This window comes from Hyaena hyaena, unplaced genomic scaffold (assembly GCF_003009895.1).
Source record: "Hyaena hyaena isolate Hyena2069 unplaced genomic scaffold, ASM300989v1 scaffold_309, whole genome shotgun sequence".
Classification (NCBI taxonomy): domain Eukaryota; kingdom Metazoa; phylum Chordata; class Mammalia; order Carnivora; family Hyaenidae; genus Hyaena; species Hyaena hyaena.
Genome location: NW_024080941.1, coordinates 1,255,839 through 1,400,017, shown reverse-complemented (window position 1 = coordinate 1,400,017; position 144,179 = coordinate 1,255,839).

Sequence of the window (144,179 nt, the reverse complement as noted above, 5' to 3'; positions counted from 1 at the left end):
AGACAGTGTACAGATATCCTCCATGAATTGCATTGCAACTAAGAATTTGTTTTCAACCAAACTCCTAGAAAAACATTGACATTGAATCTTTTGAAAGATAGGCTTCCGAAATTGTTATTATCTTTTGTTGAGTCACATAGCTTAGTAATGAATTACAGAGTAATCACTTAAATTGTAAATTACAATTTGCTTCATATAATCACTAAATTGTAAGTATGCACAATTAGTGAGATTTAGCACCTTTAATTGTTGAAATATGCAAATGACATTCGTTCATTTTCCATCCAGGTGTACTGTTATGAGACGTTTCAGAACAGCTATCAAGTTTGCAAAGAGTAAAATGAAAGAAGGGAGAAAAGGGCCCATGCTGAAGTTACTCTTTTCTTTTTCTTTCACTGAGATCCACATGAATATGAGACATTTCCATCCCTGAAAACATTTTTAATAACTTCCCAGAACTGACCTTTGCCAAAATCCGTCTCCAAGAAATTTCTTTTCCAGGACTGCTATAATGGCCAGTGAGATATCCTTGAGCAATGACACATTTAGGAAGCAGAATGGACAGGGCTTACTAAGTAACAGGAATTGAGGCAGAGAAAAAGGAATTTTAGAAAAACTCCCAAGATTTGGTACTTAGGCAAATGTTTAGATGGTGAATTCAAATATAGGTGCAAGATGACTGTAATATTTCATTTCAAACTTACCATTCCAGTAGACTGTTCCTCCCCAAACCACCCTACTATCTTTGAATATTCATAAGAGAATTTGATAGAACTCTATGGGATCTGAAACCGTGTTAGGATGTTACTATATATTACATAAATATCTCTTTGGACAGTTTGAAATTATTGCAAAAAACAGATTATACAAATTTAAGCACTTTATATAAGATATTTCAAAGACTTCTATGTCGATGTTCATTGTGTATCTTTAAGGAATTGATAAGGGTTTCAACCCATTTTGATTCATCCAAAACTTATTTGGTTGCAGAACTTTTCTATGATCTTTTTTACAAACTAAAATTTAAGTGAAACAAGCTTTAACCAATTGTTTTCTGCTTTATAATTTGGAAGTCTCACTTATCTGAATGTGTATGTCTCACTTTTTCTAGACTATAGGTTATTTTAGGGGATGAGGGGGATATTGCTCATCTTCATATTGCTGAAGCAAAGCAATTATTCCTTATCATGGGAGCCCAATCAATGCTTATAGATTAACAAGCAAATGATGATGATTATGTTATAGTAATTCAAAAACTATTGGCAAATCTCTTATAATAGATGTGATGTTAAGGTTTAGCAATCTTCATTGAGTTGGGTATAATCTGGTAAACCTTGGAAATAACAGCAATATCAAGGCACTTGGTAGAAAGTTCTAAACCACGTCATTCCCCTAAAATCCTTGATTCTTGTGTTATCTTCGATTCATACCACTTAAAAAATACTTTGTCTAGATTTACTATCTCTAAGTATGGCCATCATGTATTATCAAAGCATATGCTTTCTTGGGTAAGGTTGCTAAATAAATCATAGAATCTTAGTATAGTAGACACCCTTAGGCTGACTTTAAAGGAGACAGCCTAGTGTAATCTCCTTACCTTGAATGTAGACAGAACCTGTGACCTATTTCTACCCAGTAGACACAGTGAGGTGATGGAATATTCTGTTAGATTATATGACAAAGGTGAAGAGATTTTTTCAATGTAGTTAAGGTCCCTAATCATTTGACATTAATGTAATCAAAGATAGATTATGCTAGGTAGGCCTGATCAAATCATCTGAGCCTTTAAAAAGGAGGTAGGCCTTCTCTGAGGACAGTGAATCAACACAGTGGAAACTTGTATCTCCATTTCTTGTTTTGAAGAAGCAGGCTACCACAAACTATACAGTCTAAAGAAATTAAATGTATTGAGCAACCTGCAGGAATTCAGAAGTGAATCCTTCTCTAACTGAACTTCCAGATGAGATTATAGCCCAGTTGACCCCTTTATATCAAGCTTATGGGACCCTGAGCAAAGAACCCAGCTGTAGGTCAGAAGTTCTTTGACATGTGACCAACAGAAATTTTAGGATAATAATTGGGTACTTTTTTAAGATAGCAAATGTGTACTAATTTACTATACAGCATGGAAAATGTATACACCCATTCAAATTTAAGTTAGAGAAAAAAATTTTTTCTAATAAGTCTAATATATTTCAAGTATGTCCAACAAAATATTTGAAGGAAATTTATATAAAATAATTACTTGCTGGGTGCAAGGGTGGCTCAGTCAGTTAAGTGTCCAATTCTTGATTTTGGCTCAGGTCATGATCCCAGGGTGTGGGATCAAGCCCCAAGCTGAGCTCAGAAACTGCTTAGGATTCTCTCTGTCTCTGTCTCTTTTTCTCCTTTCCTTGCTGTGCTCTACCCTGGCTCACACGTTCTTTCTAAAATAAAATTTAAAAACAAACAAATAAATAAGTAAACACTTCTCTTTTTTTTATTTAAAATCTTTTTCTTAATATTTATTAATTTTGATAGAGAAAGGGTGAGAGAGTGAGCAGGGGAGGAGCAGAGAGAGAGGAAGACACAGAATCTGAAGCAGCCTCCATTCTCTGAGCTGTCAGCACAGCACAGAGCCCGACAAAGTGCTTGAACTCACAAACCATGAGATCACAACTTGAGCGAAAGTTGGAGGCTTAACTGACTGAGCAACCCCAACACCCCAATAAACATTTATTTCCTAATCTGAAATTTGAATTTACTGGGTATACTGAATCTATGTACATATATATGTATGTGTATGTATATATGTATTGCTAAATCTTTCAATCCTACTCTTGGGAAATTCTTCTCACAGCCTTTACCTTTCCCCAGCCCCCAGATGAGTTACTAGTACTTTCTGTATTACAGTTTAGTTTGAAAAGAATGTTAAATCTCACAAAAGTGCTTCTGGGGGGAAAAAAAACCTGGGCAAACAAATAAGGAATGTTTAAATTTGTGTTGTGTAGAAAATCTGTTTTGCTTTATGATTTCCATCATAGTCACACCCCACATACATATAATCAGAGTATTTTTCACCTTCAAACACACACTTACATGCACAAGCACATGTTATCCGTAAAACATATTCCTGAAACCACATGCCATTCAATAGCTTATTTTTATTTAAAGGATGTTTTATTGAATTTTCCTTTTAATAAAAACTAGATCAAAATATTTTTAAAGTTCATGTTTAAAATCCAGGTTTTTCTTTATATCACAAGAACCCAGGTAAACTAGTTGTAAAGTAATCAATACCACATTTTTGGATTCTAATCATAACCTCTTTAAACATGGTATCTGCTCTTAAATTCTTAAAAGCTGTGAGAATTTCCCTATAATGAGGCTATTGTGTTAGAATTTAGGTGGCCTTTAAGTAAAAAGGGATTTTAAATAAAAATTGCCCAGATTTCGATGTGATTGATTCTGGTTTTAATCTCTATTTGAACACTTATTAACTCTTTCCCTCTGGATAAGACATCCAACATTTTTGCCGTCTCAAATTTTTCATCTGTGTTATAGGCAATGTGACATGTACCCATTGGTATTGAAGAGACACTCAATGATAATTATAATTTAATGACAAGCATTTTAAACATAGTAATTTATTTGTCATATCAACCGCTTTTTGCAAATGAGGAAATAGAATCTATCAAATATTAATTAATTTGTTGAAAATCATGAAATAACATGTCCCTAAATCAGGGTTCAAATCTCATGTATTACACTTTCTTCTAAATAATATTTACTTTGTATATATTCACTTGAATTGTTTATGTCAACTATCTTTCAGTAGAATCTCATTGTTAGGTGCACCCAGGGGGCTCAGTCAGTTAGTTAAACATCTCACTCTTGATTTCAGCTCAGATCATGATCTTATAGTGTTATAACCAGACTGCAGTATCCTCACCGGCCAGAGACCTCCGGGGAGACCGAGTCACGCACGCAAAGGCAAAGGGCTTTATTACGGGCTCAAGTTGGGGCTCACAGACTTTACCAGCGCAGTGGATCCGTGCTGTGAGCCCCGAACAAAAGCAGAGGAGGGTTTTTATGGGGTTTGTGATGGGGAAGTTACTGAAATTTTGGCATGAAACAGTGATCCAATCATAATTATACAACATTATTGACAGCGGGTTTAACCATACATGTTTTCCAGAGTATCTATTACTTTTGGCAGGATCCAATTATAACATTCAGGGTACCCTTAAATTCAACCAACCATAGAGCGAGCCTAGAGTCTTGTTCGGCGCCTAACGGGTTAACTTTAACATTAGGTAGCTAAGATTTATCTATAGTTGCTGGCCTTTCTTGATTGGGCGTTGCCAAGGTAGTGTGGTGGAGTGAAGTGGTGGGCAGTTTCTTCGGCCTTGGGCAATGTGTAGCTGCCTGATAGTTTCAGGGAAACTGAAACTTAGGCCTTTTAGTTTAGAGGGGAAACTTAAAGCCTATTATGGAGTCAGTATCGTTTAGACTTGTGTCCTTACAATAGTTCGTGAGTTAGAGCCCCTCTTTGGGCTCTGTGCTGACAGTCCAGAGTCGGCTTGGGATTTGCTCTCTCCTGCCCTCCCTCTGCCCCTTTGAAACTTGTGAATGCATGCTTTCAAAATAAATAAACTTGGGAAAAAAAAGGAATTTTCACTGTTAGAAAAAGAAACAGGCACATAAGTACTGTGGCCGTGAGAAATGCATATGATTTGTACTCTGTTAAATGATTTAACCTGTATTATCTCTTCTTTTCCCAAAGATGCTATGAGGCAAGTAGGGAAGATGGCATTCTCTTTGCTTTCAGAAGAAAAAAATTGAAACTTGGAAAAGTTAAATAACTCTCGAATTCAATTGATACTTGAACTTACAGTTTCATAAAAATTATTTTTATTCTGCTTTATTTCAACTCAATTACTTAAATCATTTCCATGGAGATTATAAAGTTCCTTTCTTTGTGTGAGGCAAATAGAAAGAAAATAAAAGACAAAGATTACACATTCACAAATTCTGGTCCATTAAGTTTCACTGATGAATAGGAATTCATGGGTAGGGTTGAAAGGGTTAGTTTTGTTCTTCTGCATTCTTAGTCCAAATACCACAGCAAATATCCCTTTTCCCCCTGTTGTCTACATTCAAATGTTAAGAGTGGAAGAAACTTAAAAAAAAAAACAAAAAACAAAAAACAAAAAACCACGAATCTCCTGTACCTCACCAGGGAATGGGTTCTGATCTTAGTTTGTTTTCATTCCTTCTTCTTTGTAGTATGGCTGGGAGATCATAGATATATGGCTGTCACAGAGGAAGTGAAAAAGGAGCCAGGGAAGGACTTTTCATTTTGAGCATCAAGTCATCTTCTCCATGTGAAGGTTTGATAAAAGCCAAGTGAGCAGCACCTTTTTTGTTTTTAGGTACATGAGAATAAATCCTTATACACATTTCCATTCATAAGCATTCCATTCAAATCCCACTCAATGTTTTTTAAAAATATGATAAAATTACTTTGCTTCTTTTTTCAAGATCAGAATAGCATTAATACTGGTCTAGAGGATTAAATCACCTCTTCTTTAATAAGGGTTTATTGAAAAGCTCTAATCTGTTTGGGTAGCTCACTCTTTGATGTGTAAATTTGTTCCTCAGTTACTAAGACTGCAGAGAGGTTTGCTTTACCAAATGTAACCTTTCCATTCATATACAGTAATGAATGCACATGGACTCTCATTTAAATGTCATTGTCACCCGGATGTTCACATAAGATAGGCAAAAGTAGCTCACAATAAGCGAAACCACTTCAGCCAGTAAATAATTAATGTCTTGTTAATTTGGAAAGTAAGGGCTTTTTTTTTTAAGACTGGGTTTTTTTTTTACACTTTGGGATTTTTTTGTTTGTTTATTTGTATTTTATCCATTAATCACATGTATTTGAAAAAAATGTGGTATGTATTACAAATGGGTTATACATTTATTTTAAATGAGAAACAATAAAACTCCTGCCCCAACCATCATTGTGATTAATTTAAAATTATAAATTGCTTCCTTTATATTCAGGTTCATTCTATACACTAGTTTAGCAGATGTGTCTTCTGGACCTACCCAGAGAAAATTTTAAAAAGATTTAAAAAAATTTTTTTAACTGAATATATGTTTATAAACATATTTTTCATTATAAGGCATTGCATTCCAACATTCAATTTTTTAAAACGTCACTAATAAACTTGAAGATTAGTTTTCTTGAGAGATGACTTAATTTGGACAATGTGAAATTCACTGGCTTTTACTTCACATGAATGTCAGTGACTTCTTTATTTGTATTATTCATCGAATTGAGCTTTAAGCTATATTTTCTTTAGTCCTTAAGATTTCTTTCAAACTTTGTATATAACCAAATTATATCCCTCCTGGCAAGGGATTATTATACTATATTCCCACAAGGGAATAAAAAATATGCTTAAATATTATTTATATTTTTACATGAAAGTAGGATAGTATAGAAGGGGAGTTTATGATTACTATCATTGCCTGAGTAAAATATTCTTGAAGATCAATTATCTTATTTTATATATAGATGGTATATTTTTAGGATGGCAACGTATTTTGCCAATGAGGGAGTCAGAATCATTTTCTGATCAGTGGTTATGAATTTTTCTTTTTCTTTTTTCCCCTAATATTGTGAAGATGTGTTGATATAGGTAGCTTATCTCTTTTATTTCTGGTCCTACTAAAAATATGGTCTAGAAAAATCTACCAAAATTGTAAATCAGGTCATTTACCTGGGAAATGAGAAAGTGACTCTAATTCTGGGAAAAGCTTTTTATTCAATTTCTCTTTGTTTTAGGTATATTTTTTCTAAGAGTTATATAGTATTTACTATGAGATAGCCACTTTGGAGATATTAACATGTCAAATCTATGTAACAAATGTATAAGAAGGTACTATTAGTAGCCTATTTTGCAACTAAGGAAATTGCATCACAGAAAGATTAGATACATATACAACTTTAAGACAGAATTCAGTGGGGTGTTACTAGGGAAGAGAGATTAAAGAACATATTTCTCTAAAATTCTCTATAGCAGCTTTTTTGAAATTTCTCTTTAGATTTATCATTAAGAATCTTGAACATGCACATGCGTGCACACATATACACACACAGTGACACATAGTCATCAGAAAAACACTATTTACAGTATGTCCCTATTATTTGACCAATGCCCTATTTCATTCACTTAGCAGTAAGTAAGGTTTCATGAAGACACTGATATTCACTTTAGTGGAGGCTGGCTGAGGTAGTGCCACTCAGAGCCATAGCCCTAGCATCCCGGTACCAAGCAATGGTCTTGTCATCCAGTTTGTAAAGTGGTGCATGTATTTCAGGCTACATCTGGACATATGGATAGCAAACCTACACTTTAGGGGAATAAAGCAGTTCTTTACTTGCCTCTAAATAAAGGAATCTTGCTGGCACTCTTCTGAGCAGGGAATTAAACTGAAATCAGTCAAAGTATTCTCTCAGCCGCTTTCAATAGCCATACCATTGGATTTTTATTGTTTGTCCAAATAAACAGAATCAAAAGATGTCTTTTTGAAATTTTTTCTTCAATCAGCAACAATACAGAAATGTCGAAAGAAGTCATTTAAGTATAAAAACAGTGTTTACTTGGGAACACATCTGCAAGGCTTGACTCCCACACTATCAAGGGATGGGATGGCCTCCATAATATATGGGCGTTAGTCCATCCATATGATACATAAATGAGTGTCCTGGCCTGAATTCTATCTACAGTCGGGCTACATTCCTTCTTCATATTATGAAATGTGCCAAAACTCTTTAAGTTACATATATTTTGTCTACGATGTATAAAATATTCTTCACCTTTCAAGAGTAAATGAAATTTTAATATTTCTTTCCTGTAATGGAATTGAGTCTGCTTCAGAATTTATTACGTGACATTCACATATAAGAGACGACTTTGCAGGACTGGAAAAATTCGTAGTAAAACCATCACAACCATCAAAACAACGATAGTACAAATAAATTATTTGTAAAAACAAAACAAAACAAAACAAAACAAAACACAATAGTACAGAATTGCATTTTTGTAACTCAGTAGCCAGAATGTGGGTAGCACCCTGCATTTTATCAGTAATGACACTCCTTAATAGTCATTTTATCTAATGAGATCATCTGTCAATTTCTTACTAAGCATTCACTACTGCTCTAAGTGTTAAAAAAAAGAATACTTAAAATGTCATTTCCTTTCTGCTGTGCACAGCTTATTCCATTAAAGCTAGGGAATTTTGGAGGTTTGACCTATTTCAGAAAATTATCCTAAGCTCTTTGACTGAATCCCATTTAGATTCACATCAAACTAATTCTGGGCAGAGTTTAATGATCTTTGACATCAACAGAATAATCTTCGGTGTGATGAAATATAGCCCTATTGACTAAATTACAGCTAATTATATTTAGACCTTTGACCTAAATAATGACCTTGAGATGAAGCAAGGAAATCAAGGCAATAGAATTTCCTTTTGTTCACTTCTCTATGAATTGAACATTTTACAGTTGGCAAGTTGGTGATATATTGACTTACTCCCCAATTCGAGGAAAAAAAAACATTAAAATAGTTTACAAAAAGTTTATCATTTAGAACATACAGAATTTAAAAAGTATAAGATGCAAATTGTATAGGATCATAAATAAAGCCAATAAAAAACCCCCACATATCCCTGTCATTAGGAGATAAGAGATTATTGGGCTATTAGGATATGTATTAGGAGATAAGATTAGGATAAAGTTTAATTTGTTGTTTTCTTATTTGTTAAGTTTCAAACTCTTTATCTCCCAATTTAGGCCCTATTACTGGAAAAAAAGTCATTTTAATGTGTCTCATAAGATATTTTTAAGTTATTATCTTAGAATATATTTTATGTTATTCGCAAAACATTTGGAGGAAAACTTGTTTTTTTTCCCCTCAGTACTATTCTCTTCTTTTACCAACTCAGACAAGATGACCAAATTAGAGTTTACAAGTAACAGATTGTCAAGTGAAAAAAAATTTTTTTTATGCCCTATATAAGAAAAAAAAAAAACTAAGACAATACAGAAGAATCATTTTAAATAGAGGGCTCATCTTGGATGTAAAAATATTAGCACCAACATAATGTATATTTTTAAGTGTTTGGTTTTTGTTGTAAAATCTTTTCTATGCCAGAATAGAATTTTGTCTAACTCTTTATGGAACTCTTTGTTCCATTCATGGTAATTACTACTGAAAAGTATTTCATTCATTCAAGCAACTATATCTGTAAGCAGCGAGCAAGAAAGGTTGCCAAGGATTTTAGGCTGTGGTCCAATATATATTTAGCTCTAATTTTCAGAAACTCCTGGAAACTAGGTCATTCTCATGTTATGTATATTAACAATTATTTCCCATAGAGGATCCTAGAATAAGATCGTTCCCATGAGTTACACTTAAAAATGTTCCCACATGAAAGGTTTACATTACTTATCAAACAAAAAAATGAATATAAATACAAATGGCATCATACTGAAAGTCACTTTGATAAATCTGTGGATGTGTTGATGATGATATAAATTTTATTATGTTTAATTGTAAGTTAATTGACAAATAACAGTGGCCTACATAAAAATTTAGATATATTAGCCATCAGATTTTGGTAATTTATTTTTCACAGAACTTGTACAAATGATCACAATTGTATAATATTTAATACATTGCCTATGTAGTCCTTTAGAAATGGTCTTTGCTCATTCAGCTTCACTTTAGATTTATCTAAATTGTTTTTTACTATTGTCCAACAAAAAATTGTTTGGTATAATTCTATTGTTCTATTGTTTTTATATTTTAGCTATATATTTGTTTACATTTATGTACAGTTATTATTTTATTATTCTTACAATTTTATTTTTATAGCCTCTGTGCTTTTGTGCAATTTAGATCTCTTTCCTAAAATGCTCTTTCTTTTTTTGTGTGTTTATGATTCCAGCTTCTAAAGCAGAGCTCTAATTTAGCTCCTCCAATTTATGTATAACATAGATCTATACCAATATCTATATTGTCTAGAGACTATCATGCAATTTATTTACTTTAGTTTAATAAAGCACTGTATTTTTATCTTTCATATATAGATATCAACAGTACTAACATTTCAAGTACAAACTCATTTGCTAAATAAACAAATAAGATCCCAGATTTGTGAGAAAGGGAATTTGCAAAAACATTAATGTTTATAAATACTTAATTATGTTCTGGGCACTAAGTATTATTATTTATTGTTAATTAATTTTTCGGATTAAGTACATATATTTCTTACTAAGTGTAATTAACAGTACACAAGCATACAAAACCTATGAGCTCATGGATTGACATTCAAATGAGGAATCTAGAAATATCACTTAAATTCACTAAACTTGAGTTTTTCCATTTTTAAGAGAGCAATGCAAATTAATTCACTGAGTTGTACCATCAGCTCTAAGTAAGATATATAGGTACAATTTTTACTAACGTTTGATTTTTTTCAACAAATATTTAATGATGCTGGCACTCTAGTAGGTGCTATGGATAGAAAAGTAAGAGAGAAGCAGTGAGAGGCGCGATCATGGACAGAAAGATTAATAGGGGACAAAGAGCAGAAGCAACTATTCCATCTGTGGAAGGAAGAGGGGAAGGCAATGCCATGGGGGTTTTCCCACTAGACTTGGTTTCTGAGCTGGCAGCTGAATTATTACTATTTGGAGTTAGCCAGATAAATGAGGTGAGGTAAACATGGAAAAAGATTCCAGGTAGTTACCTCATTTACCATGAAAAATAGCACAATGATTTTAGGTTAATTTCTCTGCTAGTCATCAAAACTACATTTTATCACATGAGTAAACTAAAGCTCGCAGAATTTAAAATCTGTATTGGCCTGGGTTCACCTAGCTAATAAGATAGCCTGCATTGAACCTGTTCTGTCTGCATGTAGAGTGGAAAATATTCTTTCCAAAATGCTACCATGAGAGAACATATAATAGAGACCAAATAAATATTTGATGTTTTACTTGAAAAACCTGGAATAATTAAGCAACTCTAGCAAATTGGAGCTTCTTATAAATATTTAATCTAAAAAGTTGCATATGTCAATCAAATTAATATCTCTATATATGAAGTGATAGACATGACTTATTTAAAACCTTATGTATTTTACAAATATCCACCCAGAAAGAGCACTTCTCTTAACTCTATCTGATCAACACAATTCCAGAAACATGAGGTCCATGGAAACATACAGCTGGCCATCTAACTAAGCAATTTCATATATATTTCCTTAAAAACAGATCATTTTTGTTGTTATTGTTTCAGTCCTTAGGGTTCCTTGGGTTTATTCATTCTGAAAAATTAAGACTCAGAAAAATTTCAGTATGAGCACAGATCATGAATGCCTCCAATATTCACAGAATTATGTCAATACAAATAATATACCAGTGCAATTTTCATAGAAGAATTTTTTGTTTTCCCTTAAGCTGTCATTCTATAACAGAGACATTAATAAAAATGTTGATAAAATATCAAGTAATAAAACCTTATTCTGAATATAGTAACCCCTAACTTTCTTATTAGAAGTTCAGCTTTAGTCTTTCAAAATATCACAGGGCACTTAATTATTTTTGTAAATGTTTGTCATTAAAATGTATGATTATAATCCATAATATATTAAACTTCAAGTCTCATGGGACATTTTTCATATAAATAAATTAATGGCTAAATTAAATATTGCCTGAGGCCTGAAATAACCTTTTCATTGAAACATATACAGAAAGAGAGAGAGAGAGAAATCACTCTCTTTTTTACAAGAGCATTTGTTTCTCCTCTTTGCTTTGAAAGAAGATAGTTTTCTTATCAGTCTGATAAATTTTAACAAGTCTCTACTTCCTCTGCAGCATCAAAATCACTACTTTTCTACTGTACTACAATTATAATCCTTAGCCTAAAGTGTCTGCCTTTATACAGAATAAAAGCAAAAAAAGACTTTACAGTCTTTATAGTCTTTTTAATTCCAAGTCTAATTAATATTAAAAACATACATATGTTTTTCATGAAATTATTAGTATGTGTGTAGGTTACAGTATTTAAACATGTTATTCTACATGGAAAGATTGATTCCTTTAAGTAGTCATTGACTAATATCTTGAGTGGGGTAATAAGTAATTTGCAGCAATTATGCTCATAAAATGTTACTAATTTCTGGATACCCTAATGTCCATTGTTGTGGGTACAATTCTAAGATGAACCCACAGATTCCTCTTCTTTGGTGTACTACTTACCTTGGGTAATCCCCTTCCTTTGTGAGCAGAACATGCGGATATCATAGAACACCACTCTCATGTTAACTTTACATTATATAGAATAACACACTCATGTTAACATTATAGAGCAAACATGAAGGAATTTTGCAGATATAATTCATGTCCCTAATCAATTGACTTTGAAGTGATAGAAAGGGAGATTAGCTTGAGTGGGCCCCATTTAACCAAGTGAGCAGTTAAAAGAAGTCAGAGAGTCTGCATATGAGGAAATTGTCCGATTAATCTTGAAGAAGCAAGCACTCTGTAAGCTGCCTGCCATGACAAAGTCACGAAAGTGGCCCTAGGATTAAAGAGTGATCTCCCTACAATCTGCAAGGAAATAGGGTCCTACGACCGCACTGAACTGGGTTCTGTCAAGAGATAGTGAGATTGAAGAGGAGCTGGGACCTCAGGTAGGATTGTAACCCAAACTAACACCTCAATTTCAGACTATCCATCCCCTGACTAGCAGATACATATAACTTGGGTTTGGAATAATTACCTCGGATAAATGGTAGATAATAAGCTTTTGTTGTTTTAAGCAGCCACATCTGTGATAATCTGTTAGGAAGCAATAGGAGACAGATATATTCAATAGGGAATAACAGCTGCATTATCTTGGGTTTTCCATCAAAAGAATGAATACTAAACCTAAAAACAATTGCTTAAAAATTTAATTATCAAGATTAGCTTTTCATAGGAATAAATTTGAAATTTTATAAGAAAAAGATTGCTTTATTTTGACCATATGATAACATACTTATATACCTCAATTGACATCCATATTCTACCCAGACACACTTATTTACTCTAAGAAGTCTTCTGTGTCAGTCAGAGCATAATGTAAAACAGCCAGAAACTTCTTTAGGCTTTTCAAGCAGAAAGGCGTTTATTACCGGGAGTTTGGTGCGTACAAAATCATCACAAGGGCTGAGAAAGGAAAGTGAGGAGGCTACTCTGTGCTTCAAAATTAGGCTGCCAAATTCTTTTGGCAATGAGATCTACTCACGAGTGTTTCCATAGACATAAGAGAGTGTAGAAGGAGAAAAGAGCCAGATCAGTTTTTCTAATGTTCCCAAGCCTAGGTTTGTATTTCTGTTATATGCAACTATACATCTCTCCATTTTCTCTAACATAATATTTGCAATACTATATTATAATAACTCATTACAGGCTAAAATTATTGTGTATTTTTGTTTGAGTATTTCCATGCATATATTTCTTATTAATAAAATTGCTAAATATGGATGCAATTTGTTTCAGTAAGTAATTAAAAACCTTTAGATTCTTCATACATATATATGTGTGTATATATACATATATATGTATATATGTAATAAATTTGATTTTCTGTGTGTGCATGTATATATATATGTAATAAAATTTGATTTTCCTTCCTAGATTTTCTACTAAGGAATTGACAAGTATAGGAATATTTCTAAAGGAATGTCAAATGTATTAAAACCCAAGTACGGCTTATGATTTAAGTGTGTTTGCATGTGTATGGGCTCATAGAACTCAGGTTGAATGTTTTATTATTTTTTTAATTTCAGTAAGTGTATGTATCACAATTTAAATACCACGTAACTTCAAAACATCTGCCCCTACTATAATGCATTATTTCTTATCTTTATATCATCAGAAAAGGAAATAGGTATTACACTTCAAAAACTACCAAATTAATGACTTCAGAAATTGTCACAAACTTAATCAACAGAATTTATTTTGGAGGTATAGTCTATGTGCATCTTATTTCCACTACTAGAACTTCTTTAGGAATATTATTTGTGGTCATGTCTCCATCATCCCACATTTTTAGAAGGAAATTTCTGTCTTATAATCTGTTCTAATCAACTGGATGAAGTCTGAGTGTACTGTAGAATACCAGAGGATTCTTTGGAGATAACAAAATACCCAATGTTTGTTTCCTAAAATATCTTCCATGCTTCCAAGATCAAATTGTGATGTTTTGGGTATATAGATCTAAAATAGGGTGTTATTTTTTAATTTTTTTAATAGTTTATTTATTTTTGAGACAGAGAGAGACAGAGCATGAGTGGGGGAGAGGCAGAGAGAGAGGGAGACACAGAATCCGAAACAGGCTCCAGGCTCTGAGCTTTTAGCACAGAGCCTGATGCGGGGCTCGAACCCATGCACCATGAGATCTGATCTGAGCCGAAGTCGGACGCTTAACCAACTGAGCCACCCAGGTGCCCCATATAGATCTAAAATAGGGTGTTTTCTTTTCTTTTCTTTTTCTTTTTTTTTTAGAATTTGTATGCCTAGTGTTATCCAAAGCATTTTCTTATTAACTTACCCCATACTCACAAAAATGGCTAATATTCACCCAGAATGCTTCAATGTTCTCACAACTGATGATAAAATCTTGAAATAGTTTTATGCTGATACACCTCCCTTTCCACCCTGGCCATCCTGGCTTCTCAGAAACTTCCTCTATCCTCCATATTTTAGCAACTAAAGGGCTCAGAGGTGCCTCCGTGAGACGCCATCAAAATTCTGCTAAAAATGGCAGAGATACTACTTGCCATACTAGATGTTAAGTGCCTCTGATTATGCTCATTTTATAGTTGTGTAAACTGAGGTATAGAGTGATTAAGCAACTCAGCCAGTGATAGCTGGAATTTATACCCAAACAGTCTGACTCAGAAGTAAACTCTGTAAGCAATACTATATTGTCCTAGGTATTGTCTTAAGTTAAAAAAGGAAGATGTTACATGTACACTCATGTCTTGATAAAATTTTAAGGAACCCTAATGGAATGATCAGACCAATTTTACACTTAAGCAGACATATCTACATATGTATACATATATGCATTAAGTTTAGCTTTTTAAAAATTTTTAACATTTACTTAGTTTTGAGAGAGAGACAGAGTGCAAGTGGGAGAATGGCAGAGGGGAGGGAGACACAGAATCTGAAGCAGGCTCAGGCTCTGAGCTGTCAGCACAGAGTCCGACATGGGGTTAAAACACACAAAGTATGAGATCATGACCTGAGCCGAAAGTAAGGTGCTTGACCGACTGAGCCACCCAGGTGCCCCAAGTTTAGCTTTTATTTTGAAATTAGTTTTCTTTTTACCTTGTATGTTATTGTTGACTTATTGAAGTGACAAAAAGTGCATAGTTAAATATTGTAAATAAATAAGACATCAGGAAAAATATTTAATTTCCCCATGCACAATTAAGACAGTTTTAGCAGCAACTGTGCCATGATTATATTTTTTTTTTTTCCAAGAGAAAACCAGAGTAAGATCAAGGCACCAGCCTGCTGCCTCAGCTGGCGGGGTCACTTATGTGTTCCAGGCCTGCGATTCTTTGTATGGCTGCAGGTTAGTGATCGCGGAGCTCATTTAAGCAAGATAGTTGCAGAGGTGACCTTTCCAGTCTCCTACAATTTATATCATTTACTGACAATTCGGAAAGCAGCTACAATAACATCAGCTACCCAAGAGGCTAGTTCTTCTGCTGGGCCTCCTGGCCAGAAAACAGACATCTCAGTAGATCTTAGGCCAAGAAAAAGAGTGCAAGTAGATATGGAAAGGGGTAAAAACAAAATGTCCTGTAAAAGTTCTTACCTGTGTAATCAAAGGTGAAAAGAACTCTTTAGATTTGTTGGCATAAGACATTACATAAGACAATATATTTACACGAGGCTCAGCCAAAAGCAGGGAACTAGGAAAAAAAATTGGAAGCGGGATTCTTTTTCTTCTTTATTTCAAAGCTTGTGTAAACAATGCTAACAAGCTTTTGTTCCTGTGCCAGAAAAACGAGGGCATGAATGATTCAATTGGTCAGTATCACCTTGTACAAAATAGGGTGTCTTCCTCCTAACAAAGTCAAAACTTGTTCTCAGTAGGTATTGGTTTTATGACTGAAAACTTCCTTCTGAGAGTAAAATTGAAAAGCTTATTTTATCCACTTTAATAAAATGGTGCTTTAAATAAAGTTCACCTTAACACAGTGAGGTTTTTGTCATTTCATTCAGTGATTTTGTATTAGGCTCAAACACAATGTTAAACACAGAAATTTTAACACGTATCTGTGGTGAAATATATAAAGCATCCGTGAATATAAGAAGACTTCTTGCAATCTGTGATCAAAGCCTTTGTATTTAATTTATTTATTTAATAATGCAGGCTTAAAATTACATATTACATGGACCAATATATTTTATTCTTAGAAACAATTGTTTTCTATTGTTACATTTTTATGAAAAAAAAAAGACATTCAAATTAGTGGCATATATATTCTGTTGCAGATTCTTCATCATGAATGAGGCCACTTTTTGAATTATTTAACAGTTTTCCAAAGTACACCATCTCACGTTTATCTAAGTGGTCTAATGTAAAACATCTGTTTATAATCCATGTATGATGCTGTCATTGAAATTTCATCCCATGTTACAAGTATCCATTTGCATAAGTAGAACTATCTGTTTTGACTATGTGACTACCACTTACCAATGCACTTTATAAAGTGATCTTTATGAGTTTTGTTTACAATGACATCTGACACAACCATGAAGCCACACCCTCAGGAATTACTAACATTGTGTCAAGTATCTTTGCCTCCTGCTTACTCTGTTTCTTCAGTGACCTCTATTAGTGTCCAAAACTAGTATTGACTGAGGTTCATTTCTGTCCTCCAGAGAAAATATTGTGTGGCTCAAAATTAAGTAAAGGAATGGACACCACATTATATGACAGCAATAGCCTCATCTAAATAAGGGTCTCTAACTTAATCCTGGTTAACCTGTAAATTGTCTAAAGCTTATTTTAGAAATCTAGCCCATACTAATACTAGTGAGATATATTGTTTACATAAAGATTAAGAATTAGTATGTGTGTGTGCACGTATATACACACATACACACAATGACACATTACTAATTACAGTATTTAATAATGTTAGTTTCACACTTTTCATGTAGCCATCAAATTAGGATGGAGGCCACAGAAAAGTATTTAATGTCAACAATTTGAAATCAGTCGTTGGCTTCCAAACTTTGGCTCTGCTTTCTAACCATGTTGTCTTAGACAAGTTGCTTAATATCCTAAGCCATACTTTACTCATCTCTAAGTTAGGGCTGATAATGGTACTGAAATGGTAGGACCAATGGTATACCATTGGTAGGACCAATGATATAAGGGATTTTAAAATTTGGCAATATGGGGGCACCTGGTGGCTCAGTCGGTTAAGCATCTGACTTTGGCTCAGGTCATGATCTCCCTGTTCATGGGTTCAAGCCCCGTGTTGGGCTCTGCACTGTAGCTAAGACCCTGGATCCTGCTTTCGATTCTGTGTTTCCTTCCTGTCTGCCCTACCCCCACTCATGTTTATTTTTTTCTCTCTCTCTTTCTCTCTCTGTCAAAAATAAATAAACATTAAAAAATTAAAAAATGGAATATGGCAATATGCATGTTAGTGATATGACAGAAAAACATTTAGCAAGTGGCCATAATATTTGCATTTATAAAAATCTGTAAAAAAATAAAATTTGGAATTTATATGGTGAAAACTAAGCAGAATAAACCAGTAAGAAAATTTACATTAAAGTTTAAAATTCTGTAACAGAATATATATATGTATATGTATACATATATAATATTTCCAATTATATACTTAAAATATTTTCTACTTATGCACAAACATGTTTATAATTTTGCACATCATGGATATACATAAATATATATGGTATTCAATTGTCCTTTCCTTTATAATTATAAATAAGAAATTTTTACATTTTTAGATGTTTTCTAGATAAAGAATTCCTTTTCCTATAAATGAAAGGAAAAAGAAACACCATATGTATAGATATGCAGTGGGCTGAGTTTTGCTATTATTGACCTTGAAATCTGACTGTAATTTTTCATACAGTCAAGCTGAAAATGTCAGGTAAAAATTATTTGGTCTACTATGCAGTTAATGCCATGACACATATAAGTAGTATGATCTACATACTTAAAGGTCTTACAGTTTAATTTGTATATTTCAGAAATGCTTAGACAGATTTCTATTGCCCATATCTCACATCTAACAGTTCGGTTTCCACATAGAAAACTTCTAATATGCTCAAGGATTCTCTGCCTTTCCCTCCAGTAGAAAATTATTAGTAACGCATGAATAATAAATGACTTCAATTTTTTTCAAGAACGACAAACACCTGCAACATTTCTTACCCACCCATGTCCTCTAGTCTATAGAGACATCTTTTAACAACATCAATAGCTCTACTAGTCTATGTTAACTTTGAACAATCAACAGCACTGGGAAGGGGTCAGGCTCCAGACCAGAATCTGGTGTGTGATCTCTCAGGCCGGACTATGGAGATTGTGGAGGCTTTACCTGGCACGTGTCACACCCAGCCTGGTGCACAGCCAGGACAGTGTGCTCGGTGAAGGGAGCTCGGGGACTCAGAACCCTCTGGCTGACTATGCTTTGATGCAGAGGGACGTATGCTCTCTAGCTTAGGCGGCTCTGTTCACTGGCCTCTCTCAAGCACCTCTGCCAAGACCCCTCCAGAATTATAGGAGAGCCTTGGATACATTGTTCTCCACTCTGACTCAGACTCAGTATGTTTTCACTCTTAACCGTTTCCTCCTCCCTTGCTTGGTTCTTGGGTCAGTAAAAGGGCAGGAATTTTTTGTGTAGGGATCCCCAAGCACTGAGAAAATACCCACATCTGCACTGAGCCATTGGCCCCTCACTCGGTGCTGTTCCATGGGGAAAAATAGAACATCAAGGGAGCTCATGCTTTCTCCTGTTTATGCTGCTTATATTATCACAATAAGTGATTAAAGGCTTGACTGTTACTTTCAGTTTGACTGACTTTTTATTTTAATTTTTTAAATCTTTATTTATCTTTGAGATAGAAAGAGACAGAATGCAGGTGGGGGAGGAACAGAGAGAGGGAGACACAGAATCCAGAGCCAGTTCCGGGCCTCCAGCTATCATCACAGAGCCAAAGTGGGGCTCGAACTCATGAACTACAAGATAACCACTGAGCCGAAGTTGGAAGCTTAACCCACTGAGCCACCCGGCCTGCACTCCCGTTTTGGTTGTCTTAATTGACCACTTGACATCTGGCAGCTCAGTGCTGTCTAGCTCAGTTCCGCTGTTGACGATTGGTAAGGAAAGAGGATGATAAAATTAACTATGGAAAGGTGACAAGTCAGAGAATGAGTGACATATTGAATGAAATTCATTAAAACAAGTCAAAAGTAATAAAGTATTTGACACCTAATAATATTTTCCTAATTTAACTCTATATATACAAGAAAGAATTATAAGCTGGGAACTTCAGAGATATTTCCTGTATTTGGTTTCCATGGAACTGTGCAAAGTAATGGTTTTCTTCCATTATGCATGTGTTTTCATTAAAGAGGGTACAGTACAAAGCAAAGATGGTTTCTATCAACTGTGCCATTCCAGAAAAAATATTCATGGGAAAAATAACAAAAACATCAAAAACTCATGCAGCAGTATGATCAGTGCTTATTTTTCTGTAACTGACTTTATGTCATAGCATTTAAACACAGCACACTCTGTGTGATAGCATCAAAATTTGCAGCACTTACCAAGATAACATCTCCAGTGAGTGGAGACATAATTTTGGCACAGTTCTACAAAATAGGTGAAGTAGATGAAGGAAAGCAGAAGACAGGCATTATTAGTGTTTTAATTCCTTGGTTACATTCATGGAAGTTGATGGCATTAGACATAGTAAATAGGGAGTAAGAGTTTTGACCCCTCAAGGTTCTTTTAAATCCTGAAGGCATTCCACACTCTTGATGGGCTTGGAATCACAGCAATTTGACAACATGTTCCCTCTCTGATTAAAACTGCTGTAGTTAGCTTGAGAGCAGCAGAGAAAGCTGTCAAATTAATAAGCAAGAAAATGCTGCTTAAAGCAAGATTTTAGAGGCTGCTTCTCACCTCATTTGCCAGCTCTACCTCAGAGACCACTTATTTAAACAGTTTTTACATTGAAATACTGTATATTCCTATGTTCATTTTAATTATGAACGGTCCTTACCGCTAGACTGAATTCCCAGTATTAATCATGATATCTACCACAGATCCCAGTTGTTTCTGGTATCTCAAATACAGGACAACATTCTTCCTATGTGATAGACTAAGATATATTAAAACCAAAACATTCTTCCCCACCCCATCCCTTTTCTCAAGAAAGAATAACCACTCACTCGCTATTGTAGGAATTGTGATTTTTTAGCAATAAATATATCTTGACTCCACTTTGAATAATCAGACTAAATAAACCCACCCAATACTGTAACTGAGAAAACCCAAATGCCTACTATCTTTAACCAAATGGATTTATCACAGTATTGGTATAAAAACATTATTTAAATTATGGTGAGGTTAAATGGTCATATAAATGTTCAAAGTCTAGGGACACAGGAATGGCTTAGTTGGTGAAGCATCAGAACAGATTTCGGCTCAGGTCACGATCTCATAAGTTTGAGACCCACGGTGGGCTTCACACTAGTGGCTGAGGATTCTCTCTCCCTTTCTCTCTGCCCCTCCCCCACTTGTATTCTTTTTTCAAAATAAATAAACATTTAAAAATATAAAATGTTCAAAGTCTAATAACAAATATATGCTTGAAGTAAATGATTTGGAGGGTATGATTGGTATTTGTTGAACAATTCCTGAATGTCAGTGACTACCTTTAATGATAGACAATATATTACCTCAAAACCAACTAAAATAATTTAATGAGTGCAGATGCATGAACTAAAGTCCTGAGATGTTCAACAATTTTGTGAAGTCCACATAATTCACCGTGTTCCTTCTCTTCTGTTGTAACTCAGCTTTCTTCCATAGTCCACACTCTATTACCCACATGCATAGCCTCCTGAAATTTGCTGAGCATGCTTATGATTACACTTGGTATTAAAGGGGTGAGAAAGAAACCAAGATGGGTTTCTATATTTGTGAAAATTACTAAATGCAGTTAGATGAAAACAAAATTGCAAGGCAGTATATATTAAAAAGGGAAGGGAGGAGAGAAAGAAGGAAGGATGGAAGGAAGGAAGGAAAAGAAAGAGGAAGATGTAAAGTTTTTTTATTGTTGAGTTACTCTTGGTAAACTACTTACAAAGAAACAAGATTCTTACAGTTTATGTAGCGTAGAAGTTTATAGAATATTAGCTTAACATACTATTATCATTATTAGGATAACAAAAACAAAAATCATACATGCTAAGAAGCATGATAACAACCATAGTGACAATAGTAATAACAATAACAGTAGAACTAATCACTCTAGGTTATATGAATTAATGTCATTAATCATCTCAAGTATCTTGACATATTATTATCCACAGTTAACAGTGAAGGAAATCACAGTACAGAAACATTAAGTAAATTGTTTAATGACTCTCTGCTACTAAGTGACAGATCACCGAGGAGGCTGGCTCTTCAGGGTCCTTTGACAAGGTGTACGTACTGCGTACATAGTGATCACAGTCATGTAGCTGTTATATGAGTAAACATGTGCTTCCTAGACACTGTGCATTTCCTGTAGGCAGTATGACATGATGATTCTAGTGGCAATAAAAATTGTAACCAGAACACAGATATTAAATCTAGGTGAAGTGGCTTGCTATAAAGGTAATTTTCACACTGATATAGAGTTATTATGTTGGAATCTTACAGTAATAGGTTTGGGAGTTTTCAAGGATATGCTCGGAGCTCTTGCAGCCTGGCAGGATCTTCCCTGGACTAAAGGGAACGCCCCAAACCATCAGCACCCAACACCACCGCATCGAGCATAAAAGAACTGGAACATGCTGCCTGACCTCTCTCAGCCTGGTCTGCCCTGCCCTGACAGTGCATCCTTTAAGTTTACTGCAAAATTTTTCCCACTTAAGAGTGCTCAGTTTTCACCAGCAGTCTACTTTATTGTATACATAGTATATGCTTTAGTAAAAATGACCTGGTTTAAGTCTTAAAATGCTAATGAGGGAATAGTCTCCTCTACAGGGATGGCCAGCAATATTGTACCTGCTTATGGATTAGTACAGGGTCCTGTGAAAGATCCCCTGCAGTCTGACAGGAAGGAAGATCCAATAAATATACTGCACCAATCAAGAAGCGCAAGACATAGGAATGGACAAGGCTTCTTGAAAGACATATGCTACTTTTTCTCTCAATTCACTGGACAGGTTGGGGCAGAGATAACTTAATTGAAAGCAGAAGGGGAGAAGTTACTTCAGGCACTTGCACATTCTGAAAGCACTTGGAATCATAGTAGAGGAAGATTTTGATTGATTTAATTACTACTCAAGTGTAGAGAGGTTGAGCCCACAGGCATACTCCAAACATGCACAAGTTTCTTTTGTTAGTTAAACTTATGCCACTGAGAAAGAATAAAGCTGGATGGATGAGAATCTGGTGAAGGGTGTCCTGTGAAGAAGAAATCCTTATTTTTCTAGTCCTATCTACCTATGAAATCACTGAATGTTCTCGGGGCCATTTTCACCACCTAAAGATGGCAGAAGGCATTTTCTCACACAGGAGATGGCTGGTAACTGTGTCTTCCCAGTTAATTTTAATTAATGGTTCACACTATAGGGGTACTTACTTTGTATCAGACACTGTTATAAAATGTATGTTGCATTTGTTAACTTATAACCCTTACTACAACCCAGTGTTTAAGGTAGGTACTATTTTGATCTGTATTTTTGAGAATCCTATATATCTGGAAAACAGTAGAGCCAGGACTGATACCAGGAAGCCTGACTTTAGAGTCTATGTTCCTAGGTACTCCAGGACACTGCCCCTAAGTTACAACATGGCTAATAATGAACAAAGAAGAGATAGGTAATAAAGACCACAAGGTGTTACATCTTGAGAAACCTCTGTTTCATCATATGTGTCCCTAGAATGATGTATGGCAACTAAGGACGTATTTGCAAACCTAAGGAAGAGTTTGTCAAAACTGATTTGATGAGGGGTGCCTTGGTGCCTCAGTCTGTTAAGTGTCTGACTTCGACTTAGGTCGTGATCTCATGGTCTATAAATTCAAGCCTTGCATGGGGCTCTTTGCTGACACCTCAGAGCCTGGAGCTTGCTTCGGAGTCTGTGTCTCCCTCTCTCTCTCTGCCCTTCCCCTCCTCATGCTCTGTCTTTCTCTCTCTCTCTATAAATAAATAAACATTTAAAAAATTAAAAAAAAACTTATTTGAAGAAGTAAAGTTGAATTCCACCAGATTGTATCTTTTTTAAAAAAAATTATTTTTAATGTTTATTTATTTTTGAGAGACAGAGACAGAGACTAAGTATGAACAGGAGAAGGGCAGAGAGAGAGGCGGACACAGAATCCGAAGCAGGCTCCAGGCTCTGAGCTGTCAGCACAGAGCCTGATTCAGGGCTTGAACTCATGAGCCATGAGATCATGACCTGAGCTGAAGTTGGATGTTTAACTGACTGAGCTATCCAGGTGCCCCCAGCCACCACACTGTATCTTTAGCAGGGTAAAGACCCATCCTGGCAGCTTTGAGTTGGAAAAATCAATATTGAGAAAATTCAGGGGATCCCCATAATGGTAAAATTTATTAATAAAGTTCGCTAAAAGTTGTTGAAATCATCTCACCCAGCATGAAGTAAGAGGATCAACATCTCTTAGGTCCATAGCTGAGCCCACATTATTCATATTGGGGACTTTCTGATGTACCTTTTAAAGTTATTTTAAATGCAATAAAAGAACAGCAAGCTCAGATCCTAGAATGAATTAAAGATGCCTGGGCTATATAATGCTTAAGAATTTATAATATTATTGTCTTAGTTAGTCTCATCCAAATTGAATACAGCTTGTGTAGACTTTACTTAGCCTCTTTTGTTCTAATCCATATTCCCTTATACTCACCGATGTTATAGAATATTTGAGGAAAAGATCCCAAACTGCTTACTGCTATTGTATCCCAGAGGCCACTGAAATACATATGATGGAACATACTGTCATCTACAATCCAGAAATACACACATCAGGATTGACATTGTAGGATAGTTGACCTAACAGAATCAATCTAACAAGATCTATCAATCATCAAACCTCAAATAAAAGTGGTTTATCCAGAAATATGACTAGCTGCCTTACTGGGTTTGCACACTATCTGGAAAGATAGAAAGAATTTGCCATAGTGAGAGAGCCTGTAAGTGTCTGCGCCTCCTATTCAAAAGCTCTTATATCCTGGATTTCCAAGTTGAATGTATCTTTCATACATGTTTAGCTTAGGTTTACTGTCTCAGATAGTTGATATCATTTGTTTAGAAATTGGAGGACAGATGATTTAGCACCATTGAAGCTGACATGGTCCACCCACTCAATGTAAGCAGGACTGAATACAGCCTGGATGATGTTCAACAAGGTTTACCATAATCATGTACCTTGGACGATTATATACAAAGGCTTTTGAAATTGTAATGAACTTGGCAGAATGGTCCATCAAGAACTGATTCATTTATGGATCTATATTGTGAAGCCGGAGGCTTTGAGTAGAAATAGCACAAATCTCTCAACATGCAAAATACAATTACCCATCCAAGGAGAAGTTCTCCACCTACCTTTTAGAATTCCAAAATAGAGTACTTACACAGATGTCTGAAACTGTGCCTGGGCTCACACCTCATATAGTTAGGGAGGCTGGATGGTATCCTGTGGACTGGAAAACCCTTGGTGCTACTTGTTGGGCCAGCAAGGAAACTCCATAACAATAGCATCAGAAACTTCCACATGGGGCAAGGAAGCACAGATTTGGTGAACAGACTAACAAGATCTTTACTATTTTTACCATCACTCAAGGTAAACAATATCCCTTAATCTGATGGCACCAAATTACTTCTCCAGTTATGGAGAGACAATGACTATAGCAACCATAACTATTACCATCCTCATTAATCACACTGAACAACCATGAGTATAATAATTTATAAATAAGTAATAAGTAAGATTATTCATAACTAAAATGATACTAGTAACTGAGAAAATAATTTGTAGCCACAGTAATGAGGGAACAGGAAAAAAAATAGTAGTAAGCCTTGGACTTCTCACTTACCTAACCAGCACTGAAATGTGGAATAATGCCCAAGCTAATTGTAAGTCTATACCTAGCTAAAAGAGTCATCATAACCAACCAATTTAAAAGAACTTAGGAAAGGAAGTATTTATATTTAATTTTTCTGTAATGATGGCTATGGGGATGCAGGAGTAAGCATGGTGTTAATTGTGCAAAATTTCCCCAGATTGCAAGCAGAATATCCTCATTCCAGAAGCCACCACAACGGGGGAAATTGATTGGAGGTTGTCACAATTTACAGATAGCCACAATCCATACTAATACTACAATAACATTTAAATAACAGTAATTTCCCCTCCTAAAGTTATATTACTGACTGGCTGACCCATAGGTTTATATAAAATATTCCTTTTTATTGGGGAAGGGATTACAGCAGTGGCACCTGCTACACCTTGTCCCCTTCCACAGCAATTTATCTCAGTAGTTCAGAGAGATACTGAACCAACTGAGCTCTCCATAGTCTAGGGTATTGTCTCCCCAAAATATCATCATAAACTCTCCAAAAATAAGAGAAAAGAGATTAAAAAGTATGATTTCTAATATTTTCACCACCACAGAAATTATTGGTAACATCATTATGAGAAACCAAATGGCTTTTCAACAGGAAGTTAGTTGGCAGAATTTATGAAATTCTATACTAAATCACTTGCTCCTCAACTTCCTGTTTGAAGTTTAAAGGATTTACGCACTCTGTGAAATATGTTCTGTGTGCATAAATCAGTCAGGGATTTCAGAAAAATAAGAAACTCTGCAAGGGTTTTTTAGTGTCTGTCTCTTAAAACAAGGCACCTGGAATTGAAATTGGCTGTAAAATAGTTCCAGTTGATGTCTGAGAATGAGAGCAGTACACTGTTCACTTACTGAATATAGGACAATGTACCCTGCAATATTTATTAAGTTAGCAATAATACGTTTCATAACAAGGTAGAAGGAATTACTACCTGCACCATGTTGTTTTTACGCCATGTTGTCGCTTAAGTTTGGACGGGGAAAAAGAGAGCACCACTGAAGTCCACAACCAGCAGCTGGAATGCAGCAGGCTTTGGACAGCCCCGTCGGGGTATGTTTGTTCTAGTTCTTATAACCTCATATCCACACACAGATTATAATCTTACAGGTTGAATTGTACCCATGCATGCATGATACTTAGTCATCATCATAGAACATGAGAACAATGTAGCAAATTGACCCTGATGAGGCAGATATTTTACCCCAGCCTAGATTATGGAGGTGAGGCTTCTAAAGGTAGCTGCACTTGTGATATAAATGGGGCAGAAGAAATTCTGTAATATTCCACTCAGTGTGTGGCTGCAGAATACCAATGCCATCCACCTGAGGATCTCCTGAGAGAGTATGGGGATACTCTGGGTAATCCTCTCACTGAATACCCTGGCCAGGTACACTTTGCATCCCTCTGCTAATAATATATCTTTCCAGCTATTGAAATAAAGTTTTACTTTTATTAGATTTATGTGTCAAAGTCCTTTTTCCCCCCAAGCCTGTAGAGATATTTGTGTGTCTACTTTAAGAAGTTAAAAACCTGTCACTTTTATATTGTAGACTCCAATAGTACTGTAATGCATATATTTCCTTTTTTAAAGCCTGTGCTTTCAGAAACTATACTTTATTGCCATGGGTGCCACAAATTAAACATGTCAGGATTACATTATTTAAATTGTCACAAAATATGTTTCTTACATTGCATTGCTTACAATTCTAAATGATTCCAATTTTTATGAACCCCAATAGTAGCTGAATTTATTTCAGTATTGACCCTGTCCTCCATCTCCCTACCATATTCAACTGAAGAACATACCTCATTAATTATAGCTCCTAAATAATTTTTTGAATCTGTCCCCAGACTCTGCCTCTAGTGCTAATTTAATCATATCCTGCTTTGACTAGGAACATTGTATAAATAATTTTCCAGACGGTAGCATTCCTAAAATTAATCTTTGACATTGTGACTATAGTCTTTCTAGAACATTACCATAATTGTGTTACTAACTGCTACAGTGTTTTCCTACATATTAAATGGTAATAGACAAATCTTTTAAACTAGTACACAAAATCTTTTATGGATTCTTTCTACTTTTCAAAATTATGTCTAATGATTATCCATTTCACTCTCTTTCCCAGGTAGTGCCAGTTATGATCTACACTTACCAACATTAGCCATGCCATTTCATTCATCTATGACTTTGCTATTATTTCCTAAACCTGTACTTCTCCAGCTTACTAATATATAATCATCTTTCAAAATATTCTATGCTTTATGCCTTTATTGTCTTCCAATTACCATTCTTTTTAAAACATATTAATTTATTTTGGGGGAGAGGGGGGAGGGAGAAGGAGGGTGAGCAGGGCAGACAGAGAAGAGGGGGGAGGGGAGAGAGAATCCCAAGAAGGCTATGTGCTGACAGCACAGACATGGTGCTTGAGTCCATGAACTGTGAGGTCATGACTTAACTCGAAATCAAGAGTCAGATGCTTAAACGACTGGCCACCCAGTCATTCTTATCATTCTTTTTTGTTTAAGCATTGCAACCTCAGGAGCAAGCATAATGGCTGGTTCTTAGTAGCAACTCAGTAAATATTTATGGAGTAAATAGATAAGAAAAGGATGGATGATGCAATTTAGTTGTCCAACTTTTCCTCAAGCATCATGTATGGCTGTATGTGGTAGGTGGCCTCTGAGATGGCTCCAATGACCTGCACCTCCTGGTATTCACAAATAGAACATGGCAGAAATTATTGATGTCAACTCTCAAATTGTGTTATAAAATGACTGTGGCTTCTGGCTTGGGTATCATCTTTTACTCTCTTGTGGATCACTTGATATGAAAGTAACAGTTTCCATGTCCTGAGGCAAGCCTCCAGAGAGATAGCTTATGTGGCAAGTCATGCCAATGACCACACAAACCGAGCCTTTCTTCAGATGAGCCCGTATGTGTAACTGATATTTTGATACAACTTAATGAGAGACCTTGAACCAAAGGCATCCAGCTAAACTGTAAGTGATCCCTGATCCATTGAGACTGAGAAATTGTTTTAAGATACTACTTTTTGAAATATTTATTTAAAGCCCTAGATAATTAACCTGTTATATTTTAGATAAATCCACTAAATATACTTTAGATGTTAAAACAAAGGGATAAACAAACTCATTAAAGAATATGAGTGAACTAATTATTTTTGTTGTTAGTTTTTTAAACTTAAATTATTCACTAATTAAAACCATGTAGATTTGTGGTTTTGTTTTGTAACTTGAAAAGAGTTTTAAAGTGCTCCTGGGTGGCTCAGGTGGTTAAGTATCTGGCTTTTGATCTTGGCTCAGGGTCATGATCTCATAGTTAGTGGGATCAAACCCTAGTTTGGCTCTGTGTTGACAGCATGGAGCCTGTTTGGGATTTTCTCTTTTCCTCTCTTTCTGCTCCTTCACCGCTTGCTCTCTCTCTCTCAAAATAAATAAATGATTTTTTTAAAAAACAAGTTTTAAAATTGGAGACAAATGGAAAAATGATGTAGATCAATAACCTAAATAGGTGTAGAGTTGTGAAGAAGCAGATAATCCATGCAAAATAGTATACTTAGTATACTTTTTTATTTGCTTAATATTTTCAGGCTAAAGAAATGATTGTGAACTTGAAGCCTAATTATTTGAATTTGGATCTCACACTTACTTTATTTGACCATCTTGATCTTAAAACAAAAAAAAAGAACACTTGAATGTATATGTTTTTTAATTCTGCATATGCTATCTAGTTTTCAACAAACCCAACTGTTTATTTAACACGTTCCTTTGTTTTCAGTATGAACATTTTGTCACATTATGAGGTTTCTTTTTTTTTTTGTTTTAATTTTTTAACGTTTATTTAGGTTGGAGAGACACACAGAGAGAGAGAGAGAGAGAGAGAGAGCAGGGGAGAGGCAGAGAAGGAGGGAGACACAGAATCCGAAGCAGGCTCCAGGTTCTGAACTGTCAGCAGAGCCTAATGCGGGGCTCGAACCCACAAACTGCGAGATCATGACCTGAGCTGAAGTTGGATGCTCAACTTACTGAGCCACCCAGGAGCCCCTAAAATGAGGTGGGTCTTTTTTTAAAAAAAAAAATGTATTTATTTATTTTGGGGATGGGAGGCAGAGAGGGAAAGAGAGAATCCCAAGCAGCTTCCATCCTGTCAGCGAGAGCTGACATGGGGCTCAAACCCATAAAACTTGAGATCATGACCTGAGCTGAGATCAAGAATTCAACACTCAGTCGCCTCCAGAATTGGGTGGGTCTTAAGACTGATGCCATTATTCAAATGTTCTTGAGCAGCATGATTCAAATGGCTACTACACAGACTGTGTAGTAAGTAGCCTGATAGGACCACTCAAATCCTTGATGTTTCAGTCAACAAAACAGTTTAAGAGTACTTGAGGGATTAATGGAAGGTTGGCTGTTGTTTGAAATCCTGCTTAAAATTTCTGAAAAGATCAAAGATGTGATGACATCAAGATTTGCAGAATAGGAATCAGTGGCTTGGATAAAAATCTCAAGAAACTTGTATAGAGCACCTTTTTAAGATGAACTCCTTTACCAATATTCTCAGCATACAGATGATGATATTGTGCAAAAAACTATGGACCTGGGTGACTCCAAGCTGAGAAAAGATTGAGAGATCCTAAATGGGAAGACATTGTAAGAATCTGTATCTACTATTATTTATTGATATTTTTATAAATGAACAAAGTATTTCATAGAAATACATTTAAATTTGACTTAATCACTTAAGAAATTAGTGTAAAGGATATACTCTAAACAATGTGTATTTTATCACAGTTTAATCGGCCACATGTGTTTTCCTTAATGTAATATAAATAATGTTTGTCTTAAAGCCAGGAAGCCTTAGATATGATGAAGCATAGTTTATAAATTGTTACTTTACAGATTGTTATTTTTCTTGTCTGGCTCTTGAAGGCATTTGAGTTTGGTCTAAAAGATGTGTGTATTAACAAAACAACATAACAAATCATTTGTTACATATATGTATTTACAAACTATTTAATGGAAATTATAAACACATCTTTAACAATGGTTTGTAACAAAACTAAATATTATAATTTTTCTTTTAAGATTACCTCCTGAAGCTTTTTGTGACTTCTGTGGTAGGTGAGGAGTCTCCTAAGGAGAGTGGAGGGTCTAGAATTTAAGAATTCTGTTCTTTTGAGTTTGAAAGTTGCCTAAGGAGCTAATTTAAGTCTCTTTAATGAATGTATCATGTCTGAGCTCTCTCTCACTGGCAATGAAAGCATTTAGGATATTCCTGTGAGTTTAACTAATGGAAAATAATTCACTCCATGTTTACTCGAGAACAAACCATGCTGTTAAAAGCCTTGGGAACAGAGAAGTTAAACTAGGATATAAATACATGCTTACTGAATAAAATGAAATTAAAGAAAAAAGAAAGATGAGGTCAGGTAGCTGCAATGAGGCTGATAGATGGAAATTGAATACGAATGTTTGGGGTTTGGATTTGAACAAGAAGCTGTGGTTATTTTTCTGGGTTGTGGTCTTTCTTGAACTTCTGATTTTTAAATTCCCAGAAGACACAAGATCCTAGTAATAACAAGAAAACACAAATACGTTAGAACCTGCCATTTCAATACATTCATTTTCTGAGGTTTTCCACATTGGGAAAGATTTAAAAATATCATTTTAAATTACTTTTTTTCCACGTGATCCTTACTACATCTATTTTGCTATAAAAACCCTAAGTTCTGTAAACTACTGAAAAATGTAAAACATAGCTGTTTGGGAAAACATAAAACCCAGAACATATAAATAGATAAAATATTACCATGACTTTCTTTATTTAAGACAGCAGGAATTTTTGTTACCATTATTGTTTCTGCTACTGGATTAATCTTTAAGAGTTGAGGATTCTAATATTAATCAGCAGTGAACCCTGTGAGTTCTGGAGGAAACTTTGGAAAAAGAAAGAAGTTCATATCCATGAGAGGGGTTAGAGGGAGTGGAATGAAGGAAAGTAGCAGGGAGGGGCATGTGTGATTTGCTGTCTTCTGTGGAGTCTTGGCCACTAACTCCGGAAATTTGCTAATACTACAGGCTGTCACTAGTGACTGGACAGGAAAAAATAATCAAGCAGAATTGTGTAAAACATTGTGGCCAGTTATGATGTAAATATGACAATAGTCACCCACTATTGGTGGAAATTTAAAAATAGAAGGGCGCTTTTTCTGAAGAGCCCTGGGTGTCATCTGTAAGAGATGAATCACTGATTTCTACTCCTGAAGCCAAGACTACACTGTATTTTAACTAACTTGAATTTAAATAAAAAATAAATTTTAAAAATAGAAAATATGAATTTATTTTTAAACCATTGTTACATTTAAGAGTAATTGATGTACTCAGTATCAAAATCATAGAATCCCTCATATTGAATACCAATTGTCTCTTGTTTCCTTCTTTTCTGTCTTTGGTCCCTCTCCTAGATATAACTTTTTTTTTTAAATTTTTTTAATGTTTTATTTATTTCTAGGAGAGAGATAGAGAGACAGCGTGAGCAGGGGAGGGTCAGAGAGAGAGGGAGTCACAGACTGAAACAGGCTCCAGGCTCTGTGCTGGAAGTCAGCACAGGGCCCGACGCGGGGCTCGAACCCACGAACCGCGAGATCATGACCTAAGCGAAAGTCGGACGCTTAACCGACTAAGCCACCCAGGCGCCCCTAGATATAACATTTTTAATGTTTTTGTTTCTACAGGGTTTTTTTTTATATATATATTTGGCTTTATTCCTCTAGACATCCTTATGATTTTATTCTTGGATTAACAATTGTAGACTATTTTTGATCACCCAATATAAAACGTATGGCTCTAGATCAACTGCACCATCCTCTTTGCCACCTGTTCTTTTGTCAACATCTGATATTTATATTGTTTTTAGATTTTTCATTGACTGCTTTTCTAGCTTTACGTAATATACTTAAAACTCAATTTAGTTTCCCATTTCTTTTTTCTCTGATATGTAAAATGAAGATACTATCTTCCCTGTATTTTTTCATTTTCCCCATTCCATTCCCACCTTCTTTCAGCTCTACCTTTGATTTATAGTTACTGAAATTTAGCTAGAATGTTATTAACAGCTTTATTCTGTAATCTTGAAGAACTGTTCTGTATTTTGTCTATAAGTTTAATTTAAAAGTTAAAAAACAATAAACTGTACTCAGGTTATCATTGCTATATTGATATTTTTTAATATTGATCTAGGTTTTGTGTACCATTAATTTCCTTTTCTGTAAGTCTAATGTAGGATCTCTTGCTTATACTGAGCACCAATGTTTAATTACTTCTATTGCAGCCATTCACTCACTTTAAATATTGACATATTTTCATTCATTTTATAGCTTGATTGCACCTTTATTGCTTTTTTATTCCCTTCATTTTCCAATGCGATTTGTTATGTTATATCCTGCATTTTCCTTTTCCCACACTTCCATTCATATCCATATTATAAGATACATATATATCATTTATGTAAAACATACATGATATATATATATGTATGGTATATATATACCATCTATGGTATAGATGGTAAAAACATCTATCTATATCTATTTATCTATATCTATCTATATCTATATATCTGTATCTATCGATAGATATTTTTCCCCCATCAAGTCTCTTTCCTCCTAGAAAAATCCTTCTCCCAGGCCCATCCACCATGGCTGTATTTCCATTTGTAGGTTACTTTTCTGGATTTAGGGAATCCTTTGCCCAGATCTTCTACCTTCTCTTCCTCCCCCATTTTCTTGAGGTGTACCCTATGGAAATTCTTAAAAGAAGTCTATAGGAGTTAAACATTCTGAACAGTTTTTATTCTGCATGCACATAGTAACATATAATGCAATCTTTGTTCTGAATCATTTTCTTTAGAATGTGCAGGGTAAGTACTCAGTTGTCTCTTGCATTTATTACTGCTGATATCTAATCTGGTTCAATGTCCGTCTGATTCTTATTCTTTTACATTTTTTCCATCTGTAGAAGTATTAAAGCCATTATATGTAAGTTATTTTTCAATTCTTGTCACTGAACACTTTTAAGCAGACTCAATTTTTTCCCGTTCTAAAAAATTACTGACCTTTTTTTTTTATTATTTTCTGTTTCACACTTTTCCTTTCCTCTTGGACTTATATTATACAAATCCTAAACCTCTCCATTTATTTTTACCAGTCTTTTCCCTAATAATTTTCTTTTTAAAAAATCATTTTGTTCCTCAATTATGGAGGTTTATTGATTTTCACTGTATTTAGTCTTTGTGTTATTATATTTCAAAAGTATTTTAATATGGTGCTTTAACATTTGAGAGTTCAATCTTTGATTATTCCATTTCTGTAGTTTTTTTCTTTGTTTAATAACTAAAGTGTTTTCACAGATATCTCTGAGTATATTAATTATAGAGATTCTTTTTTATGTTGTGTTGCTTTAGTTATGTAATGTGTATATTCTAGTATGTCCTAGTACTATAATTAGCTTGGTATTCTTTTGGTTCTTTTTGTTTGTTTTCTTTATTCATTTTACTCATGTTGCTGTTTCCCTATAAATGCTTGGTGGACCTTTATTGACTTAGGACACATAATATTGCTTAGAACACATAATACTCATACCTTAGATGGGTTTGATCTGCCAGTAGGTAAGATGGTTTTATCAGTGGTAAATTTGATTACAGGCTTTTTGGGAGCAAGACAAGCCTCTGACAGAGGCCTTCCATTTTAATCTATGGCACAGTCATCCAGAGGAAAATTAGTTTTGTCTGAAAATTGCATCTATGTTCTCTAGAGAAAAATAATATGAAATATGTCTTGGAAATAAATAACAGGTGACAGCACTTTGGCACACGTGGACTAGAAAGGGCCCACCGAGACTTTATTTTGTTTTAATTTTTTACCGTGTTTTGGTTTTAACAGCTTTATTGAGTTGAAATTGATGTGTCATATACAACACATATTTAAAGTTAATATATATGATTTGGTGAGTTTTCACACTTGCATACACATGCGAAGACAGCACCACAATCAATATAATAAACATATTCTTACTTCTAAAAGTTTCTTTGCAAAAGTTACTTTATGACAATCTGTATAATCTCTCTATTTCCTCCCTACACAAGCAACCACTGACTTGTTTTCTGTCACTATATTATTAACTTGAATTTTCTAGAATTTTACATCTATTGGAATTACATGATATGTTCTCTCTCTCTCTCTCTCTCTCTCTCTCACACACACACACACACACACACACACACACACACACCCTGGTCTGGATTCTTTCACTGAACATAATTATTTTGAGGTATCTTTTCATATTGTGGGTAAAATATAAGTCCATTATCAGATATATGATTTGCCAAAATATTCTCAGAATTGGTAGCTTGAGAATGTTTTTGATGAAATCCAGTTATATTTTCTCATTTATGATCATGTATTTGCAAGCCATTCTCACCTTTTGAACTTCAGTATTTACTCTTGACCTTGGCAATACCTGCTGTCTTGGAAGCCAGGATATCTCCAATCCCAATCAATAGGTCACTTTCTATCTTCTCTTTATCCTCTAAATATTCCCAGGGCTGTGGCTTCTCATAATCATGCTATTTCCATAGTTTTCAGTTATCTGAAATGTTAAAATATTCTATTTACTGGTTTAAGCCCCTATTTATTTTCATCCCTTCCCCTTACATATGCTCTAAGGAAAGTATTTTCTTCTCCTATAACTTATATTCTTTTTGTATTCTTTGCCATTTGTAATCCATCTATGGACTTAAATGAATAATATCTCAGAGGTATAAAAGGAGTGCATTTAAGATTACTTTGAATTTAAAAAAATTTTTTATGTTTTATTTTTTATTTCTGAGAGAGAGAGAGAGAGACAGCATGAACAGGGGAGGGTCAGAGAGAAAGGGAGATACAGAATCTGAAGCAGGCTCTAGGCTCTGAGCTTGCCATCAGCACAGAGCCCAATGCAGGGCTCAAACACATGAACCATGAGATCATGACCTGAGCCGAAGACGGATGTTTAACCGACTGAGCCACCCAGGTGCCCTATACTTTGAATTTTCAAAAAAAAATTGAAAATACTTGTATGTGTTCAAATTTGGTCTGAATTTCTTTCCCAAGCCTTGAGTAATATACCTTCTGCAACTCATTCACATTAAGAGCAATTTTGAAATGTTGTCCTTGTCCAGCAAAATTAGTGGATTTAAATAAAAATTAGGTGAGTTGATATCATTTATTGAAAAGAGGTATCTATGATAAATATTATTTGCAATTCATCTAAAACTGAAAAACAATGACTATTTAAATAAGTAATTGAATGAATGAATAAATGAATGGATGATACTATATACAACATACACCATCACTTGGCATTAATAACTAATTTTTGTACTGTTCCTTAATTCTTTGCAACTAATATTAAATATGACATTTATTGTTTTTAATTTTTTTCTTTTTTTAATTTTAATTAAATTAGTTAATTAGTTTAATTAATTAGTTTAATTAATTTTTTAATTAGTTTTTTAATTAATTTTTTAATTAATTTTTTAGTTCTAATTGTTTTATTTTTGAGAGCGAGAGAAACAGAGTGAGAGCGGGGGAGGGGCAGTGAAGGAGGGAGACATAGAATCCAAAACAGGCTACAGGCTCTGAGCTGTCAGCACAGAGTCCAACATAGGGCTCAAACACACAAACTGAGATCATAACTGAAGTCGGACACTTAATTGACTGAGCCACTCAGGCACCCCCATTTTGTTAGGTCTTATAATAGTAGTTTTATGTAAGTTCAACACATATTCAGTTAAACCTTCCTAGACGCCAGGGACTAGGTTACACCCAAGAGTATAGGAAAGGAAAATAATTCCCCATTCTTTGAAGTTTATACTCTATTGAACATGGAAAAAAAAAGGAATATTTAAGTAGGTAATATACGTCACTTAAAATAGCCTAAGTGTTAGGAAAATGTAAAACATATAGAAAGTGAAGGAGTCTGAGGTTGTCAGACTTTACAATGAGACTAGGGCAGAGGTCACAGGATCGGGTTGAGTTTGGTGTTTGGGAAGTTAAAACAAGGCCAAAAAGACTGTAATAGAAGAGGTAAGCTTAGAGGAGTTGGTATCATATGTTGCAAATCAACAGAGGACAGATTATCTAAAAGCTTGTCAACTACTTAGTAATTTAGATTATAAATGGAAAGTAACCATAGGGTATCAAACAACCAGTAACGTAACATGAATCACATTTGAAAAAAAAAAATTATCGGATTGTAAAGTAAAGTAAAACCTGGGAAACCAATTGAGGGGGCTTGAACTAGCCCAGAAGGAAAAAAGAGTTGGAAATAAGGTAGTAGAAGTAAAGATGAGGAGAAATGGGTAGGTTAAGGTACGCTTAAAGTTAGAATTGAGGGGCGCCTGGGTGGCTCAGTTGGTTAAGCCCCTGACTTCTCCTCAGGTCATGATCTCCCAGTTGTTGAGTTCAAGCCCTGTGTGAGGCTCTGTGCTGAGAGCTCAGAGCCTGGAGCCTGTTTTGGATTCTGTGTCCTCTTCTCTCTCTGCCCCTCCCTCACTCACACTCTGTCTTTGTCTCTCAAAAAATGAATAAAAGTTAAAAAATGCAAAAAAAAATTAGAATTGAGATCTGATGGTGGTTTAGATGTGGGTGGTAAAGTAAAGGGAGAAATAAAAGATGATTCTTACTTTTTTGGCTTGCACAATTTGAAGCGTATGATTTTCACATGCAAGGTAACCCTAGGATATGGGGGCAAGTTTGGGTCTTTACTGGTATATAGTCAAGAGCTCTGTTTTTCACATGTGGGTGATGAGTCTGCAACTCAGGAGAGAGCTGCAGCATTTTCAGTCACTTGTTTTTGGCTTTCAGATGACGAGAACTTGAGACAGTTTTAAATTGTCACTAATTGCTAAGTTTTGCGTCTACATAGACACAGATGTAGACTCACACAGAAACACAGACCCTTGCACACAAACACAAAACATACATGAATCCTCCTGGACCTTTCTCTCACAGCACATGCCAGAACACGATGGCTCCATTAGAAAAGGAAAACTAGGGAGCTACATTTGTAATTTCAATAGGACTTAATTTGGTTGGTTGTCGCCTACTTTTACTTTAGAAAGGCACATAAAGAATTTTCTTTTCTATGTTTCCATATGGTCTTCAGATGCATGGGTGGTATTTTTTCAGTGCTTGGCTCATTTCATCCTCCTGAGGACCACATTGTAATTTTCCTTGTCTGTAAATTGATGTAAGCATAAAATATGTTTTCATCCTTTTAAAACAATTGCATCTATTTTTGTATTTCTTTCCTGGCTCCCAGCCTTTTTCTCATGAATTTACCTAATTCTAAAACAATGGAGCAGCTCAACTCTTTTCTGTGCTGCTGCATTGGAATCCTGCTCTCCCTGTCTTCCATGCATGTCACTTTACATGGTCTTTTAGAACTGCAGGCTATAGACAAATAGTTTTTGGCTATTTTTAAGGTTACCTTTCGCATTTGATTGACTTTTTACTTTTTGGTTTTATTTTTTAGTGAATGTGTCAAGGAAGAAATGATATTGTTGGGAGGAGATAATAGAGGATTCAGGAAAAGATTTTGAAGAGTGAAAAGTAATATCCACATCATGAATCTTGATAATTTAAGTCAAAGGAAATTTTAAGATGTTAATATATTTCTGGGGCGCCTGGGTGGCTCAGTCGGTTAAGCGTCTGACTTCAGCTCAGGTCATGATCTTGCGGTTTGTGGGTTCAAGCCCCGCGTCGGGCTCTGTGTTGACAGATCAGAGCCTGGAGGCTGTTTCAGATTCTGTTTTCCTCTCTCTTTGACCCTCCCAGCCCGTGCTGTCTCTCTTTCTCTCAGAAATAAATTTTAAAAACCTTAAAAATTTTTTTAAAAGATATTAATATATTTCTCTAAACTAATTAATATATGAATTACATTGCACTTTATCTTTTGTAAAGAATTTAATATAAACAAATTTTAATGTACATTTATTTATTTTTTTTAATTTTTTAATGTTTTTATTTATTTCTAGGAGGGAGAGAGAGAGAGAGAGAGAGACAGCGTGAGCAGGGGAGGGTCAGAGAGAGAGGGAGTCACAGACTCTGAAACAGGATCCAGGCTCTGAGTTGGCAGTCAGCACAGAGCCCGACGCGGGGCTCGAACCCACGAACCCCGAGATCATGACACAAGCGAAAGTCGGACGCTTAACTGACTAAGCCACCCAGGCACCCCTATACATTTATTTTTGAGAGATAGAACAGACAGAACATGAGCAGAGGAGGGGCAGAGAGAGGGAGACACAGAATCCGAAGCAGGCTCCTGGCTCTGAGCTGTCAGCCTGATGTGGGGCTCAAACTCAGAAACCGTGAGATCATGACCTGAGCCCAAGTCCGACACTTAACTGACTGAGCCACCCAGGTGCCCCAAGAATTTCATATATATGTGTGTGTACATATGTATGTGGGTATATAGTCAATCATCATTAATGTCATTATTCAATTATTCTAAATTTGCAAATTTGTCAACACACTAAAATGTATTTTTAATCTGAAAACCAATACTTGTGGCGTTTTTGTGGTCCCTTGAGAATATGAATATGCACAGAAGAATGACAAATTTGAGTTTCCTGGCATACACCTTGCCAGATGAGGTCTAAAAAGACATGGCTTTGCCCTTTTGTTTCAGCTCTCATATTGTAAACAAGTATCCTTTTATGGTGTATTTATTGCCACACTTCTCACTTTTCATGCTTTTTCATATCACTGTTTAGAGCGACACCCAAGCGTAGAGGTAAAATGTTTTTTCCTGTTCCTAAGAGCAAGAAGGCTGTGATGTGCTTTACAGAGAAAATATTTGTGTTAGATAAGCCTTGCTCAGACATGAGTTATAGTGCTGTTGGCCGTCAGTTCAATGTTAATGAATCAACAATATATAGTAAACAAGGTGTCTTTAAGCAAATACATATAAAACCAGGTTATTTATTGATCAGTCCACCTGAATGTATGACCAGTGGCTCACAGGAACCTATGTCAATTTCTCCAAATAGCAATGGCTTTATATTCTCTAATTCAACATTTTCAGCTACTCCTTAGAATATAAGTACCACAAATAATGTGAATCATATATGTGCACACAGACACACACAGACACACACACACACACACACACACACACACACACACACACACGAGAACCTTGTATGGTTTTAAGAGTGTGATAAGCAGAATAAGAATGATGTCTGCCCCAAAAGATGCCTATGCTCTAATTACTAGAAACAGTAATTATTAATGTTAAAAGGGACTCTATGGGTTCCATTAAATTAAGGACCTTGAAAGGGGGAAATCATCCTAGATTAACTGGGTAAATCCAATGTAATCACAAGAGTCCCTAAAATGGAAGAGAGAGGCAGGCTGAGATATGACTACAGAAGGAATGGCCAAAGAGGTGAAATGATCCTGGCTTTGAAATTGGAAGGAGGGAGACATCAACAAAAGAATGTGGGCAGTTGCTAGAAGATGGAAAGGGCAATGGAACAGATTTCCCCCGAAAGCTTCCAAAAGAAACTCAGCTTTACCAACATTTTGATGTTAGCTCAGTGAGAGCTATATGGGACTTCTAATTCATAGAACTGCAAGATAACAAAGCTATGTTGCTATAAACCATTTTGTTTGTGGAAATTCATTATAGCAGTAGTCAAAAATTAATGCAAACATCATATGCTTTGATCATTCTCAGTGTATATTTCTCTAACTCCACAGTTCTATTACTTCAAATCTAGATTTGTCTTTCATTTTCTATCCAATCCTTACACTGAACAACAACAAAATTTAACCTGTACTCTCCAGCATGTGGATTCTCTACTATTTGAAATAGAAACAATAAACAGAGCCATGAAGAAGGAGGCACCAGCTGCTTATATAGCTTTACTTTCCATGAAATTTTCCTCCCAGGAGACTTCTCCCAAGCCCCATTTGTTCAGTAACACAGACTGCCCTTTTTTGACACCTTGAAGTATTGTATAGTTTAAAATATTCTCTATTTCCTTAATTTCTGTGTGATCAGATCTCTCAACTTTCTGAGAATGTCCCTCTTATTTCTGTACTTGCTTCTTTTTCTACCCTCTTACTTAATAAAACCCTGGGATTCATCCTTGATTCTTCCAGCCTCTTATTCATTTAGTCCTCTCTTTGAGTGACCTAATTTCTCCCTTTTAATTATTATGGATATGCTAAAGAATCTCTAATTTGCTTCTTTAGCACAGACCCATCTCCTGAACTCCAAATTCATTATCCAACTACTTATTAAAAATCTTTACCTATGTATATTAGAGACATCTCAAAATGGATACAACATCTGTACACATTTCCTGACTACTTACCAACTGTTACTATATCTTTGTTCTAAGCATTATCTTGTAGCCAGTTACCAATAAAAGCTGAGTCCTTCCTGGTCTCGTCATCTGCACTAGCTGGGCAAATCTCACTGCTTATGTTTCTGACATAATCCTCAAATATTAATCTTCTGCCCCACATTTATGACCTCTACCACTTATTATGTTTTTAATTCAGAAAGCAGAGCATCCTGGTTTTTCCTTGATACTTTTCAAATCTGTCTTCCATGGAATCACCAGAATAGTCTGTCCAAAATTCAACTTTCACATTTATATTACCTTGCTTCAAACTCTTCAGTGGCACCAGAGTACTGATTAAGCAGAAGAGAAGTTTTTTAATAGGTCATGCAAAGCTTTCTCTGATGTGATTTCCGCCTACCTCTCAGTCTATGTTTACTCCTTAACTCATGCTCTGTATGCCTTAGCACTAAACTGCTTACATTTTTCCATATGTACTACAGACTCATGGACTCTTTTACCTCATTGTTTTTCTTATGATGTCCCTTGGGTTATACTATCATTTTTATTAATATTGTTATTGACAATTTTAGAACTTTTTAAAAAAGAATACATTACAGTTTCCTTTATCTAGAAACCTTTTCTTGACCTCTTCCCATTTCCCATCAGGCTCACCTAGGAAGTTCTTATCTCTGCACTCATCTGCCTGTAAAAATTACTATCATTATAGTTGCCACAACATGATATCATTTTCTGTCCTGTTTCTGTCTCACTGATTAAATCACAGACTTTGTAAAAGTAGGAGTCCTAAATGATTCATCCTGCCACAACAGGATCTCAGTTTGTGAGGGAATGAATATGTGATGATCTTCTGGGGGACATATTCCCTGTCTGTTTGATCGGGTGTGTTTTGTGTGCCCTGTGTGTTATAGTACAGAGATTTTACATGTTCTTTCTTCTTTCTACAAGCTGCTGCATGCTCTACCTCATAACAATCAAACAAATAAAAAACAATGGAATGTAATTAAATAAATAGTAAATTCTTTCTCTGGACATTTTCAATGCACAAATTCAGAAACAAATGATTTTTGTACATCCCAAAACAGAAATCCACATGACTAAATATGATAGAAGTTTCTGGTCTTCATCCTCATTTTTAAACTCATGGGGAACTAAGTTATCTGTGATGCAGCCTTATCATTATACATTTCCTCAGAAGTGTGATTATAATGGATACTGGCCAAAGTCCCAGGAGAGTAGGTCACTGTAACTATAAACATGTTTTAGTGTTGAAAAAAATAAATATAAAAACTTGTTAATGTAGCCAAACTAATTAGACTGACAAATATATGTTATAAAATTGCTAAAGAAAATGAGAAAGAACTTACATTGAAATGGAGACAGGGGTGCCTGGGTGGCTAAGTGGGTTAAGCCTCCAACTCCAGGTTTTGGCTAAGGACATGATCTCATGGATCATGAGTTCGAGTCCCACATTGGGCTCTGTGCTGACAATGAGGAGTCTGCTTGGGATCTTCCTCTCTCTCTTTCCCTTCTTCATCCTCTCTCTCTTTCAAAATAAATGAATGAACTTAAAAAAAAAAGAAATGGAGACAAGCACTATTACTCAAATTGAGACATAGCAGTTTATTCCACTCCAATAAAAAATTAGTTTATAAAATATAAACATAGTCTCAGTTATCCTTTAAAAGTTAAATAAATGATGATAACTTTTTCATTTGCTGATTAGAAGTTCTTATGAGGTTTATTTGTTTTATCCATATTATTTATGTTGTCATTATTAACTCTAGAAAAGTGAGATCATATCTTCTTCATATAGGAAAATAAGATTTTTCTAATTTTTCTGTTTATAAGCTATAAATGAACTTTTGTTGGTTGCTATTTTTACCCATTTTAATTTTCTGAAAAGTTGTAAACGTCCCAGTCAATGAAATATTCTGAAAATTACAAATTTGATTGTTGGCTTTTAGTCACATACTTTCACCGAAGAAATAAAAGCATTTTGACAAAACTCATCAGCTTATGTATACGAGCTGATATATATATAAAATATATATACTATGTCTATAGGATGCTAAATTTTAATATTTGTAAATAATATTTCTATTGTTAAAAATCTGTACATCTGAATAAATTATATTCATATATTTAATATATATAGAAGGTCAACTTTCCTGTTAATGATTTCAAAGGCAGAGCAAAATACATTTAAAAATGTCATAAGGGGTTAAATGATTTAATATGCAAAATTTTAAGAATGATGTTATATTCTATAATCAATCTTACGTTAACAATTTCTTAATGTATCTTTGGTTACATTGTGAATTTAAAAAAATGTTCAGAGCATCTTTAGAACATCTTCACACTTCACACAGATACTATCATATTTTGCTTAAACATATTTCATCAGGTTTTTTCCTTACTCCTATATAATATAAAGTCATATAACAATAAATATGTCATTAAATTGGGACTAATCAGAGGATTCAAGTGGCAGTTTTTGAAGGATAAAGTTCTTTAGCATGGGAAAATCTTGTTAAAGTTTATGCAGTGTAATTCGAGTTTTAAGTATCTTTGCAAAAACAGTGGGAAGGGAGTAATAAGTGTACATAAAACACAAATACAGAAAAGCAGTACAGTGCATGAAAATTAATTACATAGGTGCTGGAGAAGTAGAAACAAGCCTGAAATGTGTAACCTATAACATTAGTAGGATCTTGGTAACTGAAACAAAAAGGGAGAAGAAATTGATACTATTAAACAATTGGTTTGATTTTATGAATGTTAAATTTGATGTACCATTAACAGTGTTAACTTAGAGAAGCTTATTTGACTTTATCAACTGATTATGAGAAAGCTAGAATTAGCTCCATTTTACTGATGCAGAAAATGCCCCCTCAGACTGGTTAGGTCAATTTCCTCAAAGTTACACAAGTATTTCTATAAAAGCTTGAAATTCAAACCAAGTCTGTCTGATAGAATAGGCTGTGCTTTCAACCCTCCTCAATGGAGTGAATAACATTAAAATTACAATTTATGAGAAAGAAAATGAGAACAAGGAGCAGAGCTTGGGAATTTCCACCCAAACCTCAAAAAAAAAAAAAAAAAAAAAAAGAGAGAAATTAGTGAGATCCATGGAGAAGAGTCCCAGGAATATGAGAGAAAATCAGAAAAGAACAATGTGACAAAAAAGAAGGGAAAATTGCTAGATTAAGAGGATGGTCAACACTATGAAATGTGGTGGTTTACAATTAAAAAGAAAAGACAAAGTCAAGAAAATTATATTTGGGACTTAATTTTTATTAATTTTGAAGTAGGTAATTATAAATTACAATAAATTACAATAAACTACTAAATTATTATAAATTACAATTACTACAATAAATTACAATAAACTACTACAATAAACTACTATACTGTGGGAAAGAAGCAAGAAAAATAGATGGTAAGAAAATAGGAGAGATAACTATAGATAACTCTCACCTGTGCTCTTGAGCAGCCACTTGAGTGAAATTTTGCTCTTTTAATAGAATTTTCTTCCTGGCTTGACTCCTTTTTCATGTCCTCCCTTCCTCCATTCATCCCTTCTTCTTCTCTTTCTCCTTCTCCTTCTCCATCTGCTTCTCTTTTTCCGATAAAATTTTAATTGGCTGGAGAATACTAATGCTGGATAGGCATCAATATGCAGTGAGAACAAACCTGAGAACAAACTTAAGAAATAACCTAAGAAAGTGCCTGACACAGGGATCAATTCCATGACCCTGGGATCATGACCTGAGCTGAAATCAAGAGTTGGACACTCAACCAGCTGAGCCATGCAGGTGCCCCTAAATTATTTTTTCTAGATGTAGATGGTAACTGATGACAAAAAGTGAACACGTGAACAGCACAAACATTCACTTTTGAAACTCTGCTAAGTCTTATACATTTGCAAGCCTAAACTCTTATTTCTGTCCAAGGAGTAAAAACAAGGGATCTTCTGAACCACAATAAGAAAGATTTCAAAATCTTATTTTGGATTGTGGAAAATGTAGGTAATTCTGTTTGAAAGCCAATTATAAAAGTGGATAAACAGGAAAGACTAATAACAAGTGTATTTAGATTCGCTTTGTTCTGCTATAGGCATCAGTGTTAATATTATTGAATATCAGTTTGGCGTGAGACACAGCAATTTGCTTTGGTGTTTTTGTGCTTGCAATGTACTTGCTTCACCTGAATTAGTTGACTTCATCATTTAGCAACACTTGAATCAAATATTAATATGGCACAAGCACTAAACAGTGACAGTGCTTAACTGAAGAGAATAAAACTTTCAATACAGTTTGTCTGCAGTTCTTGAAGTTAATAGATGGATCCTCAGGAGACAAGCAGAAAAATAGAATGGATTATAGAGGATAAAGGGTGAAACTTGTGAGCACTTTCTTATGGGAACTTAATTTCTCTGAAAACAGATTGGAAGTTTCTTTCAAATTACTTTTCTGTAAAAAACAGCATTTTTACCAGGGAAAAGGAATGTTTAGTTCTGATGACCATGGAAACAACACACATCTAATTTCCAGTTTAGATAGCAGAGTTAAAGGGTGAGATTCAGGTATAGAAATCAAAACTTCTATTTCCTTGCTTAAATCATGATAGTACTCAGGAGATGGGATTCCTTAGATAAATAACCCTTTCCTTTATGATGCAATAAAGAGATTTGTTTTGTTTTAATAAGTTAGATTTTGTATTTAAATAAATATTTCAGAATGACTATTTTTCTGTACATTTGTTTCCCATGTTTACTTCCTTTGAAGCTAATGCTGTTTTTACAGAATGCTATACTCCATGATCATCTTGCTTCTCCCAATTCATTTTTCAAGTGTTTATGCCCTTCATAAGGAATGTGATTACTTTCCTCCCATTATTAAGAAAACCATTGATTCTGAAGTTAAATCTAAAAGATAAAATTATCAAATCACATTTGATGTGTTTATATCCTTCATACTGTAGCCCCCTCCTTTCCTGCAGGGAAGGAAATGACACTGTATGATATAATAGAAAAATTACAGGCTTAAGAATTCTGACATTTAAAATTATAATGGGAGCAGACCAAGAGAGTCTTAATGTTCCTGCCTCATGGGCAGGATGCTTTGGAAAAAGGAGGAAGAAAGGGGGAGAAGAAGGGGAAAAGGGGGAGAGAGAGGGAAAGAGAGCTGTTGTGTTGAATGAAATCATTGAAAACACATCACATAAATGTTAAACTTGCTTTACTTTCCTGTGGTTAATGTCTTATATCTCTAAGGCATGTGTCCAATATACCATCTTGATTTGGATATACAAGTTTAAATGGAAAAAGAAATAGGCACAAATTACTAAATGAGGAAACCCAATTGGAGAAACAAGATTGGCAGAGAAATGAAGAAAGGAGTTTATAGTTTCAGATTGGAAACTATTTACTTCTAAAAAATTTTTAAGTAAATATTTTGTTAGTAAAATCTCAACATTTACTTAAGTGCTTTTGCAACTAGACTTATATCTTTTAGTTGTGCCTGCAACACCATAGGTAAAAATAACATCATCATCATCGTTACCATCATATCAGACTTTCTTTTCATTCCAGTCTAAAAAAATAACTATCTTAAAAATGCAGATTAAAAAATCAAATATATCGAAAGTTAAGCTAAAATTTTAAATGTACAGTTGTACAGTAAAATTTCCAGACATGAGATTCAAAACTCATTCTCTTCTCCTGGTGAGTCAGAAGATTATAAAACAGGATGTTGGGTTAATCCAACCCTCAAACACAAAATTAGACTCCAAAACAAGACTGGGCAAGAGAGAAGTGCCTGGCTCAACAGCAAACCAAAACTAGCAGAAGCTTGATCTTTAAGAAAACAGTTCAAGAAAAGCTTCCCTAAGGGTAAGATATAAACCTATGCAGGTCAGACATAGGTATCAAAAGTTTTGAAAATTGTAAAGCCTTTATTAGTGACCCCAGTGGTTTGTATTGTTTATTATTTATTTTAAAAAAATAAAGTAAAAACCGGAGTGAGACTTGATGGAATTTTCTCTCAGCTGTATAATAATCTCTAAAGATTCACTTTTGAGTTTTAATTTATGATTCTTGAATACAAAACACATTTATAGATCTATGTATTTCATGTCAATAGAAGTTCAAGGGCTTAGGCAGGGGATATGCTCCTTTCTCTCTTTCTCTCAAAATAAATAAATAAACATTTAAAAATAAGGTAAAATAAATTTAAATCTAATTAGCAAACGACAGAAGACAAAAAAATCAGGTGAACCTCTGATTCATGAAAAATAAATGTATTTTTAATGGTACAAATTACTTAATTTAAAAAAACAAATTATGTATTCCTGTATGAAAATATTGTATATTTGTCTCTATAAACATTTGTGGTAATATAATTAACTGAAGTAATATGATACCTCAGTCTAATAAGAATCTAACAATATTGGGGTGGATTTTAGAATTGTATTTTGTTTTATGAATTTGTCTTTATATGTACTTAAGATTTTATTATTAAACTATAGCTGAAGAGCAATGTTATATTAGTTTCAGGTGTACAACATAGTGATTTAACAAATCTATACATTATGCAATGTTTCCCACTATAAATGTAATCATTGACTGTCACTATGCAATGTTGTTACAATGTATTGACTGCATTTCTTATGCTATAATTTTCATCTGACTTATTTATTTTATAACTAGATGTTTATACCTTTTCTTCTCCTTCATCTATTTCATCCAAGCCCACAACCCTTCCCCTTGGCAACTACCAGTTTGTTCTCTGTATTTATGAGTGTTTCTGTCTTTGGTTTGTTCATTCATTTGTTTTGTTTTTTAGATTCCACATACAAGTGAAATTTGTCTTCCTCTCTTTGACTTATTTGACTTAGCATAATACCTGCTAGGTATATCCATGTTGTCACAAATAGCAAGATCTTCCTTTTCTTTTTTTCTAAAGTTTTTAATGTTTATTTTTGAGAGAGAGAGAAAAAGAGAGAGTGAGAGAGAGAGAGAGAATAGGGGAGATGTAGAAAGAGGGAGACACAGAATCTGAAGCAGGCTCCAGGCTCTGAGCTCTCATCACAGAGCCCGACACAGGCCTTGAACCCACAATCCATGAGATCGTCACCTGAGCTGAGATCGGACACTTGACCGACTGAGCCATGCAGGCTCCCCAAGATCTTATTCTTCTTTACAGATGATATCCATCTTGTGTATATGTTCATCTTTATTCATCATTCAGTGGATATGTAGATTGCTTCCATATATTGGCTATTGTAAATAATGCCTTAATAAACATAGGAGTGCATTCATTATTGCAAATTAGTGGATTTTTTTTAAGGTAAATATCTAGTAATGGAATTACTGGTTTGTATGGTATTTCTTTTTTATTTTTTGAGGAAACTCAATACTACTTTTTACAGTGGTTGGACTGATTTACATTTGCACCAATAAGGCAAGCAGTTTCTTTTTTTCCACCATATCTTCACCAGCACTTGTTATTGTGAATCTGTTTTTAAGTTAAATTTGTTGAATTGATTCAATTCAGACTTGCCAAGACTGGAATATCAGAACTATTTGCTTGATATCTTCAGAAGGACTGCACTGTTGAAAACATCATATAGATTAAGTAAAATAGACTATTTCTCTTCTTTGAGAAATTTCATTAGCAAATTAACTACTGATTGGCTTTCCCTTGACATCCGATATTTGTTTTTTTATTTATCTGTAAAAGTTTGCTATAGCATATTCTTTTTTTAAATTTTTTAAAATGTTTATTTTAGAGAGAGAGAGAGAGAGTACGCATGCACAAGTTGGGGATGGGCAGAGAGAAAAGGAGACACAGAATCCAAACCAGGCTCCAAGTTGTCAGCACAGAGCTCAGTCTGGGACTTGAACTCATGAACCACGAGATCATGACCTGAATTGAAGTCAGACACTCAACTGACTGAGTCACCCAGGAACCATTATAACATATTCTTTAAATTTTTGCAGAAATAAAAAAGAGTTCCTTTCCCATAGTTCTGATATTTTTCCAGTACAAAATGAGCTCAGCTCTGATTTTCTGATTTGCATATCTCTCTGTAAATTTTAAAGTCAATTAAGAATGCTTGGTAAGAAAAATGTGGCAGTGGCTACCTCACTTTGAGAAAATACTTTTTGATTATTTGAATGAAATTTTGAATTAATTCCTTTATTTGCTTAAAAGTGTAACCTATAGAATTTGTAAATAAAGGAATGTATTAAGATAGAGTGTCAACATAATGAATAATACAGGACAGTTAGTTTATAACAGAGTTCATGTATGTGGTATAGAGCAGTTCTTCAAGGATGTTGATGAGCTTATAAATCACCTGGGAATCTTGTTAAAATATGTTTTTTGATTCAGGAGGACTGGGTAAAGTCTGAAATTATGTTTCTAACAATCTTCCAAATGATGCTACTGCCACTGACCTTGGAACATGATTGATGTATTAAGGGAATCAACCATAACTGTTTTAAATGTTATAGACATATATTTATTTATTTATTTTTAAACTTTTTATTTTTTTTAATGTTTTATTTATTTCTGAGAGAGAGAGAGAGAGAGAGAGAGAGAGAGAACATGAGCAGGGGAGGGTCAGAGAGAAAGGGAGATACAGAATCCGAAGCAGGCTCCAGGCTCTGAGCCGTCTGTCAGCACAGAGCCCGACATGGCGCTCGAACCCAGGAACTGTGAGATCATGACCTGAGCTGAAGTTGGACGCTTAACCGACTGAGCTACCTAGGCGCCCCTGTTATAGACATTTAAAAAAGGGGGCAGAGGGGCGCCTGGGTGGCTTAGTCGGTTAAGCGTCCGACTTTCGCTTGGGTCATGATCTCGTGGTTCGTGGGTTCGAGCCCCACATCGGGCTCTGTGCTGACTGCCAGCTCAGAGCCTGGAGCCTGTTTCGGAGTCTGTGACTCTCTCTCTGACCCTCCCCTGCTCATGCTGTCTCTCTCTCTCTCTCTCTCTCTCTCCTAGAAATAAATAAAAACATTAAAAATTTTTTAAAAAAAACAAAAGGGGGCAGAGTGTCAGATGTAAGTTCTCAATATTGGGAAAAATTGCAAAAGACTTTGAAATGGGCATATACAGAAATCAACTACTGGGTATTCTATTAGCATAGTCATCTGGGTTATAGGATTGTATAGGGTATGCAACTGTTGACTGCCATTGAGATATTTTATAAGACCCCTTGTCAGAAAGAATTGACAACAATGCAAATAACTCTTGGTGAAACTAGGAGTTATGTGCTCCTAGCTTACAACTGTAAACTAGTTGTACATTTTATCGGTTCCCTCGGTAAATAATAAGTGTATAAAATCTTTGTAGTCCTTTTATATTTGAATGACAGTTTTGATCATATTCTTAAAAATATATATCTTTGAACACAATGAAAGGCTTCACTTAAGAGTTAGAATTTAAATTGAGTTTGGATACATAGGTAAGAACATTTAGGTCAAGAAAATGATAGGAAGATTATTAGCTAAGAAAAGGAACAACATAAGAGAAGTAATGGGGTATCAGTAATGACACTGATGCAGTCAGGAACAGGCAGGTAAGTGTGATTGGTACTGAGGATTAGTGTAGGTATACAGCTAGGGATTTAAATGGGCATTTCAACCTGAATGTAATACTTCTGAATGTAAGAAAATTAGTATAACATACAATATAAACATTAAAAGAAGAGAGTAAATAAAGTAAAAAATGCAGGAATTCCTAGTGCTTTGGAGTAACTTGTGACATAATGATGTACATTTAAGCCAAAAATTGATAATACCTAATGAATGACTATATAATGGATAAGAGGGGGGGAAGCTAATATGGCCATACTGTTACTTTTAGATTACACTGATATCATCTTTTACATTAAAATAATTTCATACTTATAGAAAAACAGCAAAAATTAGTATAGATAGTCTGATGTAACCAGATTCAACATTGTAAAATATTTTACCGAGCTTGATTTCTCTTTCTCTCCCCCCAACCCGAATATATGTGTATGTGTGTGTTTATATTATCCCTACCCCTCTTATCCTTTCCTTTCTCTTGCTTCCTTTTTGTCTCACCTATTATCTTAACCTTCTGAGAACTGGTATCAGTATTATAATTCTTATAATTTACAGTAAGAATCTTACAGTAGAATGTTTAGAGAATGTTGTTATCCCTAAGAATAAAATATAAATATTAAAAAAATAAATTATAGAAGACCAGACATTTGGAAGAGAAGCTTTTTGATCAATATAGGGCTGAGTCAGCAAATATACTATAGCATTTCACTTGAAATTAAACCTTTGGAATATGATATGCCACTTGAATTTTTGAACAAAACTGATACTCCTTTCCCTGATATTATAGCAACTGGATATTTTTCTGAGTATGTTTATTTAGGATTCCTAACTGTAAGAGATATTTGATTTTATCAACAGAGTTTCTTTTATTTTTAGTGAAGATCGGGTATCATGAAGCTGTGGTTTAAGGGACATATCTGACCTAACTGCCTGCTTTTGTATATTGTATACAATATACAAGTAATACGAGTAGGGCATGTAAACTAAACATGGCTTACATTTAAAAATCATTGAAAAATTAAGGAACAATATTTTGTGATATGTGCAAAAATATATAAAATTCAAATTTCATGTCTAGAAATAAAGTTTTATTGGAACCCAGCCATGCCATTCACTTATGTATCATCTGTAGCTGTTATGCATCACAATGGCAGAGTTGAAGAGTTGTGACAGAAGGTTTGCCCCACAAAGCCTAAAATAGTATCCTTAGCCTTTTATGGAATCAAACAAAAAATTTTTTTGGTCAACACCTACTTAAGGTGATATGAGGTGATCTGTCTCCTTCTCTAATTGTGACATGATTGACAGTGGTGGTGGTGGTGGTGGTGCCCAAACGTAAGTGTTTGTTTTAGTTTGAGGTACTGTGAGGCTGCTTCCTTATGGTCTCTCAGTGACATAGTATTATATGTTGTATAACAACTTATGAAGTATAAAAACTGCTCCTCACTACATTTCCTCTCTCCCTTGGGAATTGAATGGCCTCTGCCTTCTATACAATTCTCTCCCAATGGTATCTTTCCAAGCCCAATTTTTCCCAGATGAACAAAAAAACATTCAGATGGATAATGGCCAAAATGCCTTCGCTGTGAGACTGGGTTCTCCAAGGGTCACATGGCCCATTTCACCCTGCAAATTTTTCATTCATTGGGAACAGATGGGTGCAATGCTTGGTAAAGAAGTTCTCAACCCTCCTAGGGACATTTGGAAATGTTTGAAGGCATTTGAATTTTTTTTTCTTAAAAACTGCAAATGAACTATCAACAGCTAATGGGTAGATAACAGGGGTGTGAAACATTATGCAATGCATGTGACAGTGAAAAATTATCCTTTCAAAGATTTCAACACACTCTCATTCAGAAATATTCCTTTAAAGCGTTAAAAATGAAAACAGGAATTTTATTGTCTCTCTTTCAAGACACAATAAAAAATGGATATGGTGCCCATCTGGATCCGCAACAACATACCACTAGTGAAATAATGATTCTCGACTAGACAATGACAAGTACTCAGCACTCCCAGGCCTGTGTGGTTTTCCTGTAGCCATTAGGAGACAAGTTTTAGACGACTTACTGTTTTCTGGTTTTTTTTTTAAGTAAATAAGATTGAGTAATTATAAAAATATATCATAATATTTTTAAAAGATTTCAAAATAACTTTTCCCTTTTAATTTAATATAGATTAATAATCTCCAAACTGTTTCAGAAATGAAAATTATGATCTTTTTCATTTTACTCCTGTTTCTATATACTCCTGAGATGAAAATTTTTTCTTTCATCAATGGTTAGGAGACACAACCTCATAGATTTTAGCCCTCAGAGGTACTGTTATACTGTTAACTGAGTAATTAAATTGAAATGTATTTTTTAATTCCACATTAGAATTGACTAATCATTTTTTATTTTCAGCAAATAGTCCAAAGTTAGATCTGTTAGATATACTAGAGCAAAGCCAGATATTTTAACAGAACATATAATGAAAAGGGCTCCAGAAATTTTAAGCTGAATTGGTAAAACAAAACCACAATGGATTAGGGCTATTCATGATTTTAGTATGGATGATAAACTTCCCTTTTTGCTTTATGAAATATTACCAAGGAACTGGAGATACAATTTTTATTTTGGATCACTAATTAATTCATGACCTATTATTAATTTAACCTCTACATATATGTGACATATATCATGAATCATTTTGAATATCACTTTTTACTTTCTTAAGCCTATAAAAGAGAGTATTATTATTCCTGCGAGTCTTTTTTTTATATATATACAAAACAAAACTGTTCTTTGGGCTTAGACAGATTGTGAAAAAAAACAATGGAGAAGACAAGCATGTTCTTGATTGGTTTAGGCATCTTGAGTCAGAGTGGAAGGGTTGCACCTCAGGGTGCCTAGCCTACTCTTCAGGCACTGTTTCCCACAAGACATCGTCATGCCTACACCATCCAATCCATTTCAATATATGCCACTATGATATAACTTTACTAGTGTTTGGAAGGCATTCAAGAAGTTTGGTCATACTTTATGCAACCATCAAATTTTGTTGGAGTAGAAGTTTTGTCTATATAAGGCATGGCTCAATGTCTTTTACCTGCTCATCACATGAAGTTCAATGCCTTAAGGCATGGAAGGTAAATGCCAAACCCAGTCACTTTGGCTTGGGAATCTGATGGGATTTCATCGAACTATGTTCATTAATTTAAGGCTGACTTCCTTCACAATCACAACACGGTGTATGTGCACATATTCTGCCTCTTCATTCCTACCACCTGCCTCAAGGGGAAAACTACAGTATTTTCCTTCTGAACATTTTTCTGAGATATGATGTGTATTTTCAGGGGTCATTAGTATTGAAATTTTAATTTGTTAGACATTTGCTATCCACAGGGAATTGGCCTCTACAAATCTTGACTTGAGGCTGTAATCATTAGAATACCAATGGTCAGACCAGTGTCTGTGTGAGAAAAGATCACAACTGTGTGTCATAGTAGACCCCGTGACATATGTCACATATGTGTCTTTAATTATGTTAATTCTGGACAATGACACCAGGACTCTTAATTCTCTTTTGTAAAGACTCATCTGAGACTAGGTATGGATCAGTTGAAACCAATTATTGGGTTTGACAGTCAAAGTTGAGGAGCCACCCACAAATCACTCAGCAGCTCTAGTATCTAAGGACAATACTACCCAGGAGATTAGCTTCCAGGATCCTCTTACTGTCCTTATCTGTTGGTAAGCCAGTGCTCTTTCCTAGAGACTTTCTCTAGAAAGACAGCCAGCATTTCAAAAAGAAATACAATTTTCATGATGTTGGGTTGTGCCTTAATTTACCACAACACTTCACTTAAAAGGGATCCTATATGTCCATCTACTTTATGGCAACAAAAAACCCCTCATTTTTAGGAAGACTGAGTAAGCACAGTTATTTGTATATAATATATTTTTAAATATAATTACTTGAATACTTTCTATGCTCAGATACTAAGAAGTAAATACTTCAATTTGATTCATCCTGAAAGTAATCCCATAAAATAAGTACCATTAGTATCACCCGTATATGGATGAGGGTTCAGAAAAGTTAATTGCCTTAAAATCATAGTCAGTAAAATTTAAAGCTGGAATTAAAATCCAGGACTACTGAATCTGAAATGGAAAGTAGAAGAGGAAGCAAATAAAATAATTTTAGAATCCTGGATGTTGCTTTGGAAGAGCAGGCCCAACTAGGAAGACAGAGAAGTTGAGAAAGCTTAATCTGCTCACTAGTAGCTTTTATAGAAGCACCACATTGGAGGAAGTTTAAAAAGACAAATTTAAGGGAAGATGTAGGATGGCATTGCAGTAGGGGTATGTTGGGTTAGTCTCATTCCTGAAACACAACTAGATCAACATCAAATCTTTTTGAACACCTAGGAAATCAATCTGAAGACACAGAAGAACATTCTGCATAATTTGAGGAGGAGGAGTGGCAGGAACATGGTGTGGAGAGAGGATTTGGGAGACACAAAAGCCCCAGTGTCACAACGGGATGTCTCCTTTTTGTGGAGAGGAGAAGGCAAAAGAGGGAGAGAGAGCAGAGCATTGGGTTCACACAAGGAAAGCACTCTCACAAAACCATTGATGGGGAAATAGTGAGAAAGTGACTATTGCAGGTTTTTGCAAACATTGGAGCTGAAACTCTGAGTGTTTGGTAGTCTGTATTATTCACTGGAGTGCAACCTGGGGTATGGGGTATGGGAGCAGCTATGCTCCTAAGGAGGAGAGGAAACCTTGGAGTAGATAGCAGATAGCATGGTGTGGGGATCCCTTGGGTAGCACTGGGAGAGAAAGTTCCCTTTCTTGGAGTGCATTTGGAAGAAGATATATTGCCTCTCCAAGGACAAAAGACCCATCTGGGTCTTTTGAGTGGTCCTTCAACAACAAGAGACAGAGCACGTGCAGAGGGCAGATAAAGTGGTCACAGCTTTCTAATGTGCTTCACCATAAACTCCAGGCACCTTCATGGCCATGAGACTGCTTTTCTGGGACAGAGCGGCCCCAGCATAGCACTGAGAGGCTCTTCTCCAGAGGAAGGGGATGGGTCCATGGCTTGCCAGGGTCTGTAAGATTTGGAGGTTTAAGTCCCAGTGGTACACCAGAGAAAAAGCACAGGAGATCTATGGTGCTCAGCATGTCGATGGCCCAGGCACAGAAAGGTTGAGGGCAGGGATCTAATGGAAGCCTGGGACATAGGAGTGGACATTGCTCGCTTGCCTGTGAAGGCTAACTGAACAGCAGCTGTTGCCAGATTCCCTACCCAGGAATGGGAGAGTGGGGTGAGCCATCTTTCCCCACCCATCAGTGCAGTCAGACTCCAACAAACCACACGGTGTCCAGGTGAAGCCTGGAGCTGCTTACACCAAACCTCCCCTCCCTGCACCCTTCAGCGACATCTTTACAAGGGCAGATCTGATTGTGAGTCAGCCAGCAGAACTCTCCCCCAGAAGACCAACACAGTTTCTCCCTGCCCCATGCATCAGGTCTATGCATCATAACATTCTCAAAAGCATCAGCTTCAGTTCTGGTACGAATGGGACCAGCCTTTTTTTTTCTTTCTTTCTTTTTTTTTTCTTTTTCTTTCTTTCTTTTTTCCCCTGAAATCAGGCTTACTATTTTTTGCTCATTTGTTTTTTATTTTCTTTTCTCATTTTTTTAGACCAGGTTTATTTTTCTTTCTCTCTTTCTTTCTTTTGTTCTTTCCTTGTCTTCTCTTTTGCTTTTTTTTTCCTTTGAAATCAGGCTAACAATTTTTTGTTTGTCTGTTTGTTTTTTGTTCCATTTCCTTTTCTCTTCTATTTGGAACAGACCTTTTAAAAAAAAAATCAGGCTTGTTTTAATATACAGATCAAAGTACACCTAGTTAAAGGTACAAACACTACCCATTGCAAGCAAGGAAGAACTCTGCAGAGGACTAACCAGGGATAGAGCAGGCAAATCACAGCAGTAGTGTGCACACAGAAGACATCAGAAACACTTCCTGAAGTGCCAGGCCCTAGACAATGTACAACCCCTTCTTAATGTAGCATTACACCAGAAGCAGGAAACATAGGGGGCACCTGACTGGCTCAGTCAGTTAAGCATCTGACTTTGGCTCAGGTCATGATCTCAGGGTCTGTGAGTTCAAGCCCTGCATCAGGCTCTGTGCTGTCAGCACTGTTTCAGATTCTCTGTCCCCCTCTTTCTGCCTCTCCCCTACTCAAGCCCGCTCTCCCTCAAAAATAAATAAAAACATTAAAGTAAAAATACCAGGAAACATAGGAATGCCTGGATGGCTGTTGATTGAGTGTCCACCTTCAGCTCAGGTCATGATCTCATGGTTTGTGAGTTCAAGCCCCATGTCTGGCTCTATGCTGAGACTTCAGAACCTGGAGCCTGCTTCAGGTTCTGCATCTCCTTTTCTCTCTGCCCCTCCCCCACTCTCACTCAGTCTCTCAATCTCTAAAATAAACATAAAAAAAAGAAGAAGCAGGAAGCATAACAGTAACTTTCATGACACGCAAAAGACAGCAAGCTAGACAAAATGACAAGATGGAGGAAGGAAGGAAGATCAAGAAGAACACAGGCAGGGATTTGCTCAAAACAAATGTACCGAATATATCTTAACAAGAATTTAGAACAACAGTTATAAGAATACTAGCTTAGCTTGAAAAAAATATAAAAGACTCCAGAAAAACCCTGGCTACATAGAAAGAAGACCTACAAACTAACTACTCAAGTTAAAATAAAAAAAACTGCTATAACTAGGATACAAAATCAACTGGATGTAACTACAAGATAGAAGAAACACAGGATCAAATTAGTGATATAGAAGATAAAATTTTGGAAAATAATGAAACTGGAAAGAAGAAGGAGAGAAAATATTGGATCACAAATACTGACTTTGGAAAATCAGCGATTCTGTAATGTGCAATAATATCTATATCATAGGAGTGCCAGAAGATGAAGAGTGGGGAAAAGATGCAGATGGTTTATTTGAAGAAATTATACCTGAGAACTTCCCTAATCTGGGGAAAGAAACAGGCATTCAAGTCTAAGAGACACAGAGAACTTTCCTAAAACTCAATAAAAACAGGTCAACACCAAGACATATCATAGTGAAACTTACAAAATACAAAGATAAAGAGAGAATTCTGAAGACAGCTAGGGACAAAAGTTTCTTAACCTATAAGGGTACACACACAGGGTTAGCAGCAGATCTATCCACAGAAACTTGGCGGGTCAGAGGGAGTGGCAGGATATATTCAAGGGGCTAAATGGGAAAAATACACAGCCAAGAATACTTGATCCAACAAGGCTGACATTCAGAATAGAAAGAGAGATAAAGAGTTTCCAAGATAAGCAAAAACTAAAAGACTTCATGAACACTAAACCAGCTCTGCAAGATTATTAAAGGGGACTCTGAGTAGGAAAGAGAGACTAAAAGCAACAAAGACTAGAATGGAACAGAGACAATCTACAGAAACAGTGACTTTACAGGTAATACAATGGCACTAAATTCATATCTATCAATAATTACTCTGAACGTTAATGAACTAAATGCTCCAATCAAAATACAAAAGGTATCAGAAAATAGACCCATCAATATGCTCCTTATAAAAGAATCATTTTGGACCCAAAGACACCTCCAGATTGAAAGTGAAGAACGATTTAGCATGCTAATGGACATCAAAAGAAAGCTGGAGTAACCATACTTATATCAAAGTATATTTTAAACCAAAGGGTTCAATAAGAGGTGTGTCACTGTATGATAATGAAGGGGTCTATCCAACAAGATGATCTAATAATTGTAATATTTATGACCCCAAATTGGAAGATGACAAATATAAAAATCAATTAATAACAAACTTAAAGAAATTTTTCCATAACAATACAATAGTAAGGGACTTTAACACCTCATTTACAGCAAAGGACAGACCATCTAAGCAGAAGATCAACAAAAAACCAATGGCTTTGAATGACACACTGGATCGTATGGACTTAACAGTTAGTCAGGGGATTTCATCCTAAATCAGCAGAATATACATTCTTTTCAAGTGCACAAGGAACATTCTCCAGAATAGATCACAACTGGGTCACAAATCAGGCCTCAACCCAAATAAAAAGATTAAGATCATACCATGCATATTTTCAGACCACAACACTATGACACTTGAAGTTAACCACAAGAAAAAATTTGGAAAAATCATGAATACATGGAGATTAAAGAACATTCTATGAAAGAATGAACGTGTTAATCAGGAAATTAAAGAAGAAATTTTAAAAAATGCATGAAAGCCAAAGAAAATAAAAACATAAGAGTCCAAAACCTTATGACAGGAAAAGTGGTCATAAGAGGAAAGTATTTAGCAATTCAAGACTTCCTCCAGAAGCAGAGAAAAGTCTCAAATATACAACCTAACCTTACCCCTAAAGGAGTTGGAAAAAAGAACAGCAAATAAAGCCTAAAGCCAGCAGGAGGGAAATAATAAAGATTAGAGCAGAATAAAATGATATTAAAAAAAAAAACAAAGTAGAATTCATCAATGAAACTCAGAGCTGATTCTTTGAAAGAATTAACAAAATTGATAAACCCCTTCTCAAACTTATCCAAAAGAAAAGAGAAAGGAGCCAAATAAAATCATCAATGAAAGAGAAGAGATTATAATAAACACCACAGAAGTACAATTTAAAAAAATATTATTAGCAATTATATGACAACAAATTGGGCAATCTGGAACAAATGGATAAATTTATAGAAACATATAAACTACCAAAACTTAAACAGGAAGAAATAAAAAATTTGAACAGATCCATAACCAGTAAAGAAATTGAATAAATTATTAAAAATCTCCCAACCAACAAGAGTCCAGGGCTAATGGCTTCCCAGGGAAATTCTACCAAAAATCTAAAGAAGAATTAATATCTAGTCTTTTTTACCTGTTCCAAAAAACAGAAATGGAAAACTTTCAAACTCATTTTATGAAGCCAGCATTACCATGATTCTAGAACTAGACAAAGACCCCACTAAAATGGAGAATTACAGACCAATATCCCTGGTGAACATCTATGGCAACATTCTCAACAAGATACTAGCAAATCAAATCCAACAATACATAAAAAAGAATTATGCCATGATCAAGTGGGATTTATTACTGGACTGCAGGGGTGGTTCAATATTTGCAAAATCAAACAACAGAAAAACCACATTAATGAAAGAAAAGACAAGAACACATGATTCTCTTAATAGATGCAGAAAAAGCATTTGACAAAATCTAGCATCCTTTCATGATAAAAACCTTCAAGAAACTAGGAATAGAAGGAACATACCTCAACATCATAAAAGCCATAATTAGTATCATCCACAATGGGGAAAAACTGAGAGCTTTTCCCCTAAGGAACATGACAGGGACATCTGTTCTCACACTGTTATTCAACACAGTAATGGAAGTCCTACCCTCAGCAATCAAACAGCAAAAAGAAATAAAAGGCATCCAAATTGGCAAGGAAGGAATCAAACTTTCACTATTCACAGGTGACACAATACTCTATGTGGAAAACCAGAAAAACTCCACCAAAAAATTGCTAGAACGGATACACACATTAAGCAAAGTCACAGGATATAAAATCAATGTGCAGAAATCTGTTGCATTTCTATACACCAATAATAAAGCAGCAGAAAGAGATGTCAAGGAATTGATCCCATTACAACTGTACCAAAAGCCATGAGATACCTAGGAATCAAACTAACCAAAGAGGTAAAAGATCTGTACTCTGGAAACTATAGAACACTTATGAAAGAAATTGAAGAAGACACAAAGAAATGGAAAAAGTTTCCATGCTCATAGATTGGAAGAACAAATATTGTTAAAATGCCTCTATTACCCAAAGCAATCTACACACTCACTGAAATTCCTATCAAAATATCACCAACATTTTTCACAGAGCTAGTACAAACAATCCTAAAATTTGTATGGAACCACAAAAGACCTCAAATAGCCAAACGAACGTTTGCCTCACAATTCCAGGATTTAAGCTATATTACAAAACAGTAGTCATCAAGGCAGAATAGTAATGGCACAAAACTGACACATCGATCAATGGAACAGAATAGAAAATCCAGAATGGACCCAAAACCATATGGTCAACTCATCTTTGACAAAGCAGAAAAAAATATCCAATTGAAAATAGTCTTTTCAACAAATTATGCCTGGGAAAACTGGACAGCAACATGCAGAAAACTGAACCTGGATCACTTTATTAACACCATACACAAAAACAAATTCAAAATGGATGAAAAACCTAAATGTGAGACAGGAAACCATCAAAATCCTAGAGGAGAATATAAGCAGAAACTTCTTTGACCTTGACTGTAGCAACTTCTTAGTAGACACATCTTAGAGGCAACGGAAACAAAAGCAAAAATGAATTAGCGGGGCTTTATCAAGATAAAAAATGTCTGCACAGGAAAGAAAGAATCAACAAAACTAAAAAGCAACTGATGGAATGGGCAAATATATTTGCAAATGACATATGGGATAAAGTGTTAGTATCCAAAATCTGTAAAGAACTTATCAAACTCAACACCCCAAAAATAAATAATCCAGTTAAAAAATTGTCAAAAAACATAAATAGACACTTCTCCAAAGAAGAAATATGTGATTAACAGAGTCATGAAAACAGCTTCAACATAATTCAGTAGGGAAATACAAATCAAAACCATAATGTAATTCCACCTCAGACCTGTCAGAATGGCTAAATTTAACAATTCCTGAAACAACAGATGTTGACAAGGTTGTGGAGAAAGGGGAACCCTCTTACAGTGTTGGAGGGAATGTGAGCTGGTGTAGCTGCTCTGGAAAGCAGTGCAGAGGAAAGTTAAAAATAGAAATACCCTATGATCCAGCAATTGCAGTACTAGGTATTCATACAAAGGATAAAAAAGTATGGATTCAAAGGGGCACATGAACCCCCATGTTTATAGCAACACTATCAATAATAGCCAAATTAGGGAAACTGCCCAAATTTATGATATATATATATATATATATATGTACATATATATCAAAATATATGATAATGGATAAATCATATATATGATATATTGTATCTATCATATAATGATATACATCATAATATATAATGGAAATATGGAATGGAATATATATTATATAATGGAGAATATATTATGTATACAATGGAAAATGTATACATACTGGAAAATATACTATATATAATGGAAAATGTATTATATATAATGGAAAATGTATATATAATGGAATATTACTCAGCCACCAAAAAGAATGAAATCTTGCCATTTACAAAATGTGGTTAGAACTAGAGTGCATTATGTTAAGTGAACTAAGTCAGTCAGAGAAAGAAAAATGCCATATGATTTCACATAAGTGGAATTTAAGAAACAAAAGAGATGAACATACAAGAAAGGAAGGAAAAATACAGTAAGACAAAGACAGAGAGAGGAGCAAACCATCAGAGACTCTTAACTATAGAGACCAAACACGGTTGCTGGAGGGGAGCAGGGTGAGGGGATGGGTTAAATGAGTGATGGACATTATGGAGGGAACTTGCTGGGAAAGCACTGGGTGTTATGTGTAAGTGATGAATCACTAAATTCTACTTCTGAAACAAATGCTACACTTTATGTTAACTAACTTGAATTTAAATAAAATCTTGGAAGGAAAAAGTCAAATTTACTTCACTGTTTTACTTAAGCTGGATTAAACTCAATTCTGTGAGTTTGAAATTATTAAAATCAAGTTGAAATCTTATTTGAAGTCAGTTTATTAAATGACATCTTATTTTGTATTCCTTACCACCTCCTCACTGGAATAAATTTCTCAGTGTTTGTTAAGCTTTCTACATAGGACATAGGCTTTTGTTTCTTAGTGTTACCGTTATTATCAGGTGGCTACTGTTTTTTAACAACTTAATAGGTAGATGAAATAGTTACTAATGAGTCATTATTAGAAGTTTTAACTCTAATGATAGAGATATACACAGGTTGCTGTGGGTATTTGAGATGCAATTCCTTACCCAACCACAGTGCTATGATTAAGTCAGGAAATTAAAACACTGTTCTATTCTTTCACATTGTTTTTTTAAATCATCATGAGTATATGTTACAATGAAGTTTTACTTAATGTACTTAAGACCTTAGCATTCAAAACTCTGGAAGGCTATAGATTAGGTAAAAAGACTTAATTTCATTAAAAACCTTAAATGAATACACAGTAAATTTATTGCTGAACAGGTTCTAGTCTTCATGCAAAGTTAGAGGGTTAAACTGAGATTGTACTATAGTTTTCTAGCTTTAGAACTATTGCTAAATATAAGGGTGCTAGGCTGGCTCAATTGGAAAAGCATGTGACTGTTGATCTTGGGGTCATGAGTTTGGGCCCCATTGTTGGGTGTATAGAGTTCTTAAAATAAATAAAATTTTTAAAAAAGAACTACTGCTAAATATGTATTTTCCACTGTCAATCAAATTGTGTGTTATTTCATTTAAAGAGAGTCCCTGGAAATATAATGTTTCTGGTGAAAGCCTTCTACTCCTGCAATCTAGTATTTATGGAGTAAACAAGTGGCAGGGATTGGTTAGCACTGTCATTACGCTTTCCGTATGGGCTCTGAAATTATAGTTAGTTGATTACATTGAAAAGACTTAAAACGTCAGAAAGACAAAATGAGGGAATAACAACTCAAGAGAGACGAGACCACAAATTAAGGTGTATGCAGTTTGTAATAGTGTGTAATTGAGGGCACCTGCTTACTGAGAAATCACAACTTTGCCAAAACTAGAAGTAATAGTATATGTAAGGATCTATTTGATACACAAAACACAGGACAGCAATGGCAAAAGAACAAGGCATTTTCTGTCTTAAGCTATCTGGCTCCAATCTTTTAAAGAATCTGGCATGCATACACCTTTCCACTGACAGACACTTAGGTTGTTTTCATATCTTTTCTTTTTAACGTTTTATTCATTTTTGAGAGGAGGGGAGGGGTGTGGGGGGGCAGACAATCTGAAGCAGGCAAGTCACATGCGGGGCTCCAACTCACAAACTGTGAGATCATGACCTGAGCTGAAGTCAGATGCTCAGCCAACTGAGCTACCCATGTACCCTGGTTGTTTCCATATCTTGACTACTATAAATAATGCTGCGATAAACACAGGAACATAGATACCACTCTAAGGTACGGATTTCATTTCCTTTGGTTAATATACCCAGAAGGGGGAGTACTGGGTCATATATATGATAGTTGAATTGTTTTTTTTAAACCTCCACACTATTTTCCATAATGTTTGAGCCAATTTACATTCCACCAACAGTATGTGTACAAGGGTTCAACATGGGAGAAGCTGGAGGACATTATGATAGTGGAATAAACCAGATACAGAATAAAAATATTACATGATCTCATTCATATGTGTAAACTAAAAGGTCAAATTCATAGAAGCAAAGAGGAGACTGGTGGTTTCAAGGATGGGGAAGTGAGAAAAATGGGAGATATGTGTCAAAGAGTATAGTATTAGTTATGTAGGATGAATAAATTCAGAAATCTAAGGCATGATTTAGTGACATGAGTCCTACACTGGAAGTCTACTTACAGAGTAGATACCAAGTGCACACTAATGGTGAGAAATGGACATGTTAATAAATTTAATGATTAAATAATAACAAGAATATAACATCCTACATCTGGTAAAAAAAAAAAAAAAGGAATACCAATAAACGTTAACAATAGTGCTATTATTGCTGCTTTGACATTGTATATGTCAAATCTATATCAATCTATATCAAAACAAAACCTATATGTACAAATTTCCTACATGTTCCTTGTTCTAGAATTTCAAATGATTCACTGAAAAATATCACCGATTATTTTACAAAGTACAAACACCTTAGCTTCTATGTAATTCTCATAATTCTTGGATTCTCTTCAAGATATATTTTTTACCTCCTTTCATTGTTGAAACTTTTTACCTCATTTTTATAGATTTCATTCTCTCAAGTTCTTTTTCTTCCAGTTGACTGTTCTCTCTAGTTTGTTTTGGAAGGTAGTAATCTTTTCTCTCTTCTTGTTTTTCTTTACACAGTTATCCTTAGCATTTGCTGGAAACACTATTATCAGAGAGTTTTATTTAGTAGCTTTTGGATAGAGCTCCCAGAAGTAGAATTGCAAAAGCCCCATTAAATCACTGATCTTAAACCAAAGTTGAGAACCACTGTCTACTCATTCTCTATGGAGCATCTCATCCCATCACAGTGCCTGCATCTGACTGCATTTGACAGCCTTTATGTAACCTTTGTAACCTTTCTAACACAAAATACATATATTCGAAGCATAGGAAGTGCTTAACGAACTCCGTAAATGAAAGAAGGTATAAATGATTCCTCTGTATAAACTCAAACTAAATCAGAGTTTAAAAAAAAAAAAAAAAACCTTACTGAGGATGATAATGAACTGGCTTCTTGACATTACCATTGCCGACTTATTTTCATATTATCATCAAGTAGGAAAAAGGAAATAAGTAAATGAAAACTGAATAGAAAATTCTTTTCAATATCAAAATACCAACTTGCTGTTAATTATTTATGAAAACCTCCAAACAGCAAGTTTTTGGCTTAGAATCTGTATGTTTAACATTGACAGCAAGATTATTAAATAAACCACTAAAATATGATTTCATGCTCTTTTGTTTACTAAATTGCATATAAGCAGTTTCTTTGTGAAACCAAAAGAATGTCAAAGTGCTGCTATATGTCACAAACTCTGGCGCCAGTTCTCAAGATGTTTAACTTTTAAATGTATCCTTGGTAAACAAAAGAATTTAAAAACTTGGCAGAAAGTTAATGCCTACGGATGCAGACAATCATTTTCTAAAAGCATCTAGTATCAATTTCTCTTAGGCTTCAATGTGGAATAGAGTCTGTCTTTGTTATATGATGGATCCATAGCTTTCATATCTCATAGCGTTCCCATATGTACAAGGTGTGGACAGTGAATCTTGTTTAAGAGCATAAACAGGGGCACCTGGGTGGCTCAGTCAGTTAAGCACCTGACTTCGGCTCAGGTCATGATCTCACAGTTTGTGAGCTCAAGCCCTGAGTTGGGCTCTGTGCTGACACCTCAGAGCTTAGAGCCTGCTTTGGTTTCTGTGTCTCCTTCTCTCTCTGCCCCTCCCCAACTTGTGCTCTGTCTCTCTCTGTCTCTCAAAAAAAAATAAAATAAATAAATGTAAAAAAATTTTAAAGCATAAATATATCATAAATGGATTTTCCCATATTTGTCATAATCATAATCAAACTAATGTTATCATCAATGAATTTTCATTTACTGAAATGCAACTTCATTCTTTGGATAAGGCATTTAATATTATATATTCTGCAACGAAACTGTAATTATTATTACATATAATTCATCAAATATTGGAAAGTGACTACTGAAAGATCAGGAAGAATTTCTTTTGTTTACTAGCCATGTAATCTTGGGCAGGTTACTTAACTTGCAGTGTTGCCCAGAGAATTAGCATATGTAAACTGTATCTAATGGAGTAGCTGATACATAGAAGATAATTAATGGAAACAATTATTATGACGGGGCTTAGTTGTATAATAATGGTATATTATTAGCTTAGCTTAGAGGTAGAGTCCCAGATGACTGTTATCCCTGCTAACCATGTAGACAGTCTTCTGAGGGCTGTGGTAGATAGAGGAAATTATGAGATGGTTGAATAAATTAATGGTTCAGTAAATATTTTAAACATCACGTGTGCCAGGTGATTCTTTTGACTCTTGGTTATAAACTAGATACTAATTAGATCCATAGGATTATAAATTTTACTTGGTGAATAAATGAGACTTAAAAATAGGTGTAATATACAGTGAAAATATAAAAATACAGTTAAGAGAAATAAGTTAAGGAACATGGCAAGTAATATATGTACACCTTTCCATTAATCAAGAGATCTTGTTATCAGCAGGTAAAGAAGTAAAAGCATATTAGACATTCGGAGAATAGTACTTTTAAACTCTATCTTTATCCCATTCTACAGTTTATTTCTGCCCAACTACTGCTTGAGAATCCTTGAAAAAGTGTAATTGCAATCGAGGAGAGTGATTCTACACAAACATAGAGGAATACAGACCATGTAAATTTAAACACGGATTATCCTTTGACCCAACATAGTTTTAAATAACATTTTATTTATCTAAGCAGGTTTCTTGATTTTTATATTATTCATGTTATTAGAATATTTGAGATAATTATCAATTGTCTCAAAAACTTCATGGAGGTTTTTTTAGTACTCAATTTATTCAATATTTATACTCTAAAATCATCTCTTTACTTGGTGATACATCATGTTCCAGTCCTAATTCATTTTTAACATTTTCTTTCCAGATTGGTTGACTTTACTCTGATGAGATAGTGAGATATTATATAAGGTATTTGTTTGTTTAAAGTTGCACTTACCTTGTAAACATTTGCTTTTATAAGCATCTTGGAAGAAATAATAAAACACTTCTATGTATTTTGCAGTGTTCATCAACGTAGTCTTTTTCATAAGTATTGTTTAAAGTTTGCTTCATCTTTTACTTTTCTAGAATTTGTAACAATTATCTACAGAAAGGTATATACTGTATGTTTCTGTTAATATATATGAAAATAAAAATACTTGAAATGAAAGGAGTTGATTAAACTACTAATTATATATGATCTTTAATTTGCTGACATAATCAATTATGTTTGTTTATAATTTTTATTCAACCCCCAATGATAGGGAAGCAGCCTTAGGATAATTCTATTTTATCTGTCTATCTCTCTATATCTCTATCTCTCTATCTATCTATCTATCATCTATATGTTTATTTAGCTTTTAAAGTTTTTATTTTAATTACAGTTAGTTAATATACAGTATTATATTAGTTTCAGGTAAGTACAGTGATTCAACAATTCATGCATCACCCAGTGTTCATCACAAGTGTACTCCTTAATCCTCATTGCCTATTTAACCCATCCCCCCATCTCACTCCCCTCTGGCAACCATCTGTTTGTTCTCTACAATTTAGAGCTTGTTTCTTGATTTGTCTCTCTCTCTCTTTTTTTTTTTATCCCTTTGCTCATTTGCTTTGTTTCTTAATTCCACATATGAGAGAAGCCATATGGTATTCTGTCTTTGTCTGACTGATTTCACTTAACATTATACTCTAGTTCCATCTGTATCATTGGAAATGACAAGATTCCATTATTCTTTATGTATGTAAACATATTTATTATTTTTTTATTATTTTCTTTTTATAATATATTTTATTATATTATTATATATAATTAATATATTATAATTTTATAATATTTTATTATTATATTATTTGGATAGATGTGAGGCAATATCTCATTGTAGTTTTGATTTGCATTTCCCTGATGGTAAGTGATGATTAATATCTTTTCATGTGTCTGTTGGCCATCTATCTGTCTTCTTTGGAGAAATGTTTGTTCGTGTCTTCTGCTCATTTTGTAATTGGATTATTTGTTTTTATGGATGTTGAGTTTTATATGTTCTTTACATATTTTGGATACTAACTCTCTCAGATATGTCATTTGTAAATATCTTCTCTCATTCTGTAAGTGACCTTTTAGTTTTATTGATCATTTCTTTTACTGTGCAGAAGCTTTTTATTTTGATGTAGTCCCAATAGTTTATTTTTGCTTTTGTTTCCTTTGCCTCAGGAGACATATCTAGAAAGAAGTTGCTATAGCTGATGTCAAAGAGATTACTGCCTATGTTCTTCTCTAGGATTTTTATGGTCACAGGCTTCACATTTAGGTCTTAAATCCATTTTATTTAAAAAAATAATAAATAATTTATATAAATTAACTACATATTTAAATGTTATTTTCTAAGTTTATTAATTTATTTTGAAAGACAGAGAGAGAGAGAGAGGCAGAAAGAGGGAGAGAGGGAATTCCAAGAGGCTGCACTGTCAGGACAGAGACTGACACAGGGCTCAATCCCATGAACCATGAGATTATGAGTTGAGCCGAAATCAAGAGTAGGATGCTTAACTATTTAAGCCACCCAAGTGCCCCTTAAGATGTTATTTAACGCATCCTTCTGTACCAAAATATATCTTAAAATCTTAATAAAAGACTCAGACTTCTAAAAATAATAAAGGATTCTAAGGCATTTTACAAATAGAATTAAAAATAAACCTATACCTAATAAATAAAATAATCTCAAATTGGTTCAGTTTAATTGCTTGGATTATTATAAAATGCTATAGTATAACTTAGTGTTCTAGGACAGACAATGGTGAATCAGAAAAAATGGGCTTCTTTTCCATCACCTCCTAGCTATGTAATCTATGTAGGCTATGTAAACATTCATAATAACCTCTGTATGTTTGAGTGTTCTCATTGATAAATGATAAGTGCAATATTTTCTACCACATAAGACTTTTATGGGGATAAAATGTGATTATCTGTTTGTCTATCAAATGTATCTATCTACCTACCTTTCTCTTTCATTGTGTGTCTCTCTCAGGCTCGCTCTCTCTGTTTCTGTCTTTCTCTCCCTCTCTCTCTCCAAGTACAATGTGGCAAAGACTGCTAGCCTCTTCCAATATCTGTTTCTCCCTTTTCTCATGGTGGTGGAAATTCCAGGTTTTAGTTGCATGTATTTATCAAGGATAGAAATACAATTTCCAAATTTCCTTTTAATGAGTATGGTCATATGACTGGGTTTTGAATAATTGAATGTAAGTTGAATCCATGCAGGAACTTCTGAATTTTTTCCATAAAACATAGTGGATGCACAAGTTTTGTCTCCTTTTTGCTCAGTCCTTATTCTGTTCTGTTGATTAGAATATGGACGTGATACTTGATCTTGTCTCAGTATTTTCAAACATGGTAATTAGAACCATACTTTAGGATTGGTGGGATTCCCTGAGGATTTGTAGAACATAATCCTGGATTTTCTACTTCTGAGTTTTTATGTGAAGTAGAGACAATTTTTTATTTTATATGACTCCATTATATCCAATTATTAATATTTACTGGCTTATACTGATATATCAGAGCTTAAATATTCACATGTGTGCTTTGTGTAAAAGAACTACAATACGCACAAGAGTCTTAAAGTAAGAACATTTTCTCTTTCCATACAATGCAGAGATGAGCAATGAGTTGAAAGGACCAGAAAACTATGAGTTTTGGATTCAGGATTTAGCGTACTGTCTTTTGTTTTCTGGCATTTCATACATCATTTGCTGATAATTATTTCTGCCATATTTAGAAACTGGAATTGTGCAATCAAGAAATGACTGAATTAGAAGTTATTAAGCTTGCTGAATTGGGCAGGAATACCAAACTGAAGTTAGCATTAAGGAATGTGGTTGCATGGAGTTGACTCATTGATATTCAGAGATGTTAAATAAAACAGGATGACTCTTAAAAATATTTATATTGTAAATTCCTGGTAAGCTCTTTGGAAGGTCTTGAAAAGATAAAAGTCAATAACTTGTCTATCTAGTTTTGGGTTATGTGTATGTATTCCACATGCTAACAATGTATTATAACCCTAGTAGCATACTGTTGATAAAGACGGTAGACTAAAGTGAAGCACTTTTTTAGAAGGATTTGTTTACCCAGTGCCCCAGGTGAATGAATTTGATGTATGAATGATGAATGAATTTCCTATTGCTGCGGTAACAACTTACCACAAATTCGGTGACTTAAAGCATCACAAATGTATTGTGTTACAGCTCTGGATGCCAGAAGTCTCTCTGGGCTAAAATCAAGATGTCAGCAGGGTTGCACTTTTTTCTGGAAGATCCAGGGGAGAATTCATTGTCTTGGCTTGTTCAGCTTCTAGAGGATGCCCATGTTTCTTGGCATGTGACTCCCTTTCTTCACCTCCAAAGCTGACAAGTCATTAAAGATATTGTCCGCTATTCAAGGCCCTTAACGTAATCACATCTACAGTGTCTTGTTGCCATGTAAGGTAACAGACACACAAATTATCAGGATGAGGACACAAATATCTTTAGAAAGGGTAATTATTTGCCTATCACAGATGATTACTAAAGAGATTCATAGAATATTGCATTATTATCTCTAGGTTTCTTTCTGTGTACATATATTGTGATTCACTAAAAACATATAATGCTGATTCAGGGATTATTAATTATTGAATGATTGTATATTTTTATTGCTCATTTTGAGCGCTATTTTTGCTACCAGGAATATACAACTATTGTTATCAAGTTGACTAAAAACTGATTCTAACTAAAGAACTTAGTTGATTCCCACTGAGTGGCAATCCTAGAGATAACAAAATAAACAAAAAAATTTTTTTCAGATAAGAGGAAGGACTCTTTTTGAGCAAAGAAGATCATCTGTAAATTCTGGAGCTCTAATAATTAACATCTCCAGACACACTGACTTCATACCCCATATTCATGTTTATAGCATTAAATACATACACATTTATGTATGCTTATAGTTATATATGAATGTCTATACATATGAGTATATATGTTAATATTTATCACATCCAATTTCTTTATAGGATCAATAAGTTTCTTATAAAATACATTAAAAATTGGCAAATTTATGTTTTTGAAACTTAGTATTTTAACTTCTGTGTTCTACATACTAGAGGCATATTTTGATTGTTATTATTGGTAGAAACATCTGATTATATTTTAGGACACTTTACCAAACTATGATAAGATAGAGTTATATATTATATCTAGTACCAATGTAAAAGAAATGTGTGTGCTTTTGTTCTTCATAGCATAGTCACAAATGGAATACAATTTGAGAGCAATTCAAGGATTTTTTTTAACTTCTGGCATAATTTAATCAAGGAATCAGTTGGTTGTCACTATACTATTAACAAGGATTCTGAAAGAAAGAAAAAAAGTCATATGTTTCCATATGTCTGTGGGTTCAAATGTTCACTTTTGTACACATTTCACACAGATCCTATATTTATTGTCCTTGGGTTCACTATCTGATTCCTCACACTCATCTCTTTCCTAAATGTTATAAACACTTTCAAACTGTTTTTGTTATCATCTCAAAATTTGATTGTATATGTGATTTATTTTGATAAGACAAATAAAGGAATGGAAAATGCACACAATGTTTATATTTTTTGGTACAATTAAAAATATCTTTCTTAAACAAAATGAAAAGGGTTAACCCATTCCTAGTCATTGTACCTACAGCTGTGTATGGCTTTTTGTCCTTTTTGGTGATTAGTTCATTTATGCAGATTTTTAATCTATCAAGCAAAAAGGAATGGACAATCTCTCCATTGAAACTAAATTTTGTTATTCTATCAACCACAAAGGTTATTTTCCTAAACAATGCATGAACATCTTAAGTAAAGAGTTTTTGTCTAAACACATGCAGGCTTGTGTTTTTTTAGTTATCTTTCCTTTTGAACAGAAAATAACACAAGATCGTTAATCATTAAAATAATATTCTTCTTAATTTCCCCCTTTTTGTTTTTTGATTTGATATGATTTATCTTTGGTAAGAAAATAGTTGAAATACCTTTTTTTACATTTCTTCAACATTTATTTATTTTTGAGAGACAGAGTGTGAGTGGGGGAGGGGCAGAGAGAGAGGGACACACAGAATCCAAAGCAGGCTCCAGGCTCTGAGCTGTCAGCACTGAGCCTGACGCAGGGCTTGAACCCACAACTGTGAAATCATCATGACCTGTGCCGAAGTTGGAGGTTTAACTGACTGAGCCATCCAGGCTCCCTGGTTGAAATATATTAATGTTAATTTTTACTTTCTTTGGTCATTCATAAATAACATGAAATCAAGATAATTTTTAAAAACTTATTAGCTTTAATCTGAATACAGTATCACTTTTTCCTCTTTCCACAAAAGATGTAGCTATTTATACAAGAACTGTATAAATCAGTGTTTGTTCATGTAGACTTAAGGGTATGCATTTTGGTTTTCATGTTTTTAAAAATATTCATGACATGTAAATCACTAAATATCATCTATTGACTATTTGATCTGTATTATTATTTTTATTATTATTAACATATAAGCAGAAGAGAATTGTTTTCCTCTTCTGTTTCTGAATTTTAGAGGATTTTAGAAGATGCTTATTAAACTGTGGTTTATATATAGGAAAGCAGAAAGAGAGATGCCTTTCAAAGAGAAAGGTACTTCCCTGGTAGCTAGATCACTTTTAGTCAGTTTACATTATTTTTTGTATCCACTTATTTTTACAGGAGACAGTAAGCCCATTATTTCTGACCCTAGTTGCCTCCTGTACTCATTGGGTGGTTTCCTTGCCTACCTAGCATGTTTGAAGAGATGGCTGGAAAACTCTTGTGATATGTTTCCCAGAGACAAATTACTTCAGAAGCATGCTATGTGTGTTTAAGCATACAATGAGCAGATGTGGGAAGTCAGGCAGTCTGTGAGAGATGAGATATGGTAACACACTCACTGTGTTTGAGGTATGTATTATGACCTGGTATGCTACCAAACCTGAAAATATCATCAAAAAAGGAAACAGTGTCAAGATGGTAGATACAGATATACCACATTGTGTGACTACTGAAAGATAATCAAAGACCAGTATCTTTTTCTGTATGTATGAATTTGTGCATATGTTTATTTTTGCTTTAAGTACTTTGCCTAACCACCTTATTTTTTTTACCACTATCTTTTGGGAAACTCATTTACTCTATATCCTAATGGGATGGTTTATCATGTTTTCAGGTGTCTTGGACTTTTGGTGTGGGCCAATCATATTACTGTATGTCTTTGAGCCTAGTGATTGAGTTAAATGGCAGATATATAGTCCAATCAGCAGGGACATGATCCAGTCAAAGCCAGACAGGATTTTCTAATATTGTACTTGTTGGAGATGGAAATATAAATTTGTCTCTCTTTTAAAATTGAAATGATAAGATGTGTCTGTTTTGTTGACAGATAAAAAATCTACACCATAATAAAATAAAGCAAAATGCAGAGAAAAGCAACAACAAGCAGAAAAAAGAAATAGAAAGTGCAAAGAGAATCCTAGTGCTGCTGTTCGGGGGTTCAACCTTCAGCAATATCTGTAAATCTACACCCATTTCTTTCTTGTCAAATAGCCAATGTATTTCCTATTAAAAAATTAGGTTATCATGTACTATCATCAGAAGCCCCAAACAGCTTCACAAATATAGAACTTCTTATTAGCAGTGAAATGTCCAATTACTACACTATAAATCCTGGAACTGGCTGAATTAAATTAGGACGGATTGTAAGGGTTATACTGTTCCTTGCTGAGAAGTTGCAATTATTGCAAAGCAGCTGGCTAAACAATCAATCAGTTGTGCCTTGTAATTTAGACTGTATGCCTACCAAATGTGGAGCTCTTGACATTCAGTAGAAAAATGTCAAGATGCTAAATTTTGTTGGTCTTATCTAGGGACATTCAGTAAGTAAGTAAATATGAGAAAAAATTAGATTCACACTTGTCCGAGACATGAAAGATAAAGCGTATAATTTTGTTGTGAGAGATTATTCCTTTTATAGGCAGCATGCCACAATGGCTAATGTATTAAAAAACATATTCGTTGTTAAGAGAATAAAAACTTAATAATCAATAAAATTGGGACTCAAATATTTTCAGGGTAATAAAGAAGATTTTGTCACATGAAAACATTTATGAAACAGTTGGCTTTCTCCCTGAGGGAAGCAATAAATATAAACTCTTTTGTAAAGTTTAACAGAATAGGATGCATCCTTGTGCAATCGGGAAAGTTACCTCTCATTTAGAGCCACCCAAAACAAAAATGGAAGACACTTGAGTGATTAGAAGTACGGGAGACAAAGTGCGAAGATCTGTTGGTCAGAGATGTAAGCCACAAGGAAGGGCTCTAGTTTACAAGACTACATTTCTAAGAAATCTCTTATGGTGTTCACCACCCCTTAAATTGTCCAGGAGTTAAAAATACTGGCAGCTACCTTAGCTTTAAATGTGTTTTAATTGTTAGTTAAATCCCCAAACCAGCAATCAAATTTGTATTATTTTTAAGTTTCTAAGAAAAACAAATTGTCCCTGTTGGTGCAGCAGTAGATACTGGGATCCTTAAAGTAGCTCTTTGCTCTAAAGAGAAATCTACATCCACTTCAGTTGGGGGCCACAGTGAGAAAAGAGAAGTAGAATTAGAGACAGCCTCTTATGATTATCCCACCCTCAGTCACATAATGATGAATTATTGCTCATGATGATCCTAGATTTCTACTCCAATGTTTAGAAGAGGGAGGCAAGAATGACATGTTTCATAGTCCCATGAAGAAGATAGGGAGTTTCCAAAAATAAAGATTCCACTACTAAAATAAGAGGACTTAAAACAATGTTAGCAAAATTAACAACAACAACAAAGCTCCTTAAATCCACTGCTTTCTTTACCTTGGTTGTTTGGCATACAAGTTTCCCATAGCATCCAAACATAGAAAATTCTTACCAAACCTTCCATAAACCAAATTGCTTAGAGGGAAGAAGCGATTACCATTAATTTATGAGGAAATTTTGGAAGGGGGGGCCTTTCCCAGATCTAAAGAATAACTTCTCTGAGGCTTTTGTGATACTCTAGGACACATCTTGCTAACAGATACACAAAATAAACTGAGATCAACTACAGATGCTCATAGACACAGTTCTCCCAGGGAAAGGGCTTAGTGGTGCCACTCTAGCTGCTCAGTGTGTGTGCTGCCGGTGTAAAGACTCACTGCAAAATGAACGCTAATCACTATTTCCACTTTTCACCTTTTTTGTAAAAGCAAAATCCTCTTAAGATTTCTCTCATTTGGCAAAAACAGGTACTAATATAGTTCTTTCATAAAAACACAGTGCCATAACACAAACTTTTGAAGAGTGACGTTTACCTGTATATATACCTTTATTTCTAGTTTCAATGAATACATTTTGATCAATATGTTTTGATACCAAAAATCAAACAATAGTTTAGAATGTGGAATCCTTTTTTGTTTGTTTTGTTTTTACAAAATAAGAATGATTCTGATGTTGGGACACGTGGGTGGTTCAGTCGGCTAAGCGTCGGACTTCGGCTCAAGTCATGAGCTCATGGTTTGTGGGTTTGAGCCCCGCATTGGACTCTGTGCTGACGGCTAGCTCAGAGCCTAGAGTCTGCTTCGAATTCTGTACCTCCCTCTTTCTCTGACCCTTCCCTGCTCACGCTGCCTCTGTCTCTGTCTCTGTCTCTCTGTCTCTCTCTCTCTCTCTCAGAAATAAATAAAAACATTAAAAAAAAAAAGAATGATTCAGATGGTAAAGATCTGCTGGCTGATTTTCATCAGCTCTATGATAATAGGTAGGCCTAGGATATATAATCTTATCACTTTTGATTATTTTTAACACTCAGACTCATCTGATATTGGGATAAATTGGAATAAAAAGATTATCTAGGTTTATGTTTAAAAATTATATTTTCTCACAGAATTATTAATTTCTCACAGAGAATTAACCCTCTTATTTTATTTTAATTTTTTCATACTTAAAAAGTAAATAATACAAAAAATAAGAATTAATTGAGCTTCCCATGATTTTAATTAAGTATACCTATATACTCATCTGTAAATGCCAGATGAAAATGGATAATACTGGTATGTCTGTATTTGACAGGTTTTTAATATATAAATCAACAAAATTTGAAGGAAAACAGTAGAGGTTACCAATAGTCTTGCCATCTTCTTATTTTGAAAAGAAGGAAATTGTAAGATTGAGATAAATGTCTGCTCTCTATTGTCATAAAAGACACTGTTTTTATCAACAAAATGTATATAGTCTGTATGCAGAGTGAATGAATAATTGATATCTATGATCTAGGATTTATCTTGAGAGCATGTATGCAATGGCTAATATCTTCTTGGCTGTGTAAAAGGTAAGATTTCTTTCTTTCTTTATAATATCTTATATTGTTTAAAACATTGTGCAGACAACACATTTCTTATATGTAATGCATTTAAGGTTAAAAGATTTTTTAAAAATCACAACATAAAATTTTAGTTTTTGATGGAGCATTTGATAGAGCTATCTTGACCCAGCTTGTTAAAAATGGTGACGCACCGCAACTCAGTGCAAATAGAGCATACCCTTCAACTTCTTTGTATATTTCATTTTTATGGGAATTATAAGAAATTCAATTATACATAGATATTCTGAGAAATTTAGAACAACTACTCTGAAATTTATTTTATTAATTCAGAATATTTTAGGAAAACAAAGATAATGTAAGATTCAATAACTTCCGGGCTACCCATGCCATCATTTCAGCATGCTAAGCCAGGCATCTAACTTATGAGGGCGCTAGTGAAGGTAATTCAGTGTGTTATATACTAGGTGTCGACTTATACTTTGGTTGGGCAACACAGGGCTGTGACTTTTCAACAAGACAGGCTAAGAACTAAGCTGAAATTCAGAACATAAAGCTTTAAAATTTTCACTGTAAATGAGTATTTGCATCTACTAGCCCAAAATCCATGCACATGAGAGAAAGATTGCTTGGGCCAGGTTCCATAAGTTGCCTTTGAGTTTTGTTGACTATTTCCTTCACTATGCAGGAGCATTTTATCTTGATGAAGCCCCAATAGTTCATGTTTACTTTTGTTTCCCTGGTCTACAGAGATGTGTCTAATAAGAAGTTACTCTGACCAAGGTCACAGAGATTACTACCTGTTTTCTCTAGGATTTTGATGGTTTCCTGTCTCACTTTTAGGTGTTTCATCTATTTTGAATTTATTTTGGTGTATGATATGAGAAAGTGGTCCAGTTTCATTCTTCTGCATGTCACTGTGCAGTTTTCCCAACACCATTTGTTGAAGACTGTCTTTTTTCCATTGGATAGTCTTTCCTGCTTTGTTGAAGATGAGTTGACCACATACATAGTTTTAGGTCGATTTCTGGGTTTTCTTTTCTGTTCCATTGACCTATGTGTCTTTTTTTGTGCAGATACCATACTGTCTTGATCACTACAGCTTTATAACATAGCTTGAAATCCAGAATTGTGATGCCTCTAGCTTTGCTTTTCTTTTTCAAGACTGTTTTGGTTATTCAGGGTCTTTTCTGGTTCTATGCAAACTTTAGGATTTTTCTGTCTCTGTGAAAAATGCTGGTGGTATTTTGATTGGGATTGCATTGAATACGTAGATTACTTTGGGTAGCATAGACATTTTAACAATATCTGTTCTTCTAAACCATGAGCATGCAGTGTTTTTCCATTTCTTTGTATCATCTTCAATTTCTTTTATAAATGTCCTATCATTTCCAGAGTACAGACGTTTTACCTCTTTTGTTAGATTTATTCCCAGATACCTTACGGTTTTTGATACAGTTGTAAATGGGATCAATTCCTTGATTTCTCTTTCTGCTGCCTTATTATTGGTGTATAGAAATGCAACAGTGGAACACCTAGGTGGTTCAGTCCTAGGAGTGTAGGACTCTTGATCTCAGGTCGGGAGTTTGGGTCCCACTTGGGGTGTAGAGATTACTTAAAGATAAAAAAATCTTTAAAAAAAGAAATACTACAAGGTATCTGGATGTTGATTTTGTATTCTGTGACTTTGCTCAATTCTTGTATCAGTTCTAGCAAATTTTTGGTGGAGTCTTTCAGGTTTCATGTTCTCTGTGAATAGTAAAAATTTGACTTCTTCCTTGCTGATTTGGATTCCTTTTATTTCTCTTTGTTGTCTTTTTGTTTGTTTTTTTCCCCTTTGAGGAAAATATTAGCTGTGGGCTTTTCATATATGGCTTTTATAATGTTGAGGTATGTTCCATCTGTCTCTACTTCTTGAGAGTTTTTATCAAGAATGGATGCTATATTTTGTCAAATGTGTTTTCTGTATCTGTTGACAGGATCATTTGGTTATTATCCTTTCTTTTATTAATGTGGTGTATCACATCGATTGATATGCAAATCTAAACCATCTTTGCAGTGCAGGAATAAATCTCACTTGATCATGATGAATAATTCTTTTTAATATACTGTTGACTTCAATCTGCTAGTGTCTTGTTGAGAGTGTTTGCATTGATGTTCATCAGGGATATTGGTCTGTATTTTTCCTTTTTAGTGGCATCTTAGTCTAGCTTTGGAATCAAGGTAATACTGGTCTCGTAAATGACTTTGAAAGTTTTTCTTTATTTCTATTTTTTGAAACAGTTCAAAAAGAATCAGTATCAATTGTTCTTTAAATGTTTGGTAGAATTCTCCTGAGAAGATATCCAGCCTGGAATCTTGTTGGCTGTGAGATTTTTAATTACTGATTCAATTCCTTTACTGGTTATGGGTCTGTTCCAATTTTCTATTTCTTCCTGTTTCAGTTTTGATAATTTATACGTCTTTAAGAATTTATCCATTTCTTCTAGATTACCCAATTGGTTGGCATATATTTTTTCATATTTTCTTAAAATTATTTGTATTTCTGTAATATTAATTGTAATCTCTCCTCTTTCATTGTTATTTTATTTATTTGGGTCCTTTCCCTTTTCTTTTTGGTAAGGCTGGCTAGGAGTTTATCAATTTCATTAGTTCTTTCAAAGAACTAAATATTAGTTTCATTGATTTGTCTACTGTTTTTGTTTGTTTGTTTCTGTGTCATTTATTTATTCTCTAATCTTTATCATTTCCCTTCTGCTGGCTTTAGGCTTTATTTGCTGTTCTTATTAAAGCTTCTTTAGGTATTAGGTTAAGTTGTGTAGCTGAGACTTTTCTTGTTTCTTAATGTAAGCCTGTATTGCTATATACTTCCCTCTTATGACACCTTTTGCTCCTCCCCAAAGGTTTTGGACTGTCGTGTTTTCAATTTCACTTACTTCCATGTATTTTTTTTTAATTTCTCCTTTAATTTCCTAGTTAACTTATTTATTCCTTAGTAGGATATTCTTTCATTTCCATATATTTGTGGTCTTTCCAAATTTTTTCTTGTGATTGACATAAAGCTACATAGCTTTTAGTCAGAAAATATACATGGTTTGATCTCAATCTTGTACTTGTTGAGACCTTTCACATAATAGTTTCCTATTGGTTAGAACTTTAGTATTTTTCTATAAATTTTCTCAAACTCTCACACATTTAATTCATTTGTGCCTTATCTGCCTAGAATTTTTATTCTTTATTTATTTAAATCTTATTTATCCTCATTTCTTTCAAAGCTTAGCTCAGGTGTTATTCTTTCTAGGAATTTTTTTTAATTGCTGTACTCACAACCAATTTATTGCAATGTAAAATTTTAAAACTCATCAATTTCCTTTATTTGTTTGAATTCCTACTGACAAAATTGCATTATCTGACTTGATTACTGGAATGTTGCACATAATAAAAGCTAGTAGAATAAATGAATGTTACGTTTGAAATGTCTTTAGTACTCTAGTTTTACATATACTCACTTTTTCCAAAAGTAATTATCACAAAAGTTAAAGTCTACCCTTGTTCATATATAGTTGAGAAATTATTATTTTCTTGAAATTAGGCAAAACTGTTTACTCAAAATAAAAAATAACATGAACATTATTCGATTTTTCTCATTTTTTGAAAAAATAAGTTATTCATTGAAGAATATAATTTTTTTGATTTCACATACCCTACTTGGTCTATAGAAAGTACAATCTACAAATTAGAAGTGATCAGTTCTTTAAGCGTGGTGCTGAGAGCAAAGACGAGGGAAACCTCGTGGGACTACAGGCTTACGAAAGACGGCTGAGGGAAAAACACATAATTCATGACAGTCGTAGGAACTGTATAAATGCCCTCTTTTCGTAAAATAAAATTGAACAATAACTATATTCTACTCCATACAATTGCATAGAAGTAGAGATACATAATATAACACAAATTTCATAAATCTCTTTGTAATTAGCCTGATGGAATTAGTAAACTAAGTGTGATTTAGGAAATTTTATACAGAGTATTTCAATCTTTTTCTCTTTTTTAAAAAAAGATACTTTAAAAAATCATACTGAATATTTTTAACCTTAAGATAATGAGTATGTTTTAGCTTAAAGTTTACCACATATAGCTTTGCCCTTGCTAGTACCACATTGCCTAAAGAATGATTTAATTTTTGAAAAAAAAAAAAAACTGTTGAAGATAAATGTGGAGCCAGTTTTAAATAGAAGAATAGACATCTCTTGTCCAGAATTTAGGAACGAATATTCCAATAAAAGATAAGCCCGCAATCCTGATGTAGCAACTTTGAGAGAAGAGAGAATACTGATTTAGGCAAACACTTTGTTTTAGGAGTGGGAGGCTATGAACTCTACTTCATGCTGATCTGGTTTCTCCAAGCCCAACCTTGCCCTTTTGTCAGGTTCCTTGGCACACTTGGGTCATAATCCAGAAAGAGTCATTAACACTTCATCTGCATTGCACTACCTTTATTCTCAGGGCAAAATGTCCTGATGTAAAACTACCAAGTGACACAGGTAGCAAATGGCACACTGCAGACTTCATACCTGATACTGCTTCATTTTGTTGTTTATCTCATTCAACTAAAGGGATCTCTCTCTCTCTCTCTCTCTTTCTCTTTCTCTCCCACGTTAAAAAACCAAAAATCAAAAACAAACAAAACTGTATGTAAGCATAAAACAGACTGCAAAGAAATGATTACTATTCTTAAATAATGCAACAATACCCAAAGCCGTTCTGCAATGTGCACATACACACAAAGACGTCATTTATTTGATGATTATCATCACCTGTATTTTCACTTAGGTAGTTTAAAAATTACAAAGAAAGAAGCAGAAACAGATACTCAAAATCATCTTAGGGGCAGCTGGGTGGCTCAGTTGGTTGAGTGTCCGACTTCAGCTCACGGTTCATGAGTTTGAGTCCCACATCGAAATCTCTGCTGTTATCACAAACCCGCTTTGGATCCTCCATCCCCCTCTCTCTGCCCCTCCTCTGTTCATGCTCTCTCTCTCTCTCTCTTTCTTTCAAAATAAATAAACATTGAACAAATCACCTTAAAATGAATGGCAAAAAATTGTAAACCAGACATTGCACAGAATTTTGGTAACTTAAATAAATATATTTGAGTCAAATACAAATATATCTATAAGAAAGAAAATTACATTAAAATGGTAAATAGCTGAACAAAAACTGAGAGAAAAGACATAATTCTGAAATGGTTTAATAAGTTCAATACTTCTTGTGCAGAGAATGTAGAAGATTAAAATGAGAAATTAACTTCTTAGTCACATTCATTTAGTGGCCTCAATATATAAATGAAAAACTGCTTTAAAAAAAAAAAGTCTACCATTTTCATGGCAGCTATACCCTTCTTTTGCATAAAAATAGAAGTGAGGTCTACAGAGCACTTAATGTTTAATCATTTACCTTTACCCTCAGAACCAACCTTTGATTATTTATTAAGATATTGACATGTATTTTATTCAATAACATTATTTCAATTAAAGAAAATGAATAATCATCTTCTACATTAGCTAAATAAATTTGGTTTATAATGTGCATCTCAGAATTAAAGAGGAAATAAAGTAATGTAGGTTTTTTTTCAGAAAACATATTTTGCTATGTTAGATTTCTGGAATGTCAAATGAAATGTTAAAATCTCTAAAATTTAGCAAAAAATTATTATGTATTATTCAATATACATACTATTTCATATAAATAATTAAAATAAAGTGTAATTGATACATTGATCTTTTTAGATAAAACAAAATATATGAATTTTATGCAATGAATTTGTAAGAAAAATGTCCACAATTTAACATCAGAAGTGTATGTAGTAACACATTTAACACAATATAACATATGGAAATGTATAATAAACTATACAGGATGAGAAGTGATAAAGAAAACTCGTTTAAAAAATTTTTTCACATTGATTCATTTTTGAGAGACAGAAAGAGAAAGAATGTGAGTGGGGAGGGGTAGAGAGAAAGAAAGGGAGATACGGAATCTGAAGCAGGCTCCAGGCTCTGAGCTGTCAGCACAGAGACAGATCCGGGGCTCAAACTCACAGACTGTGAGGGCATAACCCGAGCTGAAATCGAATGCTCAACCAACTGAGCCACCCAGGCACCCCAAGAAAACTGTTTCCTATGAAAGTCGGTTGGCAAAGTAAATATGCTCAGAATGTCTTCAAGTGAAGGACAGCAGTACTTTTTCCTACAGGTGAATTTTAAAACATAGCAGTATAAATTGCTTTTGTCAAAATATACAAAATCGTATTTTTATAAGCCTAAACATGTGATCATTAATGTTCCTTGTCCTAAGGAATTGAATCAAAACACTCCTGGATTTCTCCCTCTTATTTTAAGACTTTCCAATTTTAATAGATTTAATAAATGCTGAACACAGTTAGGCAGAGTGATTTAACCGAAATCATTCAACTTTTTAAGGCTCTTCTATCACTAAAGAGCCACAAAGATAGATCTCAAATATTTTCTTACATCGTAGACTGTACTAAATATGCTGGATAATTCAAAACCAAATGTCAATCTTGAAAACAATCTGAATTTTGGCATGTTAATAAATAACAAATTTTATTATTTCATGATATTAAGTTAGGTACTTCTGATTTAATTTCTTAACATAGTAATTATGTTTTCTAAATAATGGAACCAAAAGAAGTTTTTGATAAACCCCTACAGATGGACTGTAATCTGATTTTAATTCTGCAAGTGTTATTTATTGTGAACTCAAAATATGTTTAACGTATAAAGTGTATAATGTATGTCATCATAGGCCATACACAAATTAAAACTACACTAGAATTTCATCTCTCACCCATGAGACCTGAAAAGCTCCTAAACTTGGCAACATACACCAAAAGAGCCCTGACTAATGCAATTTTGAAACAAAATGTGAGTAACTCACTGTAACTTGAATATAAGCTTTCAAATATTTCCAAACCTGTAATTGTCAAAATGTCTAAACCTTGTAATTATGCCCCTGTCATCTCCTGCTAGTAAAATTTGTGCTTGTATTAAGGCAATATTGGAATCCAGACATGAAATTCTAGGGGCGCCTGGGTTGTTCAGTTAGTTAAGCGTCTGATTCTTGATTGCAGCTCAGGTCATGATCTCACAGTTCCTGAGATTGAGCCCCACATCAAATTCTGTGCTGATTGCTCAGACTCTGCTTGGGATTTTCTCTCTCCCCTTCTCTTTGCCCCTTCCCCACTTCTCTCTCTCTCTGTGTCTCTCTTTCTCTTTTTCTCTCTCCTCCTCCCTTAAAATAAATAAATAAACATTTAAAAAAAGGTGTGAAATTCCAAGCATCTAACTTTCTGCCCAAGCTGGTTTCTGCCCAGCACATTCACTGGGTTTGGAGATGGAGAAATAAATGCATCATGCACATTGTGGTTTATATAAATCCACAGAAAGATGACTGGTATTAAAAATCATATAAGATTTAATTCAGGAAATACATTAGTGTTAAATGATAGACTTTCAAATGTAGTGGAAGAAAAAATATTTCTAGTATTCTATAGCATATGTGTGTGTGTGTGTGTGTGTGTGTGTGTGTGTGTATAGAGAGAAAGGCAAAAAATGATTCAGGAAATTTATAAATTTGCTTATTGCTACATTAAACTATAAGAATAAAATAACAATTATTCTTTTATGAATTTGGCCAAAATTATCGATATATTTTTCATCAAATGTCTTGTCCTAGAAAGTTGATACCAAGAAGTAGAAGTACAGCAGACTTAATAGGGTTAACATCTATGAAAAGATAAACAAAAGATAGAGCGGTAGTTAGCAGGGAAAGGCCTCATAAATCATGCACGTCTGACCCCTTTGTAAGGAATGGGGAAGGACAGACAACTAGGCGCTGAGCAGGTGAGCATCAGACTACAACACAGCTCTGAGAGAGTCTTGGCCAGCACAACTGGAACACAGGTGCAACGTTTATCCATAGAAAATCACAGATTGAGCAGAAATAGTCACATATAGACTGGAGGTACCTCAGAAAAGCATGGTCTTTGGTCAAATGTACTGGCAAATCCTGAAGGTACTGCAACTGGAAAGCTGTTGGCTAAAAGTAGTTCTCATAGTTCCTTGGCAATTTCTTACTTAGAGAGAAAATGGAGTCCTTCCATGGCTGCCTCTGGGCCATTTTCTTATTAATATGTAGAAACATAAGGCATTTGGCAGAGGTGTGTAATGTGAGTGCTACATTTTGCCCTGACTTCAGCAGAGCGGCTTAAAAATTGTAACTATTTGATTTTTTCATTGGGTTTTTTTATTATTTGGTTGGTTGCTTGGTTTTTAATTTTATAGACCACCGTGGAGAAGCAGTAGATCCATGGACAAACCATAGATGCATTACGTGTTGCAGGACTTAACAACAATAAAATAATCTTTCCATTTTAAAACTTTAAGAAATGTCTTTTTTTAGGAGACAGCTGATTTAATATAGTCTGTTTTATATTAAATATATAATGTATATTATTAGTCCTTCAGTTACTAACATATGAAAAATCATGTGTAAAGTACTCACAGAAGCCTGCAGATCATCTCACAAAACTTTTCTTGACAATGGTTGTCAAGAGTTCTCTTTAAAAAGCATTTTTCCCAGGGTACCTGGGTGGCTCAGTCGTTTGAGCATCGGACCTCAGTTCAGGTTATGATCTCGTGGTTGGTCACTTTGAGCACCACCTGGGGCTTACTGTTGTCAGTGAAGAGCCTGCTCTGGAATTTCTGTCCCCCTTTGTCTGCCCCTCTCCCTGCTAACACTCTCTCAAAAATGATAAAATAGAATAAAATAAAATAAATAAAAACATGGGAAAAAAACATTTTCCCCAAATCTCATTTTTAGACCATCAAGTAGGATATCAAATATCCAAACTCACAGATCAGAGCCAGGCTAATTTTTTTTTCTTTCATTACATTTTTTTCCAAAATTTTTTACTTAAATTCCAGTTAGCTAGTGTATGATGTGATATTAGTTTCAGGAATAGAATTTAGTGATTCATCACTTACATACAATACCTACTGTTCATTACAACAGTTTCCTCCCCACTACCCATCACCCGTTTAACCCATTCTTCTGCCCCCCACCCCTCCAGCAGCACTCAGTTTGTTCTCCATAGTTAAGAGTCTCTTTTACAGTTTGAGAGCAAGGCAAACTTTTACTTTTCAATAGAGATATTTATTTAAAGTTTCTATTAAAATCAGGACAATTTTTTTTTTACCTAACTCATCCAACTTTTGCAACAATCCTGTCTTTATCATGCAAGCAAATTCACCACTGACCAAAGCAACCTATGCTTACATTTATTTCCCACAGGAAAATTACTGAAATGAGACTCATGATAATGATACTCTTTATTTATAGTGTTTCTTACTTAATCTCAAAGCATTTATATATCTTTAAAATTTAGAATTTAATAGAGATGATGCCTAGCATATTTATACTTTTTGAAATACCAGTATTTAAATGAAAATAAAAACAAAAAATGCAGTCACATATTTCCTCTCTTACTCAAGAAGAAATGGAAGTTTTTCTCTTCTCTCTAGTTTCCATTAAAGCTAACATTATAATAAATAATATGTGCTACATTTTCAATATTAGCAGTCATGTGTTATTAATGCTCACAATTAAGAAAAATTTTGAGCATAATAAAATGGTAGGAGTATTTAAACTCTATAGTGTTAAGGACTGAATGTTTGTGTCCAACCTCCCAAATTCATATGTTGAAATCCTAATCCCCAATGTGACTATATTAGACATAAGCTCTTTGAGGAGATGATAAAGGCTAACTGGAGTTACAAGCATCGGATTTCAGACATTGATCTTGGACTTCCCAGCTTTTAGAACTGTGAGGAAATAAATTTCTGTTGTTTAAGCCACTCAGTCTATGTTTTTTGATATGGCAGCCCAAGCACACTAAGACATATAGTTAATTGTTATCTAACTTACTTACATACGGTCTAATAATCACCATTGTCCCTGACAAAATGTGTATATATTTTTATCTTAAAAATGTTTCTAAATAAAGACTAGTATTATGACATTATGAGATCATATCTTTACCAAATGATCACACTGAGCTAGTGAATATTTGCAATGTATTTTGAACTTATTATCAATATTTAAGTTTTTCCATTATTATGTTTACTTTTTCAAAAATAATTTGATATAGATTTGGGGCGCCTGGGTGGCTTAGTCGGTTAAGCGTCCGACTTTCGCTTAGGTCATGATCTCGCGGTTCGTGGGTTCGAGCCCCGCGTCGGGCTCTGTGCTGACTGCCAGCTCAGAGCCTGGAGCCTGTTTCAGAGTCTGTGTCTCCCTCTCTCTCTGACCCTCCCCTGCTCACGCTGTCTCTCTCTCTTTCCTAGAAATAAATAAAACATTTAAAAAAATAATAATTTAAGAACACAGCATAATACAGCCATCTCATTTTTCATGTTTGAAATGTTTAGAGTTCCGCAGTGAACTAATGCAGATAATTGGTTTACCTCAGATTGCTCAGGCTTTTGCTTAATTCTGAACTGCTTTCCTTGGAATTTAACTTTGTATTAAGGAATCTATACTTAATAAAAGTAGATACTCCTAGAATGTGAAATATTAAAATCATCTGATTTTTCTGTTAAAAAACTACCATTTTGAAAATAATTGGATTTTCCTAACATCACTTTCTATACTTTTGATACTTCCTAACATCTTCCTTAATTTTCTTTCTTAAAAATTTAATCAATAGTATTTTATAATTTACATATAATATTTGACAAAATTTACAAACAGTTGTGTATAGCTAATAATTAATAGTTAAAATGTTAACTCAATCCAGAGAATTTTTGGTACAGAATGATGTAAGGTCACTAGCAATAATATATAATAATGTAATATAATAATACAATAATATTATAAGAATACATATTAATATAATATATATTAACAATTAGTGTATATAATTAGTACTATAATATATATTAACATCATATATATGTATCCAATGTATACACATCTTTTGTGTTTTTAATAAAGATTTTATGTATTTAAAGTGTACATGATGTTTTAATATACTTAATGAAATAATTATTGCAGTCAAACTAACATATTTCCTCACAAAGCTACCATTTTTGTATCTGATGAGAGCAGCTGAAATGTGCTTTCTTAGCAAATTTCCAGTATTCAATACAGCATTACTAACGATAAACATCATGTTACATGTGACTTTATATATTGTTGACCAATATCTCATTTCCTCCACCTCCCAGTCCCTGGTATCCATGATTCTACTTTCTGCTTCTGTATATTTGACTCTAGGATTCCAAATATAAGTGAGGTAATGGAGTCTTTTTCTCTCATGCCTGGCTTACTTCACTTCATAAAATGTCCTCCAGGAAGTTTAAACAAACAAGATCTTTTACCTTTAATGCCAATTTATAAGGTGGCCATGCAAAACTAATTGTTTTATTGTTTTAACCTTCTAATCTCTTCATTATTAATACCAAGTATTTCACTGACTGCTTTTATGTTCATGTTTGGAGATGAATTTTAAACATATGGAGTTTATTTGGATGTTTATTAGTGCCTAAAAACAGTGAATTATCTGTTAATATTCCAGAAGTATTCATTTCAAACTTTGGGAAAGAATTGTTGTCCAAAATTTATTTATCTTTTATACTAAATATTAAATAAGCCTATAATTTCTGTATAACTGCTCAACTGTGTATTAACCAAGTTGATATATATATATATATATATATATATATATATGCACAGAGTCTTCAACAACTTATGGACACTTTCTGAGGTGTCCATACTGGTTAACTGGCCTTATCCATTGGCTCTTTCTTTTCCCTGAAATCTCCACCAGGCCACTGTCTGTACTTTTATCCACATCTCCAAACAACACTCCACTCTTCCCTTTTTTATGGAAACTCATGTTTATTCTTTTAGACTCATTTCTAATATCTGATTACTAAAAAGTGTTTACAACTTTTTGATCTAGTTAACTACTTATCCAATTGTTGAATTATATATATTGTTTAATTTTAAAGTTATCACACTGTATTTGTACCTGCTTTTTCTAGGAGCATGAAAATTTCCAAGATGAAGAAATCAGATATTGTTATTCCCCTGAAATCTCAAGGTTTAGCATAGTTTAGTTCTTGAATGCAAGATATAAATATACATACCTAAAAAAGGAAACTTCTGTGTATCTTCAAAGTGATTATCTTTTGCAAAATATACCAAGAATAATTTCCAAGATTAGCTGTAGAGATGACATTTTCCAACAACATAATTGTAGGAACAGTATCTTCTTGTAGATGAAGTCTTTATTTCTAATCACCACATGATGGTCAATAATCATTGGCAATTAAAGGGTCCCTTGTCATTTGGGGAACCTCTTCTAACACAGTGGCTAATCGCAATGTCACTGCATGGTCAGAAGCAAGTCTTTGATTTGGGGTAAGCTCTACCCCAATATTCCTTTGAACCATGTTAAAATAAACATGGTGGAATTCCTTAACTTCTCACATCCTGGATTAAGCTATCTCTATGGCACAGTTCACATATTTTATAAATCTATATCATTTTATTTTTATTTATTTTTATTTTTATTTATTTCTAGGAGAGAGAGAGAGACAGCGTGAGCGGGGGAGGGTCGGAGAGAGAGGGAGACACAGACTCTGAAACAGGCTCCAGGCTCTGAGCTGGCAGTCAGCACAGAGCCTGATGCGGGGCTCAAACCCACGAACCGCGAGATCATGACCTAAGCGAAAGTCGGACGCTTAACCGACTAAGCCACCCAGGCGCCCCAAATCTATATCATTTTAAAAGCCTCTACTCAGTCAACCTGATAATACACCATTGTTGCATTTTGCTTTTATGTGATAAGAAAAAAAAATAATATTGTATCAATTTTACATGGAGAAATATTCTGACATTTCTAAGAATGCTTTCTCCAATGCATTTACTCTCTGATACATAAGAGAAAACATTTTAGATATCAAGTGAACCTTAGGGATAACATAAAATTGTCAAAACTCTTCATACTGAATTTGCAGAAAAAGTGAAATGTATTATCTCACATTTTTTGTTTTCTATAGAAGAAAGTGACACAGAGATTTAGGACTGATACAAACAGACAAATTTCTTTTTTTTTTTTACTTAAATTTTATTAATTTATTAATTTATTAACTTATTTATTTATTTTTAATATAATCAATTGTCAAATTGGCTAACATACAGTGTGTAAAGTGTGCTTTTGGTTTTTGGGGTAGATTCCCATGGTTCATTGCTTACATACAACACCTAGTGATCATCTCAACAAGTGTCCTCCTCAATGCCCATCACCATTTTGCTCTCCCCCCATCTACCCTCAGTTTGTTCTCTGCATTTAAAGGGTCTCTTATGGTTTGTTTGCCTCCCTCCCTCTCTGTTTGTAACTATTTTTTCCCTTTTCCCTTCCCCATGGTATTCTATTAAGTTTTTCATGCTCCACAAAGAAAGTTTGTTGCATACTGACATAGAAGCTTGTCTGTGTTTTTGTTCTAATTATCACTTATTATATATTAATATACCTCCAAAACACAGATATTTTAATGTAGAAAAGAAAAAAAATTGTCTAAATGTTTTACTGAATTAAAATAAATTCTAAGCAATAAGCATTTTAATAAAAATAATGCCTAACACATTTCTGTACACTTACTATGTGCCAGACACTGACTTTTTAGTATCTCAATTAAAGCTGACAAGGATATAAGGAGTTGGACTTTACTTTTATTTCCATTATGTTGTTAAGGGCATTTTTAAAGGCTTACACTATTTTCCATTCCCACAGCAGAATTATGACCTATCCACCCACCATTATTGCCTACATAGAATAATATAAATAACACAATTTATTAAATATTTTCTAATCTGATTGGTGTAAATCCTAAAATTAGTTTCTTTGGAGAGGTTTTTCTTTTAATGTATATTTATTTACTTTTGATAGAGTGTGTGCATACAAGTGGGGAAGGGGCAGAGAGAGGAAGAGAGAGAATCCCAAGCAGGCTCCACACCTTGAGCAGAGCCCGATGTGGGGCTCAAACTAAATAATGAGAGATCATGACCTGAGCCACAATCCAGAGTCCGATGCTTAACCAACTGGCCACCTAGGTTCCCCTGAGGAGATTGTTTTTAGTCAATGCAGTATATAATCTTTACTTCATAGTATCTCTAGCATCAAAAAGTTGTGTTTCAAGAGGAATATCATGTGGAAAGCGGCATTTAAATTGATGTCTAAAATAGAATTGGAGCTGTTAGCAAAGCAAAAATTTCAAAAAGTATTTGGAGTGTTTGATACCATTTATAAGAAAGTTTCTACTGCCTAGATGAGTAACAAGTCATTTTTTAAAGTTGTTTCAAAGTATTTTAGTTATTAGAGGTGGATTTAAATTGAAAGAGTATGAAGGCAGGAATCACCTTTTCTTACCACTCAGGTATTTTGGCATATCTGGAATGGCTGTTAGGAGATTATTGACCCTTCCAAGGATGCCTTGGTGCACATCCCCATTTAATTAAAACTGACACACCACTTCAGATGGCTACTTCAGTGTTATTCACATAACAAACTACCCTCCTCATCTCACCAGCCATTCTCTATTCCAGTTTTATTTTTCTTTACAAAATGTATCATTCCCTGAAATTATTTCCTTGTTTTTATTTGTTTGTCATTTGTTTCTCCCCACAAGAGTGGAAGCTACGTAATTGCAAGGACCATTCTTCTCTTATTTACCTGTATCCATAGGGCCATGGCGTGACATACACTAGGCATTTAATAATGAGATGTCAGAAACCTGTTTAATGTCACACACCTGGTAAGTGGCTGAGGAAGGATTATAACGGAATATGTTTAGTTAAGTTCATTGGATAATTAATGAAGAACACTAATGTATATATACCACACACTATATTGAGAGCGTTTGGGCATATCTCACATCTCATAATTTAGGTTTAATCATTTTCTAACTCTGCTCATTTTCAAATCTATGTTCTTATTTTCCCTCTTTTGTCCTTCTCTCTCTTTCCACTTTTCTTCATATTCTACTGAGTTCCTCAAAGGATTCAAGGAAGCTATTTCTGCATTTTCCAGATCTGGCAAAGTTTTACTCTGATGTGTCTATCACATGCTTCTAACAAGTACCCTATTATCTATTCATGAAATTGGGTGACGATGTATTTACTTGAGTCTAGACAGGGTTGTTACTCAGTTTTGAGTTATCGTTGTTTTCCCAAGGAGTGTCTCTAAGTGCAGTTTGATTTTAATACAGAGCAAGTAGCAGATATTAAACAAGCTTCAATTCTTATATGTGTAATAAATACATAAACCTTCGTAACTGATTTGCTTAAATTGATGTTTTGGAGAGGATATAATACACTTAAACACACAATTTTTATGTTAGGCCATGTTTATGTGATCTCCAAAGCATTCCACTTCAAAGAATCAAAGAGTTCTTTGTAAGTAGATGCTGGCAAATCATTTCATTATCAGGCTATTACATCAACACATCAGGATTCCTTCTGAAGGCAGACTGTTGATAACCCTCTGTCCCCTTCCAGCTGGCAGTTTTGGACATTCCACTGAATTTTTCAGTTTTTCATCACTTCAACAATACAGTCTATTTAGCATCTCACATTTTTTAAATCTTTCCTGCATTACAGGCCCAAATGCCAAACACACAGGCAAATTCTCTCAATCTTATACACCAATAATATCTTTGGCTTTTCATTAAAGAACACTAAAAATGTTATATTATCATTGTGATACTATTGTTCCACTGTACCATTTCAGCAAAATGCATTTTCTCTCTCAGGTAAAGACAGCGGATTATTGTTAATACTTAGTTGAACACACTGGCAAGGTTGTAGACAGAGATATTTCCTCTTTTACAATAGACATATTATCTGTGAAAGGAATAGGGTATTATCTCATCAGACCTAGTAAGAAAGAACCCCAAATGTGTCCCAGCTATACTTACTGCTTTGTTACAAAATAAAAAGCATTGGAGAGACAGCTGACTACGAAAAAATGGTGCCCTAAGCTTTGATTCTGGGTGACAGTATAGGATTCTATATTTTCGCTTTGTCTTGTCATGTTTGCATTTTGTTTATCTTCCTTGAAAGAGGAAAGATAATCCTTTCTAGAAATAATATGTCAAAAAATAAGGATTTTAGATTTCAAAACATATTATACTGCACTGCCTCTCAGTGACAGCTCAAGTCAACGGATCTCATTCGTGTAGAGCTTATAGGAGTAATTTGTAAAATGTTGGTATCTTTCAGTTTGAAACCATGGTCTCAGCCCATTAGGTACAGCTATGTTACATAAATTTAGACATATTTAATGTAAAAAATACAACAAAAATAGTGATTATTCTCTTTTCCAAGAGAGTTTTTACAACTCTTTCAATAGCTCCATTATCAGTTATCCGTTTTTCACTATTCTTTCAAGATATTTCTTTAGTATCTACCTTATTTCAATGTTGTATTAGTTGTTGGTTATATAGTGGTAAAACATAAATATCCTGTTGGCATTGAATTTACTTTATTGAACAATGAATGCAAAGGCACTATATAGCAGGACTCTTAATCAGACATTTCAGGTTAATAACTGACAAGATTACTGGAACTCCTATGATCTTAATGAATAATCAGATATGTGTATACGTTTTGAATCTTATTCCCTAGACTATGTATAGCTAGTACTTTTCATATTGCTTTCCAAAGATAAATTTCATGAATATATAAAATGGAAAAGCTACAGTATAGACTTCTAAAAACCAGTTAACATCATTATAAAATGTATTATTGAAGTTAAGTCCTAGTATTCATTTTGAACTATATCTTGGAAAATAGGATATTTGTAAATATATTAAACATGTTCTTATTTTTCAATTTAGAACTTCTTGAATCTTATACCTCTGAGACTTTAACACATTTTCTAGACAGTGAGATTAATTTATAATTTGTGATTTATATATAATAGAGTTAATTTCCAGAGAATCCCTGTCCTCATACATTGATGCTGTCCTTTGTAACAACTGAATTTCTTTTTTTTCAAAAAATTTTTATAGTTTTTATTTATTTTTGAGACAGAGAGAGACAGAGCATGAGCGGGGGAAGGACAGAGAGAAAGGGAGACACAGAATCCAAAGCAGGCTCCAGGCTCTGAGCTGCCAGCACAGAGCCCGATGCGGGGCTCGAAGCCACGAACCGCAAGATCATGACCTGAACCAAAGTCGGACACTTAACCGACTGAGCCACCCAGGCGCCCCAGCAACTGAATTTCTAATAGCTATCGAGTTGTTTAATATTATGTGATTTATGAATAAATAATACTATATTTTTGTACTTATGGAAGGCAAGAGAATTTATTTCTTTCATTTCATTGAAAATTCATTCACCATTTTTTAGTATGCTTAAACTCTTGAACGTGTTTTATCATCTGAATGAAAATGGACTGAAAATATTTTTAAACCAGATGATACATATAATTGTTTCAAAGTATCAAGAAAATATGTCTGGATCGAAAGTATTACAAACATTTCACATGTTATCAGAAAGTTTTAGCATGTAAAAGTTAGCACTAAAATGTAAACAAGATGGGAATTCATAACGCTCCTAAGAATGACATGTAAACCAAATCTAATTTAGGGTTTGAAAGTCCCATTGATAAATATGTGCCAGATTAAAATTGGAAAAAGATGTGTGGTAAAAGGTCCAAACAAATCAACTCTGTATGAATTTAATATTTTATGAATAGAATGAATAGAAGACAAAACTGTTCAGTTAAAAATTAAAGTCTTGCAAATAAACACAAGGGGTAGGCTAATGTGATTTTCAGTAAAAGTAATATTAGAATTGACAGTTGTGTTCATAATTAATTTATTAATTGGTCAAATCACCCATCCTTTTTTTTTTAAAAAATGTTAATACTTTGTTTTTGAGGAAAGAGAGAGAGAAAGAGAAACAGAGTACTAGTAGAGGTTGGAAAGCGAGAGAGGGAGACACAGATTTCGAAGCAGACTCCAGGCTCTGAGGCGGATTTTGAACTTGTGAACCAGGCAATGGTGACCTGAGCCAGGGTCAGACGCTTAACAGACTGAGCCACCCAGGCGCCCTTCACCCATTCTTTATGAAGTTCATGTTGTACATATAAATAATGTAATAATTTATGTGATCAATGTTGTTGGAGATGCTAAGAAGAGAAAGCAGTGTTTGTATTATCCCCGGTCTTAAAACATGACAAGTGAGATAAGGCAAACTCAAACCCTAACCCAATGCCACATGTTAAGATGACTAACTATCCCTTTGTCATCTGGACTTCATGAGATCTTTTTCCTTGCCTTTCACACAAACCTCTATACATATCATAATCAAATTATCTAAATAATGAATTTTGGGGATGCCCACTTAACAGGCTATTTTTTTCTCTTTTGAGGGTATATCTGCAAGATGTAAAAGCTTACTCTCTCTGCCATTGCACAATCAACCCTTAAAGGTTTAGGGTAGACTTCTAATTGTTCTATTCTGTCCATGAATGAATGGGTAACTTTAATTCAGAGTTTGGAGTTAGGAAGAAGGAAGAAGGAAAGTGTTTCTCTCGGTGAGAAGCAGAATAAAGAGGTCAAGCTGTGATGCCATATAAGACTTGGAATGCCAAGTATGAAGTATTGAAGTGGGAAAATATATGTGAAATTCAGAGAAAGTAATAGAGTCAATTTTATAGCCTGGATTATGAAGCAGGATTGTAATATTTGAGAGCAATGTGAATTCCTTAAAATTTATTGATAGAGGTAGTATATATATTTCTCTGTTTTATTCCTTAGTAGATCATATATCCTCCAAGGCTGTAAACTAATCTGTCCTTGATTTTAAAAGGAAACATTTTATCTTTCAAGGCTGTTTAATTTACAAACTTTCTTACAAAAGTAGTCTGGAGCAAAATCATTTTGTGCCTCTGTTACAACTTGTGTAGAGATATGAGAAGCCCACGGAGAATTGTCTGCCAGAAGATGATAGGGTCAGGGCATCCATAGTAAACAGAATGGTCAGAGAGATCTCACTGGGAAGAATGTATTTTAGTAAAGACCCATAGAAAGTGAAAGGGGGAGCTATGTAATAGCTTGGGCACATCAAGATAGAGGGAAAAAATACATAAACAAAGATATTGATGTGGTCGTGGGCATTGCATGTTTGTGGAACAGCAAGGGGGTAAATGTGACTAGAAAGGAATGAGGAAGGAAAACAATGATGTTAGATGAGCTCTAGAAAGAGTTTTGAATATGAATGCTTACTACCTTGTTAAACTTTGCTATTATTTCTCATATTTTTTGTAGTTTATCTTGTCTTATTTATATAAATAAATATTCCTCAAATGTGAGCATTTTTTTCACTTTCTAGTCCATAAGCTTTTTAAAAAATTTTTTAATGTTTTTTTTTTGTTTTTTTTTTTTAATTTCTGACAGAGAGAGAGAGAGAGAGAGAACAGGGGAGGGTCAGAGAGAGAGGGAGATACAAAATCTGAAGCTGGCTCCAGGCTCTGAGCTAGCTGTCAGCACAGAGCCCGATGCGGGGCTCGAACGAACCGTGAAATCATGACCTGTGCCAAAGTTGGACGCCCAACTGACTGAGCCACCCAGGCGCCCCAACCTTTTTTTCTTTTTTTAATTATAATTACAGGACATCCAGTATAATGTTAAATAACTTGGTGGTAAATGTATTTCTTTTATTTTTTCCTGATTTTAAGGATAATGAGTTCATCATATTGAGAATGATGTTTTCAATATGTTTATTGTTGTTAACATCCACTGGGTAATGAAAGTTCTATTTAATTCTTAACTTATAAAGTTTTTGTCACACAATTATGTTAAATGTTATCAAATATTGTCTCTGTATCTATTGAGATCATATGACGTTTTCCTTTAAGAAGTAAATGACATTAACATTTTTCAGAATTTATTACATTACCATTGATTGACAAGAAGGAACCTAACTTTGTTAAAGTAATTATCTTTTGAATATACTTTTGCATTTGCTTTTCGAATACTTTTTAGCCTTTTACTCATATTAAAAGCAATATCGAATTTAATTTTCTTTTCTCATATCATACTTGGGGTTTTTAGGATCAAAATTATACTGTCTTTGTTGAATGAGTTGGGCAGTATTCTTTGTTTTCTCTGCTAGAAGTGTTTTTGAAAAATGCTTCTGAAAAAAACTTGAGTAAGACAGGAATATGTTTCTTGGCAGACAGAACTTGCTTAGAAAACCGCACAGTCTCAATGTTTCTTTGGGTCAAGATTTTTAACTGCTTCATTACTTTAATTTGTCGATTGTGGGAACTTTATGCTTCTTCTTTCTATTTGTGCCAAATTTGTCTAAGTTGGAAACTTTTTGGAAGGTGTCCATTTTTAATTCACTGACATTACTTTTACAGTAATTTGTTTTAAAATCTTCTTTAGATGTAGCTTCCTTTTACTCTTAACACTATGCATTTCTGCATTCTTTTCTTATTTACGCTTATCAGAGATATGTTTGTTTTGTTATATTTTTCTAAGAAAAAAATAGATTCATGGATATTTTGTTATATTTTTCCCCACTTCACTGGTTTCAAATTTTGTTTTTATTAATTTCTTCTTTACACATTCTTGGGTTTATTTCGTTACTCTTTTTATCATCAAAAGTTGCATCATTAGCTCTAAATTTTGTCATTTAAAAAAAATTATTCCTTTGAAATATAAATCTCTGCTACTATTTTCTCATTTTAACTCATACTCACATGCTTAAGACATTATTTTACACAGTGGTCCAAATAATACTAAAGCCAAAATACCTCACACATTGAGTTTGGTTGATCCCAAGACATTTAATCTATATTCCCTATTCTAATCATAGTCTATCTAAAAACATGTGTGTTTAAGAAAGATGCTCATATATCAAATAAATATTATAGCATAAAGAAGCAAAGGATAAAGTGAAGCTAGAAATACACACTGGCATTGATTGGCTCAAAACAGAAAGCATGCTGGCTTCCCACATAAGTCAACTTCTGAATAGTATTTTACACCAACGAAAGATGTTTACCAGTAAGTAAGATAATGTAGAAGGGAAATCCTAGGTAGATAAAGATGACAATTTATATTAAGAGCAGAATCAGGGAATCAACCAAACCAATTTTGGGAAGTATAAATAATTCAGTGTATGTGGATCATGGATACTGGGTTAGAGATGTAATATCTAGAGAGAAAGCTTAATGGATTAAATAGACTTGGACCAAAGCATAATGGATCTTAAATGTCAAGTTAATCAGTTACATTTATTCTGAAATTAATGGACATATTACCCAAATGGACATATTACCCATATTACTGATCATACTCAGAACATGATTATGTTTGAAGGATTAAGGACAGAGGACAGAGAAGTAAAGGTTAATTCAAAACCTTAGTTAAATTTGTGACAAGTGCATTGTAAAATAAAGACAGCCATTGAAGGGTTAGATTTTACTATTAAAATTGTGAGATTCATTTAGACCTGGAAATCAAGTATCCTAGATTCTTAAGTTGATGGTTGATACCACTGAAACTAATGGAGTAGAGAGTCTCATAAATGTTGAAGACAGTCACTTCTTTTTACCTGTCTAGTATTATTAATGGTTTGGGCAGGGTGAATTCCATAGCATGGGATACAGCCACACTGCTGTAGGTTGAAAAGTGAATAGCAGTGGGGTAAAAACACTGAGGACACTTTCAAGACGATTGGCTCTACTTTTGACCAGGCTATGTGTCAGTTATGCAAGATGAGGTCCCAACATCCACTGTACAGCATAGTGCCTGTCATTAACAATACTACCTCATACACTTCCAAGAAGATAAATCTTATGTTAAGTGTTTTTATCTCAAAATTATAACAAATACATAAAAAATGTAGGAGGACATTTTTGCAGATGATGAATATCTATGACACATGGTGATGGTTTCCCTTATCTCTAAATTCATTACATTGTGTACATTAAATATGTACAACAATTTGTCAATCATACCTTAATAAAGTGGCTTAAAAAAAGATTGGCTATAAAGGAGTGAAAGAAATAATGTGTAAGAATGAGGAGGATGCTTTGGATTTCTGTTATTTTATTAAATGATAGAATATATTTGTTTGATGATGAAAAAAGTACACAAAAATTAAGGCAAAACAAGTTAATTTTTCATAATTCAAATAAAAATTATGAGAGGGGTGCCTGGGTGGCTCAGTCGGTTAAGCATCCAACTTCAGCTTAGGTCACGATCTCACGGTTCATGGGTTCAAGCCCTGCATCGGGCTCTGTGCTGACAGCCAGCTCAGAGCCTGGAGACTGTTTCGGATTCTGTGTCTTCCTCTCTCTCTGACCCTCCCCTGCCCATGCTGCCTCTCTCTCTCTCTCTCAGAAATAAATAAAACACTAAAAAAAATAAATTAAAATTAAAAAAAATTATGAGAGCCAGGTTTTATTTATGTATTTTAACTTTTTATATTTCTTTATTTGTTTAACTCTTTCTTTCTTCCTTTCTTTCTTTCTTTCTTTCTTTCTTTCTTTCTTTCTTTCTTTCTTTCTTTCTTTCTTATCCAAGTTAGTTAGCATATAGTGCAACAATTATTTCAGGGGTAGATTCTTTAATGCCCCTTACCCATTAGAGCCAGGTTATATTTAGTACTACAGTTCATTAATTCATGAATATGAAATTTTAGGTTTTTTGCAAATATGAGAACATTTTGGAAGGTCATTAAAACATCAAATTTTGGTCTACAAAAATAGGTCAAATAATAGTGCAAAAGAAGTCTGGAGCACATTATTGTTTTTGTATATAAACAGATGAATAATGAGGGACTAGCTGTATAGCTAATAATAAGTCTCAGCTGTATAGCTACTATTTAGGTAATTCTTTGAGGGCATAGTACAGTGATTGGTACCAAAGGTCTTGTTTTGGTACATGAGTCTTATTTCTCCGTAGCCATACTATTTGGTTTTTAATTCCACTCTTCGCTATTTTACACTCGGCAAATTGCTTAAATTTTAATATCTACCTTCTCACCCATAAAAATGAAAATAATGTTTTGCTTCCTTCACTGATCATTGTGAAAAGCAAATGACATAGGACCTTATACATTGTGAGACCTCAATATATCTCAATATATTGTAGCAATTTAATTGTTATTACATGGTTTCCCAGATCTGTTTCAGTCCAGTTTCTTCTTTTATATGGTTCTACAAAATTGTCTTTATTGGTTCTCATAAACTGACTGTTGTCTTCTTAAGCAGACTTCACATCCCCAGGACTTTTATTACTACTTATGTAAGAAAATTATGTTTTATGGTTTTATTATGCTACCAAATAATTTATTATATTTGGCTTTTTGATAGGATGTTGCAAAGTTTTTATTTTCTCCTTGAGTTCTTAAGTTCAAAAATGGTGAGAAATGGTCCTTGTTTACTATGGAGAATTTCAGTCTCCCTGTCAGGGATCTTGGTGCAAAAGGGGACAGTAGGAACACAAACCATGAATCATCACACTACAAAGATTCTTCCAGCCCCTCCAGCTTTGAGCACTCAGCTGGTCAGCCAAAAAACACAGAAATTAAAATTTTACAACTGATAGCACACTCTCTCCCACTCTGAGCTTATAACACCATAGTCTTGATGTGAGGCATTAAAAGATCGGACTCTCTGATTTTTTTTTTCAAATTAATTTTCTATAGCAATGCTGTCCAATAGAACTTTCTAAGGTGTCAGAAATGCACTCTACCCCTGTTGTCCAAGATGGTAGCTACTAGTTACATGTAGATATTGAGTAGTTGAAATGGACTAGTGAGATACAGGAAATAAGTTTTAAGCTTTATTTAATTTTAAGTAAAAAAGTAAGTTGAGGGGTGCCTGGGTGGCTCAGTTGGCTGAGGGTCTGACTCTTGGTTTTGGCTCAGGTCATGATCTAAAGGTTCGTGAGTTTGCGCCATTTGTCAGGCTTTGCGCTAACAGTATGGAGCCTGCTCGGGATTCTCTTTCTCCTTCTTTCTCTGCCCCTCCTCCTCTTTCCCTCTATCCCTCACTCTCTCTCTCAAAAATGAATAGGGGTGCCTGGGTGGCTCAGTCAGTTAAGCGTCCGACTTTGGCTCAGGCCATGTTCTCACGGTTTGTGGGTTCCAGCCCTGCATCGGGCTCTGTGCTGACAGCTCAGAGACTGGAGCGTGCTTCAGATTCTATGTCACCCTCTATCTGACCCTACCCTGCTCACGCTGTCTCTCTCTCTCTCTCTCTCAGAAATATGATAATAAGTAAATAAAAAATTTTTAAAAACGAATAAACATTTAAAATTAAGTTGAAATAGCTACATATGGCTATTGGCTACTGCATTGGACTGCAAAGTTTTAGAGTTATTTTCACCTTTCAAAAGTTTATTTCTAACAGTCCTGTCATTTTTATAAACATGGCAGAATGGAGGATTATTCTCTAAACTGAGAACTTTATTCTTAAAGTCATGGTTACTGATTCTATGCAAACTGCTTAACATGATTGTCACCTTTTCCACCGCTGGCAAAATCCTGGCTTTTTATTGATGAGGTTAACTCTGTACATGAGCCCATCTATATCCCAAGGAGCTCTCAATTTCTATGTCCACATCTGACATGTTTTAAATGATCTTGGCCATCTCTCTCTCTCTCTCTCTCTCTTTCTCTCTCTCTGTGTGTGTGTGTGTGTGTGTGTGTGTGTGTGTATGTGTGTGATCAAAGAATAAGGGAAGTTGGGGGACTAGTGATATGGAGATCCAGGAAACCAGCTAGTGTTAAGACTGAATTCACTTAAAGAAATTTCACTCTCAAGGCAAGCCTCTGAAGAAGTTGACAAGGAAATGACAATGACTCTCCAGGCTGTGAAAACACCAGTTTCATGTGTTTTTAACATTTTAGTCATTATTTTAGTAACGCCCTTGTTCTTTTCTAGATCAAAGGAAAGTTTGTGCATATGTCTGAGGAAAATTAAATTATAGTTTCTTAAAGTTATCATGTATTATTAAATATTTTTGCACTTGTTTCATTGTCAGAAATGTGAAATTTATTTATATACTAACTCTCTAAGATTAAACCAATCAGCTGAAAATGCCCTGCCTGTTCCTTTAGGTCATTTCCTCTTTTGTTATTGTTATTGCCTGTGCTTCTTCATTGTTCACTAACATTGCGTGTTGCAGAGACAAGCCCGTTCAGTAGACTTCTCCAGCTGATGATGTTTGATTAGCATGGTTTGTAAGAAACTTGTCCATAGTCAGCAGAGAAGAAACAAGAGCAGTGGAGGCCCTAGCACTTTGCTCTTTAAAGTAAAGTCAGTTTGGATAAGAGTGTGACCCATCCTGATCTATGGGGGCGGGGGGGGGCGGGGGGGGGGGGGAGCAATCTAATTTCTGTCGAAAGCAGCAAGTCCATAATTATTGCATCTGATTTAGAATTGTTGTAGGAAGAGTTATCAATTAAAGCAGGCTAGACGGCCACTTGGCATGTTAACTGAGAATCTGGTCAGTAAAAATCAGTTTAGATGGAATTAATTAAGGTAATTCCTTTAAGGAGGTCTTTGCCATGGCTTTGGCTTGTGGAACTGGAGTTCACAGGATGATGGTAGAAAAAAATAAGCAATTAAACCATCAAGTGCAAAGCTGAGCTTTGCAAAGAGAGCTGCAAAGAATAAAATGGTTTTGTAGATGGGGAATTGCTAATGTTTTACAGCCCTGAGAATGAAAACCCAAACTATTATAGGCTGTTGTCACATTCTAAATTAGATACTAGAATAATTTAGCATTTATATTTTGTATTTTACATTTCCAACTTTTAGCAAAAACATGGTACCTGTTTAAAAAAAAAAAAGGCTGAGTAATAAAGAGAACAGGAACAGGGCACCGACTATAACGTTTTGGTAGGTGACTAAAATATGCCAAATGTTAGTGGAATCAGACTAAACAGCATCCATAAAGGATGTTCTCAGACATACTCTTATATGGTTTTAAAGGGTGACAGAACCTTATCAGAGGCAGGGCCCAATTTATACAACATTGTGTGCTTGCATGGAGTAGACATGATACAAATAACTGAGTTTACCTGAACAAAGATGAGTAAATTGGCCTCTTTCAAGAAATGAGAGGTATGCTTCCTTCATTTTCTTTGGTCTACTTTTAGCACAATGGCATTTTAGGCAACCAAATATATTTGAAAAAGACTTCTGATATTCTTTAATCTGTTTGTTTACAAGGATTCCATTAATATTCTCTACAAATGGAAAATAAGCCAAAGAGATTGCATCATTTGGCATTTTGCCTTTGATTCTCCTCTGGCCATGTGCCTTCTCATTTCAAGCCTAATTGTCATTGGTTGCAATTCTCCATAACATAAAATTATAGAAAAAGATTGTGAAGAGTGCCATTCTTGGTGCTTAATTCCTTATGTACTGTTGGAATATTCCATACTAGATAAGAGAGAGATAAAATATAATATGCCCTTGGCATCCTTAAAAAGAAAATAAGAGGGCTGTTTTTCATCCGGTTGCATTCATTGTCTATGGTATCCGAATGATGTCTTTTGCACAGGGTTATCTGATCATTATTCCTTCTGAGATGGCCTAGCTCTCTCTTCTTCATGTGCAAACCCTGAAATATGAGCATCATGTTTCTCCCAGAAACTAAGTTGCCAAATAAAGAAGAATATTTACATTTAAAATCTCTTTGAAACTTTTTAAAAGTTGCTGAATTTCAGGAAACTCTGAAGTCTGTATGCAGCAGCAGGAGGTGAACCCAATTAGGATTAATACATCAAATAATGCCTAATTCAGACATATTTCTAAGCCTCTGCTTTTCTCTGATGCATCAAACCAATTATTTCAGGAATAGCAGGACTCTTATTCTTTACAAATGTCTCTGCTAGCGAAAATAAAATGTTAACTGACACATATAACAAATGTTTTAATTCACTGTGTGTAGTTAGAAAGTAGAACACAGAAGAAAACATTAAGAGCTGGGTTATCTGACAGAAAAGCACTTTGCAGCTCCTCATTTCTCTGTAAATAATGGTCATTGATCTGGAATATTTCTACACAAGGAAGTGGAAGATATTATGTAAAATCGCTGTGACTTTTCATAGAGGGGAAAGCTAGTAAAGGGAATTTTATTATACAATTCATTAGTCAGTAGTCGAACATTTAAGTTGTTATGTAATTTTTCTCATGTGGCTTTCCCTCCCCCCTCCACACTTACTCAAAGCCCTAGAAAGCATACACCAGAAGGGAATGAAACAGAGGTGATTTTAATTGAAATTGGGAATCCTTTTCGAATTCTCATACCTCAGCTCGACCTGCTTATTCAATGTCAGAGTTTTAAGGCTATGGAGCAAAATCATCCCACTGTCTCTACTTTCCAAATACTTAAACATATTAAAATGAAGAACAAAGCTATATATGAGTCTATCGTAAGCTCTGTTTTATTTTCTTTATAAAACTAAAATTAATAAATATGAATATTTATTTTCACATCACTTTGGAGAGCGGTTAAGAATTAAAATAATCACATGCTGCTCATTCAGATAGAAATAAACCTTGTTAAAATTGAGTGCTTGGGGTGAGGAGATGGGTGTTGATTCACCCGCTTTTTCCCACTGTTGATATTGAAATTTGGCTCTAATATTGAGCTCTCTTACACATTTTCCAGGTATCTGTGCATTATAGTACACACAATGATACCTTTAATTCAGAAAAATAGGATGTTGATAAATATTGGTTATCAATATTCTGAATATTTTATACATATTTGATATTATAATAATGTAATGTTAGACACTATATAAATTATATGGAATAGTAATAAGGAATATGTGATATTCAATTACAATATATATTGTGAATTCCTTCTTACAAAGGATTTAGGGAAAATGTTTAATCAGTGTGACTATAAAAAATATTTTTATTTAGCCTAGACACTCCTGTATGCTTTTCAAATTGATGTTCTTCCATAAGAGGACTGAGAATTTTGCTTTTTGTTTCATGATCTGTGGTGGCTTTGGAATACAATATTTTAGCCTGACCTACATTTCCCAGAATTCCCTTCTCTATCTGGTTTTTGTTAATATGGGCCACCAGCGAGATTCTTGTAGATTTGAGGCTTGGAAGTGAAGCAGAGCCATTGACAGCATACACATATTGAAGTTTGAGTGCTGCCTCATCTGTTATTATGGGGCAACAGCTAGGTGTGCAATAGTTCTACCTTCCCTGAGATCCTCTTTCATCTTCTTTGAATCCTGGGCCAAGAGTGGGTGTTTAGCTCTGTGATGAAAGGCCTGGGCTACTGAGGTCACCCCCCCCACCAATGTCAGAAGCAGAAAAAACAGGTAAGTGTGAGTCCTTCCTCATGAGTTTTATCTTGTGCATGTGGGTGCCAACCTGTTTTTGATCTCTCCCTTTTTATAGCTGTATTCTCTTCTAAACTGATTGCTCAAAAATTTCCAACAGTAGTATAACATGTGAATACAGTAAGCTTATTAGACTGCTTAACTAGTTCTCATAATTGCACAAATCAAAAAAAGGTCAATTGTGGTAGCCATCCTCCAAAAGGATCCTCAGTGTTTCCCGATATTTGCACCTTCGTGGCCCCCTCCCTCACTGCACCAGGGCTTTCTTTGTAACCAATCGAATATGAGATGGGTAATGGTACAGCACTCTCAAGAATGGGTTATAAAAGACTGCAGCTTTGTCTTGGACAAGCTCATGTACTCTCTCTGTCTCTAATGTATAATTTGCTTTGGGAAAATAAGCTATTACCTTGTAAGCAGCCCTTTAGTGTCCCTGTGTGTAAGGAACTGAAGTTTCTAGCTAATAGCCATTGAGGAATTAAGAAATGACAACAACAGCATAAATGAGCTTATAAGGAAACCCTTCCCAGTTGTGTTGTCAGACAGGACTGGAGCCCTGACCTGACCAACAACCTGACAACAATTGCATGAGATGCTCTGACCTAGAACCAGTTACCTTGCTGGCAATTCACAGAAACTGAGAAAATAGATGTTTGTTACTTTAAGCTGCTAAATTTTAAGGTAATTGCTAACACAGAAATAATAAGTGACACGGAATTTTTTATCAATTCTTACTCTCCACAAATGAATTTACCAGCACAATTTTTATGAATTGGTTTCTATAGAAGGCTTTGATTTTCTCTTGATATATATATATATATATATATATTCAGCTTGTTATTATGAGGTGACATGGCTTTCTCTTTGATCTTAACAGTCTTTGTATCTGTATTATCTTTGTGAAGTGTGCTCCCTTTATTGTACATGACATTGCTTTCCTCTGTATTGTGGCACCAGGAAAAGTGTTTCAAGGGTCACTTGCTAATTAGCATCTAAGGTATAAACAACTTTACCGATTGTGAAACACATAAATGGGTGGGGCAGGTTTTCTCTTCCTTAGTTTATTGGTTTCGTAAGTCACCTCATCCTGTCTCATGATTTTAAATATTATCTATGAATTATCTTTATCTAATATATACCCAAGTTCTTCCATTTCTTTGATTATCAGATTCATGTATGCATAAGCTCTATTTGAAGTATCTAAATAGGCATCAAATAGCCAACTCAAACTTAACACATTCCAAATATCCCGTATTCATTGCGCTTAACAACTACATGGTGAAAATAGATTGACTTCATTCCCACAACTTTCATGCAATCATTTTTTTTTCTATTTGGGAAAGTGAAAAGCTAGAATTTATTAGCTTCTGAATACAAAACAGTTTTTGATAATTAAGCCCTTTTTTATTCCACTGCTTGCTGTTTCTGTTGCCAAAGAGGGTTATTAAAACATGAGTTTCTTACCCGCAATAGGCTATTTAACTTCATGAAAATGGACAAAAGGCAGATATGCCAGCAGTGATGGCGATGGTTTCTTCTGGCTGGCTTCCTCATCACTGTATTGTATTCCTGTGTGTTCATTTTCCAGCTTCCTTGGTATTAGACATAGTTGCACTAATAGAATTAGTGGCAGGTTTTTTTTTTTTTATTCTAGTGATGTTTTCAAAAAGAAGAACTAGAAGCAAATTTATTTAGGTTGTTTCTCAAGGATTCTAGAAATTATTAGTGGAGACCCAATCTAGAACTTACTACTGAAGCTCTTCCAATGTACTTACCTACTTTCCTATTAAGTCTCTCTTTAATTTTTTTACTTTTATTTATTTATTTTGAGAAAGTGAGAGAGAGAGAGAGCATTAGTGGGGGAGGGACAGAGAAAGAGAGAGGGAGGCTTAACCAACTGAGCCACCCAGTCACCTCAAGTCTCTTTCTGCTAAAGGTTCCAAGGTAATTTCTATGTGCTACACTAAGCCCAAACTGACTTTCACTTCCTCAACCCACCATTCAATCCAATATTTTTCATCTCAGATCATTTCATTTGTTCAGTTGCTCAGGTGTAACTCCCAGAGGCTTCCTGACTCCTACTGCTCTCTCATGCTATATGCAATATAGCAACCAACATGTTGACTGATAACCCTCTGAAATTAATTCAGAATCCCACAACTTTTGCCATTTCCACCTCCATCTCCAAGGTAAAAGCCTAACTCACCACTTTCCTTCATTATTATAATGCCCCCTAATTGACTCTCCTGCTTCTAATCATGCCTCCTTAAAATCCCCCACCATATAGCACATAGAATGATGCAAAAATTCACAAACTTACACCAAGCAGCAATAACCTCTCACCACAGAGTTAACAATCTAGCCATTTTATCTTGTCTTGATTTTCTCCATAGCATTTACCACTTTCTAATATGAGAGATGTTTACTCAGCATTGGTGTATTGGCTATCTAACCACATTTTGTGCTCCTATCAAAAAAAAAAAAAAATCACATAAGCCATATGAGGAAACCATTTATGTCTTTTTATTGCTCTATCCCCAGGATATAGATTAGCAGCTGATGTGCATTAAGTGCTCAATAAATATTTGTTTAACAAATGAATGGAACTATAACACTAAATTCTTCTGATGACTCCTGATCTCACTAGGAATGAAATACACAGTGCTTTTCCTTTGTATGATGACCTACGTGTTCTGGCCCTCTGCTAAATCTCTAACCTCATTACTGTCTTATCACTCTACTTTAGCCATTTCAGCCTTACTATTTATCTTTGAATAAACCATGAAATGATCACTTCTAGAATGCTCTCTCTCTAGGTATTCTTGCACCTTACCCTCTCACTTCTCAGTTTTTAATATTTTCCATTTATGGAAGACAGTGCTTTACTCTTTAAGAAAGTAGTCAAAATATATTCTGATCTTAAATATGTGTTTTAATAAGAAGCATATGGAATATTGTATATTATTTTCATTTATGTAAGCATATGGAAACCCTCAGATAGGCTTAGAATGAGTGTCTAGCGCAATATTTTCTGCAAAATGCAGACTATATATCAAACGGATTTTTAGCTTTGCGAAATGCCAAAGGAAGAGCTGAAACATTTGATAATTGCCAGAACCTTTCTCTGAAAGCTCACCAGGACCATGAGTCATTGTTTAGGTGACAAGATGTCAGGATATGACAAGATATTCCTGTTATATAACATGACAAGATGCTTAACCCAGTTCTAATGCTGAAAAATACAAGTCAAAGTAAAAATAAAAATGAAATAGGTCTTCCTTAGTTTCTTTGATGAAAAGATATCAAAGGACTTTGTAAAGTACTTCTATTTTTAAAATGCACAAACTCAGAACCTGAGCCAAAAAGTAGGAGCCTTTATAAATGGGGACTCAAATTTTCCTTTAGTAGTGTATACAGCAATCTTAAGATAAACCTGGCAAAAGAACACAGGTCTGCCATAGCACCATATTAACCACGAGGAAATAGTTTTTATTAAAAACAGAAAATTTTTGTTGAATAAGAATTAAATGTTTGGAAATATTTCATCTTTAATAGCTACATTGAATTTTTAAAAAATTTACTTAACACTGGGGCTCCTGGGTGGCTCAGATGTTTGAGTGTCTGACTTTGGTTCAGGTCATGACCTCACGGTTTGTGAGTTCAAGCCTCACATGGGGCTTGCTACTGTCAGCACAGAGGAGCCTCTGCCTCTCTGTCTCTCTTTTACCCTTCCGCTGCTCATGTTCTATTTCTCTAAAAAATAAACACATTAAAAAAAATTTTTAATCACATTACTATGGGAGAGGAGTATTTTCCTGAAGTGAATGGAGCAGTTTTTATGTACATTTAGTCATACACATTTAGACTGATTACATTTTTCAAAACATAAACATTATTATGAAAAATTTCAATGAAAAGAGATAGTCTTCTCAATGAAATCAACTACACAATTTGTGAAAAAAGATGATTTTGGTAAATCCACTCATATTGAAGAAAATAATTTTAAGGGTCAAGATTGGCTCAATGAATTTATAAGAATATACAAAGCTTATTAAGTTATTATTTTGTAACAGTTATGAGTTAAAAGGCATCTTCTGACCTTAAAATACCAACTTTTATTGTAATTATCACAATTACCTAATGAGGTAATTGAATAATTTACATTAAACATAGAATACTTCTGTTTATATGCTAGAATAATTCCAGATGATTATAAAAAGATTAAATATATAATAATAATCCATGTAGAAAAAATGATCTGTTAGCTGAGTATTTTAAAAGTTTAAAAAACTGAACATTTTCTGTCTTTGTATTCTGCAAATACTCCATCTTATTTATTGAAACTTGTTTTCTGAAATACAACAATATTCTCAACTTTTGAAGTTTGAAGCTCATAGCAAAGTTTTTCTAAACTTTTAGCCCTCATGTATAATTTGAATATTCAAATGCACACATAAACAACCACATCATTGTCACAAACGTGGTCTTTTATGAGTGTCATGGACAGGCTCCTCATCCCCAAACACGACCTTTCGAGGGATATATACTTCAATCTTTAAAGATTCTATTTATTCCTTCAATCAATAAAGATTTTATTTTATTTATTTATTTATGTTGAAGTTTTAAAATATTTATCCTTCAATATATTTCTAGAAACACCTGGCAAAATATCACCTACTTAACATAAGTGATATCTTAAACTTTTTGCAACTGATGCTTTATTTGGAATTCATTTACAACTGGATGAGAGAAGAAAAGAAGGAGGGAGGGAGAAAGCAGAAAAAAATAAATCATCTACTTTCTTAATTCATTCATCAAAGATATTTCAGACTACCATAAGCCTGCCCTTATACTAGGAGCTGGTGGTAAAAAGCTAAATGATTCATACACCTGCCTCAGAGCCTGAGGAGAGGCTGAAGTGCAGTTAATGATGACAGATGTTACATGAATGCGTACACGAGTGCCATTTGAGCATGCATTGTCTTAAGTGTTCTCCCAATCGCCCTTTCTCTTCTATCATCTTGTCTTTATAACCTGGTCACATTCTGTGTTTTAATACTTCCTACTAGCCTCAAAATACCTTTTGTTTTCATGCCATTACCAGCCCACTCAAAATCCTGAACATACTCAAAACCCCATTCCCATTTAACTGCTGTGGTTTCAATAGTGGAAGAACATCTGATGAAATCTACTAGGAATAAGTTATGGATAGTCAAGAGTGTGTTTAAAGTGTTAGATTTTCCACAAGTATTTATATATTAAAGGAGTCACTTGCTATCACAAAATGATGGTGAAATTTCAGAGGGTTTCTCTAAAGAGTGAGTATTTCTTCATCTTGATCACTATAGTTCAGAAGCTTTCTTCCCATCCTCCTTTCTCCATCTCAAAATTATTGACTCAAATCAGGGAGACCGTAGAGTCCCATATCTGAAAGTTCTGATCTCTAATTCACTGAAAATCTAAAAACTTTATTTACAGTACTTATCACCGTAAATACTACAAATCAAAATGGATCAAATAAAATAAAACCTCCATGGGGTGCCTGGGTGGCTAAGGCAGTTAAACAATTGACCCTTGATTTTAGCTCAGGTCATGATCTCACGGTTGATGAGTTCAATCCCCACATCAGGCTCTGTGCTGGCAGCATGGAGCCTGCTTGAGTCTCTCTCTCTGTCTCTCTCTGTCTCTCTCTCTCTCTCTCTCTCTCTGTCTTTCTCTCTCTCCCTCTATCTTTCCCCCACTCATGCTCTCCCTGTCTCTCTGAACATAAAATAAACATTTTTAAAAAATAAATACAGCAAACACTCTTTATGTAAGCTAACAATAGTGTAAATACTCTCTAAAAATGTAGCAATAATGACAACAGTTGTAAATATACATATATATATATATATATTTCCATATATATATATGGAAAATCTGGTAAGGCAATTAGCAACAGTCCCAAGTATTGCACACAGAGAACTCAGCATTCAAAGGGAGGTATTACCAGAAATGCAGGAATCCTAGATGCCTGGTAGATTCTAGAGTTGTATGGGGGTTTCTCAGAGGGGACATAAAGTCACAGCCAGAGTTGCCACCTGAAGTGAAGGGTGGGGGGAAATTGTCTTGGCTTCTCCTCATGTTCAATCATCACATCTTCTGCCAGATCCTTCCAGATGTAGAATTTAACTGCAAGCTAGTTCACCAGGGAACCAGGAAATATGGTTTACAAGGGTCAGCCCTTGACATAAAGCAGTGATAGGGAAGCAAGCAATCTGAGGTCTCAAAGCAAACAAGTAATTGACAAATTATCATTTTAATTTTAATTTTTTTAATGTTTAATTTATTTCTGAGAAAGAGAGAGAGAGAGCATGAGCAAGGGAGGGTCAGAGAGAGAGGGAGACACAGAATCTGAAATAGGCTCAGGCTCTGAGCTGGCTGTCAGCACAGAGCCGGACCCGGGGCTTGAACCCATGAACCATGAGGTCACGACCTGAGCCGAAGTCGGATACTTAACTGACTGAACCACCCAGGCGCCCCAAAATTATCATTTTAAAAATGGTATATATTTCTTCTCATTTCCTAAAAGTGTTGATGACATTGATTTCCATCTTGCTAATACTGTTATAAGTAGAGCCAACACATGCTCTGAAGTGAATTGTGTCCTTTAAAAAAACTTTTTTAAAATGTTTATTTATTTTTGAGAGAGAGAGAGAGAGAGACAGAGCACAAGCAGGCAAGGACCAGAGTGAGAGAGAGACACAGAATCTGAAGCAGGCTCTGGGCTCAGCTGTCAGCACAGACCCCAACACAAGGCTCAAACCCACTAAACATGAGATGATGACCTAAGCCAAAGTCAGACACTTAACTGACACTGACCATGTGCCCCTTTTAAAATAAAAAATCTATCCATTTGATGAACTTATTATGTGGGGACCACATACTCAAATTTTTATAAATAATAGTCCATGTTGTTTGCCTACTTAAAACTCAAAAAGGTTTCCCATTGAAATTAGAATGAACTGAAATTAATTCTGACTGGAATAATATTTTTTCCATACGTATGCTGTAGCTGGCTGAGCATTCGGGCCTCTGCTGAACCTCCACATCCTCAGATTAGGACATGTGTCTGTTCTACCTGAGGAAGTTCATTGGTCACTCTTCGATCTTAGCAAATCATTTCCTACATAGCACAAACCAGTTCCTGATATTTTCCTGTTCAGTTATTTTTTATTGTTTCCAATGGAGTGGAAAGTTCTTCGAAATAGACTGCTTCTGTCTCGGCTTCCACAGCCTCTATCCTCAGTACTTAGGAAATGCTTGGCACATAAAAATACTCCATAAATATTTATTAAACGAATAACTACGTGAGTGGATAAATAACCTATTGTTGGATTTTAAGCTCCTACATTCTTTCCCACATCTGGTGCAGCTCTGCCTTCTCCCTCAAATGCCTACCACCTCCCCCAAAGGAAGTCAAGTTTTCAAATGATTCTTTCATGATTAGGCCACTATTTGAACCACATTTAACTGGTCACTGATGATTCTCTCATGAAGTCAGTTATCTTGACTTCACCTTCACCTTGAGATTCTTCACATCTTACCCAGATTTTCAAGACAAATCCTATGGACGTGCTTTATAAAACTGGTAACTTAGATTCAGAATAAATAGTAGTAAACCTCACGTTGTATCTTAAACTCTGCCCATTTTTCAAATTAAACTTTCTCAAAAATGACACAAATAGTTAGGTGCTTGCTAACTATCTATAAATCGGTACTTGTTCTCTCCTTGTGTTTTTCATCTAGATGTGTCTGACTTCTGAGGAACACAGTCTCCATGTGAGGAAGGATAAATGGCAGGATTAAAAACCTCCATCTTTTCCCCCTTAAACTGATATTCCATTGCACTATAATCTAGTACATTTTTTGCATTTCTTTTTTATTTAACCATAGTGATATTGCAGACTTAAAGATATAATCCAAGTTGGCAAAACTATTTTCTATTTAAAAAAGCATAATGAGAAAATAAACATGAAATCATGACAATATTGAGAATAAAGCTGTGATAAACAAATGAACTGTGAGCCTTTCTGCCACATTTGGACACTGCACGCTTAGTTTATATAACAATGGAAAATCTGTGTTTTTTAATTTTTTTGTGATATGTATCTTTAAGTTCTATTTATGGGAAAAACTAAGCTCTTAGGCCCGAGAGGCAGGATCTTGTTGTTTTTCCACCCCTTCCCTTTCTGTGGTCTATAATGCCACATGTGGGTCCCATTTCTCTTTCCTTCCTATCTCTCTGAAACTTCCATTCTACTATCTCCCTAATGGTCTGGCTCGTTTCCACTCTTCTTTTAGCTCTGGCTTGTGTCTTGCTTTTCTTCTGGCTCTAAGCCCTGTTCCCACCAACTCAGCCCTTCCAACTTCAGCTCCTGCAAGAATCCTCAGTACACTCCACCTCTAACTCCAAATTTACATTTCCTTCTGGCAAATACCTACACAATTCCTTGTCCAATCCCAACTGCCTCATATTAGTGCCACTTAAATCTCAGAAATTAATCTCTAATTCTTTCACCTCTACAGAGAATAAAACTTTTCAAATTATTTTTATGACTAGAACTATTCTTAATGTCACTTTGACTTCCAAATGCATAGTTCTTTGGGCCATACACCCCATAGCTACATCTTATGGGTTTTTTTTTTTTTTTCCCTTCTCTCTCATCATCTCTCTTTTCAAAAGATCCATTATTTTCTTGGCGTAGAGACTTTCAGTCACTTCCAACACTAAACTTTAAAAATTCTCAGACATATGTCCTACCACAATTATTAGGCAAAATTGAACTCTTCCGAGCATATATCTAGTCCAGACAGGAACTGCTCCTCCCTATGTTCAAGTTCCCAAGTCCTAATAACAGAATTCCCCTTCCCACAAATATTGTTCTTGCCATAGGTATTTGCTGGAACTCGGTAACTTCTTCCCTATCATTTCAATTATTATTTTACTTGTATTGTCCAACAAAGCAGCCACTCCTACTCTTTGGTTTCCTGGAGAATCTATGTTGTTTTTCTGCTTATTCATTTCTGTGCTCTTAGTTTCATATCTCATCATGCAGAGGATTCAGTTCCGCTTACACTGCCTTCTTCAAAAATCTCACATGCTTATTGATTATCCAAGTTGCAGATATGTTTCATATGGGCTCCCAAAGGGGGAAAAATAAATCTTTGTGTTCGGAAACTCTTGTCATGCAGTATTCTCTGCAGGGTGGGGCATCCATTTTGCTTGGATCTAAGAACAAGGAGCAAAGCTCCTCATTCCAGAATAGAAAACTCTGCCCAAGGACATCTCTTGACTCAGGGGCATGTCTGGTTCTAATTGAGGCAGGTTGAGGTGCAGGGAAATTACCACAGAGCAACACTGATGGAATGAACTTAATAGACAGATACCTAAGAGCCTTCATCTCTTATGTGGGACAGCACTAAGTTGGCTTCTAAATGCGTTTCTAGAATTCTCCAGTGAGATGGTGCCTCAATTAGCTGCAACAGTGGCTTTCTCCCTGCAGTGTGTTGTATTGAACCCTTCCTGTTTTGATTGCCCCATTTCTTTCCTGCTGTTTCATAAATCCAAAATAAATTGCCTGCACTCAAATTCTTCTTTCAGAGTTGGCTTCTGAATTCAAAGATTGAGATAGCCATTTAGTTTCAGTCTTCTTCATTATTCTGTGATGTACTGCTGCACCTTCATTCAGGCCACTATTGAAAGGTTGTCTTAAAGTCTGGAAAATATCAGGTGTAGTTAGAGACCATAGTTGTACAGGTAAATAAATAAACAAACAAATAATACAACTTTTTTCTTCAAGGTTTGAAAATTCTACCACTATTAAGTTTATCATTCTAAATTTCTCAAATCCATGGCTATCTATATTCATGGTCATATTTATACCTAGCAATCTTTTCATACAGTCATTGATGTCCATGTTTTCCATATGTCCATGAGAATTTAGTGTATGTACAGACCTTGTTAATAGAGATTTTCTCACTAAATAGACCTTTTGAGTATCTGATATATATACACCAGTCATTTTTCTAAAGACTGTATGCATATTTGCATATTTGATCCTCAAAACGACCCTATGAAATAGATATTACCATTATCCATTTTTGCAGATGGAGCAAAAGAGAACTGAACTGAAAGCAAAAGAGTTAATGAACATATGGTTAAAGGATGTCAGTAAGCAAATGATAGAGACAAGAATTAAACATACCACTTCCCCATCCTCCAACCTAGCAATTTCCTCTTAATATTCATGTTCTTACTTACTTATTTTTGAGATAGAGAGCATGTCAGCCCTCACAAGCACAGGGGAGGGGCAAAGAGGGACAGAGAGAATTCTAAACAAGTGCCCCAGTATTCATGTTCTTAACCATGATGTTGTGCACTATACATTTCCAATCAAATAAACCCTAAGATACACAGAAGAAAGAGTCATCCAAGTAAAGAGATATCCTTTTGGTGTATTGAAACACCGGTAAAAGTTGTTTTCTTGTCCTGTATCTATATGGTTTGTACCAAAATGCTTAGAATTTAGTCCTTACGTAGTCTCCTTAAGAAATGCCAATCTAAGGGTGCCTGAGGGGCTCAGTCAGCTGAGCTTCAGACTTCGGTATAGGTCATGATTTCATGGTTCATGAGATCGAGCCCCACCATGCACTCTCTGCTGTCAGTGCAGAGACTACTTCAGATCCTCTGTCTCCTTTTCCCTTTGCCCCTCCCCCCATCTCTCAAAAATAAATAAACATTAAAAAAAGAAATGCCAACCTTGGGTGCCTGGGTTGCTCAGTTGGTTGAGTGGCCAACTCTTGATTTTGGCTCAGGTCATGATTTGCCAGTTGTTAGGTCAAGCCCCACATCAGGCTCTGTGCTAAACATGGAGCCTGCTTGGGGTTCTCTCTCTCCCTCTCTCTTCACCCTTTCCCTGCTTGTGCTCTCTTTCTCAAAATAAACAAATAGATATTTAAAAAAAAAGAAATGCCAACCTTGTAAATAGTTTATAGCTTCTTTCTTATTAGTGATGTTTCATTAGGCTACAGGGAAGTATTACATTGCACAGTACACAGCATTTATCTGGAAAAAAATATTCCATATTCACCACCTTTTAAACTACCCTATATTTTTATCACATCATCACCTGAATTCCACTTATTTCAACCTCTTTCCCCATATAATACCCATCCCCTGGGTCTCCTTACCAAAATGCCCTTGAGGCCTCCGATTCTCCCCATAAAACTTAACAGCATAATAAATGTATAAAAACAATGATTCTCCCAAAGAAGTTTGGTTAAAAATGATGAAGACAAACAAAACAAAACAGCAATAATAACAAAAACCTCCAAACTGCTGAAATTATGAGAAGCAGAACATATAAATAGTCCCTACTATGTGCCACAGAATATGCTGTATATTACAGGGATGTTAACTCAGTTCTGATTAAGTCCCTTTGAGTTAGGCAGCATTGATTCCATTTTCCAGAAAAGGAAATTGAAAACCTGAAAGATTTGGCATTGTATCTGCCTCTTTCCACCCTGCTATGTAGGAACAGGCTAACTCATAGATAACCTTAGTGTAATATGCATAAAAATTCTCACTAACCAACTAGTCCTAGACAGTTGGGTCAAGCAGCTTTACAAAAGCAAATAGTGTTCTCAGGAATTCCCCTTTTTATTCTAGGGCTTTTTCACCACATCACAATATCTTATTCCTTCTTTGTCCCTTGTAAACAGAAAAAGAAAGCCTTATAAACATCAGCCAATTAAATGATTATTCATAAAATAATTCTGAAACCTAATATTTAATAGAAATTCAAGAGGATGAAAATAGAAATAGAAAATATTCCATTGTATGATGATTATTAGTTATAGGAAATTAATTTTATTTAGCTATTGAAACATTGTGTTTTTATTATGAATGCATAAAGTGAATAATTAATGCTCACAGGCATTCAGCTATGGTCATGTGAAAGATTCCTAAAAGGTCCTTATCTTTTTACTATTTCTTTAGACATAGCCCTATGAATAAACAAATAACAAACAAACAAACCGCAGTAAAGGGAATAGAGTTGTAGGGAAGAAATTAATCTTTACAGTTATGTGATAAATATGTGCAAATTGGCATTAAACACCAAAACTGTCATGAGTAGACAGTCTCATGCTGTTGCTTAAAAAAGAAAAGTGTTACAGCCACATCTTCATTATTTTCTCATGGCCTACATTCTGTGCTGAATCATGTTTCATTGTATATGGAAGGAAGATGCCTTCTCAACTTCTTTACTGCTTGACTGTTCAGATGTAGCTGTGAAAGTCAGATGACTTAGAAAGAGTTTGTATACATAGTATATAGACAGATGGTACTTTATTCTATTTAGAGAACTCAAGAACTAGTTTGAATGTATGAAAAAAATAGAAAGAGTTTACCTTGTATTATAAAATGTTTCAATATGTATCAAAATGTAAAATATGTCCTTTAAAAAATATCTCTATTTACTGTGAAAAGATTACAAAGCCATAATTTTAGAAAATTTAATTATTATGGATAATTATATCCCCCCAAGAGTAATGCTAAGCATATTATCAGAAAACTCATAAGTTTTGTTTTATTAAAAACCCATGGATGGTTATAACAAATATAATAAGTACTTCATACTGACATTTATTTCTTAGAAATTGTGTAAAATATGGGTAACTTTTCTTTCTACACACTAGTTATTCTTTTAGGATATTTTAGTTGTATTGCAGAAGTAAAATTTTAACTAATCTTAGCCTGAATGAAAGATAAAGGAAAAGATTCATAAATAAAATTTTTTACCATCTGATTTCAATTAGTAGGACTGGGCTGAGAAAGGTATTTGAATTTAGATTTTTGTTTGTTGTTTTATGAAAGAGAGAGAGAGAGAGCAGTGAAGCATGAGACAGGCACAGAGAGAGAAAAAGAATCTTAAGCAGAATTTTATTTTATTTTTAAAAAAAATTTTTTTATTTATTTCTAGGAGAGAGAGAGAGACAGCGTGAGCAGGGGAGGGTCAGAGAGAGAGGGAGTCACAGACTGAAACAGGCTCCAGGCTCTGAGCTGGCAATCAGCACAGAGCCGGACGCGGGGCTCGAACCGATGAACCGCGAGATCATGACCTAAGCGAAAGTCGGACGCTTAACCGACTAAGCCACCCAGGCGCCCCTTAAGCAGAATTTTAATCCACACTGAGTATGGAGGCTGATGCAAGGCTGGATCCCACGATCCTGGGATCACGACCTGAGCAAGAATCGAGAGTCTAAGCTCAAACAAGTGAGCCTCCCAGGTGCTCCTGAATTGAAGTCTTTTAACCCAGTTGATCCAGAAGACAGATCAGATGAGTCCAGAAGTATTGTAGTAGAAGGAAGCACTCAGAGTCATTACAGAGAAGATTATGTGGAGCCTTGGTTCAGGGGGAAAAAAAAAAAAAAGTGAGAACAAGCAGCAAGATGCGACTGAAAAATCCCATCACCATTTTGATAAGTCTAAAAAAAAAAAAAAAAGTCCAAGGAAATCAGGAGGAGTCCCAAAGCTTTTTATGAGAAGTCCAGTGTCTGTTCATCAAAAATTAAGAAATCAGGCCAGATACAAGGTGAAAAAATTCCCTCTAACTGGATTTTTTGATATTTTCAAACTCCTTTATCACATATCAAAATATTTAAAATATGAGAGACCATTCTTCCACACTTACATTGTAATTGTATTTATGCTATTGCTTACATTTGTATAATTTTGTTGATCCTTAATAACATTTCGATATTTCAGGATTGCATCATCTCATGCCTCCACGTTTTCATATTTTCAGTCGTATACTCCGTCTTTTTCCTTTAGAGGTGCTTGATAAATATATCCTAAAATTCCAATTCCTAGGTTACATTTCTTGAATGATTTCCCTTGATTTCTCACATCAATGTTAATCCTATTCGGATTTGTAGGTCCATAGTATTGCAAAGAGATGCTTAGTTCACACTCAGCACCCACACACTCACAAATACACATGCACACTCACATGCATACCCACATACATATAATCCTACATATGTCACAGGCACCCCATACACACACTTACAATGTACACATGGGCAGACTCACATACTTTTATCCACTCTCACAATTACACACATGTTCATGTTCACTGACTCTAACACACATACTCTTGCACATACACATTTGCACACAATACCTACAGGCGCCTGCAGTACATGAACAGATACACACCCACATAATACATACATGCACACACACACACATACACAGTATGCACAAACAAATAGCAAAGGTTAATAAGATCTGAGTACATTTCTTGGACCATTTTTTTCTATCACACAGAGTAGGGATTCATGTAATATTTTCTTTAAATAGAATATTAATCATTTAAAAATTTTAACAGGACACATTGAAATTCTTTATCATAATAATATAAGTACTTATACTTGTATAATACAAGTACTCTTTTCTCTCATATCTTTTTCACCTCTCCTTCTAATCCCAAAATAAACTGTAGGACCACTTCTTATTCAATTTGACAACACATGAATGATTTAAATATTCATTATTATCTCTTGGCTGGTTTCATACCCCTTTACTGAATGAACGCATATTTTCAAATGTCATTTCTGTGACACTAACTTCCTTGGACACAATTCATTGGTTTATCCCTTGTGTTGAGTAGAGTTTTATAATTCTTCCCCTACAACTATTTTGATGCTGGATTTCAGTCAATTCTATATATTTGTTATCTTTGCTGAATTTTAAACATTCTAAGAAAGGTAAGCATTTTTGTGACTGCTGTTATTTAGAAAACCATTTTAAAGTATTTAATAAAAATGTATTAAAATAATGGAACATTTCAAAGTTTGTTGTTTAGACTCTTATGTGGGCTTATTTGTTGAAGAAAATATGTTTTCCCTTTTCCAGAAGATTTTGTATCAAGTGTGGAGACACTGTATTTGTTGTCACTTTGGTAAATATTTAGTCCCAAACATGTGTCCTTAAGTCAATGACTTAAACATAAAGCTTCCTCAAGTGCAGTCATGTTTACACTGGGATTTAGTTACTAAGTAACTGGACAAATACTAGGTTTCTATACTTGAAAAAAGAGTAAGAAGTAAGGTGCAATGGAGAACATATGAAAAATGTGAATGTTCTTGGTTCAGGAAATACTTTTACAAGTAAAGTTAACTTCTTTATCATTCAACAGAACATGACCACTTTACAATCTGTTCGTTTCATGATATCTTGTAATTTTTGCTTTGATGTTTATAAAAAAAAGAATAAAATTAACAACATTAACATTGAAATGTCATAAAACAGAGAAATAATAATGATATAGTAGAGAAGAAATGGAAAAAAGAGGAATTATGTTGTTAAGAATGTTTTCCTTCGCATTTCTGAAAGAGCTATAACATCTTAACTCCAATATGCTTTAGGGATCAACAACAAATTATCATATACTTAATATTTTATAGTCCTGTAGCATTTTTCTGATACAATTTTTGCTCAGAATTAAACAAATTAAACAAAATTAATTAAGGAAAATTAATTAAAATAGTTTTCAAAGATATGAATAGAAGTTAATAGTTATCTAATTTATTTAAAGAAAATTGAGTTAGTTTACCGTACCTATAATTCCACTGAAAGTGATGTAGCCTAACAAATGTGTTTTTGTGTATGAAAACCTTTCAGAGCTCTTAAATCACAGACTCTTAATTATCTGGCACAAATTATTTTCTATAGTTAATACTGTACGTTTTTTCTGCCCTGTAAAAAAAATGTATTTGGAAAATGGAGTTGCTGATTATACAGAGTCTTCATATCTGAATGCTTCTATGTCATTTTGTGAATAGTAATTAACATCCTTTCTGTCAAGGCAAACACAGGTCTCCAATATACTTCTGTGATTTTTTTAAATTTCAGTGAGGCTTAGATTTTTGTCTAGTGGGAAGCATTCAATTAATTGACTTAGATTCTAACTGAAGTAAAACCAGAGTAATAACTAGTGATTTACTGAATGTTTCTTAAGCTCCTTGTGCATCAATTATTTTTATGCAAAATGCTTCAGACATATCTGCCACATACTTAGCTCTTTGGTTTAATGATATCGGAAAAATCAGGTTGAGTTACACAACTCACATCCTAATTGGCATCCTTCTTTTTCTTTCTGATTTCAGTATAAAATAAAGGAGAAATATGTCTAAGCATATGATTGCATATAACTGAATCAATAAATTATCACTTAATAAGAAGTTAATTTTAAATATTTTTTTCTGTTTGCCATTCCCCGACTTTTTTCCTTCTTTAAAATAACAATTGGTTTTCTTAAAAATAAGAAATTCTGGAGAATGTGAAGAAATAGATTTTGAAGTGATATGGAGAGTGTTTGTATTTGAATTCTGCCATTTGTGCCATGGAGTAACTGTTTAGATTTTGGAAAGTTCCTTCTTAATCTCAGTTTTCTCACATATAAAATGTGACTACTAATGAATACCTCTACTACCACGAGGAGTAAAAGAATATAGTAATTCAAGTGTTTACAGAGTGTCTATCACTTGGAAAATCCTCAATTATGATACAAATTACATTTCTATAAGAACTGAATTGATATTTATAGTATTTTTGGGAGAGGCAAACTTCATTTAAGTCTCTTAATATGTAATGTTTAATAATATGGAATATTCTTCTTAAACAGATATTTTCTATTTCTTGTTAGGAAAGAAGCAATTGAGGTTTAAATATTATGACCTAGAAATTGCATAAATCTGACCAATTACAGCTCACTGGATATCATCTATGGAGATGGGCATTTGTCCAGCTATAAGTAATATTCAATTACCAAAGGAGAAGACTCTGACTATACACTGGGCATGAGAAGAAGTCTCTCTTAAAACTTTTATACATTTATGATAGTAGTAAGTGCACATTTTTAAAATGTTTATTTATTTTTGAGAGAGAGACAGAGAGAGACAGAGAGACAGAGTAGAGTGGAAGAGGACAGAGAGAGTGGAAGACACAGACTCCAAAGCAGGCTCTAGTCTCTGAGCTGTCAGCACAGAGCCTGACGCCAGGCTCGAACTCATGAACCGCGAGATCATGACCTCAGCTGAAGCTGGACGCTGGTCGACTGAGCCACACAGGTGCCCCAATAAGTGTGCAATTTTATTTTTTGATTCTATTTTATATGTATTCATGTTATAATGTGCTCATTATTCTTCTTGCATGTGCTGGCTTGATAAAATTCTGCATATCTCATTCCCACGTCAGGTAATATGGATGTACTGGGTGCTCCCTACCAACAGTCTCTCCTCTTCACTCTTACTGCTCACACCAAATGTGAAAGCCAGGCTCTCCCAGGGCAGCCCCATGCAGACATCTTTTCTGCCCCTTTCTTTAATTATTTAGAGAGGGAGCTCAGCAAGTCTACCTAGAGCATTTTGCTTAGAGGCTCTGTGTTGATTTTATTTATGGAACTCTTGTTCTACATGTCACAACATGCCCACTAATAGCTCTTGCCATAAAATTTACCTGAAAAAATAATCAGCAGAACAAGCTTTTCTTTCCCATTAGAGACTGCACCAGTTCAGGTCTCGTTCCCCATCAGTTTATTTTGGGTTACATTGGGAAAACTGTCAACAAGCTTGGAATCAAAGAGTGTGGGATTATACGCATCCCCCCACCCATAAACACAAACTCATCTCCAAGCAGTTGTATGTGGATGTAAACCAGTACATTTATATGGATCAGAGTTTTATTTTGTTTTATCTCAGGTAGAATGCTAAGCACTTTTTTTTCCCTCTAAAGTCCATACTCCATTCATATTTCTCAGGTTTGTCCTAATGCCTTTTCTCTCCTCTAATGATACCACATTACATTTAATAGACATGTATCCTTTGGTTCCTCTTGGTCATCACAATTTCTCAGGCTTTCCTTTGTTTTTGATGAAGATATACATTTGCCAAATTAACATTTGTTACCTGGAACAAGAGGGTGCTGGATGATGATCTAGGGGTTAACAACAGACCACAAAAGATATTGAAATAGAGAATTTTTATTATTCCCAGGGACTCCAAGGAGTGAGCTGCGTACCTCCAGCTTCCACCCTGGGAAGTCAAGACAGAGTGCAGACAGAACCTGGGGCACACTCCTTTTCTGGAAGGGTGGGGGGGTTCTCAGGCTAAGGCCAGATTTTTCTATTCAAACCAAGAGAGCAGAATTTTGGTAAGTGCCAGGTTAGGAAAAGGGGTTCTATGAGAAGCATATAAGGGAAGGCACATAAATGGAAAGTGTTGGGTGACAAGGGAGACTCTTGAGCTTAAGGGCTGATGGGCAAGTCTTATTAAGGACTTATATTTTCTTGTGACTCTGTAGCTGCTATTTAGGGCAGAAGCATGCCTCAAAGGTTAGTGCCCATTTAAGGTTCCTGTAGGCCAACTGACCAAACAAAATGGATGCCAAGGCAGCAATACCATGGAGTAGCTTAGCTAAACTCTCCGTAGATGACCTTACCCATTTTACAGATTACTGGTGACACATTTCACCCTTCAATTTAGAGTGAAAATTTAATCTTCTTTAGTTTGTTTTCTGTTTATACCCCATTCCCTTTTCTATTATTTGTATTTCTAAAACAGCAATTTTTATGTGCCCAATGTATATTTTTATTGTTTTGTTGTTGGTCTATATTTTGAATATGTTCTTGTAAACCATGTAAATCATTGAATATTTTACTTTTGATCAAAACATATTTTTCTCCTCGTGCTCTAATTTGGATATATTTTCCCAATGTATTTTTCTATACAATTTTCAGCTGTTTTTCTGTTTCTAAACTGCTGCTAAATATGTCTCTTGAGGTTTTAATTCTAGTTACTATTTTTTCCACCTTTATCGAGATTTAACTGACATATAAAAATGTATATATTTAAGGTGAACAATGTGATAATTTGATGTAAGCATACATTGTGAAATGATTACCACAAACAGGTTAATTAACACATCCATGACCTCACATAGTTATCATTTTTGTGTATCCAGAGAACATTTTAGATCTACTGTCTTAGCAATTTCAAGTATACAGTACAATATTATTAAGTATAGTCACTATGCTATAGAGTCCCAGATTTATTTAACTTATAATGGAAAGTTTGAGCAGCATCTCCTCATTTTCTCTACTCCCCATCCCCCTGGCAACTACCATTCTACTCTCTCCATTTCTATAAGTTTGACCTTTTTATGTTCCAAATATAAGTGGGATCATACAGTATTCATGTTTCTCCAACTGACTTGTTTTACTTATTTACTGAAGTAAATTTGCATACAGCCTGTCCTGCCCCTGTAAGCTCCTGGAGATCCATTCTCTCCAGCCCGGCTGGAGTGAGTGTTCTCAGGCTGCTGAAGGTCCCTGCCACAGCAGACTAGACCCGACCTTGCTGACACTGAATGCCCCACCCATTGCATTCTCCTGCAGACCTGCCCCCTCCAATATGCCCTTGGAGAGAGACCATCTAGAGTGGTGTCACAAGCCTCAGAGTGTACAAGCAGCTGCAAGAGGGATCAGTACCACTGCAAAGTGATTTCTGCTCTGGGAAGAGGGGAAAATACACACACACCAGTCTAACTGTGGCCCAACAATGGGCATGAAGCAGACATCTAGTCCGACTGCAGGCTCTGCCCCCTAATGAATGTATCTCAGGGGATAATACAGGAAAAGCATTCTTCAGTCCTGTGCTACTACTTTGCTGGCAAACTATGGATCTGACGCATCTCAAACTCAAGTGGACCTAGATTGGCCCACCAACTATACAGGGACCAAACACTGCTCACAACAGGGAAAGGGATCTTTTGCAGATAACTGGACTGGAAGCAAACGTGGGCTAGCCACAACAGTAGAGAGCACACAGTACATATAGGAGACACCCCTGAGTCACCAGGGTATGGTGAACAGCAGACACTGCGCTGCAAGGCACTACACGGGCTCTTCTTCATAAAGCCACTACTTTCAAAAGCAGGAGATATAGCTGACTTTCCTAACACATAGAAACAGACACAAAGAGCTAGATGAAATGAGAAGGCAGACTACTATGTCCTAAATGAGAAAAATAAATCAAAATCACAGCAAGAGAGCTACATAAAACAGAGATAAGTAATATATGCTTGATAGAGAATTTAGAAAACAAACAAAAAAAGAACCAATGAGAAATGAAGAACTTAATCATTGAAATTAAAAATAGATGAGAAAAACAGTAGACTAGATGAAGGAGAAGAACAGATCAGCAACTTGGAGGACAAAGTAATGGAAAGCAATCAAGCTGAACAGGAAAAAGTAATAAATAATACATAAGAATAAATACAGAGTAAAGGCCTCAGCAACACTCATAATAACATTTTCATTCTAGTCCACCAAAAGGAGAAAGAGAAAAGGGTATAGAAAATTTATTTGAGGAAATAAGAGCTGAAATCTCCATGAATTTGGGAAAGGAAATGAAAATCCAGATGCAGGAGGTATAGAGAGCCTTTAACAAAGTCAATGCAAGGAAATCCACACCAACACACATACTGATTTAAATGGCAAAAAGTAGTGATAAAGGTTTAAAAGGAGCAAGAGAAAAGGAAACATTTACAAATAAGAGAAACCCCATAAGGCTATTGATGGATTTTTCAGCAGAAACTTTGCATGCCAGAGGGGGTGGCATGATATATTCAAAGTATTGAGAGGAAAAACCTGCAACTGAGAATACTCTATCTGACAAGGCTATCATTCAGAACAGAAGGAAAAATAAAGAGCCTCCCAGACAAACAATAGTTAAAGGAATTCCTCGCCACAAAGCCAGCCACACAAGAAATGGTAAAGGGCATTCTATGAGTGGAAAAGAAAGACCATAACCAGAGACAGAAATGTAAGAAACATAAAAGCAGTAAATTTAAGTATATCTTTAAAAATCAGTCAAGAGATTCACAAGATAAAAGGATATAAAGTATGAAACTATATACATAAAATGTGGGAAGAAGAATAAAGAATGGGTTCAAACTTAAACGACATAGATTGCTATATGTATAAATATTAAATATAAACCTAATAGTAACCACAAATCAAAAATCGCTAATAAATATGGAATCCAAGTATATCTCTAAACAAATCCTTTCCCTCCTGAGGCAAGGGAAACTAAAACAAAAATAAACTATTGGGACTACACCAAAATAAAAAGTTTCTGCACAGCAAATTAAATAATCAACAAAACTAAAAGACGACCTACTGAATAAGAAAAGATATTTTCAAATGACATATGTGAGAAAGAGATAGTATCCAAAATATGTGTGGATCTTTAAACTCAACACCCCAAAAACAAATAATCCAATTAAAAATGAGCAGAAGACATGAACAGATGTTTCTCTAAAGAAGATATACATATGACTGACAGACACATGAAAAGATGTTCAACATCACTCATCATCAGGTAAATACAAATTAAAAGTACAGTAAGATAGCATCTCACACCTGTCAGAACGGCTAAAATGAAGAACACAAGAAATAAATGTTGGCATGGACAAGGACGTAGAGAAAAGAGAATTCCATTGTTGCTGGGAATACAAACTGGTGCACCCACTGTGGAAAATAGTAGGGAGGTTCCTTAAAAAATTAAAAACAGAATTCACCATATGATCCAGGATTCAGACTAGTTGGTATTTACCCAAAGAATATGAAAACACTAGGTCCAAGAGTTATATACACTCCTTTGCTTATTGCATCATGGGATACAATAGCCAAAATATGGAAGTAACTCAAGTGTCTGTTGATAGATAAATGGATAAAGAAGATATGGTATGTATAGGCGATGAGATATTACTCGGCTATAAGGAAGAATGAAATTTTATAATTTACAACTATATGGATAGATCTAGAGGGTATAATGCTAAGTGAAATAAGTCAGTCAGAGAAAGACAAATAGCATATAATTTCACTCATATGTGGAATTTTAGAAACAAAAACTATAAACAAAGGAAAAAAGAGACAAACCAGAAGACAGACTCTTAACTATAGAGAACAAAGACATGGTTAACAGAAGGGAAGTGGGTGGGAGGATGGGTTAAATAAGTGATGGGGATTAAGAGTACTCTTATCTGGGTGCCTAGGTGGCTCAGTTAGTTAAGCATCTGACTTCAGCTCAGGACATGATCTCACTGTTCATAGGTTCGAGTCCCACGTGGGGCTCTGTGCTGACAGCTAGCTCAGAGCCTGGAGCCTGCTTCAGATTCTGTGTCTCCCTCTCTCTCTGATCCTCCCCTGCTCATGCTGTCTCTCTCAGAAATAAATAAAAACATTAAAAAAATATTTTAAAAAATAAAAATAAGAGTACTCTTATCATGATGAGCACTGAGTAATATATAGATTTGTTGAATCACTGTATTATATACCTGAAACTAAATTAACACTATGTTAACTATACTGGAAGTAATATTTAAAAATAAAAACAAATAACTATAGCAAACATTAATGATAATTGCCTAAATATGACCAGAGCAAAATAATATTTGGCAGAGAACACTTTCAAAGTATACTAGTACAAATTTTTAAAATTTGCTTCAGAATAGTAACTTAGCTCAAGTGAAGCATAGCATATTAAATAATACAGATATAGATAAAAATGCCTGAGACTTTGCTCCTAAAAGAAGCCATGCTGTCTATGGAATTTAAATTTCTAAGCTCAAAATGTTTAAGTGCATTTTAATAAACATTGTAATGTTAGCTCATTATTATTTCCTAACTGAGGAGATAAATATTTGGCACAATCTTTAAAATAAATAAAATTAATAAAAGTAAACTAAACTAAAATACCGTGGTGCAGAAAGCCTCACTGAAAAAGTACGAGTTGAATAAAGACTTGATAAAATGGGTGCCTGGGTGGCTCAGTCAGTTAAGTGGCCAACTCTTGATTTTGGCTCCTGTCATGACCTCATGGGAGATAGAGCCACGTTGTGTCTGTGCTGACAGTGGGAGCCTGCTTAGGATTGTCTCCCTCTCTCTCTGCCCCTCTCCCCTCGTGCACTCTCTCTCTCTCTTTATTAAATATAAATAAATAAAAGACTTGAAGAAACTGAGCGCCACCTCACGGGAGTGGAATGGGAGAATAGGAAGTGGGGCAAAATGGGTGAAGAGGAGTGGGAGATACATCCTTCGGGTTATGAACGAATAAGTCATAGGGACAAGAGCTACAGTGTAGAGAATACAGTCAATGGTATTGTGATAGAGCTGCCTCATGACAACTGGTAGCTACACTTGCGGTGAATACAGCATACACCTATAGTTGTTGAATCAATACGTTGTATTCCTGAAACTAATGTAACATGTGTCAACTATATTCGAAAGAAAAAAAAAAAAAGACTTGAAGTAGGCAAGGAAGTGTGCAATATGGATACGGGTGAGGGGAGATTTTCAGGCAGCAGGAACATAGGAGTATCTTTTCACTGAGAGTCTCTCTCTCCCTCTCTCTCTGCCCCTCCCCCTCCCTCTTTCTCTCTCAAAATAAATAAACATTTTTTTTAAAAGATAAGCAAAGAAATTCTCATATATTCAACACCCAATGTCCCCATTTGTTAATATCTGTCTAAATCACTATGGTATATTTGCCACCATTAATGAACAAATATTAATAAATAATTCACTAAAGGTATATGGTATCCAGATTTCCTACGTTTTTACCTATTTTTTTTTCTGCTGCAGGACACCATGTTACATTTTGTCATCATGTCTCCTTAAGCTCCTCTGAACTATTTCTCACATTTTCCCTGTTTTTCATGGCCTTGATAGTTTTCAAGAGTCCTGGTTAGGTATTTCGGGGAATGTCAGTTCGGGATTTGTCTGTTGTTTCTCTCATGATTAGATGTGGTTGCTGTGGGGCGCCTGGATGGCTCAGTCGGTTAAGTGTACGACTTCAGCTCAGGTCATGATTTCACGGTTCCTGGATTCTAGCTCCGCATCAGGCTCTGTGCTGACAACTCAGAGCCTGGAGCCTGCTTCAGATTCTGTGTCTCCCTCTCTCTCTAACCCTCCCCTGCTCCCGCTGTCTCTCTGTCTCTCAGAAATAAATAAAAACATTAAAAAATTTTAGATGTGGTTGCTGAATTTTGAAAGAAAGACCATGGAGATCAAGTGCCATTTTCATTCCCTCACACCAACAGGGTATACTTTCCACATGGCCTGTTACTGCTTACATCCAATTACCTGACTGATTAATCTTTATCATCTGGCTGATTTTTTTTAGACCAAAATACTAGCATATGTGTAAGACATTTGGAAAAACAGAGAAGAAAGTGAAAAAAGAAAGATGTAAGTGAATAAAGGCAGATGATATTGACCTCATCCATCATATATGATGTAATATATGTAATAAATGTAAATTTTCACATTTACAAGAAGCAAAAACGGGTGCTTCTTGGAAACTGAAGAAAAGGCAGGGGAAAGAGACAGATTTTGTCTCTTTTCTCAGGAAAATAGAAAGTCAAGCCATCAGCTGAGAGTTTTGAAACGATAGCATATGCTGAAGGTTTGTTGAAATGTTAAGTGCAAAAGTACATGTAATTTATCTTTATTTATGAAGGGGTATACATATCAGTATTTGCAAGTATTGCGTTTATTTTTCACATGTTGAGGCAAGTGTTTGTGTATGTGAAACTAAAAGCCAAAATGAATCACAAATATACTAAATCAGTATATATTGATTTAATTCTGAACATCAATAGTCCATGCTCACATATCACATGTGGGTACACATGTGTTTTATACATACTCAACTTCATGTCACGGCAGTCACTCACATTTTCACCTATTCACCTGACTGAAAATGAGCCTTTGACTCATGTGTATAGGAGAAAAAGCAAATATATTCTAATAAACAAGATAAAGCAATGCCTATATGACTACACAGATACCTACACCCAAGTTCCATGGACAACACCCTTTTTGTTGTTGTTGTGTGCATATAGTCCATATTATTTTATATGTCATCTATGTAAATGTGCACATTCATATTAAATCAAAGAAGTAATATATAGTAAACATTTCATGGTGACGCCCCAAATGGCTTGGAAATTCAGATCTAGTTCCAATGCATAATTTAATTTCAATCTACTTTCACGTTTGAAAATAACACTTTTATTTGACATTAAAATGAAAACATATGGTTATTGTGACTTCTGGAAAACCTTTGCCTGTTCATACGGAACATCTGCTTTACCAATGAGGCTTCTGTTGCTATAATCATGGTAGTTTTCCTCTTTTATGTGGAAGAAACTATAACATGAGCTGTTTGAAACTAGAGGTGAGTCAAACAACAACTATAGATTGCACTTGAATTTATACATTCAAAATAGATTTCAAGGACATGACAGCTTTGCTTTAGGCCACTTGGCTACAATGGTTTGCTTTGCAATTTTACTTTAAAAACATAATTTTTCAAAAGTAAATAAAGTCACATTTAAGAATATAAAACTTTTCTGCATTAGAGGAACAAAACATTTACTTTATGAAAAGAGTAGTAGAAATTAGTACTTTGTTTCCAACTGAGAAGAAAGTTGCCTCAATTATACAGAGTATTTGTTTAATATTTTTAAGAACACTTAACACTGTATATCCATCATATATTTATGTGATGCAATAGACAATTATAATTGTTCTTGTTCATTTGAAATATGAATTTTAGGAGTGCCTTGTGGCTCAGTCAGTTAAGCGGCTGACTTTAGCTCAGGTCATGATCTCGTGGTCTGTGAGTTCGAGCCTCACATCGGGCTCTGTGCTAGCAGCTCAGAACCTGGAGCCTGCTTCTAGTTCTGTGTCTCCCTCTCTCTCTGCCTCTCCCCTGCTTGCTTTTGTCTCCTTCTCTCTCAAAAATAATAAACATTTAAAAAAATTTTTAAAGAAATACAAATTTTATCATATGATACTTGAAGCCAACAATACCCAAAGAGTCTATCTTTAATACAGCCTCAACTATCACATTTTTCTTTAAAAACAAAAATGAGTTTTTAAAACCTAGACAAAAAAAAACCAGTATATCTGGGTAAATTTTTACAAGTGTTGTTAGACTCCTAAAGAAAAAAATGCTTTGCTGGACATTATGCAGTCTGTATTTTCTTTCTTTCTTTCCCTCTTGAATACATAAACTGATGCCCTGGCAGCATATACTCTGTAACGTTAGACACATGATCCTGACCATATCAGGCATATTCTCAATAATCCAAGGCAAGAGCTTCGTATTATAGGGATAAAGTACTTATATTTGCATTTTATAATGGGAAAGGGTGGCTGTATGAGCGAACCCAGAGATTATAGACCAGGTATCATAACTGAACCACCTCTACCAATTTGCTTCATCAAATCATAGCCCTTGAATCCTGATAGAAATAAGGATGTGAATATCTTCCTTTTTCTTTTTCACAGAATTTCAGGACCAATTGGTTGTAGCTCTTCTTTGCATCCTTCAGAATGACTCTGTTTGATCTTTACTTTCATACCCATGTTCCTTTCCATTTTCTTTAGGGCCTTTGAATTATAAAGGGAATTTTATCATTCTTTAAATAGTATCAGAGTAAGTCATGCCTGCTCTACCTCTGTCTGAAATCATGTCTGTATGTATACTGTGACAGTGTAGATCGCTGAGTTGAAGACAGGACATACTTTCACACATGGGTTATTCTGATGTGGCACAGACCACATCCCCCCTCTCCTGGGAATGTCCCTCCACCTGAAGCTGCCTTTTGGAAGCTGCTACAAGGTGTAGTTCATTTTACTGTTCTGATTATAGGGTGGGGACCAGGGAGAGAAAGCAGAATGGAAAGAAACTGGAATTCCTTATTACCTTTTAGGTAGCAGGCATTGTGCTAACTGCATAAAATGCTATAATTTACACAACAGTACAAAAGTTACATAAGGTAAGCATTCTTGTACTGACTTAATTCTGAGAAAAGATCAGGTTTATGCATTTTTTTCCAGATGACACAAGTATCAGTTATCCAGATCCAGGAATCAAATCCAGGTCTTACTGGATCTGCAGCGTTGTTTTTCCATTACATCATCATTCAGAAGTTGGGGCATAGGCAAGAGCATGTGGGGTTAAATATTGCTCTCCAAAACCATGTTTCCTAAAGTTGTATGTTTTCAACAACTTAAATACATAAATGTATGATATCAGTTAAGAACATAGTGAATAAATATTTAAAGAAACATTGCTAGGCCAGTCTATGGGGAATTTAGATAGGCAAATGAGAGAAAATAGTTTTCATGCCCTTCCTCCCACAAAGCTCTATACCCAGAGGGCACCATGTCCTGGAACATGGAATCATCCACCTGAGTTTTGGAACCTGGTTATTCCTATGAAGGGGAAGAGAGATGACTACTTCTCTCTTCTCAATATATATTGTGCTTACTTTTGCTTAAAATGGAAAATTGACATTAATATGTGCAAAACCCAAAGTTCTCCTGAATGTGAAGGTATACTCTATTTAAAAAGATTGATGAGGGACGCCTGTGTACTTCAGCGGGTTGAGCTACCGACTCTTGATTTCGGCCCAGGTCATGATCTCAGGGTCATGAGATCAAGTGAGCCCTGAGTTGGGCTCTGCTCTTGGCTGGAGTCTGCTTAAGATTCTCTCTCTCCCTCTTCCTCTGCCCCTCCCCACTCTCATGCGTACATTCTCTCTCTCTGAAAAACAGCAACAAAAAAGATTAATGATGTAATTTGTACATGTTATTGATTAACTCTTAATTATACAAATCTAAAACTGTGTAGTAGCAGATCCCTTCTTGCTTGTTTTTATTGTTTCCTATAAATGTCACAAATTACCATTGTTCTTTATATTTTCCAGGCAAATTTCCCCAGTGTATAAGTTCCTCAGACTCACCCCAACTACACAACACACACAAACATACATACACACAAATACAAAAGAAAAAAAAAGCTCAAGGCAATGTTGAAGGATTTCTTGCCAGTGGGAATAATTGTCAGCAATCCTCACAAAGCAATTCTGAAATGTTTTGCTGTGGGAACCACAGAGATGTGGGGTTCCAAGGTTATCTTGTAGGAGAAAATGATAGAATCTTGTATTTGGCAAGATCATCCTTCTGTACAGTTTTTGGGATTATTGAATATGATAAATGTAGTGGTAGTTATTTCACAATAATCTCAATCAGACACTATGATTTTCAATTCTTGTTCTATTTTGTTTTATAATGGCCTTTGATTTACTTTCTGAAAATGAACTAGGCAAATTTAGAAGGTCAGATGGGTCCATTAATTGATTCATTGAATAAATCCTTACCAAGAAAGTAATAAACACCAAGCACTCCTCTGGGGCTGGGATGAAGCAGTGAAAACAAACTCTGTTTTTTGAATTTACATTATGGTTGTTATAATAGAGGACATACAAATGTGTGATATAATATTTGATGGGCAATCACTTGTATAAACCATCATGAGGGCAGAAGGAGACGGAAATGGACAAAAAGTATTAGGTGTCTGTAGTCAAGAATGACTCCTCAGAGAAGTATTTGACAAATGCCTCAGTGGAGTGAGTGAGCTATGAAACTCCTTGAAAGAGGAAAGTGAAGAAACTGTCTGCTGTTGTCTTCTTTTCATGATTAAGGGACAGTAATGGATCCTAGTGGTTATATTATACAGCTTGTATGTGTGATTGCCTTGAAAAAGATTGTTAGTATTATAGAATGTTGTATCATTTTAGTCAACTTTTCTCTTGTTTACATTAATTCTTATGCTCTTATAAAGCATTTAAATACTTAAGACACTAATGGGGCATTAAATCCCATCCTTTTCCTCTGCTCTGACAGTACTCTTGATTTTCTAGCATTGCAGTCCACACCTTCATTATTTGTTGGGCCTGTCTCCAAATAATCCTACGCTTCCTGAGCACAGAGCACAATGCATTTGGGAGAGCTTAATATATAAATATTATCTATTCATTGAATGTTTTAATGACCCTCTGAAAATTTCTTTTTTAAGCTTATTTATTTATTTTGAGACAGAGAGAGAGAGAGAGAGAGAGAGAGCATGAAAAGGGGCGATGCAGCAGACTTCCCACTGTCAGGGCAGAGCTGAAAGTGGGTTGCAAACTCACTGATGGTGAGATCATGACCTGGACCAAAGTCAAACACTTAACTGACTGAGCCACACAGGCACTCTCCTCTGAAATATTCTGAGAAAAAATTATGTCTTCCTTCCTATAATTTTTAGAGTTGTGAGAACTCTGTATGTTTTCCTATTTAAGTCCAAAGGTCCTCCCCCCACCAGGCCCTGAAGACAAATACTTCATAGGCTTTTCATGCCAACTAACATTGGAAACCCATCTAGTTTCCAAAGCATGCATATGCCCCCTGGACAATGCAGACTTCCAGTCATCCAGGTGTTAACAGGAAATGCCCATTATCCTATTCCTAAGTAAGCTGGAATAAGAAAATTGATACTTTTGAAGACTGAAGATACCTAAGAGACCCACAATTTTACATTTGATGTTTGGGCCAAGTTTGATCACATTTATTTAATCCCTCACAATTTCACCTTAACACTTGTTTTACTATTCCCTTAGCTTTTGTTAAAGGATTTCACAATATACAGTAACACAATATTCACCACTTGGCTTAATGTAAGGCTATTTTTGAAGAAATTACTTATTACTTCAGTCAGTGTTCATTGTCTGAAATCTTTGTGACATATTTACTCTACAGTATTTTGCAGTTCTAAAAAAAAAGTTTTTATTCCCTAAAGCACTGGTGTACTTCCTCCTTTAAGATCAAATGAACCATATAAATAATAAGCTTCCTTTTATTTTCCTTTTCCTCTAAGAAGATCAAAGCCAAATGTGAGATTCAGGCACATTTCCCTTTCTCTTGATTTGCTACTTCTATTGATTTTTTTACTGCCTAATTAAATCTTCTTTTGCTTTAAGTTGTCTCAAAAGTTTTGCGTAAAGGAACAATGTACATACATAATAAACAATATGCATAATAATTTCTAATTTGCTCTTCAACAAAGCAACTAAATTCTAAGCCTTATTTTTCTCATTAGTATATATGTTTTTCATTTGCTTTTCAAAATGTGGTGAAAGCCCTGTGACTGTACATTTAGCATAACACCTGTTGTCCATATGAACATTTATTGAGAAATTGATATAAATTACTATTATGAACTGATTTAGCAGAACACGGGGTGATAATTTTGGAAGCTATTTTATTTAGGTATTTATTTAACAATCATGGACAAATAATGGTAGTGTCTCTTTTTTATTAATTAAACAAATCTATTTGATTTTTATATAAAGAATACTATTTTTGAAGTGCAAAAAATACAATTTAAAATAGCATATATGTGAAACTCAAGAAATAGAAAATTTTGGAATTAACATGCTATTGTCATGGTGCAAAAAATGAGAAATTGAAAATTAAAATGAAATCCATTACAGAGTAGTGTATAGTGTATAATATTTCTTTGTTAGAATGGTCACTGTTCACAAGTGACTTCAATCAAGTATGTCTTATATACATACTGCATTGTACGAATCAGGTTCTTCAATGGACAATATGATTATAAACATTGTCTTCAGAGTCTGGAAGCTCTGGGTTTGAACTGAGGCTCTGCCACTGACTACCCATATGACAGAGGTTAAGTCATTCTATGTCTTCGTGTACACGAATAATATCGTGTATATATATATACTATTATTCCTATTATATATATAATTTTTATAATATATATATTATATTTTTAAAATAAAATATATATATTTTATAATATATATATAATAGGAATAATAGTACTCAATTTATATGGTTGTTCTAAAGATTAAATGAGATAATGTGTGTCTCCTGAAAGCAGGGTTCCCTAGACAAGTTCTACAGAAAATAGATAATATTAGATTTTAGTTTCAGAACAAAAAGTCTGCAACCTTGCTACTCCCCATCAACTCTTCAAAGTACAATCCAATGGATTTATTGGATAACTTGAAAGGTATCTTAGATTTTACATGTGCCTACAATTGTGAAGCTTCACCAAATGACATCAGCCATGTTCTTTTATTTTTACCTCATATTACCACATATTTTTAAATCTAACTAAAAATATTCAAACGCTATTAATAGACAACATATTTTGATTTCTTTGTATTAGAAAACTAGTCTTGTTACATTGTTGTAATATTTTATTATCTCTTATAGTAAGCTAGATGAAAAAGTCTTAGAATCTTTGCCAGGACAAATAATTAGCCTTATTAAGAAAATATTATTATGAATAAATTCAGTTTATAAATTAGGTTACCAATCTCCCATGATCAGTCTTTTTATTATTATTATTTATTATTAATTTGAGAGAGAGAGAGAGCATGGAGCCTGAAATGGAGCCCGATGCCATGATCCTGGAATCATGACCTGAGCTGAAATCAAGTCAGGCATGCAACTAACTGAGCCACCCAGGCACCCCTAACCAATCCATTTAAAAATAATGTTAGGGACGCCTGGGTGGTTCAGTCAGTTAAGTGTTCAATTGTTGATTTTGGTGCAGGTCATGATCTCATGATTTTCTGGGTTCAAGGTCTGCATGGAGCTCTGGGCTGACAGCACTTGGGATCCCTGCTTAGGATTCTCTCTTCCTATCTTTCTGTACCTCCCTTCCTCACATTCTGTCTCAAAATAAAATAAACTTCAAAAATATATATTGAAGAGGCTCCTGGGTGGTTCAGTCAGTTAAGCTTCCAACTTTAGCTTGGGTCATGATCTTGTGGTCATGATTTTGTGGTTTGTGAGTTCGAGCCCCGTGTGAGGCTCTCTGCTAACAGCTCAGAACCTGGAGCCTGCTTTGGATTCAGTGTCTCCTTCTCTCTGCCCAACCCCCTTTCCTGCTTGTGCTCTGTCTCTTTCTTTCTCTCTTAAAACTAAACAAACATTAAATATATATATTATATATATTAAAAATATATATATTTTATATATATTAAAATAGCATTTCACTATTCCAAATAATAAGAATTTAACAAATATTTTTGTGTCCCTTATTTGTAATAGATACTCAAATATTATTAAAAGAGTGAATGGGGGGGACACCTGAGTGGCTCAGTCAGTTAAACATGCGACTTGAGCTCAGGTCATGATCTCATGGTTTGTGAGTTCAAGCCCCACATCAGGCTCTGTGCTGTTAGTGTAGAGTCTGCTTTGGATTATGTGTCTCCCTTTCTCTCTGCCCCTCCTTCTCTCTCTCTCTCTGTCTCTCAAAAATAAACATTAAAAAATGTAAAATCTTAAAAAATGTGAATAGAAGTATTTCTGAATGAAAGTTTCTTGTTTTAGAGAAATTGTTATTATATTAAAACATTGCTTCTGAGGTTATCATACTTCTAGTACACTTACAGAATTCATTATTAAGAGGGATATAGTAATAAAACTCTGAATCAGGTATCTAATATATAAATTACAATTTTTTTCCTTCAAGCGTAAATGCTTAGGAAACTCAGAAATGCAGGTGTTTTTTTGTTTGTTTTTTACAGTGATCAAGCATCTTTCATATTTATCAATTAGCATGTATTTTCTGTTTGGCTTCTTTTCAGGTCTTGCACATATATCTAAAGCATACATGAAAACCTATTTCATATATGAGCATATTAAGACCAAAGTCACACACTGATAGAAGTTACCTTGGTATTCAGGTTTATATGGCAGTAAGCCATGCACTTTGCTTTATTCCATTCTGGCTAAATCATCTCAGACAGAGAAATACTATTTTAACCTTAGTTTTTTCAAAGGATAGCATGAGACAAAGGCTTTGACTGCAAGCAGATTATTTAGAAAGAAATTTCAGCAAATAGGAGTTAGGGTCTTGGAGAGAAAACAATTAATAAGGGAAAGTCAGTAATAAGACACAGCATTTAAGTAAGCATTATAATGAGTGACTGATGCTGGGCCCTTAGGGAACTTCTCAGGCATTTATAAAATATGTCTCTGCACAGGCTGCCTAGAATGGAAGGGGAAAGCACTTATCACTGTCTCCTCTTCACCTTTCCAAGAATGACCTCATGGAATTAATTGCTGGGTCACTTCTAAGTTGCATCAGTGTGAGTCTAGAGCAGCTTTCAAGATATCTATGTGGCTACATAAGAGAATCCCCAAGACAGCATTGGCATTAGGTGAGGTGCTGCCTGATTTTGTCTGCAAAGTCTGTGTGAAACCGGTGTCTCTATCAGTGGCCGGAGAAAAATGTATTGCCAAAGGCTTTTGAAATGGTCCAAAAAGAAAGTTTGATACAAGTACCTATCCCACTCTTAAAATATGTTTATTAAATAGAAAGATAATCTATAATACCATCACTTATGTCTTAATGCACTTGTTTCATGTGATTCATATTTTTTAATGAAGGCATATGACATAGTTCATGACATGAATTGACTGTCATATAGAGACAAGTGTTATAACATCAGCTTCCACATTCGAATCAATTACCTTCGGCCAATAAGACCTAAAAACCACCACCTAATTGGATTGGAACTGACATAACACAATGGTATTTGGATAAAATGACAAATATAAAGGAGTTTTGGAGAGGGATCTGCTCATCGCTAGTATCAGACATGTTCCTACACTCAATTTCTTGGTTGAGGGTTTGGAGTTAGTAGTTTCAGCTCTATTGTTTATGTAATCATTAAATGTCTTTGCTCAAAAGTCTCACTCCCTTTCTCAAAAACCATTTTCTCCAGCTTGTGTGCATGTATGTGTGTGTCTGTGTGTGTGTGTTTTAGATATCTATTGTTTTGATCCATGTGATCCTAGTTTATTTCTTTCCAAAATGAATTGTAAGGAGCCAAGATACTAATAGAGAAATAGACTCTAGGATGTCCTATGAAATCTCATGCCAGGGTTTAACAGTAAACATCAGTGGTGGATTTCATACCATTGTTTCCAGTATATAGACTGATTTAAACAGCAACAGAGAGGTAAGTTTTTTTTTCAATACAGCATGTCCCTTGTGAAAATCATTCTCAGAAGTTAGTCTGTATTTGATTCACTTTTTCCTACTTGCTGTGGATTTTTCTCAGCAAGTATGAAAAGGTGGTTTTATCTTCTTTTTTCTTAAATTCATCTTAATACCTGACTTTCCTTATGTAGTCCAGCTCCCCCCTTATACATAGAGAGGGGACTAACTAAAAGTAATATTTATGACATTATTTACATTATCAGCAACTTAATTTGACTGGGATTTATAGGTAGGCTGGTTTGAAGCAAATAGCTTAAGATAGGCAAATTTCATTTTTATGATTATTTGCATCAGGTAAATATAATTAAGTTGAAGAATAAACTGAGTTAATGTATATTTATTCTCCAAATATATTTGTGAAAGTTTTATTTTGTCAGATTTTTTGGAAAATACTCCTTTTTCATGTTTTTCCATGCAAATATTAGTTTTTTAAAGAATTTCAAGTCATAAGATCTTGTTGCCTCTGCTAATCGGGAAATCTATCCTAAGACTGATAAAAAATGCATCCCTTGTGGTATACAGAAAAATGGTTTCCCAACGATGTCATGTCCTGATGCCAGAAAGCTGTCAATGTCTTATCTCACATGGCAAAAAGGACTTTGCAGATGTGGTTAAGGATCCTGAGATGGTGAGCTAATTCTGGCTGATCTAGGGGCTCAAAGTAATCATTAGAATCCTTGTAAGTGAAAGAAGAAAAGTAAAAGCAAAAATCAGGGTTAAAGAAGGACACAGATGGAAGTCGAGTCCTGAGTGTCAAAGGGATTTGAACGAAGGAATGTGGGCAGGCTCTAGAAACGGGAAGACTTGGACATGCAATCTCCTTGAAAGCGTCCAGAAGGACTAAAGTGCTGCCAGTCCAGCTTAGACTTCTGACTTCTGGGTTTTGTTTTAAGCCACCAAGTTTGTGGTAATTTGTTAAAGTAACAATCAATAGGACACAAATACATCCTCACTCCAAGAATTGCTGGAATGTCCCAAAGGTACTAAACTGGGGCTTACAGACAAGGTTCTTGCTTTTGGTTCCCTCAAGCCTCACTTTATCAGTTTTAATTGAATCTGTTTGGCACCAATGACACCCTTTTATTATACAGAATAGTGTCTACTGGTCAGCAAGGCTGCTTAGGCTTATTATCCCTGTCATTGAAACATCAAAACATCTATTTAGCATCACAGACTTGCCCTAACACTGTTAGTTCTTCTTTATGTTCTACTGGGTATTTCTCTTTTCTACTGTTTATGTTACTCTGCTTTTTATTTTCCTTATTCTGTGAAGAAAGAAGCAGATAAATTAAGTCTCTTTATTTGTTCATGAGATGACTGCAGTTTTTCAATGGGCAGAGCTGAGCTCAAGAAGAGACTGATCAGAGATATCTTTCCCCGAACTCTACTCATTTGAACGTTTATCTAGTGCCACAGAGAACACAAAACATATTGTGTCTTCCATATAAGAGCTTCCATCACACATCATGTTATGCATTTAGGCTCCCACATGAGCCTTGCTGCTGTCACTGAGCAAGCTTTACTTTACTATCACTCTTCTTCAAGTGAGACAATTTGAAGGAAAGACGATGCAGGTACAGTCTGACCCACATGCAACAGAAAAGTGCTTTCATCTCCATTGTTCTGAACTATATAATCCTGTTAATATAGCAAGGTTGCATATTATATGGATATTGAAGTTGGAGTATCAATCAAAGGAATTTGAAGTCAACTAAATCATAGAAACTTTTAATAGTTCTATGTTGTAGAAATCTATGTGATTTGTCCTTAACCTGATTTATATCAGGTTAACAGACGACTGTTCTATAACTTAGGAAAATGTTTGCTGTCATTTCTTTCTCTGTTGAGGAGAGATTATCTAAATCTCTATAATCCTAATGTCTCTCTTACACATCCAATAAATTAAATGTAGAATTATCAATTAATGAACTTGGGTGATTGTTGATTTACCTTCTGCCTAAAGCCAATTACAGGGAATATAATTTAATTAATTAATTAAATGAGTTAAATTGTTTCCTAGAATGAGGGATTATTAAATACTAAGGATTTTAGCAATACTGATAATCAATATCTTTATAATTGAATCACATGCTTAAATTATTGATTTCACTGAAAATATTTTACCAATATATTAAAGATTACATAAATATGAATTTATTGACAATAAGCTAATTAATTAGTTAAAATCTGATTACAGAATTTAAATATTTATATTTATTTTTATTCAATTGTTTTGTAAAATAAATTTTGAAATTAGCTTGAATTGTTTTTGTAATAAGTCATATGAACATATGTTTAATATATTATACATGTTAAAAAGCTCCGCAAAGATGTCTTCATATTATAGAAGAAGATTCTGGAGTTCAGGTTAGTTAAACACCATTCTCAAATAAACAGAATAGTCTAGGGCTTTTGATTTTTATACCTTTGTTCTGTGAACTGCATGGCCTTGCTGACTTTCATTAGTAAGCCAAAACTTTGGCGTGAAGTTATTTTCTTGCCTCATTTTTTTCCCCTCTTAAATGAAAGGTACAGCAAATTTCTAAATAATGGAAGAGTTTTATAACTAGAAATTAGAATAATTGAGGCTTTACATGATTAATGGTATCCATTGTGGTATTGGTTAAGATTTATTTTTAATGCAATTTTCCAAATGCTCTCCAAATGCTGAGAAGACAAACACATAACAACTGGTTGGTTGCTTTTTTTCTGCAAAGCTGGCCACAAACACTTAAGTATTGTACTCAGCAGGTTATATGTGGCAGTGCACTCTATTAGAAGTTGAGAATTTTATTATTGAAATACTTTCATTTATTCTCACCAAAAATGGAGGCCAACTTTGTGATTATTGGAATATTTTGTTGGTTTGCTTATTTCTCTACTTTTAGAAGCATCTTTGTGAATTCATGCTCTTACAGATTCTGTTCATTCAGTATTTCTTAAAAAGAAAAAAAGAAACAAACAAACAACAGAAGTTAAGACTTCCTTTCCTGTCTTAACATTACCTGTAATCATGGGACTGCAAGAGTCAGTTGTCACCATATTTAGTAATTCATTTTGCTTTCTCCTATCACAAATTCTTTTGCATAGCAGTTTGAGAGACACAGTGGAAGAAGGAGGATGGTGGTTTCTTTCTTCATCAAATATGCATATAAATGTAAAATAGTGTTAAGTTCCAAACCTACTTTATCTCTAAACTAAGTAAACTGATTAATTTCATTTTCATATAGCTTAGTGTAGTATACTAACGGCAGACTAGCTGAATATGAACCTTAATTCCATCATTTTCTCATCATTTGACCAAATCACTTAACTATTCTGTGCCTAAATTTCCACATTTGCTAAATGAAGGTGAAAATAGTACCTACTTGACATGGCAAGGTTGAGACTTTTAAATGTGTTAATATACTTAAGCTCCTGGGGACAATATCTAGCACATAATAAATACTGAGTAACTATAAGCAATTTTTGGAAGAATAATATGTAGTTTAAAAATAAATGAATTATAAGTGTGCAAACTTGCAATACTTAGAAAGTTCTGGAAAATAATAGCCTAAATGAACAATGAGACATCCAATAACGCTTGTTTAATCTTTTTGTTTGTTTTTCATTAACTGTCTTCTGGATCCTAGAGTATATGAATTTACAGATCTTTGGAGACAAAACAAAAAAAATCAAAACAATAAACCAAAATTTATTATACAAGTTAGGCATTATTATTTTTTATTCTGTAGGAGCACCTTGGCGGCTCAGTCAGTTAAGCACCTGACTTTGGCTCAAGTCATGACCTCTTGGTTTTTGAATTTGAGCCTCATGGTTGGGCTCTGTGCTGACAGCTGAGAGCCTGGAGCCTGCTCTGGAGTCTGTGTCTCCCTCTCTCTTCTGTCCCTCCCCTTCTTGTGCTCTGTCTCTCTCAAAAAAATAAACATTCAAATAAATGTTCTGAAATGTATCAATATTAAAACAAATAAGCAAATGACAGTAATGAAAACAACCAATCAAATCCTGCCTAATAATGTTTTGAATCTTAATATTGTACCCTACCTTCTCTTGAGATATTTAAAAATAAAATATGGTTTAATTATTGTATGCCATGCATACAGAAAATGGCACTCTTAGAGTTATTAGCCACGTAGACTCATATGATTTCTATATAAATTGGGAGGAAATATTTGTCATATCATATTGATCCATTAAAGATATGGTATTTAAGTACCTTTAAGGGCAAATTGTTTTACTATCTAGGTAATATCACATTCAAGTGCATTGTGTCTATTCACAATGACGAGAAAATAAAGGTGACTGTAGTAGACCTTCTTCACCAGCATTCATTTATTAGACTTACCAGAAATACTGCCACTCCACACCCACCCCTTAAAGCACACAGGATGCTCACTTTCATTATTTCTATGTACAAAAAAATGGTCCAATTGGGAATTGATTGATATGGCAAGTAGCTTTATATGTCCCAACACTGATAACAACCACCCATTTTTCTATAAGCCCTGAAGGCAGTCACAGTAGGGTGGGTGGGAATGTAATATCAAGGAGGATAAGTACTTTATATTCCCGTTGCTCATGAAGAAAATTGAAACTGAACATTGTAGACCATATCTTACAAAAGTAATACAGATGACCCAAATCGAAAGGATAGTAGTAAATAAAGCCTTATATTCAAGGACTGCTAGGTAGCTTTCACAGTTAGGTTAAAATAAAATAGTAACTGCATATTTATATTACATTTTTTATTTCTTATTTTAAAAGAGTTTTGATCAAATGAACAAGGATGACTCTTAATTATTACATATAAAGAGGTTTCTGTTATATTTAAAATGTGAAAGAAAACTCCACATCTGCTTATTATATGAATAATTCAAGAATATTTCCTATTCTACACAATACTGTGGTGTAATTTTGGAATAATAGAGTAGTTATACATTTCAGACACTAGAATGTGACAGAAATAAGGCCTACTTATCCCATTTTTAATGTATGCATGAATGCTGAATTTAGTTAGTTGATTTATTGCCTTTAAATAGAAGACAACATAATCAGAAACTGAGATATTCCATGACTTACCCTTTCCTAAAACATTTAGGGTTTCTGATTACTAGAATTTATCTTTTGAAATCATGCCTCTGTTT